Raw genomic sequence first — 142,946 nt, 5'->3', positions numbered from 1 at the left:
TAATCTTCTATGATTATAGAGAATCAAAATGATTCTCCAGATCTTCTTAAACTTGGAAGTGGTTCTCCAGATCTTCATCAACTTGGCAAGAAATTATACCAATCTCCTATGATTATGTGACTGCCATAGCAACTTAAGAGATTCTTTCCTCTTGTATTGAAAAGATTTTTTCAATTATTTCTTATTTAAGTTTTGAATGTAATATTCTTTGTAATCTTGATAATATACATAATCATGTATCATTATTATAAATACAATGACATGCATAGTTCTCACGTTGAGATCCAGTCTGTTGCCATTCTTTTTTTTTCTAGAATGGCTAGCTGTTGTTTTAAACCATGATGGAGAGAGAGGAACCTGGCAAGGGAGCAAGCATGAGGCTGCCATCTCCAGTACTGATACTCCTTGTCAGGTCTCCCATGCTTCTGGCAAGTTAGCTGTGGTTGTATGTACGGGCAATCCGACTCCTCGTAGAGAGGCCGCGCTTCGTCCCTCACCCACCGCCCGCTGAAGACATCGCATCTTCCCTCACTCTCTCCGATGGCGAATGGCAATCTCTCCCTCTTCTTAACTAACCCAGAAAATTAAGAACACACGATAACAATTCCTTCCATTTAGAATTGAGAGAACTCAGACCAGGATGAAGCACTTCATCCAAACTCACCGGCCTTTGAGATGGGCTGGTCATTATGTGGACTTTGCTGTAGCTGTTGGCTGAAGAAGTCCTCGCCGTACAGAACTGCCACAAAAGCCATGAAGGCCAATATGGTGAAGAAGTAAGGAGAGAGACGAGCCTTTCTGATAAGGGAGAAAGAAGAGGAGGGGGGAGGGGGAGGCGTCTTCATTTGTTGAAGGCTTTGCTTTTGTTTATTTTTAAGTTTATGAGGACTTCCAACGTGTGATATGGGTTGAATAAATACAGAAGAATATAGGATGGAGAAATGTCACCATATAAAAGCTCAGACTGATTGAATAAGTTTAACTGCACTATTTTCCTGCTTTATTTCGAGAGAATGGGTGCTGCTTTCCTTGGCAAGTTGGGCACCACTGGGCCACGAAGCAAATTAATTCCAACAGCCCAACCCTTAAAAAAGAGGACCAATTAAATGTGCTATTTTTTTTTATTTAATTAAAGGTACTAACTTATCTATTTGGTAAAGTTTCTTAGTAGTTGTATGAGATATTTGGGCCCAAATCCTACCTTAACCTACTTTGAGGAAAGGGTCTAGGATACTTTGTTCTTGGGGAGGGAGAGAGCTCTCAAAGTTAGCTTGGGAAATGATTCATTAGCATGGACAGCTCATACAAAATGGTTTACACAAAACTTCTACCTTCATATTTTTTTTTTGAGATTATATATCTCATGCGAGAGGCTCTTATGTTTTAGTCTAAAAAGAACAAAAAAATAATACTATGGAAAATGCATGTTTTATGGGAACACTTTTAGTACCTGTGTACTGATGCACCGGATCCCATCAGAACTCCATAGTTAAGCATGCTTGGGCAAGAGTAGTTCTCGTGTTGCACCATTTTTATTTTTCTTCATCAAAAAACACTCTTTGTACCTATGGAACTATATCTAGAGCCACTGCATAATAAATCCTTGCACCAACCCAGGCTCACTGAATGATATTGTATAGGTCTACAAACTTTTAATGATGATCAGTTGATTTACAACTGCTATATTATTCTAAGGGGAGGCTTTCGGCAAGCGATGGTCGATGCAAAATAATAAAAGCTGAAATATCACCAATAATACCATGACCCTCTACCTAAACCCCTTAGGATGGTTGTCCTGTGCATTCAAAATATATTGCAGGTATCATTGTGTGCAAGTGAAGGAAATGATTGTGGACTCTCCTTATTCCCTTTTTAAACTTTCTTGCTCCCTTAGCTTACAAGCCAAGCGACATTATAGGTTTCCCTCACCATCATACATCACCCACAACCCTTCTTCATTACGCCCTTATTTTGAAAGGAAAATATAAATTACAGACCAAGCCAGTGACAGAAAGGACTGGGAGCTAATTCGCTGAGCTATTTTAAAATCGAGTATACCAGTTAAGGATGGCTGTGTATTTTTGTCTAGATCCTGTTCCTAGCTCCCTTATTTTGAACTCTTTGGCTTGCCCAAACTTTTAATGTACACCTCTTCACTTCCTTAATGAATTAGCTTATGGATATTAACAATCTTTTTTACATAAAAAAAGAACTAGATTAAATCATTACCAAAGCATACTCCTTGTTGACTTCCATGTTCTCGCTGGATGCCCAGCTTATCTCTAGAAAAGCAGTTTTTATAAATATGTCCTCTTTACTAAATAAAACTATTTTGTTTTATCTTAGATCTCTCTTATTATCTCTTTGTTGGTGAGGGAAACAAGGGAAGGGGTACATTTAACAACTGACATGAAGTTCTTTTCTTGAGAAAGGACTTGGGTACAAGATTTCTAACCTGTGTCATGAAGATTATGAATAAGTTTTGGATCTTGACATCGTAATCACAAGTTTGGTTCTTCTGCTTGCTCATCAAGAGGAAATCTGGCACCTCTTACAATTAGGTAGGACTAATTAATGTTATCCATGCTGGTTTAGCAATGACTATGAGATAAAGTCTGACAGATGGTTTAATAAGAGTGGTTCAGAAACAAACTATCAGACTAATATAAAGGTAAGATTGAGCTAGCATTGTGACATCCATGGCTATGTTTAGGAAAAAATTGCGTACATAATTTAGACATTAAAAAAATCATGTCAGAGCCAAGGGTTCTTAAAGAATTTGGCACTTTCTAGTTGTTTGGACTACTTATTTGGTATTGCTTTATATTGGGTTTTTTTTTTAAAAAAAAAGGAATTCATAAGTCCAAATCTTGCATGCTCTCTTATTCCATCTTTTAGTCCACTGTACGACGAGGCTCGCATTTATAAAACATTGCTTGCAGGGGAGAATTTGTGTAACCTTTCCATAAGGGGCACTAATTTGTTGTGTCTCTATAAATCTCTGATATGTAGCGCCAACTTTATTTAAATTGAAAGATACCTAGTCAAGGATGGTAAATGTTCAAATGTCAAAATAGGAAGCAACTATGGATTATTTTTCTTTTTTTCTTTCTTTTAAGAATTGGAGAGATCTTGATCAATGTTGGGGTGCGGATAGGATATGAATCTAGATCTTTGATACCAATCTCAAAGACTTGACCAACTACACTTGCTAACACTTTTATTGTAATTTTTTATAATTTATAATTTATATATCAATCTTGTAAATAAAAAACTTGGAAGTAGATAAAGTATAGTCTGGAATCTGGTAATGATTTTTTTGACCTTTGCTCTCTATGAGATCGACAAGAGTCAAGACTTGCATATATTTTCGAAACACCTACTGGATTCGGTGCATGTGATCCCTATAATAGCCCTCTTGAGATAAGAATCTCTCTCTTTCCCCCTTTAGATGCTATTAAGATTTTGTTTCAATATTTATGAATTAGTATAAGGGATGTTCGATTAGGGTTATGGTTGAAGTGATCTTGTCTGAAAGGAAATCTCTCAAATCAAAATAGGTTAAATTTTGTGTTTATAGATGATTTAAAGAAATCTCTTGGTTTTGGTAGAAATAAGAAGTGCTGGTGAAATGGAGGAAATTTGGAGGATACCAACGACCAAATTGAGGCATTCTATTGTATGATTTCATTCCTTAGTAAACAAAATGCAACTCTCTGAATGGAGTGTTAAGACCTAATTATACTAGCATGTCGCAACAAGTTGCGGTCTACCATTTGCTCCAAAAACTTTGATTGTTTCCGATGCGTACAGATCGATTTCGAATTCATTTCTATAGCCACCAAATCAAATAAGTTATTTTGTACATATGTTCATTAATTTGATGTTTTCTTATGCACCATGTCTCTTTTAATTCAGCAAATTGTTTTGTTTCTTCTTAAAGAACTGTCAAAATAATCAAAAGCAAAATACATCCCTGTGCTATTTACTTGATTCTGTTGTTGCCTTGTGCTACGGTTGCCTATTTTGTTGGTGCCTGTCACCACTGCTATCAAGTTCTCACATTGGCAGCCTCTCCTTGAGTTGGAAAATTAGTTGTTTGTCTCCCATCATATGTAATGCTTTATAGTGTTATCTTTTCGCAAATTGACAAAGTTCATAATCTCTGGTTATCTATATGTCAATTTTGCGCTGATCCCGATCCAAGGCCTATGTATCTGAAATCTTAAAATACAAACCCATCACTTGGGGTTAACTTAAATTTGGTTCATCCCTTCATCATTTTTGACCATTCACCTTAGTTTAAGAACCCTATTTACAGAGTTTTCTGGCTCATGCTGTACATGGACAAACCATCAGATTTGGTTTTGGCGCCTTTGGACTTTCTACTTGTGCTGAGCTCTCATGTCTTCTTCCTTTTTTAACTCTATCTTGACTGAATTACAACTATGAACACATGTTAGGATAGGCTATCCATGGCCAAGTTATGCTTTCTCTGGCTACACCAAGGCTAAGAAAACATGGACTAAAATGAGTTGGGCCAAACTTGGGCCAGAAAGTTGCAAATCGAATCCATATGATGTAGGCAATTTATTCTTGTGTGCAAATATCACTTTATGTGTAGAGAACTGAGAAAGCATAGCTTGTACCACCACACAAGGTTTGGAAGAACTGAAATCCCAAACATGATAACATAATAGTACTTCTGTGATGACTTAATTTTCATAATATATTGAGAAGAGTGGTGAATAATTTGGAAAAACAATGCTGTGGATAGAGTTAGGCTTATGGGTTGATGTTTTTGACTGTGAAAGGAATGCTGATCTCAACTGCATGCTTGGTAACCTATGTGGAGCAACTATGCTTATATAATGATATCAATCATGACGATTAATCTAGTAATACTTGATCGTCGAACAAAACTACCCGGAACCTACTATTCTTTGTTACAATTCAATGATTTTGTACGCGCTTGTTTGGGTTTGTAATTTCTCCATGCTATCATACTGTACTACTTTATGGACCAAATTGTTGTAGCCCAGAGAGAATCATGCTCTTGCACGGTGTGATCGATCAAAAGATATAGCATCTGGTAGGTTTTTCCAGCTATTTTGGTAGTTTACTCTTATGCCTCAGTTTCTTTTAAAGTTTATATTTCATCAAGGTGCGGCATCCATCATTTTTGCATTCCAAAAGATATTTTCAATTGAATATCATGAATAGAACTTTTCATGGGCCGGACAAGGCCTTGCCCGAATGTCAGCACTATTTACTTAGGCCCAGACACACTTGGGCTCGACCTTTAGACTTGCTTTCCAAGCCACGGTTTTTGTGCCTATCTTCCAGACCCAAGCCTGTCACCTACTCAGGCATTATTCCTCAAGCTGGTTTTTCAAATTTTTTAAAATATTAAGAATACTTCAAAATACTTAAAAAAATATTAAATATTATTAACAATCTATAATATGTCTATTATTCGGTTAAGCTTACATATCAACAATACTTATTAATTAATCCATACATACACAAAAAATAAACAAATAATACATGAAAAATAAAAAAATAAGGTTGGGATGGAGTTTAATCTCCAAGCATGAGTTTGACCCATTTATTAAATAGATATGTCATTTTAAGCCTACTCGGCCTACTAAAGCCCCATTTGGGGAAGTTTTTGGAGGGTCAAAAATCACTTTCTAGCACTCCAAAAGCACTATTGGATAAAAAAAGAAGAAGTTAAAAACAGTTTTTTTGGAAGAAGCTCTATTTTGGAGCTTTTGGAAAAAGCTTTTTTGAGCTTTGTCGGAAAGTTATTTTTGGACCAAAATACCCATAATAAAATATAATAATTATATACTTTGTCTATTTATAAACCTAAAAATCTGCTATATTTATAAACCTAAAAATCTGCTAGAACCCTAACAAAGAACCCTAACCGTGAATCAGACTTCCTTCCGTACAAGAAAATGTGTTCTTGTTTCCTATTATTATTTTATACCTTTATTATTGTATTATACTATAAATATAATATTATATTACGTTATCTCATAATGCATTAATATGTTATGTTAAATAATTTAATATTATGTTATATTATGAAAAATTAATATATGCTAATAATTATAATATTTTGTACCTTTATTATTGTATTATACTATAAATATAATATTATATTACATTATATCATAATACATTGATATGTTATGTTAAATAATTTAATATTATATTAAATTATTATGCTATAGTATATAATGTTATATTACTATATTATAATAATATTATATTACATTAAGGTAGTATTATACTATATCATATATTTATATATTAATATATATTATATTTTATTATGCTCTGTTGTATAATACTATGCAATGTTTTTTACGGTAATTTTGTCCTACAAAAGTACTTTCTCAGTTTGTTTATGAAATACATGTTAAAGTGTAATAGCACTTTAGAAATGTAGTTACCAAACAGCAAACAACTTTTTATAAAAGCTCTACTTCAGAAAGCTCTACTTTCAACAGCTCTCCTACCAACAGCTCTTCCACCAACAGCTCTTCCAAACAGAATCTAAGTCTAAAATATTTGGTGCAAGACTGTCCAAAAAGCTTCGTGCTAATCATTAACCGTGCATCAGAGGCAAAATTCTAGTTTCACACGTCTCTTGATACCTCCTGCCTAGGTATCTTGTATCCATCAAAAACCTCCTACGGATCTTAACCTTGTCCTTGAAGCGGACCACAGGTGCATAAGCTTAGTGCTGTGGTCCAACATCCAGGTTAAGGCAATACCTTACTGATTCATTTGAATATGTTAGCATTAGGAGTAAAGTAGTACCTCAATCATTTCTATAGACTCATAATTGTAGGTCCCTTTGCACCAATCTCAGCTTCGTGACATGTTCATAAACATGTGAACAAGAACAGAAATTGTCCAATTTTTGGTGCTGTCTGCTTGATAAATAGACCAAGCTTCCACAGACCAAGTGGTCACCCCAAAAGCCGCCCATGTTCTCCAAATATCAAAATCAGAGTGCATCTGTCATAAGACTACATGACATTTATGAAAGCTTTTCTTCTTCTTTTTTTTTTTTAAGCCTAAGTCTCTCCCCATGAGTGATCCAATCACTTTATTTATTATAATCCCAGTGATCTGTCCTCCGTCCTTTAATTTAACGTTCTAGTGTTATTATCTTACGTGCAACGTGTTGAATGAGCAGGACCAATCGCATTATTTGTGGGTCCCAGCACTGGCTCGTGAAATGAATGGTGCTCTGAATTGGTGCCCATCCGCCCACCCATAAGAAAAACAAGGTCCCAGGTCTCTGACAGCACAATAATTGTACGTCAATGACAGCGAGATCTGGTAACCATGTTAATTTTTTAGAGGAATGAGACCCAACATTTGCCATCCAAAACTAGCTTTTATTCTGGCCAGTCATTCAGCTTGGTGCAGCTAGTTTAGTGCATGCGAGGCCTAATGAGCTAGGACCGGGAATGGGGGGGGTTCCATTGTGATCTTGAGACTAGATGTTGGAGCCAGCTGCCGTTCTAAATTGGAGCCAAACCTGGTCTGATGCCTCTGGAATAGCCCGGTCTGTTAAGATTCTCATGCATGTCCTGAACGTCCAACTCGAATCATTTCAATTGCTACATGGTTGATGAGGTATCTTTGTATTATAAAAGGGGAAAAAGTCCATTTGATTTGATGGGATACTGTAACAAAATTGATTGATAAGATGGTAATTTCATAATTTAGTCATGTCTGCCGTCTTCTGAAGTGATACATCCAATATAGTCAAATTGGATGTATTTTATGGAGGACTGTGATAGATACTTCTTAGGAACTTTTAGATATTTTATTTTCTGATTATCAGATATGTATTTAGTCTAGATTAGTTTAATGAATTTGGTTTGATGTGATTGATATGGTTTAGCATATTCAAATTTTAATATGGTTTAGCAGAGAGCCAATTTTAATAAAATTTTTATTTTCAAGTTGATCTGAATGAGAAAAGCCGAGATGTAGTTCTCTCCTTAAACTCGAATTCTAAAGAGTAAAACATCAAAGAGCCCGACTCAAATGGGATAGAGACTCTTCAATTATAATAAGAACTAAATCCAACAAGCTTTTTTTTTCTCATTTTTTATTTTAAGTGCAGATTAGTGTGTCTCCGCTGCATATTGATCGGCAGGCTGAATTTTGACAACAACAAGTTTTACTAACAAAAAAAAAAAAAAAAAAAACTTGCTTCTGCTATGAGAAAAATATTCATTGTTAGATGTTCAACAATCCAACATTAGGTTTTCATATTAATTCAATAATCACAATACCGTACATTATATATAGCAAATGAATTGTATTGATCAATATTGAATTTGTTTTATTCGTCAGCAAAGTGATTTTGCTTTTTTCTTTTTCAGTGTGGTTTTGGAAAAATATTAGGCTAGAAGATGGAAAGTCATCATATTTCCATTTTTTTGACTGTAATAACTCTCATTTGCCCCAGAGAGAGAGAGAAAGAGTGGCTTGCAGAGTTTTTAGATTTCGACCAGTGATTAATTGTGTGAAGATCCATGCGAACATGTATTTAGTCTCACATCAGTTATTTACTGGATAGATCTTGGGTACTTATACAGAATCAAGTAACCCAAATAATAATTTCTAGCTAGCCATTTTAGGTGAGATCTTGGATTGTTGCAAATTGATATATAGCAGGTACATGCAATGCATGAATGCCGCACGGGCCATGGAGTAAATCCGAGTACTCATGCTCCCTTATCTCCTGCCACACCGGCCAATCCAGTGCGAGCCACACGAGCAAGGCCGCAGTAGATATGAATTCATAGGTCAATGGCTTGTTTCTGACAAGAGCCATGCCACGTTTGAGCTTATTTCCATCAGTTTGGCATCACGAGAGAGATTTACTTCAGCCGGACTGGTCTGGTCGTGAAGTCCTGTGATCCTGTCAAGTGAAAGACGCCAGAGGAAATTAGGCTAAAGCTGCCTGTCGGAAAGGAAAGATGTTTTTCTTTTGTTCTTTTTGGTATAAAAGCTGTGATGCTCCTTGGAACCACTTGGAAACCATTGGTGAAAAGTTCTCTGACTTGCACGCATTTGCATGCCTGTAAACGCCGAGAGGCCTTGGGCTCCGAGCGAAGATGACGCTGCTCTGAATTAGACTTGGTGGTGCTGGGGTCATGCAATGTGATCTATTGCACAAAAAATTAGTTGATAAAATAGCTGGTGCATGCTTTTATCATTAGGCATTTAATCATGCATCCAAAGAAAGAGCTGCTTTGCGACCCCTAAAAAACGGTAGCCCAAGTGTGGATTTTAGATCATTAATGGTCACCTGAAGTGCTTGTTCTTCATGTCGAATTTTCATGATCTTAATGATGTGGCGATTGGTACCCGTCTTTTCATACATAAAAGCAGTGATTCCTTTTAAAAAGGTGACAGATCTAAATTAGTTTATGAGGATAATGATGGCCCAATCGATTCCAATGTGCATGATTATTACCTAAGCCTTTGGAGATAATGCAATTTAATTAGCTTGCCTCTTGAATATGGATTCTGCATAACTTGTGATAATTACATGACAAAAAAAAGGTTCGTTCTTGTTCTATTTTAGATCAACCTAAGATTTATTAAATTGTTTCGTGCTACTTAGCCACCATAACAACATTAGCTTCTATCATAAAATTGTACTTATTATACTTAATTATATAGAATTTATTTGCATTATAAAATATGTGTATTTTAAAAATATATTTTTTCCAACTATTTAGCTGATGTGGCTAATCATGTAACTCATTTAGTAAATAAATCTGACCAAATAAAATTGAAATAATATATTTAACAACTAAAATTTGTTAAGCGCAAATAGAACATATAATAATCGATATATGTAAATATTGTTGCAAATATTCAAATCAATTTGCAATAATACTAATTATTACAAAAATAAATCATAAATAGTTAGCAATAAAAACTATTAATTATACGATGATTCATAGGTGGCAAAATTTATTTCATCGACAGATAATTAGTATTTCATAGCAAAACTATATATCTATATTGTCAATTAAATTCTATTTAACCAGAAAATATTGTTTTCATAAGGTACCATGGCAGCATAAATTTTTTTGGCAATATTCACAAATAACCATCACAATATTATTGATTTTTTTACGATAATTTTAAAACTTGTGCAATAAAATATAATTTTTTATCCGCTATATAATAATCTGCAGTAACGTTTTCGAAAAACTGCGGCAATACTATATAACTTTTGTAATATTTTTTGAAACTATTACTAAAGCGCATTCATAGTAATAGAATTTACCGAATGATACTAAAATTTTGTTAAAATAGGCTATGTTTGTTGGGTGTAATAATTCTGATGGGAGGCGAAATGGATCGTCCAGCCCACAACAAAAGGGCCACCGAATTTCAGCCTAATAAACACCAACGCCGCCCGGACGTGTCCTTGGTCCGGCCCAGAATCAGCCCGACTTCGGACTCCGCCGAAAGCTTCTTCAACCTTAGATATTCGCTGACGTGCTCCGGCCAAGCTCGAGGCGTCTTCATTATTTGCCGACGCCCGGGGCGCCTTCCTTATTCGCCGACACGCCCGGCCAAGCTCGGGGCACCTTATTCGCCGATGTACTCCGGCCAAGCTCGGGGCCCATTCTTATTCGCTGATGCGCCTGAGCCCCTCTCCAGTAATGCACCCTGACCTTCGAGCTCGGGGCGCTCCACTGAGCACACATCGGAAACCGGGATGCTAGGCTGGCTTCATTACCCGTTAAGCCGACCTTGCCGAATGCCTGATGTGACCTCTCGACGAGCTTGGCCTCACCAACCACTGCACCCATGTACGTGCTTTTGCCCTCCTACGTAGCCGTACACTGCGACGCCACCACGACGTGCTACTCCGGCCATGCCTTGTATGGCTGTCAATGCCTTACCATTCTCAAGAACGGACTCCACCGCGCGCCACAATCAATCTCTAGCTGCGCGCCACTCCCTCTCATGATGGGAACGGGCCATACCGTGCCACGACTATCAAACGCCTTACCGTTTCCAAGAACGGACTCCACCGCGCGCCACAAACAAACCTTGGCTGCGTGCCACAATCAAACCTTGGTTGCGCGCCACTTCCACTCATGATGGAAACGGGCCATACCTCCGCCACCTAAGCGCTTCTATTAGGACTATAAAGAACCTAACAGGTAATGCCTAAGGGACTTTTGGGCTGGATCTACAAAAGTTTACACTAACTTGATCGTCGAAGGGTTCTCACTGAAAACACCGGTGAGGCTTTGTGCAGGTACACTATCGGTCGCAGGAGGTGACCCTTCCTATCTTCCTCCATACTCCGGCAGCTCTTTCGACTCCTCCGGTAGCTCTTCCGACTCCTCCGGCGTGGTCATTCTCGGGCCAGATTTGAACCACAGCAAATTCAAAGATACAGATAAAAACTTACCGTCGGATATATAAGAAACTCTGGCATTCAAACATAGCTATCCTAAAAATATTCCAATATCGTGATCGAAAACAAATCATACCACCCATATCAAAAGAGAACCGTTGGCAATGTTTGGACGCTCTCCACAAGTTTCCATGACCCTAGGAAAAGCTGGGAGACAAAAAAAAAAAAGAAGAAGCTCTGTGATGTGATCATATTTTAATTAAAATGGGCTAATGTTCCAATGATGGAACAGTCTATCGACAATGACAGCTAGATCCATAATGGCAACATGGGACCGTAAAACAATAGAGGCAAATTTTAATGGATTTTTTTTTCCTGTGGTACATATGGGGTCAGAGAGCTCGAACTAAAACAGAATAAAAAAAATACAAACAGGGGAAAGGAAAGATTACAACAGTGAAAAATTTTAAAGATGCCATGCATCGAGCAATGTCCAAAAGGAGGAAATGGTTGAGAGATGGTAAAAAGCTGTGAAAGATCGTGAGGGAGCCTCCTTCAAGCCAAATACTTCTTGTATCGTAACTGTTGGCTTGAAGCCTTGCTCGAGGAACTAAAATTGTTTTGAGTTTGTAAGAACCAAAACATCTTAATTCATGAGTTGTAGGGAGGACTAAAGTAAAGATTATTCGGTGAATCGACAAGACATGGATATAGACCTCAGCAAAAGATCGAGTTGAAGTTATTTTTTAAAAAAACTTTCTACTTGAAAAGATTCTTATCAGGGTCAGCAGCCTTATGGCTAAAGAAAAAGGTGGAGCACAAAACTAGCGATCTCCAATATCCTGGCCCTGCTTCCTTTTGAGCTCATGACGCATAGAAAAATGCTCCTTTACGAAATCACAGAGGCGCCTAATAGACTAGTCTTGATGCTGAATAAGTACAGATCACAGAGCTGCCGGTACCCCCACAACGTTGAATCATTGGTTTCCAGCTGATTTGATGATAACTAAATAATGAATGTAAGGAATATAAGTGGACTTGGCATAGATTTAGGTGCAGTACCATGATGTGCACTCGCCAACCGGATCATTTTTTTACAATGCAAGTAGCTGCCCCTCGTGTACTTTTCCCAGTAGCCGTATGGTGTATCTTATGTTTTTCGTCTAAACATTTGTCGTGTAGCTTTGGGTGGGTTGATAAGACGTCGAAGTTTTATCGGGCTGAATTTGGTTTTGCAACTCTTGAAGGTGGTGAAAGATTAAAAAAATATAGGATTCTAGTTGTCCTCCGCTCTCATCCTTCTTCTGTTTTCATGTATAATTTAGCCATTCTAGCTTAATCTTTTGACAACGATATAAAAATACAAGTTTGCCTTTGGTTTTTATAGTAGCAAAATGATATTTACCTAAAAAATATTATACATATATAGCCGCAAAAATAAATACCTCTAAAAAATGCAACTTACGCTAATGAAAAATGTGCTTGCTAAAAGATTCTGTGATAATATTTTTTTATGCTACGGTAATTTTTTTATAATAAAATAGAAATATGATCATTAAACTTTTAGTGATTGCAATTATAAAGACTATTGTCACCGTTGTTGTTGTCGTTATCAGCATTTTGGCACCACTCTCTCGTGATAATATTTCAGTGGCATGTATATTGCAATTCCTTTTGGCAATTAAAGTTTGTATTGCTGTAGTGTGTAAAATGTACTTGAGCTTAATTAGGAGTTATATATATATATATATATATATATATATATATATATATATATATATATATATATGTATGTATGTATGTATGTATGCATGTATGCATGCATGCATGTATGTATGTATGTATATATGTATGTATGCATGTATATTCGCTGGAGAAGCTTCCGTTATTCTATGTTTAAGCTGGGAGATGTCATCAAGTATTGTGCATAGATAATTTTTCATCATTTTTTATAAAATAAACTGTTGGTTTTTAAAAAAGTAAAAAATTTGTGATAAAACAGTTACCTTCTTTGGTGAAGGAGTGAAGCCAAAGCTGAATACAAGTCTCGTCCCCACGTTAGTCTTTTTCGCTATATGATCGGTCACAATGGCGATAACTACAGATGAGGAAATGAGGAAGCTGATTAATGTTTGTACAATTTTTTGTTGGCTCCAATATGTACAGTTAATTAATTAAAGATGATTTGGGATGCAACCATGACACCGACACTTCGATGACAAAAAAATTGCTATGATTCTTGAGTTGCCAAGGACAAAGTTACGTAGCCCAATAAAATCTAGTCTCATTGTTTACAGGGGGGATGCATCACCATAGTGATTACAGGCTACTAAAGCTAACCATCCATACATAAATCACAAGTTTATATAGACTACTGCTCATCTCCCTTCACAAGATTCTGTTGGCGGTTCAGTGCGAGTCCTAGTTTTATTAGGATTATATTCTTAGTTGTTATTTATTCTAGTGCTATTCTAGTTAGTTATCCACATGGAAACTTGATCTCTTAGTAGGATAGGTGGGGTAAAAATTAGCTTCTAAATTTCGACAGACTTTGGAAAATTCTATTTTTCAATATGCAACCAATAGAGTTCTTGTTTGAGTCCGAAGGAAAATAGTTTTTAGCTATATGAAGGATTCTAGTAACTTGTTAGAGGTGGAGTGGTCTGGTTCTTGGTGTGCTTGCATCATTGGAGAGCAATTTTATGGTGGTTCGATAAAGTTAAACTCTACATAATTAAAGTAAAGATAATGCCCATCTCAGTCTCTAACACTGACTCTGATGGGCGAGACACATAATAAAAGGACATACTACGAATTTTATTTTCAACTCATCCGAGAGTGCTTGTGAGGTCTTTCTCGTCAGGGTAACTCTGAGTTGGGTTTAGCAAGTCAAGGTGCTACTTGTAGGCGGCGAGAAGCATATCTGGATTTTCTTCTTGTGATTGCAGTCAGACTGGTTTGGAAGATCATGTCCTGTTTGTTTTGACATATCAACAAGCATTATTACTAGTGTTGTGCTAGCTTGATTGGTGAGGGAATCCAAGATGAACGATGTTTAAAAATTAGCACAAAGTCAACAGAGCACCTAATGTCACTATTTAGGTCTCTTTTGCATGGCCCAATTAACCTATTCTCCGGAGGGACACTTGACATCTGAAATCTAAAAACGTACCCTTGCCCAAAGGTTATGTACAGTTACGACCATGTCCGGTCGATCTCTCATGGACATGGATGTGAAGCAGCCGGGGCCATACAGAAAGGTCAGGGTGTCGTAACAAGGGCTATTGGCGTGTGTTGTTTGTACTGCCATGATCACTGTAGACTCTCCACAGCCGGCTCTAGGGTGCTGAAACGCCCACTATGTGGGGTTTTAAATCTTATGTGTGTGTGTGTGTGTGTGTGAGAGAGAGAGAGAGAGAGAGAGAGAGAGAGAGAGGTGGCGAGTGTGATACCTCCACAAGAAATGTTGGGTAAATAGAGCGGATAATTGGATGTATTTTTTTTTTGTTTAAAATCACTGCTTGTCCCAAAACTTAAGCTGATAGGATGAGATAAATTTATTTATATATTTTATATTTTCTTACACTTATCCTCATATGTGAGCCGGACTTTTCTTTAATGGATGAGCCCAACATATGAAATTTTTAATAATAGGATTAAAGAGTGCAGAGACAGGGTTCAAACTCAAGACCTCTGCTCTGATACCATGTTAAAATCACTACTTGTCTCAAAAGCTTAAGCTGATAGGATGAGGTAAATTTATTTATATATTTTATATTTTCTTATATTTTTCTATGGTTTTCTCGGCTTAGTCTTATTTAGGCCTACGAGGGTCATTGCTTTGTCTTTTGTTTTGGCACAAGGGTTCGTGCTTTGCCTTTTGTTTTGGGACAAGGATTAATGCTTTGTCATTGAGTGGTATTGGTCCTCCACATAATTGAGCCTTGTTTCAATGAAAATATTTTTCTAGAAAAAAATTTTCATCCATGGATCCTTTGACGTAAAAATACTAGAAAACATCTGATTTGGATGCTTTGCAAATATTTCTTGTTGAGTATATCAAGTAAATGGTTCCTTTTAACAAATATTTGCCGGAATCTGGGCAGTAATTGAAAAAGGTGCCATCTTTTGTAAATTTATTAACAAATCAAAAAATTCATCCATGCGAGCATAGGGACGGAGAGCATCAAGAGGATTAAGGTGCGTTGAATTACGTCTATGCGTTCCTCCATTGAATTTGATTATATTGCTTAAAAGTTATAATTATAAATAATGGCATTATAACCGTTATAGCAGTTGTTATGACGGTTTTTGCTGTTCCTCGTGACATTCATGGGCTAAATAACATGGTAAAATTTTGCGATCCTTATTTATTATTATTTTTTTGTTATAATGGACCATTATAACTTCCACAAAGACTATTATTTTACTTATATTTTTCATTATCGCTAGTTATTTTTTGTTACAATGCTATTATAACAGCTATTGTTTTAATGATTTAGTATTATAAGCTTTAAAAGTTATATTTTGAGAGAGATATATAGTGACGGTTTCAATGGGGGATCGTTATAACGTGATAACATATTCAAACTATGTTAAAAGATATTTGTTAAAATTTAATAAATAAACTACTAAAACACTCTCCACATTTTAAGATATACATGTTGACAACAAATTAATGTATAGAAACAGATGATTGCAATTTACAAAGAAATGCTAGCTCTAGTTGGCTGCTCATTTCTCAAAGGGATTTTGCTCTCTTCAATTAGGAACACTTCCTTGGTGCTGTTCAGGCTAATCCTCCTTGCAACCCACGCCCTTCAAACACCCCTTCTCCTCAATTACCATTTTATATGCGCTTTCTCCCATAAATGACATGGGAGTCAAGATGTTAGTTGAAAAATTGTCAAGATTTTATATGTAATAAACTAGGATATATTTTCTAACCCACTCAACTACAATAGAACACATCATTCACTTCCGTAAGAACAACCATGTTAATCCCTATGTTTATAATTGAGAGATAAAATTATTAAAATAACAGATGCTAGAATATATTAAGAACATCAATCCTTTTAACATGGCCACTAATTTAGTATTTCATGTAGATTATTAAACTGTAATATCTGTCGGTTGAGACATTGGAATTTATTGTTTAAGTAGATAAAGCCTTTGCCCTTAAATAAATAAATAAATTGTTTTGTCATATCAGGTGTCCTTTTTTATTGTTGTGTCATAATTTTTGTATTTTTACTTGTCATTAGATGAAGAACGGTATTAAAAGGTTGTCATTGATACTGTATAAATCTAAAAATCTGTTATATATTGCAGGAGAGCTCAGAAGAAACTCAATAAGTTCCAGCTATGCAGCTAAGCTAAAAGTCTAAAACTTTGCCTTTTTTTATCTTCATTTTTTTTAAATTATGATCGAACGACAGAATCATGTCGTTCTAGTATGAATATATCCTATAAAATTAGAAAATAAAATATTATGAAATGGAGAAGAAATAGATGCAGAAACAATTTGACTTTCCAGCGTGCTTGGTGTTTTTTTTTCTCTCTCGGCTTTGACTATACCTCCCACCTTTATTGAGTGAATCACATGCAAAGCTTCTTTTGGCTCTCGCCAGCTTGTAAGCCTGTATTTAAATGTCAGCTTGAAAGCTTGTATTTAAATTTCAAATATAAAATAGACGTTGCCATCTGAACTAACTATTTGTCGCACGCATGCTATAAGAGCTTATTCCATTGTATGCTCTCTTTCTTATCTTCTGAAAAAGAACACTTTCTATGATAAAGGGATTGAAGTCAAAAACGGTAGGAAGAGCAGCCTTAGTCACACGCAAGTGGTTAGGCTTTAGGCCTAAAATCTTTAGCCAAGCAAGTGTCATTATCTTTTCATTTGTCTCAAATAAGAATAGGATAGGTTCATTGTCTGTGGCAAAAATTAATATACGCAAAATCTCGCTATGATTAAGACTAAGACTATTGGCGTCTATGATTGGCAGCGCGCACGGTTATATGGTGCATGCCTAAAATGATATAATTTCTTGATTTGACAAGGGACTATCTTTAGATTCAGGTGGATAAAATTGGAAAATTGGCCATTCATCATTTAGATTTGCAAAATTGGTTTGAGTCTAAGAACCTGAATTTTCTAGTTAGCTCAAGCCTCTATTATTTGAAAGAAATCGGACTTAATTTGAACAAAACCTGATGTAACATACATCATAAAGTACACCAAGGAACAACTTGCCCAAAAAATAAAAACGTAACACCAAGCACATAATTCCCGATAAAACATTTACTTGCTAAGGTTTCAAATAATGGGACTGTTTCCAGATAGTATTATCTCTTGTCCTAGAGATCCAGCTTAGTCTTTTTCCAGATAATAATTGTTAAGGTATCTGTTTTTGATATAATATAAATTTATCACTCATTTTCCACCTTCCATTAAATATAGAAATTTAAATTTAAAGGTATAAATTTATCTCAATATAACCCTACAATCATATTTTCTTTAACATTTTTCTACAGCTGTATCTAGAGTCGCCCCAGGCAGAGATTCCCCGAGACATCCTGGGATTTGTTTAGTTTGTACCATGTACAAGGGCAATGTTTGAAAACGATGTTGCCTTGGCATCAAATATAAACTACCCGGTTGGGACACTGCTTGCCCTTTTCTTTTAGCAGAGCAAAAGTTGCTGTAAGTATGTTGAAAAGGGCCTACTCATAAGCTTCCAATGTTCCCCAATGTTGCATTTAATGTACCCTATGTTGTGGTAGCACAATATTTGATGACATTGTACAATTTATGTACAAATAAGATTTGTACATGATTTTTTGGGCTTAGTTTGAACAGTTATAAAAAACCTGCAAAAAGACTAATACATGTATAGACTAGTAGGTTTTGTATACCAGGAGGGAGGTATAGATTGAATATAATTTTTTGTAAATAAGATGGGGTAACAATTATTGAGTAACTTGCCATGCGGTTTTATCTCGAACTAAGATATCTGGTGATACTCCCAAAAGTATATACCATCCTATAATACTCAAAGGCTGTGTTTGGTAGGGGAAGCAAATGGGGCCTGTCAAGCCCCACAAGTAGAGGTTGTCCCGTCAAATATTAAAACAACCGTGGAATAGTTTTATTGGTATAAAGCAATTTATTTAGGTAATTCTACTCTACCAAAGTGGTGGAATCAAGGTTTGCAGAATCATTTAGTTCGAAGCGTTCTAAGCCGTATCAGCAGCTTATCAGGACGGTTTCGACAAAGAATCTAAAACACCGCGCCGGAGTAAAAGGAGAAGAAAAGAGAGAGTGAGTGGTGGAGGAAGAAAGACGAAGAGGGAGGAAGGTCGGGAAGGGTGGTGGAAATCAATGCTGGTGCGGCGGCGGAAGCCGTCACTGGACCTTTGTTTTGTTTGAATCGCTTGCTGATTTCACTTAAAAATCGTAATTTTTTTTTACGGCCAAACCCCTGTTTTGAAAAAAATATGGGTTCAGTTGCAGCCTCCGCCGCCCGCATTAGCGCCGATCAGTGCCAGCCTCCGTCGGCCCTCTGCCCGGCCCTCCGTCGATCTCCCTCCCTCCCTCTCTCTCTCCCGTTCGCTCTCTCTCTTATCCTCTATCCCACGGTCTCCTGTGTCGGTACAGATCCGATACAGTACGACGTGGCTCATATCGACTCGTGCTGTTGAACAACCGATACGGTGTACAGTACCGGCACAGCAGACCCTGGATGGAATAGAATTGTTCTATGGCATTGGGGAAACCTATATAACCCTCTCAATTACAATTGTCTCTTTCCATTCATTAAACACACCAAAAAATTAGCAAAATAGTTTATGTTTGTGATAAAAATTCAGATAATCATGAAAACCAATTCATTAACTTATTCTTTCATTTCTCTCTCCAATCAAATGCCAAAAAATAACTAACTCGACAGAAAAATCAATTCTCTCTACCATAATAGAACCCTCTATAAATTATTCCCTCTTTGAAGCATTGCCCTAAGAATGCAATGATGGCTCCCTTTTCCGACGTTTCTTTTTTATTTGTTAGACATGTTGTTGCGACATTATGAACAATCACTCATGATTGTCCTCTACTTATTAACTATACTTTTTGAGCAAAATCATGACAAGCTACTGATAAGTGAAATGAGATTATTTGTTAGATACATTGTTACGGAATTATGAATGTTGCTTAATGATGGCCATTGCCTTGCGAATCTTATCTGCAAACTCCTTCTGGCCATGTCAATCATAGATTTCAATGGTATCATTGTGAGCAAAGAGAAAGAAAGAACTTGGTTGAACAAAAAACAGAAAAAAAAAGAGTTCATTATATGGGAATATGCGAATTCGCCAAGTACATAGAAGAACCACAATAGAATACGTACATAGAAAACCATTAGTTTGAAACCCTGGAGAAAATAGACTCAAAGTTCCCTCGATATACCAGCTTATTCCTCATCCTTCACATGCTTCCTCTTCCTTCACATGGTATATATCTTGGGGTTCCCTGATACTGGGGAGTCGAGTGGAAATTAATTCCAAAATGCAATCCATCCGAGGCGTGGAAAACACACAAGTTTCGCGTGGCTACGATATCCCAAATCGGCTTACACTTTGTTAGTTTTATTTAAACCTTCACCTTGGTTCCCAAAAAAAATATATATATAGATTATTAACAACATGTTTCATAACTTGGGATTTAAATTATACATTGTTGACACCATAAGATACTCAGAATCTCGGGGGGAGCTATTTAAAACTGCCACTTGATCCAAAAACACGTTAATAAATAAAACGAATACACTGTTCACAATATTTTATACATTGTTGACATCCAAAGTAACCCGAATCTTGAGCCTATCACATGGAAACTGCATGCTAGAAAAAAAAAAAATCTTTGGGAAGAACACGTTTCATCCAATTGACAAAATGAATACAGAAAGAAGAGGCAATGTACTATTGCTTCGCATAATCCAGCACTTACCGGACCAGTAACATTAGTTTTACTGCAAGAGATGTTATTCCACGTTATCCCTCTGCTGATAACGTAGAAAACCTTAGAAACATTTTCGTACCTTCCGACTGCGGATAATGAGATTAGTATGAGTCCTCTACAACATCTATTTTATTTTTATCTAATGGGTCACATGCTAGCTTTTCATCAGTCATGATCTAATTCTACCAGGCAAATTTCTTCTTTTTATTTACAAATCTTAGCATGAATTTCTATAAGAATTTGATTTGACTATCTTGAGCTGGTTCCCACACTCGCCACCCTAAATTTCCACCAAGTTGCCGAAAATTATGAGCTTTGTACGTTGTTTGGAACTTATTTGGTGGCCTAAACATGGAAGATTTGTGAAAATTAAAAACGAAACACAAATAAGACGGATGTATATGAGAATGATCAAAGTTGTCATAGTAATGCTATCAGTATCAAAATTGTTACTGTAGCTTGTCAGCATAGCACTGAAATATTATATCCTACTTGAATACCAAATTCACTGGCTGTGCCATCCAGAACAAGTGAACCCCTTGTATCTATTGACAGGGCAATTTTGTTTTACAACTTTTAGGACCTATTTATTTTATATACAATTAAAATAATCCATGTCGAGTACCATTGAACTTTATCATCATGAATGTCTGTTGTGTCACCTGTACCGTGGTTTAATTTTTGTTTCATGATTTGACTGGTTGGATTGGTTAGAGCGGACCAACCCAGATTGTCGGATACTGCTACCTGGTCGACTCTGTCCGTCCTGCACCTAACTGTTGTCGGCTACCATTTGGGCCTATAATTAATAATCCCTGATCTATTCCCTTGATTTGATATATAATTGTTGATCAGATGAATTGAGTTACGTTGTGCTGATCGATTCGAATAATTAGGCAATATCATCTAGTTAGCCTCGTATATCTTCCTATACGAATCTATTTCATAGTCTTGGGTTGCTACGTAATAGTGGACCCCTTTAGTAGATCAATAGAGGGTTCTGGGTTGTTGGATACCTTGGATAATTTTTTATATTAACTTGATTTTGTAGGAGAACAATCTTTTGGACAAGAGAAAGTTGAGTAGGCTAGAAATGTGAAACTATAGCAGACCCATTACAGGTTGGAACTGTGAAACTATAGCAGGCCTCGTCACAGGCTGAAAATGTGATATCTTGGTAGACCCATCACGGGCTGGGAATGTGACTGAGATTTGGCCCGAAGTTGAAAAGATAATTGATTCGGATCAAGTTAAAAAAGAAATGGAATGAAAATCATTGAAAATACCAATGAAGATTTATGAGATATCGCATTATATATCACTCTTGAGTGGCTGGATTTCTATTGATATTTGATATATATTTATACTAATTATTCGAACATTATTGATTGTGGTTTTGTGATTTCACGATGTTGCAATGATTTCTTATGATTTTCAAACTTATATTATTATTATATTTACGTGGATGTGTGGAGATTTTTACTGTACTATAAAACTCACAACCCTTTTCTCTTTCTCTTTTTCAGAGTTACATATTGTAAGATACATAGATATAGTTGAGATCACCACTAGAGGGGATGATTAAATAGAGTATCATTGATACTAGTTGAATGATCAAATTTTTATAATTGAACTAATTTTATTGTTTAGTATGAATTACGATTTTATCCAACGATATCAAAGGCGCAATATATTTTTAAGCTTGGCATATTTTTTTAGAACTTTGTCCTCGTAAATGTGCACTCGTATCGCGTGCTGGACCGTGAGACATACGTATAAATAATATTTTTTTAATTGATAGGACATGTGGATCACATAAATTTAATATGAATCCATTAAAACAAACAAGAAAATAGAATATCTTTAAAAAAATTGATAAGATCGTACCATCAGCCAACACCACCGTGCTGTGCTGTGGTGCTCAGGTAACAAAGAACGTAGCCCGGCCGGTAATAAAGAATGCAGCCCATTCCACGAATTTACTGGCTTTGAGGTAAAAAATAACTCATTTGGAGGTTGTAAGATCCCTCCCATGGTCCTTGGGGGGAGCGACAATGGCGGATGGGAATTGTGGTAACCGCGTTCGGGAAGAGAGAGAGAGAGAGAGAGAGCGGTGGATGGGAATTGTGATTTGGTGGGTCGGGAAGCGGAATGGTAGATTGCGGGGATGATGGGAAACGGGCGGTGAAAAAATAGCAGGGCGGTCGGGCGGTCACAGCGACGTGGTTGATTCGAAGCCCGTGAGAAATGCACTCGTCGGTCCACGCGCCACGACAGCGTCCGCTTCCCATCACAAACACGTGACGTCCCCACACACCACCCCTCGCTCCCTCCACGTGCCCACCCGCCAGCCTTATTACTCCTCCCATTCCCCCACTCCCCCCCCCCTCCGCCCCGCCCCCCTATCTCCATTGCTAACTTATTAAACTCTCTTGCCATCACCTACCACCATAACCTCAAACTCTCAAGCCTCACATCCACACCCACGCTTTTGGACCCAGGTGAAGTGCTCGCGGAAGCCTCTTCTCTCCTGGGCTCTTCGCACTAACTAGAGAAAGAAATGGGAAGAGCTCCTTGCTGTGAGAAGGTGGGGCTGAAGAAGGGGAGGTGGACGGCAGAGGAGGATGAGATACTGATCAAGTACATTGCGGCCAATGGAGAAGGGTCCTGGAGGTCCTTGCCTAAGAATGCAGGTATACGAAGCTCTAAACTTAGAAAGCACTGTTTTCTTCTCTAGTTTTCCTTTTCCAAGCCTCAAATCGAGCTGGATCGATCGCTCAAGACGCCCCAGATGATGTTATACTAATTATTTGTTGGTTTGTGGGGGTCTGGAAGGCCTGTTGAGGTGCGGCAAGAGCTGCAGGCTAAGGTGGATAAACTACCTCAGAGCTGACCTCAAGAGAGGCAACATTTCGAAGGAGGAGGAGGAGATCATCATCAAACTTCATGCCACTCTAGGAAACCGGTAATGAAGAGATATCTACTGCCATAGTTAATTTCTGTCCGCCACCTTGTCTCTCTGTTATTATATTTACACATCGTAAATTTTTCACAAAATAAATTGGCAAACGGGGGTATGAATTCGTTTTTTTCTTTTTATTTCAATTATGGGCTCGTTTGATTCATGAAATTCTTTTTCGCTCTTTTTTCTGACAAGCTGATGTTTGAAAAAATAATTTTTATATATAAAATTATGGCAGAATATTTATTTTTTAAAAAAATTTATAAAATATCTATAATGTTTTTAATAAAATTTATCTAAAAATTTAAAAATATTTTTAAAAATAAATTAGGTTAGTTTCCACGTGATCGAGACCAAACTTTTTCATCTTTTATATAATTTTTTCTTTAAAAAAAATTGTACTTTCTTCCTTCTTTTCCGCAGACAGACGCTTTATTCCATCTCTTTCGGGAAAGGCGTTCTCCATTTGCTGCATTGCTTACTCTTTTTTTTTTTAATATATATTTGTTCGGTACTCAATTTTGATTTATTAGAGATGAAATGCGGTTTTGATTAAAAAAAAAAAAAGAATGGAAAAAAAAGAGAAGAAGAAAACACACGCGCACACACACACGAGTACCCTGCTCTCTCGACCTTCCCCCTTCTCATTTTGAGGTGGCTTGGATTTTTTCTTGGCACCCGGGTTTTGTCTTGAGCTTTCTTTTTTCTTCCCTACACGGATACGATATCCGGACGGACGCGAAATCGGGCAGCAAGTGGGGCCCACGAGATTTCCTTTATTATTTTATTAGAGTGGAGACAAAATTCCATAAAAACCGGAGGTGGCGGGGCCCGGCGGGGTGGGGAATCGTGGCCATGTGTTCACCGTGGGTTGGCGTAATGCACGTGGGATACCCCGTCTTCCTTCACCTCTCTGACATTATGACCTGACAACTGTCGTCCGATCACCGTCCGTCCGTGAGGTTACCTTCCGCGTCCGTCATCCAGGGCATGGGAGATATTTTTATTTTATTTTCTTTTCTCCCCTTGGTCCTCCCTCGGAAACAAACGACGTTGGTCCTCCCCTTGGCCATTATCTTGATCTGTATTGAGGCTAACACTATCTGGATTAATGTAAATTAATTATTCAAAATATTGGTTGATATTTTTCATAAATATTTTTAAATAAGCCATTAATTTGGAGTTGTAGTATCTCAATATCTAAAGATTACGGCAAAAAATGTTGATTTTTTCCCCTTTTTTTTTATCTTTCATATAGGTTAAATAAATCAAGTCCCTCTAATATCTTGGCCTTTAAAGTCCATGAGTTTTTGATGTCAGCCAGCAGCCATGCCGAAAACAGAGTCAATAAAAATTTCATATACAATAATAATGAGCATAGACGCTGGCTGTATGGCAAATTGCATGAGGCTTGCTTGTTTGTTTAGTTCGCCTCTTTGCTGAGAAAAAAATTAAAATTGGTTCTCTTTACATTGATTTATTATTATCATATTTATTCTAAAAAATGATTTATCTTTTTTTTTGAGCATGTATAAAAATGATTTATCATATTTAATAAGACTTCAGAAAAGATTTCCTGAAAAGGAAAAAAAAAATCTTGAGAAGCACTGCTTCCCCTCTTCATGCACGATTTAGTTTTGGATCCCAACAATTTTGATTGGCACGTGTGAGTTCCATAGCAAGAAAGATGGTAGTTAAAGCAGAGGAGGCAGTATGACAGCGTGATAATTAAGAAGGCTTAGCTACGCAAATATTATTGAGTTGGAGCTAATGTGGTCCGTTGATTATTGTAGGTGGTCCTTGATAGCTGGTCATCTTCCTGGAAGGACTGATAACGAGATCAAGAACTACTGGAACTCCCACCTAAGTAGGAGAGTCGACAGCTTCCAGAGGCTCGTCGGCGATGGCGAGGTCATGACAGTGGACCTCAGCAAGCTCCCCGGCGGCGGCAAGCGAAGGGGTGGAAGAACTAGTAGGTCGGCCATGAGGAAGAACGCAGTGAATGGGACTACCAGAAGAGAGACGAATGAGAAGGGTATTAGCCCCCCAACCTCATCAGCACAAGCTCAAAGCGATGAGGGACGAAGCATGGTTTTGGACCCAGGCCAGAACCAAGCTAGCTGTGTCACCTTTGAAGGTCTTAACCAAGGGGCATTGGATCCTAATGAAGACATGGTGAGTGGGCTCCTGAGCCCGAGCCCCATAGAGAGTGGGCTCTGGGGAGCATGCAGTCATGAGATGGAGGCCATTCTTTTTGGTGCGAGCGAGGACAGCAGTGTGGGGTGCGGGTCCCACGAGGAAAGGGAGAGTGGGAGCTCAAGTGAGGAGAGAGAGGGTGGGGCCCTTGTCCTGCATGGGGATGGAGATGGTGGAGCCATGGACTTGGAGGAGGAGGGGAGGGGAGGCGGGGTAATTGCCCAAGGTGAGGAGGAGGTAGGGTCTGCCGAAGCAGACAAGTTCATGGATTGGGACCTGGGAGGAATTGAGGCCAAGCTATGGGATGAGGCAGGAGAGATGTGGCCATGGCAGTGGCATAGTGAGGATGGGGAGCTGGGGCTGCAGGGAATAGATGACTGCGGTTACCAAGAAGACTTTTTGGATAATTGGCTTATTTCGGATGTCCTATAAGAGAGGTTTTGTGCTGGTGGTGGTGGCCTTGGAGGATTTCTCCAGGTTTGCCACGTTTGGGACGCTGTATAAAAGGACAGAAAATTAAGTTTTTATAGCGTCGTGTACGTGTGTGGCTCGGTATTCATGCATGTCTTGTATCCATGAAAACAGCTTCTTTGTGGGATATGCTCATGGGGAATCTCCTTTTTTTGGAATCTTTTTTTTTTCCTTCCCTAAATGGAATCTTTTTTCCTTGGGGAAGAGAGATTGCGTTGTATTTTTGTAGAGAAGAGCTCTTCATTAGAATAATTATTGCTTGTGGTCCTAAGTAGTTTAGCTTTCTTGTTGGATCTACTCGCTGCTAAACTTTGTTGCGTTGTGCAGCTTTTTGCCCGTGAAAAAGGTAGAGGTTTTTAGATCTATTTCCGGTCAGTACTTCCGTTGGTCCCTCCGCAAGTGAGACTCACCTTATTTGAATTTTTTTTCCAAAAACGATGTAGTTTAAAACCACCTAAGGGGTGAGGTGATTGCAGAAAATCACAGAGTCTTGAAAAAAAAGTACTAATTTATCAGATGATTGAATAGTTGATTTTATTTAGATTTAACTAAAATTTTAGTATGTTGTTTTCAATATTAAAAGCTATAGATTGAACTGTTTGAATTTTTGAAAAGACTTCTCTATTCATTATTTAAAACATCAACGCTTGGTCCTTTATTTTGCTATTTATTATTGAAATCTGCTTTAATGATGAATATTTTTATTGTGGAAGTCAAGATTAAATCATGTTGATGTTTATGCAGTCTCTTGTTAAACTAGAGAAGATCTATTGTAATTCCATTATTCTAAATAGTAAAAATTTCCGGCTATACTAGATCCTGTGGTTTTTTCTTTCACATCGAAGGATTTTTTATATTAAAAAAATTGTGTTGCCTCTTGTATGTGGATTACTTAATTATTTTATTTGTTAATTATTTGAGTAGATTATAAAGGTTATTGTCGCTTGGTGAGTGATATTCTATTTAATTATATAAAAAAAATGGCTTTAAGTGAAGTCTTAGCCAGTTCTTTTTCAGGATTCCTCCCGGGAAGGGACAACGGAATCTCCAGCTAAGGTAACCCAAAGCGAGCCAATGATGTATGCGAGCCATGTTGAAGCCAAAACTTAGCAAGTGTTTCTCGGTTCCATCTGGGAACTCTCCATACAAACCAGCCAGCAGGAAAGAGGACCTGTGAATTCTTCCTGTGTTTTGATTAGCTCAAGTTTTTTTTTTTTTTTTTTCTTTTGGCAGAAAGGATAAAATACTCTTAAACGATCTCAGCGAGATCGTTGGCAAAGTCGCATACAATCAATTTGTAATAATAAACCTCTCTCTTTCAGTCTTCTATCAGCAGTATATCAACCTCTCTCTCAGTCTTCTATCAATATTTTTCTTCGGCAGCATCTCTAGCACCAGAACTATCTTCATGTTCTTCAGTTTGGAGGACAACCTATGGTACCTTAAGGTGCCTAAAGGATCTTTTCGACATCTCGTACTCTGTTAATTTCACTTTCCGGACATGGTTTTTTTTTTCTGTCAATGGTTGAACACATTAGATTGCAGCTTGGACTGCAGCCGGGCAAATTTGCAAGCTTTCAGTTGGTTTTCTCAAAGATCTGCTGCTCTCTGGGGTCCGAAACTTCTGCAACTGTCTTTGAACTCTCTTGTTGTTTGATTTTTTATTTGGACAGCAAGCTAAAACTCCTCTGCCACCTCATCTCATTTCTTAATAAATTCTAATGGAAAAAAAAGCCAATTCCGGATACACAACAATATTTGGGGAGATATCACAATCTAGCCGGTCGGCAGAAAAATTAGCTTCTCTAAACACATGATGAGCAACAAAGAAGTCGAAAGATGAGATTTATTAACCAGTTAAGATTGAAAGGAGAGACATGTGTACACAAAGATAGGAGAACTCAAAGAGTACATTTATAAAATTGAAGTTGGGTGTGTATGAATGTCAATTTAAATCAAGTGTTGCATGATGGAGCATGTGAAAAGGGGGAAAAAAGTTTTGCACAATTTGGTTATCTAAGCGCTTTACATATCTAATTGGTAGATATCATCATAGCCTCATATCATTAAATGTGATAATTATAACATGTTCCATCCTATTTTAAGATATTTGAGCCAATGCTATTTTCCCATCATCACCCCGCTCCGAGCACACCATAGCAAAGTAGCTAGGGTTGCAGAACGGATGAATTGGATGCTCTTGGAGAGAGTACAAAATATGTTGAGCAATGCTAATCTATCAAAAGAGTTTTGGGCTGAAGCAGTAAGCATGGTATGTTTTCTAATTAATTGGGCACCCTCTAATTTCAAAGTATTTGGTTGTTCTGCATATGTTCATTATGTTTGATCAACAGAATATATGTCTTTGTCTTGATGTTGACTATGTAAGGAAAAAAAACTTGCTGTTGGTAATAAAGAAAGCTCCATGTTGCATTTTTATTATGGCTTAAATGACATTCAAACATTTGAAAAAAATTTCGAGCGAAAGAGACAAACGCTACACGCATGGTTCCTTGTGACATGCCTCGGCTGCTCCATTCATTAGTGTATGATATTTTTTCCAAGAAGAGCATGCGGTACACTTGTTTAAAACATTGCTTTTTGCATAATTTACATTTGATTCAGCAGTATTAAGGTAACCTCGTATCCATGCAATTATTGCTTGAACACCAATCTATAAGTTAAGACTAAACAAAGACACGTTTAATTAATGATAGAAGTGATTTCAACACCAATCTTGAGAATTGTGCTAATCACATACAGTCGCCCACGATTTTCTTGTCTGCACATCCAACTGAGCTCCATCAAATTCCGTAAACTTCGCCCTAACACTAAAAAAACTCTCATATTCTCTTTTTTTAGCGAAAGTATTGAGGATTTATTTTACAAGTGCAAGGAGAAATGACTTTATCGGGGCAAATAATTATTATGACCTATGGCTAATTTTCATGATAGCAAATGAAATGCCAAGGAGTTTAACAAAGGAAGGGCCACTACTAGAAAGATTCTTTAGGCTGCGCTTCAGGGAAAGAATCTTAAATTTGAAGGAGGAGCCTGTAATAACAACTCATTTTTCCTTTAATTCCTCCACACCATGATATTTCTGAGGATTATCAAGTTGATGTAAGTATGTGGAAATGCGCTCTTGCATTGTGGTTTTTTTGAAAAGACTTAGTGAATGAATAAAGTACCTGCTCCAAGAAGAAACGTCCTGAGCTCAGAACTATCGAATACTACAATGGCCACTGAAATAACGTGCCAAGTAATATTCTTCCAAAAGTTATTACAATGTTAAAAATCACAATCAAAGCATTAACACTTTAATCAATAGAGCACCGAAATCTATCGTGGCAGGATCCTAAAGAGCCAAGCTTTTGATTAACAAATGATACAGTTGCACATATCTTTAAACATGTTCATCAATATTAGATTATGCATGAATCTTCAACTACTGGATACTGATCCATGAAATTAATCTAAAGGAAGTTTTGCTTTTCTACGTAACTTTATCATGGTATGTAGCTCATGAGTACTGTTAAAGTGACTTTGCTCAATACTGCTCCACACACACATGCACACATACATAGATACATACATATGCATGCATACAAATCTCAAACCCACCCAATTCCTCATCAACTTTTTTCTACAAGCCTTTCTCACCCAGCATAATATTCTTGCAGTCCTTGCATTCGGGCATCTAAAACTGTCGGTGGCATGCCCACCGGCACTCTTTTATCTTTTATCTATCTTGTATTCACTTAATAAAAGTGGTTAGTCATGTGTCATATTGCATGTATGTCATGTAATGTTTCAAACAAAAAACATTTAGTAGATCGATTTGTTCGAACACACACAACTCCAACTCTACTGAAACATGGGCCTAGTGCATGTGCTCCTCTCATGCCAATGAAAAGATTTTTGGCTATATTGTTGTAGATGACACTGCAAAAAAGTCCGATTCCTTTGAATGCCGGGCCTAAAGCCACAATCATGGCGACCCAGTGGAACACATTTTTTTGATAACTCACATGCTTTCTCACTCCTCATCAAACCTTTTAGGCTTTTGCTTTGCGTTCCTTTTGTTCTCATCGTGTCAGTGACCGAATCCACCATTTTTATTTTTCATAGAACGGACGAATCATATAAATTTATTATAATTATATCTACAGAAATTAAAAATTAAAATATTTTTTAGAAAAAAGAGTGGCAAAGCCGCACTATTTATCTCGTGTATTTCATCAGACCCACAACAGAGGAAGCAATCCAACCTGCGGTTCACGGGGTCCACCATCCTGTTGAAGGGAATCCATGCTCCTGATACTTTAAAATGGACAAGATCTCTCCTACCATGTGCCTCCGCGATGATTGGTCTACCAGGGGACAAGGTGGCCGCAGATTCTGGTGGCCCAGAATCCAGTCTTTCACACGACACATCTATCTCATGCGGATAAATGCAAATTACGAGTTCTCTGGCGGATGAGGTCGTTGTCGTCTTCTTCTTCTTAGACAGATGTTGCTGGATATTGGATCTAGACCGCGGACTGAGAAAAAGGAGCTCCAGCTGATAGTCTCCGGCGGACCTGCAAGAAGCCAGTGGTCGGGGATTCCGGCACTGGCCCTCCGATACTTAAGTCAGAGGGAGGTTTTTTAATGGGAAAAAATAGTGGAGAAGTAATCGAGAAAAGTAATGGTCGGGGCCGAAGGGAAAAAAGTCTCCCTGCCTCGAGTTCTCCCCCCTTTTATAGGAGGGGTGTAGGGGTTACTTATGATTGGACGTGATCGCGCGAATTAATGAGTTATCGTAAACGGTCCGAGATTTTGGGCTGGCTGACGATCCGTTGAGATCGTGTGCATTTAAACGTTGACAGGCGTTGAGGCGGAGATCGCGGGATTTGATCCCGCATGAGGAGGTGGTGGTCTTGATTTTCGGTGGAGTGGGGATGTCTGCTTCTCCCTTTGACAGGGTCTTTCTTGGCCTTGAGGTCGATCGGGCTTAACTCAGCCGAGATTGAGGTTGTGAGCTCTGGGGTCGTTAGTGCAGAGACCGAGTGTTCTGAGGTCGGGAGCTCTGAGGTCGGACGCTCTAAGGTCGGGCGCTCGGAAAGTATGCTTGCCGTCGTCACGTTCGTCATCAAGTGCCGGCGATTTGTCTACGTGCTTTGAGTGATCTATTTTCCCCTAACAACAGGTATTTTATATATTACGTATATAAATATATCCAATAAAGTTAGAAAATAAAAGATCGTGGAGTACTCAAGGCACTCTCCCTCTCTGGCCAACATAGTGCTTCTGCCATCCAATACGCAACCCCATTGGCCTTTCTAAATATATGCTTGGCCTAGAAGATCCTTTTATTCTTTATCATCATCTAGATATCTCGAAGTAAGAGGTGATCTAAACCAGCACCCCTCGGACCTCCTTGGATCCAACTGATTACCGTGGCCGAGTTACCCTCCATGAATGAATGAATGAGGCACATTCAATGTATTGATTTCAAGAGTGATCATTCTATACTTTTTTTTTTTTTTTACATGCGGCAATATGTGGAAGTTGAAAATAACAGTTTTTTAGTTATATCTAATAATTGAAGAGGGTAGATGACTGGTTGAAGTTTTATTTTTATGGGAAATTATTGGTTCGTAAAATAGATATATATTTTTTTAAACAAAGATTATTTTGTCGCTACCTATAGCTGAACTTGGAAAAATCTTTGCAAGAGGAGAGAGGGGGTTTACTATTTGGTCAAGTTAGCTCTACATACCTTGCAACCCCAAAGTCCAAACCTATATTTTGTGCTTACCTAGATAGTGTCTTAGGCCAAACATGATACCACTGCAAGACATCTAGATCTTGTCTTGCAAGACATCTATTTCACCTAGATAATGAAACTGTACAAAAATAGTAGCATGGAAGGAAAGGCTGAAATTATAAACACACATTTCTGAAAATCTAGACGAAATGCAATTATGTTTCCGAAGAGCCATGTTGTGGTTTGGCCTGAGGGTGACCACGCCGGAGGAAGCCGAGAAGACGCCAGCCAGGATTGAGAAAGAGGGCTACCTCCTACACTCCGGTATAACTGCACAAAGCCTTGGTCAGAAATTCAAGCGAAGGTCCTCCGATGGCTAGGTTAGCCAGACCATTTTTTTCAGGAGAGCTTTCTGAATGTTTTGAATTGCTTCTAATGGCTTAGAATAGCTTAAGAATGCTTGTAAAAGTTTACTGAGAGCCTTTTTTTACCCCTTTTTATAGGGCGAGGGTCACGACCGTTACTTGAAATTTTGGGTTGAGTTGTGGTCAGCTGGCCAATAGCTGGAGACAGCATGTATTGGCAGATGTGGCAGAGTATGGCTTTTGGCAGGTGTGGCAGGATATGACCCTTGGTATGTGCGGCAGGGTATGACCCTTGACAGCAAGCATGGCTGAGGCAGCAAGGCATAGTCCTTGGTTGGCACGTCATGGCGTGGCTAGCAAGCAATGGTTCGTAGAAGAGGGCTGGCCAGGCTCAGATGTCCAGTTAGATGAGCGGGGCGTGCACGCAGGTACGACTGTGGGGGAGGTCGGCAAGCTTGGAGGCCGCGACATGTGCTTGGCGAGGTCGGCTTGGTCTTCGGCGGGTTGAGGTCGGCCTGGCCTTTGATCGAGGTTGGCTCGGCCTTTGCGGGCTGAGGTCGGCTCGGCTTTCAGAGAATCTAAGGTCGACCTGGCTCTTGGCGGGACCGAGGTCTGGTCTGTTCGGCCGAAATTGGGTGACTTTATGCTAGAGTAGGACGGTCCATTTTGCCTCCCATCAAGCCATATAGCACACTCCCTTCTTTTTGGCAAAAGGATGCTAATACAACTAAGGACAAGCAGAGTCTCATCATCAACAAAGGAAGAACTAATTTTGGCAAAGAGCATAGAAATAGCGGTCTAAATTCAACATAAGATGATTCTCTAAGTCACTAGCAATCGTTCAGTCCAATCGACTGCTAGAATCCGGGATTTCTTTCTTTCTTTCTTTCTTTTTTTTAAGTCATGGTTTGTACTGGCCAAACAATTTTTAGTTTCTTGTTCACCTCTTCCATGCTTGTTATAATAACCAATTTAATGCCTTGTGGGCTATTTGTTTAAGCGTGGGCCTTAATTTAAACCTTTATAATGTTCTAGCCCAAGAATTGCCCATCCTATGGATTGCTAATTGCCATTGGGCTGGATCCCGGGGTGGATATGATATCCTCCCGGTACATCACTGCAATTTGGAAGTCAGAACAGACGGTTCCGTTAGAAATCGGAAGGCTTTATTCCAAGGCCCTCCGCTCCTCCCGCGCTCTTTCTTTTCGCCGGTAATCGAATAGGAGACGAGCACCAAAGCGGAGAGATGGCGAGATCTCGGATCCGGTTTTCTTTACGAACCCTAACCCTGGCCCTATCTCCGGTATTCGTCGTGGCCGCTGCCGGCGGCGGCGGCGGCGGCGATGTCGTGGTCCTCACGGACGACAACTTTGATGAGGAGGTCGGCCAAGATCGCGGCGCTTTCGTCATGTTCTACACCCCCTGGTATCGTTCCCCGAGTCAATTTTTCTTGTGCAATTCTCTTCGCATTCGTTGTTTCGGTTCTTGGTTTCTTGGATTCGCTGGCCTCTGCTGTTTCTTGGAGGATTCTTGATTTCCTTGATAGGGCGACTCACTGTTTTTTAGGGTTTTTGATGTCGAGATGACGTGCTTGAGAGCTAATTCCTTCTATTGGAAGGCTGGAAACTTTGTGCTTTTCGGATTTTTGTGCAAGTTTTGCATGGAAAATGTATTACTACTGGCAAATGTTTTACATAAAAATGCGTTTACACAAGATTAATGCATTCTCCAATTCATTCATAAATTGATATCACTTAAATGTAATTAGCGAATGGAAGTATGGATATGGTTTCCGGTGTATCAGCTTTGAAATTGGGAGGATATCAAGAGGAATGGACTTTGAAGAGTTGGCGTTTTATAATTATATAGCATCAATAACTTTGCTAAAATATAATAAATTTTGTGTGTCCATGAGAATTGAGAGGTGTTAAGCGATATAAATTGTGTTGTTTTTGTTGGAAAATATTTTCTCTGCTAAAATCTTATAAATCTCTTTTATGTGATTTTATTGTTTTATCTTCAATATTTAATTAATGGCTTTCTGCACACACTAAATAAATAAATTAAGTTTTGATGTTATCTAGTTCGAGGCATGCTATGAAAGACGCTTTCTTTAGAGTAGAATTTGCCCTGCCCAGGTGCAAACAGTTGATGACGGTCTACTTCTAAGATACAACGATCCGCTTCGTGTTCTCCTTGAAGTGCACTCTAACAAAGGAGAATTAGGATCGAACCCGAACTAGCCAATTTCAGATGCATTAAAAATCAGCAAATTTGATTGAAGCAATCTCTCAATCTTTTTATATGCGGACATAATCCTCTTCTCAAATGCTTATTGGGTGCACTTGACTTCGCTCACTTAGTGCTCTTAATTCTCTTTTTTAATTTGGAGTTATTCAGATGGAAAGGGGATGTTCTGATGGATGGGAAGTATGACCCCTTTCTTATTTATAGATGTGAAGGGTGAGTATGATTAGATGCTTAAGCATCCTTTTGTTGAATGCATCCCTTCACATAATCCATCTATTCATCAAGGGTTGTGTCCCTTGGGATCTTCCAAAGAGTCTGTTTGTGAAGTATCTCTTCGAGATGTCTTGTGAGAAGAGAAAGTGTCTCTACGTTTCTTTTTAAGATACCGTATGAGCAACAATTAGAGACATGTCCGTAGAATTTTCATAGAATTTTAAGAGATGAGAGAGATAAAGATAGAAAATTAAATCTTATCTATTTAGAAAACGAAGTTATTTGGGAGTCTAAGTTTTTATATTTAACTAGGTTTATGTTTTGATAAATATCCAATATGGAATTCTAAAATCTAAAAAATTGAATTAAATATTTTATTAATAAACCTACAGTTTCAGGGTGAAACTTTCAACTTTCACCTTAAAACTGTTGGTTTATTACGTGTTCTCTTTTCTTTAAGTTTTATGTTCTTAAATTGATCCGGAGGTGCTTCTTTGCTTTGCTACTTTTGTTTTTCCTGTTGCTGGCATTGCTTATTTAGTGCAATTTGTGGCAGGTGTGGGCGTTGTAAGAAGATTGCTCCAGAGTATGAGAAGCTTGGCTCAAGTTTTAACCGAGAAAAATCTGTTTTGATTGGAAAGGTGAGTACTGCTTGTGCTAACATAAATATTCCAATATGAAATGTTGCTATTGTTGTAGAAGTGTGTACTTATTTAGTGGAGACAATGCTTATTTTTCTTCTTGCTTTTTTAGTTGCTCCCCGAAAACCTATGCTTACATGCACTTGTGACAATTATTAAAAAACATAGAAGTACATGAAATGATGAACGGACATGGAATAAGTGAGTTCCGTTCAATCAAAATTTGAAAAACAATTTCCGTTTTTTGTGCTATGAAATTAGAGCATCTTATAATTTTTCATATGCAGTTTTGGAGTTTCTCTACAAACTCTAGCTTGCATATCTCAGAAGGAAAAACTAGATGAGATTCATAATCAAAATGGTTATCCATGGGTGACGAGTTACATGGCCTTCCATGAAAATATAAATATGTAAGCAAATAACCAGACAGCTAATGACTATATCACACCACATTACATTGCACCAATGGTCTACAAATGATAATTTATCACAAATTGCCAGCTGCGGGAAAGAAATGAATCCAAGAAAAACGTAGGTGAATTCAAAATTATAAATTGCTCAAATGGAACCTTAGTAAACAAGTTTGCACATGGAAGATTTTCAATCTTCCCATTAATGACTGTCTTCACATACTGTGATAATGTCATCATCCTCAGATTCTTCTTACTTGATCTCTTCATTCATGCTGCACCTCAGTCTTTTCAGAACAGTTGAGCTGGAGGAGTAGCATTGCTAGGTCAAGTTTTTCTCTTGGAAGATTTCCTCGGCTTTGAAGAACTCTTTGAAGCTTCATTATCTACATTACAATTTATTGTATCCAAGATTTTTTTTAAAAAATTTTCAGGATGAAGTTTATTAGTATGTTTGTTAGGATCTTTAATGATCACTTGATAATCCTATGCCTCAAAACAAGAGGAAGGCATGAAGAGTCAGCCAAGAAGAAACTTTTTCACAAAAAATACAGTAGCGTATACCTTAATATTACAGATATAAATATTGCAATCACTTATAGATTTTACTTTGTAATTTTTTTTTCTTGTTCTTCTTCCTACACTTTATCTTTCACTGAATGGTGACTTATTCAGATAAATACTGGCAATGACATGCCCACAATTATTTTTTATGGCCTCTTTATTGTTCTTTATGACCTCTTTATCTTAATTGAAAGGCTTGTTATGATGAAAGGTTGAACATGTAAAAGATGAGGAATCCTTGATCTGTGGATACGCTTCTTTGACCTTTAGATTTGTTAGTCTTGTTGGATAAGGGTAGGGAGACCATGCTCCAATATGCTAAAACCAGACACTGTTTAAGAATTTTGAAAGACCATGAAACCTTTGTGCTCATTATGAAATTAGTGATATAAACGATGGTTAGTAAATGTGTAAGGTGCTCAATCTCTGCAAGTGGACTCTTGTTATAGTACTATCGATTTAATTATTTTTAAGTATCATGAAACCTGCGTGCAAGTGGACTCTTTGTAGTATAAAAAAGTTGATATTTTTTTTCTTTGTTCATTTTTGAAGGTGGATTGTGATAAATATAAGAGCTTATGCAGCGAATATCGGGTTTCCAAATACCCGACAATTCACTGGTATCCAAAAGGGTCCTTGAAACCATTAGAGTAAGCATCATATCCATAGCAGAAATAATATCTCAATCATTTTACATTTACTTAGTCGTCTGAATTTGAAACACATCTATTCATTTTCCGATTCTCAATTAGTTATAAAATGTGGGATACTAATAACGTCTGATGCTTGTGGAGGTATGACGGCCCTTATACTGCACAAGTTTTTGTTGAATTTGTAAATGCTGAAGCAGGTAACTATCTATCAACGATGATTGCATTTCCTAGTTATGCTTACTCCTTCCATATACGTGATAACTCCTATTCATGCTTCAGGATCGACTGTGACTGTAGATCGAGGCTTGTTCCAACAATTTGCATGTCTTTTTGAATACTCATTGATCAAATATTTTTATTAAAAGATTTTTGTTTCATATTTTTTTGATTATCTTAAAATTCTCGAGGCCTGATGTTAAACTTCCATTATTCTTTTTTTTCTTCTTTTTTTAATGCAGGATTCAGATTGGCATTTTGCACTCTAGCGATAATTATATTTCTATTCCAAGACAATACAGTCTCTCATATTTTTTTCTTTTTCTTTTTTGGTTGGTGAAGGCCATCCCTCACTCTTTTGGTGAAAGGGGTGGTCCCAACAACCCACCTCAACTGATCTGCACACAAGGCCAGCCATAAGATCAGCTGGCTGATTTGCTTTGAGAAATGTATGCAAAGTGAGAGATCGATGAATGTCGTGTTGATTCGCTTTGAGTTGCCACCGATCCGTGAGATTAATGTTGATGGATCTCCTCCAATCCAGACCTGAGTTGCTTTGTATAGAAGATACCATCATATTGCATTGCTAGGAAAGCAATGAAATTCTCTAACAGTTTTCTTTCTGTATGAGTACAGGAACCAATGCAGAGCTGGTACCAAGTCCTTCAGATATAGTAGTGCTTACATCAGAGAACTTCAATCAGGTTGTCTTAGATGAAACCAAAAATGTCCTAGTGGAGTTTTATGCGCCATGGTTAGTTTTCCTCTTCAAGTCCATTTAGATGGTCTTAGTATTTAAACGTCGTCTCCTTCCCTATAATGGACCGAATAATCTTAGTATCGCATCTCCCTACAGGTGCGCTCACTGCAAACTCCTTGCTCCTGTAAGTAAAGTTGTTTTTACTGTGTCAGGTGGAGTGTGCTTGTGCTAAATTATGGCAATTATATGTGAGAACACGTCTTATGCAGCTTTGTAAATTCTATTCTATCATCCATTTCCAGACTTATGAGAAGGTAGCCACTGCTTATAAGTTGGAAGAGGATGTTGTAATTGCTAACCTTGATGCTGACAGATACAAGGATTTGGCTGAGAAGTGAGTATAGAAATTGAAACCATACTTTCTTAAGCAACTGAATCTTGTTGAGTAGTTATCCTGGGATAATAATATTTATGTGGTAAACCTTTTTGTTGCTTTTTCCTATGTCTAGAACTTTTTGAATGCTGTTGATTTTTCATCTAAAATGTTCAAGTTTCAGGGATTAAATGTTAACAATGAAGTTTTCTCAAAAAAAGTTAGTAGCAAAGTAGCAAGAAAGTTCCCCTTGCTCTGTGTGAAGTCACCAGAAAATGAATGATCTTTATATACTTATTTTACAATAATCGCTGCTTGCATGAAGAGCCATTTATGATTAAACATCAAGTGCTGCTGAATGTCTCCTTAAGATGTTCTTCCCACTATTTCCATCATTGAAATTTCCTATCCAAGTAATGAACTCTTGATGTCATAAGCAGATTTGGGTATAACATCAATAGATAACATGAAAATGCACTCTTTTTTCTTTTCTTCCCACTGAAAAAAAATAAGGGCATGAGTAGTTCTGTTCAATGAAGGATTCTAGCATTTGGACTCCAGTTGAATGCACCTTAGCAATGACTACAAGCTCTATCCCATCTACTTGGGATTTGTTTTACTTCTCTTGTTTTGCCAATTTTCTCTCGATTGCTGCATTCTTTGTGATAAGATGTGTGTTCTTTTTGATCTCTCCACCTTTTCTTTCTCATTTATTGGACCTAAAGTAGAACCTTGGGCTTTTATTGTGCGTGGCCTAAATATTTGATTCAGATCCTGAGCGTCTTCTCCCTTATTATTTTTATAGCTTATGCTTCCTTTTTGTATTCTTTTGCTGATCCTCCTCTAATGCCCTAATCTTCTTGACAACATGGCATCTCCATCATCTTATATATTTAAGATGCAAGTTGACATAATTATGCAAGTAGTTTCAATACATTGCTTGCTCATACCAAGCAAAATTGTCACCATTACTCATAATGGCTGCAACCAAACAGAACTTGTTATCTGTATATGAATGTCCTACCTCAATGCCACATGTATTACAATCTTCTCAAGCAATATCTTAGCTGATATGCGGATTCTCTGGACCTCTTTTCTGATGAAAATGTCAAATATTTTCCATTATAAATTTGATGTAAGCTGATAAAAAACCGACAACAACTAGCAGCCATGTATTATTTCTTGCCAACCTCATTCCACTTCCGAGGAAATCCACATTGATATTAAATATATGGAGAATTTGAGGGAGAAATGAATGGCCATAAATTTACCATGTATGAACACTTATCTGATATCTAATGACAAACCAGGTTATTTTCCTTCTAGGAGTTGTATTGAAAGTTGAACTGGAACAGATATGCACACAAGAAAAAATTGTCATTACCAGATGCAATTGATGTTATATTTTTCCTTTGCTATCTTGAATCATTCTTCTTTTTGAAAAGCCCACTTTCACGTTCACAGCTGTTGTTACAGTTTATGGATCTGTATAGACTGAAGGAAGAAAAGGAGCAAGGAAATTGTATGGTTTGAGTTCTTATTTATTATTTTGTAGTTATGATGGATAGTGGCTTTCAGTTGATGTTAAAATAAATTGAGCTTTGATATGACGGATCTTGAGATTAGAGCAGAAATTGTACAAACCTAATTATTAAATGACTTATAATAGATAATATATTGAAATATTATATATATATATATATATATATATATATATATATATATATATATATATATATATATATATATATATATATATATATATATATATATATATGAAACCATTATGTTGTTTTATAAAATTTCTGCCTTTTTTTTGAAAAATACGAAAAATGTTGGTAATGTTAAACACATATCTAGCCGCAGTTTTAGTTTTATGAGTTGAGTACATAATTGCACTGCTTGGCCACTCCCTCATCCCCGAGGTTTGAAGTTTTGGTTGAAACTGATCCAAATTGATTGAAATTTTTTGGGTCTTGGTCAGTTTTGGCTGGTTCCAATCCGTTTTGATCAGTTTCAGTCAGTTTCAGCTGCTCTCGATCGAAACTGATTGAAAATGTTGGTTTCATTTTTACTTTTTTGTTTCGCAAGTAAATATGTATAATGCTTTCTAAGATTCACCAATATAATCAACCGCATATTTACTTGATCTAATCTATGTTGTTTTCATCTAAGCTTTATTATCGAAGTTGGTATGATGCAATCTTGAAGTGTGTTTTAGAGATATAAATAACATTTCAATATGTAAGTAAAGACTGTTTCTGCATATCTAGGAGCTCTAATGTTATTTTAGAGAGTGTGATATCTAATTATTTTTATGCTTTTGTATGCTTGTCTTGTTATGCATGATTGAGAGATATTTGATATTTTATGCAATATATATTCATGTGATATGTTTAATGCATTAAACTTTAATGAAACTTAATTTCAGCCCAAATCTATGGAAATGATATGCACTATGACTAGGCGACTTAAAATAATATAAAATGCTGTAAAATAACCTATCTTGATTAATATTTTCCTTGTATTTTTCATTTTTTGATTTTTTTCTTATTCTTGATTTATTTTTCTTATCTTGTTTCAATTTTTTGATTTTTTTTTCTTATTTTTTGCTGAAACTCAGAGCAAAACTGCAGAAACTGAAACTTTACTAGGGAGACCGAAATTGAAACCAAAGCAGAGTTCTAAAACCTTGATTTAATAACTAGTTCAGCACACAACTGTGGTATTTGGCTCTCCCTCTTGTCCTTATTGCTGAAACTAACAAGGAAATGATGCTGCAATGTCATCAAGAAACCTAAAATAGCTTCCGTTGTCTTGTGACCAGATAGGGAAAAACTAAATTGGAGTTTTTTTTGGTGATTTAATATTACTGCCTCTCCATTTCTTTGTCCCATGGAACCTTCATTAACAGATTCATGGAAGATATTGGTAAGGATTGTAGAATTAAATGATTTAGAAATTGGGATGTTATATTTGATAATTTCCCTTTTAGAGTTTAAAGGTTCCCAAACTCTTATGCAGAGCTTTTAAGAAAGAATTCAAACTGTAGCCTACCTTTAAACTATAAAAATGCCAGCAACTGGAGAATATTCTATCTAGTGTATGCATGTCATATGCATGCATAATACTATGAATTGCCTTGATGTTGAGAATTGATTAAATCTTTGAAATGCTATAGCGGAATGTGATTGGTTTATGTATCAAAATTTATTGTGAATCAAAATTCATTGTGTATTATAAAATTGCTTGAGGATCTTTTGAGCTTTTTGCATGAGATTTATATCATTTCTTTTATTTTTTTTTAAATTTTTGTTTGTATATCATAGACTTTGCATGCTTGCTGAGCATTCAGGTATGAGGTTAATGGCTACCCTACAATAATTTTTTTTCCAAAGAGTAATAATGCTGGTGAAACATACGAGGGTGGCCGAGATTTAGATGACTTCATTAATTTCATTAATGAGAAGTGTGGCACCAGCCGTGATAGGAAGACCCAGCTCAATTCCCAAGTGAGTAGAAGATTGATTTTGAAAGTAGACTTGCATATTTATAACTGGCCTTGCCTTAACAAGTGATATTCTATTGCCGTAGGCTGGTATAGTTTCAAGTTTAGATGCTTTAGTGAAGGAGTTTGTCAGTGCCACTAATGATGAGAAGAAGGCAGTCCTATCTCGGATTGAAGAGGAGGTTGAGAATTTAAAGGGTTCTTCTGCAAGGTAATTCTCTGTAGGTATAGTCATTGTATCAGGCATTTTCACAATTCCAACTGAATGAATTGTTGTCAACTGAATTTTATTATGAATTACTACTTTGATGTGTGCTAAATTTTATCTACCTGTTATTTACCTTTTCAATATCCTACCTATTTTCACTCTCATTAACTACCCTAATTCTGGTAAACAAAGAAACAAAAGAAAAGTGTCTTCTTGAATGATGCTTAATATGTAGAGCAATGGGTTTCTGAACTTTCTAGAATTAGTTTATTAGGAAAATTTTGCAGTTAGCATGTAAGTTGCTTTTGGTTTTTAGACATGGCAGAAACTAGCAAGGTATCTACAAAGTCAAAATTTTATTTTGTTCTTTTATCAACATTAATAGTAACGTGAAAGGAGGAAAAGAAAACGTTGCACAAGTACAATGAATTAAGTTTTGATTGTTCACCAAACAAAAAAAAATTCATATCTTTTATTTCTCTCTAGTCTCATAGATGTGGCAGTTGTATTCTAACCATTTCTCAATAAATTGAGTCTATTAATGGCCATAGTGCTTGGAGGGTTCCAAATGGCTCAGTAGTAATTCACATGGGGGTGAATATCAGTAACTAATTTTATAAATATTTTATATATCATAGATCATAATCAATAATACTGATTTTTCATTTTGAGAGGCCCTTTATCCATTTCCACTGGGAAGCATTTGGGGCCAAATGCTTTCAGGAGCATTCCCACCTCTCTCCCTCTCCCTCTCTGTGTATCTATCTATGCATATAATGGATAACTAAGTTTTTATCTCATAACACGATTGTCAACCTCATAGATGTTTGTAAAATTTTTATACAAGTCCTTCGCAAAAAGAAAACCACATCTATTTGCAATTGTTTATGCACTTCTACCATCTGTCAGACATAATTCCATGAAGTCACTAAATTTTGTTGTTATTGTTATTATTGTTTATTATTTCAAAGGTATGGTAAGATCTATGTGAAGGCTGCAAAAAGCTGCATTGAGAGAGGAGCAGATTATGCTCCAAAGGAAATTGAACGGCTCCAACGCACGTTGAAAAAGGTGGGACTCAGACATGCATTTCCCTCTCTCTCTGTTATTTTTTTTTTCTATTTTGAATCTGGAAGTACTTCTAAAAAACAGTTGTTAAATTAAAACTTCAGATCCTAATACAGGGTTTTTTTTTAAAAAAAGAAAACTTCTTGTCTGATGGCAGTCAATTCACCCATCAAAGGCGGATGAATTCATCCTTAAGAAGAACATCTTGTCAACTTTTGCTGCTTAAAGACATACAGGTTTTTGCCCATTCAGTTTTGGAAGATTTTGGGTAACATTCTGAGGTTGGTATTCACGTTACCAAGATTTTGTATATTTATTGTCAAGTAAATAAACATATCAATATTCTTAAAAAAGCTCACTTTTTCAGTTTTATAATTTTATATATAATTTTGAGTTATTTGAACTCTTTCTGAATATTTGTTAAATTTGCCAGATATTTTTTCTGAGTACCGAATCTTTACCTCTAGCTAGATTATTCCCACCGAACTTGTGTCTGTGCTGCGAAGAAGGGAATGAGGTTGGGCATGCTTGGTAAAACAAACAGTCCTTTGAGTGGTTGTCCCAGAAGGTTTTCTGTTAGGCTTCTGGTTGGCATCTAGTTTCCGTCTTTAAGGCTTTCTGGAAGTATGTATGATGTATTCAAGTTGGCTCTGATTTGCAAGCATGCAAACGCAACATGCTGCTGGAAAGTATGAAGACTAGAGGTGCTTTGTATCTCTGTCTGCTGTCCTTAGTATGAATGATGATGCAACAAGAAAGAGGAGGCATGAAGAACTGTTAGCATAGTTGGCTGGCTTATGAGGTCCAGAGTACAAATTCTGTATATTTTTCAAAAAAAAAAAAAAAAGATGATTTGGTGGAGGTGGATTTGCTACAAAGAAATATGGTAGAAATGGGTGGAAGGAGTCTATGTTGCAAATATTGAAGCTTCTGTGTGCCATTTTAATATTATCATGCCCGGCCTGCGCCACTACTATTCTTAAGCTCAAGATGCTAGATTTGAGTTTTTGATTTTGATTGATGAATTTGAAATTTAGTTTCTTTTTCCGTCCAAGAGAAAGGGAGGAGATTCATTTGCACTGTAATTATTTAGGTTCCAAGTCTTAAAATGCATCTAGACTCGAGCACACAACCTTTCGTTGCTAAAGAAAAGTGGTATGTTGGTGACTGCCACATGTCTTGGCTGATTAGTTTTGTTTTCTACTGCTCATTGAGAATATATTTTGCCTTATCAATCTACCGCTGAAAGCCTGAAAACTTGACTTCTATCGAGATGTTCTATTCTACTTTTGATTAGTTTATGAAACTTCACTTGTCATGTGGCAAAGGAATTGGGGAATTGTGGGGAATTTATTTTTGAAAAAGGAATGGAAAAGCTCAAAGTAAATGGGAAAAAGCCAGTGCTATATTTTTTGGGTCTAGATATGAGGGTGATAGGATGAGGATCATGCAATAACCCAGATTGTTGGGCTAGTGGGCCGGCCCGGAGTGGCCAGGCCCAATCCAACCCTGGCTAGCTCAACTCGTGGGCTTGTGGGCCGGATCAAGGGGCCAAGGCCAGCACCTCACGTGCGTTGCATGTGAGGAAGAAAGCTGGAAGGAAGACTTCGGCTTGCAGTCTTCTTCCTCATCAAAGATTAGGAGAAAAATCACCGTAATTTTGAGATCTTTTCTGGATTTTTTTTGCCTTGGATCCTTGCCGAATTAGTTGCCAAATCGCTTCACCGGACCGAGGTAAGAGTACTTTGCCTTCTTCTCTTTCTTTCTCGGACTTCTAGCTGGCGGAGGCTGGAAATTCGACCAAAACAGGGGTGCTTTGTTCAGTCTCCTTATCCGTGATTAGCACCGCCACCGGATAGGCCGGGCTTCGACTCGGTTTGATCGCTTGTGTCCGTGCAGCTTTTGGCCGAGATGATTAGGAAGAAATCGCCACTATCTTGGCTGAGATTGGAAGGATCTCTTTTTCATTTTTTTTCTGTTCTCTCTCTCTTTCTCTTGCTTTTGGTGGCCACCACAATCGACAAGGATCGTTGTTGTAGGGTCGCTGTCACCGCCGGGTGGAGGGGTTGCTATAGCCACCATCCATGGAGTTCTCCTGTAGCGGTTGAGAGGCATGTGTCTCCCCTATTTCAGAAGAAGAGAAGAGGAGAAGAAGAGAGTTCTTCTCTCTTCTCTTTGTTCCTTCTCTTTTTCTCTTTCTAGTTTCTCTCTTTATTCTTTTTTTCCTCTCTTAGTTCCTCTCTCTAGTTGATCCAAGTAGGTAGCAACAAAGACTTGGAGGACCTGGTGATTGACCCATAGTAGACGCCGGTAGGCGGTTTAGGTTACTAGTCCACTGTTTTATTTTCTTTTTTATAATCAAGTTTAATTCTGTAGAGAAAAAGTGGTTCTAAAATCAAGATCAAAATTAAAAATCTTGATTAAATAAATAAAATCCCATAATATATTAAAACCATTTCATTGATCAGGAATTTGAGCTATATTTGCAAAGCTTGATTTGGCAGGTTCTACTCGGGCTCGGCTTCAACTTAGATGCTAGCTTAAAATTCAGTTCCAAGTATTATCGTCCATCTTTGGTTGCTTTAGATCGAGTCAATTATGCGCCACCTAAAAAGTGGCTTGATCGATCACAGCAGCCGTGTCCCAAAAGCTTCCAGTTAAATTATGACCAAGTGGCCAAGTGCTGCAGCCTAATAGTCCTTTTTTTTTTTCTGGCAGGACATCCTAATAGTCCTTCCGAAGATCCAATCAGCTGATTCGTTACGGCCTCTCTGTACGCATGGAAATATGAACTGCACGAAGGGCATGATGCGTAGCCTATAGGCCGTAAATCCACCAGAATTACTTGGTTCTTTATATACAACAGTCCAAAAGTACTAAAAATGAGACAGAAAACACGGCAACGTAAAGGATTTGTGCCTAGAACGAAAATAAAACAAGATTCCAACCAAGTATATTCTTTTAAATGAATCAGACTACCAAAATTTTTAAATTCTCTTAGCTTGGCTGCTTGTACTTATGTAAAAGCTATATAAAATGCCGATTTTATTAAAATAATAAAAAAAATTTGGACAATCCTCTATGTTTCTACCTCCCCAATTATGCCTAACATTAAGAATAAACTATCCACTCAAACAGAGCCAAGATGACTCCATGCCTGCATGCCTACACGCACGAATGCACAACATATGGGAGGGTAAGATGGAGCTGCTTACGGTCCTCCATGAACTATTTTTTTGATTTTTTTGACTATTTGTACATGTTATGTATATGATGCCTCCATTTTAGCAGGAAAAAAAAAAAAAGCCAGGACGACTCCATGCCTGCAAGCCTACACGCACGAATGCACGACACCTATACATTCCCATGCACGCAAGAAGAGGAACAAAAACAGGAAAAAGAAAAAGAAAAAAAAAAAGGAGGGGAGGAAGAAGAAGAAATCCCCATCCCCTCATCACACAACCGGTTGATGATTATCCCTGCAGTGCAATCGACTCCAAAAGCTGCTGCTCGTAGAACCTCGCAATGAACTCCTCGGCCTTTACATCAATCTCATTCGGCTCTGCATCACCTCTATCATCACCACCATCTTTCTCGGCATCACGCTTGCCATCTTCGCCTGTGTCGAGTGCATGGAGGTCTTCTGCGGACGCATACCTGCTCATGCCATCGACCGACGAGTGCAGCGGCGATGTCGCGGGGGTGAAAACCTCGTGGAAGTAGTCCACCTTCGTCAGCGGCAGGGCCGCCACCGGCTCTGGCGGCGCTACCTCTTGGTGCTCAAGCTGGTGGTGGTGGAGGGGACGCACGCCGGCTACTAAACTCTTCCAGAAGCTCGTCCTCCCTGACCGCACCACCTCATTGGCCTGCGCAGGCGCCACCTTCTTTGATGTCGACTGCCGGGTCACGAAGAGCACGGCCCGGAGGAGCCCCAGGGCGCCGCTGCGCTTCCTGGGCCTCGTGGGTGCGGCGGGTGTTGATGAAGCCTGCTTAGGGCTCATGACCATGTCTTTACTCTCTTCTTCCTTCTCCATTGGGATGGAGTAGCAAGAGAGGGACATTGGCCGGCCGAATGGTTTTCTTGTCACTTTAGTAATGAGGCTTGGAACAAGAGTTGGAGCTCGCAAGAGATTATATACGAGGGTCAAAGGGGGTGGTTAGAGGGGGAGAGAAGTGGTATATATGGGTCTGTGGAGAATTAATATTCTTAGAATGTGGCCGGCGTAACTGGTGGAACGGAAGGAGAACGGACCGTGGGGTCTGATGGCTCGGTTTAGTGGGGTCTCGTGTGGAGTTCGTGGGGACGGGACGAGGGAAAGGTGGCAACGCGGTTCGGGTGCTGAAGTCCTCGGCGTGGAAGAAGGGGAGATCCCGGGAGGCAGGAGGTGGGAGAGCGATTCCAGGGAGACTGTTGAAGAGGTCAGCATTTGTCTCAGGTTGGCAGACCCAAATGCATGCTCAGGCTGGGTCGTGTTGTTGCTGGTTAGGTTCAGTCACCATGTATTATTACATAGTCCTCAAGAAGATTTTGAATTACCACCGCTTTCAGTAAAAAAAAAAAAAAAAAAAAGGAAAAGAAGAAGAAGAAGAAGAAGAAGATTTTGAATACATATACCAAGTAAAAATATTAAATTTCCGACTTTTATTTGCCGACACTAGAAAAAAGCATTGGCAAAAAATGCTAGATCGCAAAAAACTGCCGACGGTTGTTTGTAACGTCGGAAGTTGACGACGCTTATAAACGTCGAAAGTTCACCCAAAAGGTTGATGACTCTTGTAAACATCGTCAGAACCATTTCCGATCACTAAATCTACCGGAGTGCCCACTCGGCCTTCTTCACCACCGTCAGAACCATCTCGACAGCATGAAAAAGGCGGTCTTTGATGTAGGATTTCAGCATAAGAGAATACATCTCGGAGTGGATGTTCTCGATGGCTATCTGAAAGCCGTAGAAGGCGCGGGCCTCGGCAATCTGGACATCGGACATGAAGCGGGAGGCGAGGTTCTCGAGGATGATGTTGTCGGAGGCGGCGAAGAAGGCGAGGATGGGAGAGGTGAAGCGGCGCTCGTCGGGGATGAGTGTGTGGAGCCAGTGGGAGAGATCGGCGGTCCAGAAGGAGGTGACGGCCTTCTTGTACATCTCCCACACCTGGAGGTACCGAATTGGGAACATCAAGAGGCGGTCGGGGGTTGGGGCGAGGAGCGGCTCCTCCAGCTCCCCAACGGTGTGGCAGGCATCGACGACATAGACGGAGATGAGATTTGTGACGAAGAAGAAAACCTAGAGATGGGGGTGTTTTCGTTATTGGAGAAAGGGTGGAGGAGACCTTTGGGAAAAATGTCCAGTCGGACGGGTACTTGGCTTCCGACAATGCTTATAAGCGTCGTCGGAAGCGAAATTCCCTCCTCCCACTTCTCCGGACTGTCGGATTCTGGCAAGGGAAGGAGAGAGATGTAAAGAAGGAGGCCGCGGATAGACGACCATCGAGTTAGTCCCACATCGGCGGATTGATTGGAATAAAAGGAGAAAGAAAGGAAGCGACTCAAGAGTGAAAGATATGAGAATAGCTCCTCTATCGTCGACTCCAGCATCTGCTCAATGCTCTTCAAGGACGGGGCCCCATGTCGCCCAGACCGCTGCTGCTTAGCTCGTTGCCGAGCTCGCTGCTAACTACCCCGCTTGCCTCAGCAAAAGACGGCTTACTATCCTTCGTAGACCGCAATATCGCAGTCTACACTCCTCCCTGTAGACCGTGATATCGCTGTATACGGGTTGCTCCCCTATCGCTCAGGCCACCGCCGCCGCCGCCTGGGCCTTCGCCGAGCTTGCCGCCAACCATCCACATCTTCGCCTACGCGACGCTTTAAAGCGTCATCTAATGCCAACACAAAAACTGCGCGTCGCAAAAATCCATTTCCACGCTCGCATAGCCGACGAGGTTGCCACGCTTGAGGGTGCGTCGGGAAGAATTTTAGAGACGCCTTTTAGCATTGGTAAAAGCCCAAAAAAGCATCGGAAAATATTGTTTTTTCTGTAGTGATAATATCTCATTGTAGCTAGGTATCCGGCCCATTAGGACACCTATACTAGTAACGGCAGGGACAGGACATAATATGTTCCTCAACAATACTCTAGGTTTAAATGCAACCTAAGTAACAATTTTGTTATTTTTGATGCATGATGACCGTTCAGTTTTTAAATAGTTTGCAAAAAGAAGTATTTTAGGCATTTAAACCGACCACCATGTTCATGGCATCAACCTATGCTGCTTGCCTATGATATTTCTAAATTAAAATACTTGCCATTAAATGACTAGTATAGTGATTATTTGTGGTTAGCATCCCTAACACCAAAGAATATCTTAATTAATTTTTATTGTGGCATTAATATGGGTCTTATGACGACATGTAGGTTAGGTGCTTAATATCCCATTACAATGCTAATCAAATTTGCACTAGATATACTTTTACTAAGTTGGACAACAGATATCCAAATAGTTGTTGTTAAACCCCCTATCCAAGAGCACGTACCAAGTGTTGTGACATGCATCCCCCCTGCACATAAGTAGGACTTGGACCCACGAGCATGCAAGATGATGACCTATCAACAATAAATACAAATTAGTTTAACAACAATCCAACAACACAAATATGATAAATTTTAAAATTTTTGACTTTAGATAATCTGAATTGGCCACACTTAATCCCAAAACCGAAACCAACAATGTCTCAACTAAATATTAAAGCAACTTACAAATAAACCTACAGAACAATTCAAATTTTTTAAGTTCCAACAATTTATACAAAACCAGAATATCAGAGAGAGCTGCAAGACAAAATCGTGACCTTCTATATCTCGGGCTTTGAAAAGAGAGAGAGGAAGGGTGAGCTGAATGCCTATTAATAAATTTCATATTTAAATATTTTCAAATAGCAATAAACAAATTATTTTTCAAAACCCATATTTCATATACAATTCAATAGGCCAGTTTATAAGTCTGTGAATAATAAATTATTTTCCAAATCAGTATTTTACATATAACTATAGTAAGCAGTTTATAAACTATTTTTTCAAAGCCACTATTTCACAACTCATCAGCAATAAGACTATGAATGCTTTATCTCTATGAAGGACCGAGTGTATTGAATTCAACCTCTATAGAGTAGGCCTAATATACCATATTTTGTCCCGTATAGAGTAAGTCCGGTATACACCATTTAACTCTTGTGGGGTAGGTCTAGTATATCACATTTAATCCTCATAGAGTATGTATATATATTACATTTAACCTCTATGGAATAGGTAAATTATAGTTTGAAAAGATAAGTGCCAATATATAACTCCTATTGGCAAGAACCAAAATATAGGCACATTGAGAGTCAAAAGCAAACACGAGTCCAATTATTTGGCAAATATAGTTTCATATATCTTCCAAATTATAGTGATGGCTCAATCAATTTATCAAATCCTCAATCATATAAGAGCATCTAAAGAGTTTCAAATATTTTTAAAACATATAAATATTTCAAGCACACTCAAATATATATCATTTAAAGAAGAATCCATAACAGTTCCAAATATATGAAGTTTAAAGGATTCATGCAATAGTTTTCATACAATATTCCCTTTAAACAAGAAAAAAAATCATACTTATGCATGTGCATGATTTTAAATATATTCAAGAGTTTAATTGCAATGATATTTACTTGCTGGATCCAACCTACTATACGTGATCAAATGCTGGATGGCCTGCTCGGCCCACTCAAGCCTGAAGAGTGTCGAGTGGGCTTGAGTCTCGGTCCTGATCCTTCATTCTCTTCTGTGGAATCTGTTCGCTATTTCGTTCTATGGCATGATGCAAATCCTCAGCTTTGAATCTGCATCTTCGAACATGAACTTGTTCTCTTTGTGTCAATGTTTGAGAATTCATTCAAAGGGCTCGGCTTGTGTGATGCTATGCTTATGATTCTGTTTCTTTAGAGCAAAAATAATTGTTCAAGAAGTTGGTTCGCATGATCGATGGTAAAAGAGTGAGAGTTCGTACTATTATTTATAAAATTGTTTATCGCCCAGTTCAAACTAAACGTGATGTAATAAAATTTATAAGCTCGACAGGCCGGGTTTGTCCTGAAATTTGAGCTCGCCCATTAAATGGGCTCGACTCGGGTTGTTGAGCTCGGTCGGAACTCAGAATTTATATAATACATAATATATATCATATAATATAAAATATAATAGAAGGCTCACCGTAGGAAAGGCCTCAAAGACAAAATAAAAGATAAAAGCCCCCCTGTGAGTTCGCCTGAGACCGGCCCACTATAGAGAAGGCCTCAAAGATAAAACGGCCTTAGGCCCTCAAATACATTGGGCCGCTCATGATCCTCAAACCCTGGCATCTCGGCAAAGAGGAAAAGGAAGGTGAGCCTCTTTGACGTGGTGGACGAGTTTAGATGTTCCGTGTTCAATACTATAGATCGGAACGAGGTTGGGGAGAAGTGGGCCATCAGGAAGCCCGAGGCCTGCCCCGAAGCGCAAGCTCGAGTAAGCATCAGGATCAAAGCTTGGAAGTAGGCATAAAGGCCTCGCCGGGCTGGGCCTAGGCCTGACTCATTTTAGTTACTCCTTGGACTGAGCCCTGCTCGAAATGCAGCCTGGCTCGCTTGTTGAACAGGTCTAATAGCCACTCGATCCCTTGAGGGTTAACTCCAACAAAAATCAACCCTCTGTCACGCTCCATCCATACAAGTCCGCAAGAGTGGTGGATTATATAGGATGCAACCTAATCAGCTGCTCCATTCGTTTTCCTGTAGATGTATATGGCCTGGTGGGCATCACACTTCTGCAATAGTCTGTGAATGTCGAGAAGTAGCGGCTTACTCTCACCTGCATGACTCCGATTTTGGACCTAATCGATCACCATGGCCGAGTCGCCCTTGAGAATGAGCCGGACCGCACCTAATGTCCATCAGGCAAAAGAAATAAGTTGTTAGGCGGCAAGAGCCGTTAGTACCGTAATACATGAAATGATAATTAAATTTTTAGAATTGCGTGGACGCGGTTTGCATGCGTTCCAACGGCCAGCACGTCTCCCTTCCTTTATCATTCATCAAACACAGCTTTCTCCCTCCGAACGACCAAGCCTTGTTAGGATCCTTCCTGCCTCCTACTAATTAATAAATACACAAGTACAATAAAAAATCATAAGCTTATGTAACAAGACAATCATATATAGTTATTAATTAGCAGTCATGTTGCTTGAAGAAATGATGTGGAGGCAGCTTCCAGCCGAATCAGAGGAAATGTGACACTGGTTTACACTACTATCTATCACTTTACTCAAATACCCCCCTTGATTGACCTTCTACATCATAGTCGTGCTAATTGTTACCATTTGGTGTCGTCCCACACAAAGCCAACCATGCATTTGTTTGTTTGGAGCTTTGATTGTAAATATGGTTTGAGTATATCCACCTTTATTTTCCAATCATATCAGTTACAATAATATAAATTTTGGATCACGATCCTTTTTTACTTCAAACAATATCATGAATTGGAGAGAGCCAGTCTTCCAATCATGGCCGTGCATGATTGGTACGACAATTGTGATCCTATAACCCCAGTGTGGCATATGAGACAATGCATCTCATGAAATCTCATTGGCTCCTTCCAATCACAGTCTATCATACCAATCATGAATGGCAGTGTTTAGTGGATTGCCCTCTCTAGTCTATATCAAGAGATGAGAGGATCCAATCTGTTAGTTTTAGCGTACATATAAAACATATTCTACAAGTTTATAGATCTTCTTTTCTCTGCTAATGAAAAAGTGGCACAATTGTCAATTAAAAATTTATATCATAAATACTTCTTGGGAGCTATTAGTCCTGCCTTCTCAGTGATATGAAAGTTTACCCATGTCACTCTTTTTCTTTTCTTCTTTTGTTCATGTCAACTACCCAATCATCCTTCCCACCCATGGACAATGGACTTGAATGTAGATATCAACTGCGAACATGAAAAGACTTTACTAGCCGGTCAACCTCATTGCAAGTTTATCAGCATGTTGTTCAATAAAAAATCCAGATTTCCCTGGTATAGACTCCCTTATTCCATAGTCTTGGAGGCCACCTTCCTGAAAGAAACGTTCGACTTGATGTAACAACCATGCAATTACCTGGAAGTTAATCTTGCTCAAAATATTTGGCAAGTCAAAAAAGATCTCATAGCTTTCGCTCGCATCTACAGGGTACTTTTGGAAAACCAAACCCCCCGCGTTAATGGCAAACCGTGTCCGAGCCCACGAAAACATCCAATCCCGCCGCTCCTGTCCAGACTTTCCCAGGAATCATATTCCTAGGAGGATAAATACTTTCCGCGAACCAAACGAGCCCTCAATTGCGTTCATGCTCCTAACCACACCCCACCCCCGTTCTCCTTGTTTCTAAGCTACCGCGTCACCCATCCACCCTTATAAAACCCACCGCTCACCCCTCTCCACCCCCAGCAAACCTCTCCTTCCAAGCCCAAAAGTATCCTTCCCTTCTATCATCACTGTTATCTCTATTCTGCTGCTGCTACTAGCACTAATAGAGACAAGTAGATGGGCAAGAAGAAGGTGGCAATGGCCGGCCGGGCATGGACCCGGTTGCGCTTGGCCCTCCAATGGGTTCGGAAGGGTGGTGCCTTCAAACGGGTCTTAGTGCTCGACCTCCGCCTCGTACGTTCACGGCTACCTTAAGAGCCTTAAGCCTGGTGGTGGCCACCCCGATAGGCTCCACCATGGCAAGCGCGAATTCTCCTTCCAAGAGACCCCTGCCTTCCATTTCAAGACCCCATCCGTGCGGCTCCCCCGCGTGCCCTGCATAACTCCTGCGGTCGACTTCGATAATGACGATGACTATATCTTCTTCGAGTGTGAGAAAAAGAATGAATTCTTCGATAAAGAATCGAAAAAAGAGTGTTCTATGGACAGTTGTGAAGGTGGTGAAGATGGTGATGTCGATAGTGATGATGATAAGGGAAGCAATTGTGGGGAAGTGATCGAGGTGGAGGAAGAACAAGGAATTGATTCGAGGGCGGAGGAGTTCATAGCTAAGTTCTATGAGGAGATGAAACTACAACGCCAGTTCTCGTTGCTTCAATATAATGAGATGCTTCGTAGAGGCATGAGTTGATGGGTTTCTATTCAAAGAAATCGATGTGAAGATTTGAGTCGCTATGTTTTCTTACATCTCTGTTTGCTTCTCATACTTTCAATTCTTTTATTGCGGCGGCGGTGTAAATATTGAGAGCTTTCACGGGAGAGCTTTTGATGTGTTTGTGAGTTTATAAATAATTCGAGTTTTCTTGAGGTGTCATCTGGTCCCATTTGTTTCCAATTGAACTAAGCATGACATGAAATTATGGATGTTTGGATTGGCTTTTTTTTCTTCGATAAAAATGTTTGTGACTGTTTTCAGTGGGGAGAATATGCATGCTTGAGTGAGCCTTGGAGGGGAGTAATGCATTATAAATTTGGTAAAGAAAGAACAAGATGGGGTTGGCATATACCGAAGTTACAAGCCAGGCTGATAGCTGGAAAGACAAACGCGGTGCTCCAGTTTCCATCACCCTCTTCGTCCTTTCCCTCGCTCTCTTTCCTTCGTCACTTCCCCTCAATCCCACCTTCCCCAGCCTTCTGTTCCTCAAAACCCTAACCCTACCCCTCTCCTCTGGCCCCTCCCTCCACCCTCTTCGGCAGACGCCGCGCACCTGCCGGGCGGACCCCGCAGGCACGCAAGGCAGATAAATCAGATTCAACATCAATAACTAAATAAAGATAAATTCCAACTTTCAATTCAAATGTCTACATATGCAAATATCAAAGGAAAAGTCAATATCCACTAGCTAACTACATCATAATCACTCCATCCCGTAATCTCCATAATCATATGTCATCACCTGCAAAATGTAAATAGTAGGAGTGAGTTAACAGCTCAGTAGGCAACATCATGCAATAAAGTCATCATATAATATGTCATGATACATATGAAAAGCAGCTAAAACTCATAAATTCAAAATCCACATAATAACCCGTAAACCCAATCCGAGACTCAAAATAACTCAACCGCATGACTACAGCCACATCACCCAGTGGCATGGTTACACTGAAGTGCCAATACAACTCTCTGAAGAGCCGCTCCACTGAGCCAACGCACCACTGTGCCGCACCCCCTGGTGCCAATCTCACGCTCCACCGAGCCGCTCCGAAGAGCAAAAATGCATCCCTGTGCCGCCACTATTCTATCACCGGTGGTCGCGGTGTCGGAACTAGTTCCTCAGTACAAGTCGACAGGACCAACGTATCATCCTATCGGGGCCTAGACTATAGTCACGCGGATTTTAAAAATCAATAATCAACTTTCCAAATCAAAGTCATGATCATACTTCCAATAGTAAAGTACATAACAGTTTATGACATTAATTATTTAATTCTAATTCTAACACATAATGCCAATAATAAATCATAAAATCAACATATGCAAGATACATGTTAAAATTCTACTTTAAAGCAACGGTCACCTACCTGGGCTCGCTTAAAAATCCCTGTCACAGATATCACGAACCCCTGATTGAACATAAATATTAATTATTTAATTAATTAAGAAACATAATTTAAACTAATTCCAACCCCTTAAATTCCTAAGTTCATAGATCCAAGAATGGGCCCCTAAGATCAAACATAGACCCTAAGAACAAGTAAGCCAAATTCCCAAAATCAGAATCCTTTATACCCAAAACCAATTGTGGCCCAACACAGATTAGGCCCAATTGAACCAAACCAGATTACAGGTCCAGATCAGATCTCAAGCCCAAACCAAACCAGCCCACAGATCCAATTAGGTTCAACTCAGCCCAAAACAGATCCCAACCCAAATTCTTGACTCAGATTCAGATCCTAATCAAAACCCATTCACTCAAACTTGGATCAAACCCCATTCACGGAATAGGTGGAACCGGTTCACAGTTTAGACCCGGTTCAAAGTCTGGTTCACAATTGAGGCACGGAAATCAAAGCAAGAACATACCCAGGAAGAAGAAAGAAGAAGAAGAAGAAGAAGAGAAGAAAGAAGAAGGAAGAGAAGAAGAAGAAGAAGAAGAAGAAGAGAAAAGGAAGAGGGGGGGGGGGGGGGGGGTGTGGCTGGTGGTTCCGGTCGGCCCTCGGCGGTCGACCGTGGCCCTCGGCGGCGGCGCTCGGCTAGCCGCCGTCGGCCACGCCACTGTCACAAGCGGCGTGGACGAGAAGAAGAAGAGAAGAAGGAGAGGAAGAAAGGGAGAAAAGAGAGGGACCGAGGCTGGGAAGCCCGGCCCCCGTTCGCCCACCTCCGGCCGAACTCGTTTCGGCCGGATTGACCCCGGCCGGCCACTGTCGGCCGGCCAAACTTCACAAAAAAAAAATCTTTCGAAACAGGGGAAGGTAAAACCGAATGACTCCCCATCTTTTCTCTCCCCTTAAATCCATAAAAAAAATAGATAGGTTGTCTTCCTCACCTCCGGTCGTCGACGAGTGGGTTTCCGGTGGCGATGGCGGCTCCGTCGGCGACAGTGGCTCCGGCAATTCTCTCAAGGAAGGGGAAAGAGGAGGGGAGGAAAGGTTGGATTTTTTTTTTTTTTTAGAGGGATGGGGGGAAAGGATGGGCTGGGATGGGGTTCTCAGAGAGGAGAAAGAGGGAGAGAGAGATTTGCGGGGGAGGGGGGGGGGGAATCCGCGGGCCGTTCGGCCGGCGTGGTCATCGTGGAAAGACCACGATGAACAGACTGAAGTCGGCATCCATTGCCGACTTCAGTTCATTGGGCCCAAGGACGGGCCAATTTCAGGTCTTTACAACAGTGCTGGCGTCTCCATCCTCGCTGATACGCTCGCTGCCAAATCTCTCCGACGATCTCTGCTCCTTCGTTGGCCCTTGCAGTGCCCACTACTGCCATCAACTCTGTGACCTCATGGCTCTACTCGTCATCATCTCCCTCCTCTCCTCATGGCCTTGCAGCCCTACTCCTCGTCCCCATTGATCCACAAAGATTGAGGAATCCGCTCTTGTATCGATCCGATTTGCGGGCGCTAGAGGCAGCACTCCGCACCCGATTTGGCCCCCATCACTGCCAGAGGCTCCCTAACGACCCTACAACACTGCGGTGAGAATAAAATTCTTCCAGAGTTTGATCTTGAGTTCTATCAATTTTTGTCTTGAGCACCCCACCAAATTTCGCTTGGATTACAAGCTGTACTTTATCACAGTCTTACCTCAAAGAAAACTGCTAATTTGATTTATCTATTTGGAGGTTTAAATATCATTTTATTCTCCTAAACAACTCTTTGTGTCTTTTAGGGATGGATGCAATATTTGTCAAAAAAAAATTATCCAATTTCAAAGAAAAGCGCCCCTTAATATGATGAAGTTATGGCTCCAGAAAGCTTAAGTACGTAATTAGTATAGTAAATCTTGTTCCCAAATTATTCCGTTCCAGACCTATAAAAATAGCCAGAATGATCTGGCGATCCTTCTAGATCACTATTGTAATAACTCAGAACCTCATCCAAAATAGTTATCTGAAAGATATTATTTGGATTTCTTGATCCTATATAAATACCCAAGATTTATCCAGCAAATAATTGATACTGGACTAAACAAACCCCCGCTCAGATCCTTACATACTCCACCGTTTAAGCCCTGATGTTTTTATCAGACTAAGGATTCAAATCTATTCAAATCTAATCATAAGCAACACGATTGACCCGTGGTTAGCCCTAATGGATCCGTGTTGTAGTATCCCCTAATCCACATAGGTTATGGATGGACCGGGTCTGCTCTGATACCATTTGTAACAATCCAATATTTTACCCAAAATAGCTAGCCGAAAGATATTATTTAGGTTCCTTGATCCTGTATAAGTATCCAAATTTACCTAGCGAATAACCGATGTTAAACTAAACACATACCCGCACGGGTCTTCACAACTATATTCACAAAGATATGGATTATTTAAGTAGGGTTTAAGTATAATGTTATTGAAATGAGTTAAGATTAAATATTGTCCAATCTTAGTTTTGATCTGGATGGGTTATGTTTTTCACTAAGATATACCTAATATTTGGCTATTATGGATTTTATTTTTGTAAATACCTGCTGCTTCACTCATCTGTTACAAGGTAACTCAGCTTCACCATAACCTTTCTTTAGCTATTTTCGCGCTGACGATTGCTATTATTTTCCAAAGATGCTTCATTAAGAGATTTAAAATATTTGCATGATCGCGGCTTAACATATGTGATACTTTGTTATACTATCTCTTACATCATTTTTTATTTTTCTAAAGCAACATAATTTATAAGTTTGGGTCCTTTTATTTTAGCATTGAATTTGAGAGATTCAATACTACAAGCACGAGTATTCATGTATGTACAAAGACCATGATAATATGGGCTGATGTGCTATACATGCGGGGCATTGTCTCGTATATAGTTAAGGTACACCATCATTATTACGATGCAATGCATGAACGGCCATGATCACTCGACCTCCGCAATTTAATTTCAAGTCGGAACTATAAAGTTTAGACACCCAACCCTAACAACACCAATGGCTCGTTTGGTTCACGGAAAAAAGAGAGGAGAAAGTGTGGTCAACAGGAAAGTAATAAGATACCTCTTGTTTGATTGGAGTTTTCAAAAGAGAGAGATACAAAAGTTGTATTTCCATGGGAATATAATTTCCACATTTTATGAAAAAATCTTTTCCATGAGAAACATGAGAAATTTACTTTTCTATGAGTCAGAAATTATTCTATTTTTATTTTTTTTCCAAAAAAATCTTTCAACATTAAAAAGGCATTAAACACCTAATTTTTATTAAAGGTATAATAGGAATTACACAACTTTTTTAGGAAAGTGGATGGTCAACCAAACATAAATACTGTGTAAATATAGAAGGAAAAATGCTTTTCGCGAACCAAACGAGTCTCAAAGATAACATGGGCATACATGGAAACACACAACACCTCTCCTCACAGTTAGGAACAACGCGTCCGGTTCACGTGTCCAACGCTTTTCTGCGTGTTACGCCTTGGCTGGACATGCTCCCATTCAAACGTCTTAGTTGTGACATGAAGTCTGTACATCAGACGGCTCTGATCAAAGCTCTGGCTCCGGTTGTGCCCTTCTTCTCTAATCCCGGGATCATTTCAAGCGTCGATTTTAAAATGGTCTTTAGGTAATCATGGACGGACGGTGGATTCACCGCTCAATAATAGAGCATCAGGTGACTTTCAACGGACTCCAACATGTGGGCCCTGTGCCCCGAGATCCAACTGCTTTATGAGCCCATCGGGCCCCACCGGCCACCTTAAACTTGCCTTCAAATCGAGTGGGCCTCTCACCCGCCTGTCCGCTGCCAAACAGCATTCACTCCCACGCACTGACGTGTCCTCCCTCGCAAACCTACGCCCAGTAGGCCCCACCGAAATTCCAACGCTCCAAATCGCGAAACGCGTACCCGTTCCATTGTTCTTCCATTCCTACGCACAGAAGTTCTTATGCGACGTATCACGTTGAGATCGAACGGAAGAGATAGCTTTATATGGTCGACACGATTTATTGCTCGCAGAAGAACTTTTATGCGCGTGGTTGGATGGTATGGAGAACATTAGTGCCGTTTGGAATTTCAAATGGGATTCCCTCCCCCCCCCCAAAAAAGCCGTTGAGCTCTCGTAGTCTCGTTCGCCCCTCTTCCATTTCATCCTCGTTTTTTAATCATTTTCTTCAATTAATTTATTGCTCCTATAAAAATGTAATGTTCGATCTCACGGTGGCACCTCTTCTCTCGTCTCTCGCCATTAATGGTCTCGACCTGCAACTCCAATCCTGCCGTCTTCTGTTCTGTTCTTTTCCTCTCCTCTGCCCTTCTCGCTCGGAATCCCTAAACCTAACCCTAATTTGAGAATCGATTTTGGAAAGATGGGCGAGGTCGCCGAGGTTTGGCGGGGCGTCTGATCCCGCGTTTGCCGAGGTCTTCTTCGAGGTTCGTATTCTAGTTGATATAGAGATCTTAGGGGGTGGATAAAATTGGTTGCTTTCTTTCCTAGTTTTTTGTTTTTGTTTAGGGGGTTAGGGTTTTAGAGAATGAGAGGGGGAGGTGGACCATTGTGCAGCAATTAGTCTGTTTTTGCTTGTATTCTTGCTTCTTCTGTTGACGTTTATTGTTTATGGAGTAATTTGGTGAGTTTAGGCGGTTTCGTGAATGGAAATGAGGTTTTTAGCGTTGTTTCTGTCATAAGTAGATACAAAGCTGGTTCATCTGTTCTAATGGATATATCATTTGATTTTCTCTTGTTATTTCCGATTTCACTATATCTTTCTTATTTTCATTATCGATTATGGAATCGATTATTTCTCTGCATTCTTCCTGCTCCATTTTATCTACCCTTTTTGTTCGATGAATTAGCGAAGTATTAGGGTTTTTGTGGGCGAGTTAGCTTGGTTAAGTTTATGTGTTTTGTAGTTTGAGAAGTACGGCCTTTTGGTGAACTTCTAAGTACTTCAATTCTTTATTTTTGTCAATGTAGAAGGACCTTTGTTAAGAGTATAATAAATGTGGCACTGAAGAGTTCTTAAGATCACGGAGTGAGGATGGGTGCAGAAAAGGGAAGATCGAAGAGCAGCGGTTTCTTTCATCTGTTTGATTGGAACAGGAAGTCCCGCAAGAAATTGTTTTCAAGTGGAACCAGTTCACCTGGTAAATCAATATCAGTACAATGCTTGAAAGCAGCTATTTTTTTTCTTACTATTAGGAATTTCTTTTCCCTGACCTTATGTGTTTACCTTTCAGAGGGCTCAAAACAGGGAAAGATAAGTGATTGTAATTTGCCAACAACACGATTCCAGTTGGTGGGTAGCCTGCTCTTTCAATCTGTTCTATTGTTTTGTATCAATGTAATTGGAATCAACTGCTTATGCTGTGTAAAAGGAGGTTAGTGTTTTCTAATATCATTCATTCGTTATATCTTGCCAGAATGGTGAGGATGAGGTCATTGGAGTATCAAGCATGAAAGGAAGAATTGACTGCAGTGGCGCTTCATCACTGACTGAGGAAGAAGGAAATGAGATTAGGGCCCCAGGAGTTGTGGCTAGGCTTATGGGTTTGGACTCTTTGCCAACATCAGGTGCTTTAGAACCCTACTCCACTCCTGGTTTTGATTCACGATCTCTTCGAGATAACCATAACCTGACAAGAAGTCCTGAATTCTCCATGAATGATCAATTCAACCCTGCAGCCCATAGAGCTGAGGGCTATTTTCGGAAGCCAATAGAATTGCGGTCTCAAAAAATGCCAAGCAGCCCGATAGAGAAGTTTCAAACGGAGACATTACCTCCAAGATTAGCGAAGTCTCTCTCAATAGCCCACAACAAATTGTTGTCACCAATTAAAAATCCAGGGTTCGCTTCTGCTACAAATGCAGCTCAAATAATGGAGGCAGCAGCCAGGATTCTTGAGCCAGGACTTCAAGCCGGTACCAGAGGCAAAGTTTCTTCCTTAGGATCATCTTCAATTCCATTGAAGGTTCGTGATCCAAGAGAGAGCATGGCAGCCTCTCGGAGGACTTTAAGATTGCTGGAATTATCCAGAACCACTGTTCAGTCAGCTGACGTCAGGTTTTCTGGAGGACAATCCTTGAATAGGGCTTGGAAAGGTTCAGAAGATATTGTCATATTTAGGTCCTCTCCAGATCCTTGTGGAATTAATTCAGCTAGTGCAACAGGTAAGGGTAAGTCCATCTCTTTAGCTATCCAAGCCAAGGTGAATGTCCAGCGAAGGGAAGGCTTAACTACATCTGGTAGGAATGCACTAACCCGGAAAGAGCATGATGAATGTAAATTAAACCAACCATTTAAGAGCCAACCGTATAATCAAAAGAATAAGCAGCAGAAAAAGCCATCAACAGCCAATGCTTCAGGGGTCCTGCGGCAAAATAATCAGAAACAAAATTGCCAATCCACCAAAGGCAAGTTGGCTTCAAAGCAATCCAATTCTAGTCAGCAGGGGAGGAAAATTCTTTCTGGAGATTCATCTTCTGGAAAGCACAAGAATGTAAATAGGCTCTCTGGAAATACAAAAAGTGGTTACAGGAAGGAAGTTTTAGTGACTGCTGATGTTGAAAGGGAAGGTTCATCAAGTAACAAGGATTTCCCTAGAAAGAAAAGATTGATAGAGGGGCGTTTCAAATCAGGGAAAAGTGGTAGCATAGATAACTTGTCTATAGACAGACATGTGAAATTTGTTCAATCTAATGTTGTGATTGATGAATATTCTAGGTGGGAAGAAGATAATAGAAATGCCATGGATGTTGTATCCTTTACATTCACATCCCCCTTGATCAAACAATTGCCTGGATCTCAACCTTCCATTCCGGTGGTTGAAAAGGAGGATAAAAATAGTGGGCACTGTTTTGATTCTTGCAGTGAAAAGGATGCTTCAGATGCCAAGAGTAAAAGATTAACGTCGCTAGGATTGAATGTTATAACGGGTGATGCTTTGAGTCTTCTTTTAGAGCAGAAACTGAGAGAACTGACATCTGGGCTGGAACCTTCCAGTAACTTTCTCAGAGGAGGGAGTTTTGCAGCTTCTACTCCTCTTCTGCAAGAATCAAAGTCTGCTTACAATACTGAGGCAACACAATATCAGGAGTTCTTACTTAGGCATTGCAATGATAAAGCTGATGGCATATCTGATTCTAACTGTTCTTCAACTAATAATCAGATGTTTGAGATGAGCCATAAGCTGCGGGTATGTTGTGCTTTATATACCTGTGCTAATCTTCTTCTTTTTTTTTAAAAAAAAATTAAACATAATTTCTTTTGTTATCATATAATATTGTACGTTTAATTACAAAATGTACTTGTGCACCTCAACTGATTGATTCATGTGTAAGGAAAATGGATTTCATAAAATTCCTTTGATAAGTATTTTTATCTACTTCTGTCCACTAATTATTAAATTCTGCAAGAGTTATTATGGGAAATTACTGAGTAATAAGATACTTTTGTTTGTGTCTGCTTCATAATTTATGAGTTGTAATTTGTTATTATGTGTCAATGATGAGATATGCATTTGATGTAGATTTACAAGATACCTCTGCAGTTATTCATGTTCTTTGAGGGGCCCTGCTCTTGCATTATGTTATGTAATTCGAGGCAGGTTATGCCTTGCAGTTTTTCTTTGGAAGTTACACACTTGCTGAAAGAATCATTTATTTTTTTCTTTTAATTTACATCATCACATTTCATTGAATTTTTTCATATAGCATGACCCACACCATGGGAGCTAGGTTAGCTGATCAAAGAGTTTTGATATCCCTAATTCACTAATAGTTAAAGACACAAAGATTGAACACTCAGAAATCACTCTTTTATATGTTATATATATATATATATATATATATATATATATATATATATATATATATATATATATATATATATATATATATATATATATATATTCAGTTTTTGTAGTTGGGCTTGTGAATTAAGTTCAGCATTATCTATCAAGTAGTTGTATCTTAGTAGCAGGAAATTTCTATCTAGGGTGATGTGCCCACTTCGAGAACTTTCTGGAAACTCGAATCTGTGGTTGCTTCCTAAGCACTCATCTGTTTTCTTGCACCTGCACTGATATCCGCTCTTGCACCCCTTCCCAATTCTAGCACCCAGGAGCTGGACTTATGTAGTAAACTGACACATTGTCATAGACATCCAACTTCGCAAGTATCGTTAAGGAGGAGAACTTTAAAAGCTTTACTACTTTCAATATCTATGCTTGTCTTATCTGGTTATCATTTACATACCGTGATCTTCATCTTTGAATATCTATGCCTGTGTATGTGTGCACTTTTAAGAAGAAAGCTTTTGTTCTTGAGAGTCTGTGGTTTTGCATCTTGTTTTAGAAGAAAGCTTTGATAGAGTTATCACCACCAAGAAAGCATTAGTAGACGCAATACCAACCCAAATGAGACATGAATTTGTAAGAAAGAATATGTACTACAACTACATTTCTTCACCATGGGATAATCTTATAATGTCCTTGGTGTTATTAGTATAGCATTGTCTCATAAATCTAATTGTGATAAACCTTTTATGCAATAGTAGAAGAAACTTTTTACATGGTCTGAAACATTCAAAAGAATAGTAATAGATGGCCAATAATTTAAACCACCACTTTTAACAAATCCAGCAGCCCATTGATGTGTTCGGCATGTGTGATCGAGGCATCAATTTATAAGAAAGAATATGTATTATAATTACATTTCTTCACATTGCCATAATCATATAATGTCCTTTGTGTTATTAATACAGCATTTTGTCTCATAAATCTAATTGCGATAAACCTTTTATGCAATATTAAAAGAAACTTTTTACATGGACCTGAAACATCCAAAAGAATAGTGATAGATGGGCAAGGATTGTGTGTGTGTTTGATGTGTGCATGTGCATGCGTGCATGCATCTGAATATTTGTGTTTTCTATGTTCATAAGAGAATACTAGAACACCGCACACCTGGATCTATGATTTCATGTTTGATCAAAACCCTTTTTTCCTGAAGATATTACCAAAAGAATCCTTTGTTAGGTACTATTTTTTCTCCTAACACTCTCCGGATTTGAGTAACAAAAAATTTCATGGCTCAGCATATTACTATAATAAACCTTTGATTGACAGTAATGTCCTATGTTGAAGGTCTAATGCATACTCAGCTGGATTCTCAAGACTGATGATTCACTTCAATGGTTTATCATAGATCACACTAAACACAGATTATGTCCAATATAGTGTCTTGCCCCCAACCCGAAATAGCGAGCTGGGTTCGCAGCAATTGCCGCATACTTATAGGAAACTTTTTGCATAAGCATGCAAGGCATCTCATCACGATATCATAAAGCAACATAGTGGAAAGAATTGAAGTAAGTAAAATTTAAAATTCAATAATTAACGAATCCAACTGATAAATAAATTTCAAGTTTCTTACATCAATTAAACCTCAAATAATAAATCTAAACTATATCAATTTTGTCGAATCTCGCTTTCAGCCTCCCATTGCAGTACCTATGTTCGCATCTAAATATCTGAATCTATAAAAAAAGATAAAATAATGAGCTCGATAACCTAGTAAGCAATGAATGCATTAACTAGATAAATCAGGCAATAATAACAATTTTATAGAAAATAAGCATATAGAATATGTCAATTCAAACTGAATCTAGATATGCAGCAATATAAAAACATCATACTTGCAAATCAAATTCGATAACAAATCTAATTTCTTTCAAAATTTCAAGTTCATCTCGTCAGTAATGAACTATGACCATATTTATACTCTGTGGCTAGGCCAAATAATGAGCTCAAAAATAGTCAAAGTGCCAATAAATAACTGACAACGACAACGTATCGAAATGCCAATATTTAATCCCTATTAGTAGGGTATCGAAGTGCCAAGATATAACCTCCATTGGCAAGGTATCGAAATATAATTTGGCTATGAGCCCAAATCTATCTTGAGTCGAAACTCTTTCTCAAAAACATATTTCATATTCCGAATTAAAAAAATGCATAAAATCATATGGTATCAAAATTAATTGAGCATAATCCATATCAAAATTAATTAATCCATATCGAAATCAACACATTCAATCACGAGTTATATAATATTCCAGAAAAGGGCTAATTCAATAATAAACACCATGCATCAAGTTTATAAATCATGAATAATTTGATTCATAAATATCTTATAATTTGTTGATAAATCTAAAAAAAGAGTTACATTACTTACCTTACAAATAGAATCAACCAACAAATCCAATTAACTCCGAAAATCCCCCTTAAATCCTAATATTGAAAGATTATATTTTTATCAGACATTTAGCTATGATTATTTTAAGAATTAAAATATTAAATCCCAATGCCCTCACAAGGTTGGCCAAGTCAGAGTGTCCGACGTTCCGGTCAGTCCGATCGAGGCAATTTCATCAGATCAAGATTGGACCAGGATACAGGTGGCTCAAAAAAGATTGGAGGTGATCAAATCTAACGGTGTCTAACAAGAACCAGGGTGGAGGCTCGCATGCTGCCCGATGGTTAGAGGTCAGGACATCCTTTATAGGGTCAATCAAAGTTATTGAGAAAAGACCCTTCTCTAGCATCCAACAAAACCTTAAAGAGAGTGAAAGAAAAACCATGTAGAGAGAGAAACAAGAGAGAGAGTAGGAAAGAGAGGAAAAAGAGAGAATAGAGCCTCTCTCTCTCTCTCTCTCTCCTTAATAAATTAAGGAAAGAGTCATGGGAGGGTGACTGCCGGCCGGAGGGCCAATGATCGACCATTATGAACTACGGTCGGCGACAATAAATAGCCGGCAACGAAGAAATCAATCGGAAAAGGCAACCAAAATAGGCTTCGGCCCTAAGCTAGGTAATCCATGGTATTCGGTGGTTAGGGCTCCAGCCATGGTCACAAACTGGCATGGAAAGTCAAATGAAGGCTTTAGCGATGAGCGCCAGCTGCAAAGTTAGCCTGAAAAGAAAGAATAAAGTTAGAAAATCCAAAAACAGAAAAAACAAAGCACCCATTTTCTAGCAAATATCCGATGATTAGCTGGCCGAAAATCAAGATCCAAAAGATAAGGAGAATTGAAAGGAGAACTAATTAGATGATTGATGGGTTGTTACCTGGTTTTTGGCGCTGTTTGGCCATGGTAGTGGCCAATGACATTCGGGAAGAAGAAGAAGAACCCAACGATTTTCCGATTTGGATGCCTAAAATTCGGGGAGATCAAGGGGATGCCAAGATTGGCTTAAATAGAGATGGATTAGAGGGAGTCTAGAGCTCCTAAAGCTCCATAGTAATCGGACTCCTACATGGAGTGGAGAAGAAGGCAACTCCCATTGGGAGTCCACCTCTTCTCCTTGCACGTGCGGCGTACGTCCTTTTTTTTTTAAAAAAAATTTCTTTTTTTTTTCTTCGTTGATTCTTATATCTGGGTCGGTCAAGTGGACCAGGCCTAGCTCTCAAATAGGCTGGGTGTTACATATGGCTATTGCGACCATACAAGTGAGGTTCTCCCTCGATCTCACCATAAAATTTTTAGGCATGAATTACAAAAAGGCTATCCTCTTGCTAAGTCCCAATTTAATTTCTTGGTGCACGACATAGCTGAGAGTGTTAATGTCATCTCAAATTGATGTGTTAATATGTTCTCGGTTTCTACGGATACTTTTATTGATGAAGTAAATGACATTTTTAGGCACACTTGAACACCAGTTCTATTAGATGCTGTATTAGGTATGACAATGACTCTTGGTTTTAAGACATTTGCATGTTTGGGATGCTTAAGAGGAATGGTAGAGGACATATTTATTTAAATATAGTAATTTTCCCTAGTCATTATTGGGTGTCTTTCTCTCACCAATTTAAGTGAGACATCTTGTGATGTCACTTTCTTGGTTGATTTGGAGTTTGACATATGCATTTTATGACAAGACTTTTCCTTGGCCTGGTTTACACTACGACAGTCCATACTCATTATAGTTCTAGCCATTAACTGCTTTTGAAATTTTCTATGGCTATTCGTTGGATTCATATTATTTTTGACATAGATGCATACTTGGTTTGAGACGTTAGATGTCAGTTATATGGATCCTCTAATTAACTACTTACAAGCATGACTAGATTGCAATTTGTTGACCACCCATGAAATCCCACGAAGACACCTAAACCATGCGACTCTCAAATGCAATCCTTCTCTCTGGTCTTGCTTGATGTTTGCACTGGTCTTCTATTTCATGAATATGATTTGACATGTTAGAAGAGATTGCTTCCACGTTCTATCATGATGGGATTGCTTGCCTAAGTGGTTATTCTGGTGTGCAGGTGTTAGAAGTGAGTTTTAAATTTTCTTGAGGAAACAAACCTAATATTTCCTATGAACCTTTCTTTTTGATGTTTTGTTTATTTATTCTGACTTACACAATCAAATAATTGTTGAGACTTTCCATTTTCAAAGTTGTAACTTTGGGAAGTTTCTATGCTAATGAAGAAAGCTCCCGATGTCACCATCTACAAATGTTGTTTCAGATACCAGAGGAGTTGGATTGTATCAGCAGCAGCACTTCCCGGAAGGAATCAGACCACCAGCATCCAAGTCCTCTTTCCATATTTGATGCCTCCTTTTCGAATCAAACTTGCAACTCACCGGAGAGCTCTGGCAGCACTGCTGGTAAAACACTACCTAGCAATTAGTCTAATACTGTAAACTGTGAAAATTGCTGTTTTCATGAATAAAACCTTTCTAATTCCCAGGAAGCAAGCTGTGTTCATCTTATGTCCAAGCTCGTAATGTTGCTCCCCTGAGTTGCTCAAACAAAATTTCATCAATGGAAGCTGATATGGAGTTAACGGATTCAGCCTCCTATGCCTTTATTGATTTGGATGCATTAGAAATTGGCAGCGCTAGTCTATTGAAAGTGAACAGCAAGGATATGGATTACGTGAGGGAGATATTATGCAGCAGAGGGTTGTCAAAGGATTTAAGCTCATGTTGTTTAAATGATGCTGGTGAGATCTTGGATTCCCTTCTTTTCAATAAGTTGGAAAATAAGAGAAGTAGGTCCATACTTAAAGGGGATGACAAATATGGTAGGGCGAGGAGGAAGGTCTTGTTTGATTGCATGAATGAATGCTTGGAATTGAAATGTAGCAGTTACTTCCGGGCAGGATATCGTGCATGGAGCAGAGGTTTGGCAGTCATTGGAAAGGATCTGGCAGAAGAGTTTTATGAGGAGATTTTGAGGTGGAAGAGCATGGGAGACTCTATGGTGGATGAGCTTGTGGACAAAGACATGAGTACTCACTTGGGTAGATGGGTGGATTTTGAGATTGAGGTATTCGATACGGGAGTAGAGCTCGAGGGAGAGATACTAAGCTCCTTGGTTGATGAAGTGGTTACTGATTTATACACCAAAGGGTAGTATGTTTGCTTTTGTCTGCATGGAGTATGTCTACTTTGTTCTCTAATGTAAGTTGATGTCTACATTTTTTCCCCTTCTCTTTCAATTTGTGTTCCATATCTTTTTCTTCCTTGAATTATGTCCATTGTAAAGTTAGTATTAGATGCTACATTTGTGGTTCGTCATAATGATCAGATGTAAATGTTTAGTTTGGACAAAAACTTAGTTTGCTGATTGTGCATTTTTTGCTTTGGTAATCTCTGGTCTGTTATGTCTCAACTTCGTCTTTTGAGTGCTTAGCTCGGACTAGAGCCTGTCTCCTGCAGTCGGGCTGCAGGAAACCTTTCCTATTCCTAGAACCATAACCAAGCCAACCCTTCATCTAGATGGGCAATAGTCCTCCTTAACAACATAAAACCCATTTCTAAGCACAAGTCGACTCCACCCATTAGTTAAATAATATAATGTCCTGTAAGCCTTCGTTTTTTGGGGCTCTGTATCGTGGAAGGCATCTAATGATTACTGTAAATTGTACTTGAATTTTAACGAATGTTGCTTTGGTGAGAGTAGTAGTTTGCATTAAAGGCATGTTCTCTTTTTTTGTGCTATTTGCAGTAGATATAATTAAAGAATAACACTGCACCAAATTGTATGATGCCGCAATATATTCACTTTATGAACACTTTGCAAACATCTGTACGTGTTTGTGATAATATCAGGGATCGAACTGTGCCAGATGATAGGGAAGAAGAAGAGAGAAAACCGGTCATCATTGTGGAAGAAGTCATAGAAACTCTTTGTGCTGAAAGCTCCAGACTTTCCACTTCCAAAAAAATAAAAGGTCGCTGTCTGAAAGCTGTATATGCAACAGAATACTCCTCAATTCAGCTGGTTCCTCCTCTTCATTCTTAGTTATTAGATACATCATACATGAACTTGGGCCAGATGCAGGGAAGATGAGGGACAGATTTGATATTCCTTGATCAGACTATCAGGATTGGCTGCAAGCTTGAGAGCTTAAGAGCAACTTGAGAGGTTTATCTCCAATCAAAGCATCATTCAAGAAAAGAGTGCTTGCCCCGTTGCTAACTCTATTAGCAATGTTAGAGAAGAAGTTCTTTCCACATGGGAGAAGCCAACCTTTTAAGGAAGAGCCAAAGCAACTCCATCTTCTCGACCACCATTTACTAATGAGAACTTCACTAAAGGAAGATAAGTCTTCAATCCTCAGACCAACCTCCTTTTTGGATCTGCAAACAATGTTCCAATTAGCTAGACGGAGGCCTTCCTGCATTGATCCTCTCCCCCTCCATTAAAAACTTCTTCTGATGGGGCCAATCTTCCTTCCAACCCAGACTGGCAGCATAAAAGAGAACCTAAAATAAGTGGGAAAGGCAGTGAGAACTGAATGCACCAGTGTTAGTCTGGCCCTATAGGAAAGAAATTTGGATTTCCACCCGGCAAGATGCCCTTCAACTTGAACAATCAGAGAAAACCAATCTTCTTTCCTGAGCTTAGAGTGATGAAGGGGCAATACGAAATATTTGGCGAATTTCTCGAATCTGTCTGAAGAGGAACCCAAGTAATACAGGGAACTTATGCAGATGCTAATACTCAAGCCAGACGAAAGCTCGAAGCCAAGAAGCATAAGCTTCAAAGTGTCGATGGAATCCTCATTAGCATCACCATCACATAAGATTAAGGTGTCATCAGCCTAAAAGGGAGGACCAAAACTAAGAGGGCTACCACTTAATCCTTTCTGGCAGAGGAGTGGAACTCACTAAGTGCATATTCAGGATCGAGTTTAAACTGATCAAAAGTGATTCTGGGTCCAAAAACAAAATTTTGAGTGTTGTCTATAATCTAAAACTAATTTCGAACTGTGTTGAAGATCCTCCAAAATAGCATATTGTTCTTTTTTTTTTAAAAAACAACTCGGCATAGTTCAAAACAAAGCAAGCATGTGCCACGTAGCTTGCTCATGGATTCTTTCATGGAGTTTGTATCATTCTCATGGATACGTTCTAAGTTATATTCCTGCAGGCATATGTAACAGCAAAGTTTTGGAAATATAATTTTTGTCTTGAAAGTCGTGCACAAGTCGAACATATGCTGCTGCCTTTGGGGGTGGGAGGAACGAACCCACTGGCCACCGCCAAGCGTGCCGCCCGCTTTCTTCGGCTCTTCCACCCACCCATGCATTCCCACAAACGCGACACCTCCCTTCGGACATTGCCCAATAAAGTCAGGCTGTCGGACCGGAGAGGCCGGTCTTCCCCCAAGCGACCAAGGCCCTTGTCGGCATCTCCGGAGCCGGGTCACCGGAACCAACAAAAAACTCGAACAGTGGGGTACTTCCGTAATTTCATCCCTAGAGAATGAGGCTCAAGTCGCCTCCTTGAACGAAAACAAGGAGAGCTAACTCCGTCCTCTCGGATCTCGGGGGGCAACGCCGGATGCCTGTGGGTCCCACTCAAATCTTCTGATTTTATCGACTCGACTCGACACGTCACCAACCGCGATCAAAGTCTATTTCCTTTTTAAAAAAAGTTTTGACTTGTAGCTTAAGAACCTGGTGTTTGTCTGTGCTGCACAATTTTTCAAGCTTGACAGTGGACACCATATTTTGACACGTGTCTCTAGATAAGTGCAAGTTGAAGAAAGCTCTTCCGCGAGTTCACGCTTCTGAATCTCCAAAAGATATGGTCGAAATGATAATTATATTTGATTCTCGAGGAAATACCATCTTTTATTTTATTTTATTTTTTCATGCGATTTAATTGCACTGCAGTCTGCATGCCGTAGCCAAAAACATCACTGAGGTGGTAGCCCAGTGAAACTGTGTTTTACTTCCAACCAAATGGTTCCGAATTTGAAACGCGCGAATGTCAATTAAATTATGGAGACCGGATGTTCTTTGCTCGAATGCATGGTTTGAGAGGGCTTATTGGTTCGTTGGTAACCTTGATGGCGCTAAATGTGACGTACTCACATAGAGGATGATCGTACCGGAGCCTAGATGGGTAATGAGCCAGACTCACAGATGGAGAGGATATGAGTAAAACCGGCCGGCGTGCCTGACACACGATCATTTCTACCCGCATCGGACATTTCGCTGGCAGGATGGAGGCTGTCATGCCGGGTGGTCTTGTCCCTTTCCCTTTCCTTCCCGTTTTCCTAAGCAAAAAAAAATAAAAAATAAAAAAAAAACCTCAGAAGAAAATGCCATTTCCGATATTATAGCAAACTGCAAGGCTTTAATTATTGAACAGTTATATCGCCCACCCTCGTTTCCATTTATAAAAATTAGCCTGCCTCTTCCCCTCCCTCGCGTTCTCTCGTCTTCTCCTCCCTCACCTCAGTAAGCGAAGCAAAATATGGAGCTCCGAGACCCCAACAATGGTGAAACGCAATCGGAGCTCGAAAACCATGGCAATGGAGGAATCCGTGATCTACCGGGAGCCCCTCCCGGCTCCGACGACGTCGACAGCTCCTTCTCCACCCCCTACGTCAGCGCACCCTCCAGCCCCGCCCACGACCCCGGCAGCTACTACTTCAGCGAGCCGGCGAGCCACATGCACTTCATCCTCTGCTCCCCTTCCTACTCTGCCGCGGCGACCCCGTCCACCGAGGCGGCGGCCTCCTCCTCCGGCCACTTCGAGTTCGAGTTCGAGATGCCCAAGCGGTGCCCCACGGCCGGTGCCACCTCCGCCGGATCGATGATCTCCGCCGACGAGCTCTTCCTCAACGGCCAGATCCGGTCGATGAAGCTCTCCTCCCATCTCCAGCAGCCCCCAGCCCAGCCCCAAGCTATAGCCCCTTTACTAGACCTGGACGCCGAGGGGGAGAAGGAGGAGCAGGAGAATCCAGAGGTTGCGGAAGCTGGCGGGAGAGGGAGAGATCTAAGGATCAGAAGGAGATTGCTTCATCGGAGGACCAGATCTCTGTCTCCCCTGAGGAACCATAGGTTCCAATGGGAGGAAGAGGAGGAGCAAATGAGAGCAAAGGAGGCGGAGGCGGAGACGCCGACGTCCTCGCTGTCCTCGTCCGCTGGGAGGAACTCCTCCAAACGGTGGATCTTCCTCAAAGAGCTCCTCTACCGGAGCATGAGTGAGGGGAGATCCAGAGCCACGGGAAAGGAGAAGTTTTGGCGCTCCATTTCCTTCTCTCTGTCATCGAAGGAGAGATCCAAACCTCCGCGAAAGAAGCCCGGTTCGTCGTCGTTGTCGTCGGCAGCGAATGGGGCGGCGGGGAAGCGGAGGGGACCGGGCCCGGGGCCGGCGCCGTCGGCGCACGAGAGGCACTACACGGCGAACCGGGCGCAGGCGGAGGAGATGAGGAAGAGGACGTTCTTGCCGTACCGGCAGGGGCTTCTCGGGTGCCTAGGGTTTACTTCCCGGAGCTACGGCACCATGAATGGCTTCGCCAAAACCCTTGATCCCGTCTCCTTCACGTAATCCCCACTCACGCCCTATTTAGAAATTATATATCAAGTTTAAAACACTATAAAATTAAATGAAACGACCTCTGTATAGTTTTTTCGCCCCTTTTTTAAATCCACTTCATTCTCAGAGACACAAAATTGTAGCTTTTCGATGAAAAGACATGGTGATTATTAGCTTGTGTTCTTCTAAGATAGTGTGATTATTAAGAAAATCAATTATTAACTCGAGCTGCAGTTAGTTGTTATTTTTAGGTAATTGGATTTTTAGGGATTCAAGGATTATAGGTTGGAGATATAATTTTGTCAATCTTTAAGGATTATTAAGAAATATTACATATATATACGCGCATATACATATATGCAAATCGGAGCCTGGCTCGTTTGAAGAACGGGCCGAAATTCCCAGCCCAGTTTGGCCGACCTGTCTGAAAAACCAGGCCTAGGCCAGTCCTAGATGTGCCGGGCTTGGATGAGCCACCCGGTTTTTGAGCAGGCCTATTTGAGAGGTGTTACTTGCATAGGAAAGGGACTCGTCATGCGCATGATTTGCCTGGAAATTGTTATGTATAATGTCATCTTATGAATAGAGTCATTTCTGGAACGGTAATGTGAAATTATTGATGTATTCTGGGAAACAGATTTTGTGGAAGGGGCTAAGGATGGCACAGGGGGGAATCGTGCATTCATGTATCTTGCCGGAGGTTGTGTTTTTGTTACCGTGGCCTATATATGAGTTGCAACTTTTACTATTTTTTGCTAGCATTATGCCTATGAAATTTCATCGTGAATGCAGAAGCGCGAGATGTTAGAAGTATTCCTGGAATATTTCATCATTGGGAAAAATTATAGTATGCACCAACGTGCACACCACAAATCACCGAGGTTCATATCTATAGGCCAATCATCGAGATAAGTGCATGATGAATCGAATCTGCAGCCCCAACATGCATGGTCATATAGTGCATGTAGTGTACTATTATTGGGAAAAATGCACAAGCGTGCACACCACCAATCACCGAGGCTCATTTCTATGGGTCAATCATCGAGATAAGCGCATGATGAATAGAATCCACAGTAATACGCCCCCATGATTGGTGGGTGCATAATCATATGGTGCATGAAGTATACCATTATTGGCCAGCAATTTTGATAGGGATGGATATGGTGGGTTGGGGAGAAATTATTATCTACACTGCATACATCAGCATGATTGTGTATGCGACCAATCAAAACCTCTGGTTTTTGTGGTGGTGCATCAAGGTACATGCTTGATGGATGAGGCCCGCAGAAAATCTATTATCAGCTCTGCGCATCACATGGTGCATGCAGTGTAGATAATAATTTCTCGTGGATTCGGCTATCTACTTGTTGCCCAAGTGGGGTTTAAAAGGAGGAGCGATGTGCGACCCAAGAAAGGGGCCTTGAATCCTTCTTTTTATCCTGACGGAACAAAGGAGCCTTGGATGGAGATAGGAGGTGGGGTTGGCGTGTCCCGTCTCTTTCCCCTAGCTATATTTACCATTTCGTCAATGTTCCTTGTTATTTCTCATTACTATTTGGCCAAGTAGGAACTGAATCTATTCATTTGGAATATATATATTTTTTGTTCTCCGTCCTAAGTAGGGAAAAATTAATAATAGAAATCAAGTGGATCAAGGAAAAAAGTAACAATGGGGCAGACTCACAACTATTTTGGAATTCAAGCTAGGCTTGTTGAAAAGTTGATTTGCCCCGTCCAGCTTTTGCCAACTGGTGCAGTTCTTAAAGTTTTTGAGGATTGCTATAAAGCACTTGGGCTTGCACCCACCCTCACATGGATTTCACCCTAATTTCAGCCAGAATTTCTTCGGTTCTAGTTGGAAAAGAAGAAGAAGTGTTAATTAGGTTAGCCAGCCACACCATAACCATGCACTAAGTACATTTCTCTGCAATTCTGAATTCAATCAAAGAAAGATATTTTAAAACATGTTTTTTAGTAATTCTAGTAGTCAAAGAATTCTCAACTTTTTGTGTTGTTTTACCGTTGATTTCCTATGCAACTCGACAGGACGCGCGAGTGGCTTGGTTTATTAACCTCTTTGGGTACTTTTGTGGGAGTGTCAATAAGTGGGCCTGGTCTTGGCTTTGGACTGAAAAAATGTCACCCTTCCAAACAAATCACAGCCTGAGTGAACTCCGCTCCTACGGGGTCTTGCCAAAATGCACATTTGCTGTTAAAATGTTTATAAGACACCAAAATGCTTTGGGGCCCGGTTTTAGCGTCAACAAAAAGCTTCTCATTGACGTGATATGACATGGGGTCCTCTTATATATAAAGTTTGGAGGTACTGCATTACGGCTAACTTCTTATCACTAACATTTCAAGTCAAAAAAGTGAACGACTGTGTGCATGTTCTTTGGGCGAGCGTGACTTCCTCCGTTCTTCGGTTTGGACACAAAGGCTGCTCGCCTACCCACGCCATTTGGCAATTGGCCCAGGCCATCCGGAGGCCCTTCGTGACTACCAGCTTCGCCTGTCCCCAAAACGGTTCTAGGTCATGTACGGACTTTGGATTGTAGAGTTTTAAACATAAAAATTTGGGCCGGTCCAAGTAGAGAGAGTTTGAGGGTAGTTGGAAATTAGGCTCCGCTTGTGGTGGGCCAGAAAACACTTTCTGATCTTCCAAAAGTACTTTTGGATGGAATAGAGGTGTTTGGTAAAAAATTCGAGAAGCTGTTTTAGTTTCTGACAAAGCTAAAAGAGCTTCTTGAGAGAAGCTCCAAAATAGAGCTTCTTCAGAAAAGCCTTTTTAGCATGCATCGGAAAGCTATTTTGATTTATAATTTTTTTTGGACCAAAATATCTATAATAAAATATTATAATTACAGAAAATGTCTTTTTATATTACAAAAATATGCATGAGTTCCAAAAAGAAAACGAGGAACCCAAAAAATAGTTCATAAAAGTATTATATTAATAAGATATTAATATATAATGATAATAATTATAATATTTTATATCTTTATTATTGTATTATAGTATAAATATAATATTATATTACATTATATCGTAATACATTGACATGTTATGTTATATAATATCAAAATATGTTATATTATTATGCTATAGTATAAAATATTATATTACTATATTATAATAATATTATACTATATCATATATTTATATATTAATATATATTATATTTTATTATGCTCTGTTGTATAATACTATGTAATAGCAAATAGCTTTTTGTAAAGCTCTACTTTAAAAAGCTATACTGCCAACAGCTCTATCAAATGAGGCCTTACATGAAGTGGCTTCAATATCTGGTGCTAAAATAGTTGTCTTATAGATTTTCCAATTTGACTCTTCACAGGCCAACTTGATCAAATTGGTAATGGCTGCCAGTACTGCATCTAAGGAAGACACAAAGAACTTTCAATTATTCTTTGCAAGTGGGAACTTATGGGCAATGAAGTTTTCATCTAGCTTTGTTGAGGTTGCGGCCAATTTTTTGTAGAAAAAAATGTGATTGTATGTGATAATTAGAATAGTCTCGAGTGTGCAACACCTTATGCTAGCTTTTTCATCATAATATCTCCAACAGTACTTTCTTTCCTTGGAGAAAAGAAATACAGATTAGTTCACAGGCATCAAAGAAGTTTATATGGGAAACTTTGGTGAAAGGTCCTGTGTGCTTATATAATCAATTGGATCCAGTGAGAGGGTAGCTACCAAACTGCATAAGCTTCCAAATCTTGACTTAACCTGCTTAGCTTTAGCAGGAGTTTGCTCTGGATTGAAGATGATTGGGAGAAAGGAAGTGAAGTGAAAGGCTGGGCCAAGGAGAGGGAGAGAAGCACTCATGCTTCTTCAAATTCTCTCCCTGGGGAAGCAACCCTACCTAAATTGTGCATACATAGAGATGGGTGCCATCCACTTAGAGCCAAGGAAAAATTCTGTGTTGAATAGTCTTCAGGGCAGCCATGTGATTACATTTCTATCAGGTTATGAGCTATATGGCAATAGTCAAGGGTAATATATGACCAGCATGATGCCACCTCATTTCATGAGACAATTCCAAGTGATCTGATTTCATTTCTCTCTAGTTTCTTTTCCACCACAAGCTCGCTTAGATATTTCTTTGTAGAACATCGACATCCAAAGTTCATTAAGATAATGATAAGAGTAACAAAGAGAAGATGCGAAACTAGGAATGGAGCTTGGATTTATATAAATATTCATGTATTTTTTTGAAAGAATCAGGCCCAAGAATCCAACCCATTTTTATTTTGTCAAGTATAATATGTTAAGCATGATGCCTCCATAGTTTCAAATTTGGTCTCCAATTTCTTTTCCCATGTACTTGATTAGATTTTCATTAGAAAGCTATTTGTCAAAGATTTATAAGTATTCGTTTATTTTTTCTAGGAAAGCACCGCACAAGGATCTAACCAGTTTATATAGTAAGATGATGGAGAGCCATTCAAATACAGGCTAGGTCAAAATCACAGAACACCCATTACAACAAAATGATGGAGATATATATTAAGCTCGACTTTCCAAATAAGTTTCATAAATAGTCATCTATTTATTTAAAAATATTTTAAAAAATAGAAAAGAGTTACATGTCTAGATTCTCAAAAGTTTTTTTTTTATAGGATCCATTTTCATAATATTTTTTAATAGTGCAACAGACCTTACCTTCAACCCTATAAGTAGATTGCACACCCTCTAGAATTGTATGTTATGCCTAAGCCTATCAGCACGAGCCAAGCACATGACAGATGGCTGCGTATTCCGAAGGATTTGGCCTATAAGAGATGCAAGATGTGCCTGAATTTCTTGTTGCCAACCGATATGCATCAAGGCTGGTAGCTAGTGATTAAAGATAGAGCAAATGGACATTAAATTTCATCACTGTTGATTTCATAAGTTAATAATTATTTATGTTGGTGGTATAACTAACATGGTTGGCTACAAAGTCACTGACTGAATTATTTGATCAGCTGGGTCCTAAAGTTTTGAGCGCAAGACTATCAGCTGCAATATGTTATAACATCCTGAAAAAACAATTAATTTCCATAAATGATACTCCTTTTTTTTGGCTAAAAAAAAGGGGTAGGGAGGAGGAAGGGACAAGCCCACCCCCGCGTAGCAGCCCCCACTGAGCCTCTGCCCCGCTAGGAGAATGTTCGATGCGGGCAGACAAGTTTTACTCAAACTCTCCCCACCTAAGGATGAGTACGTCACACCTGACACTACCAAAGCTACCAGCGGACCAATAAGCGCTCCTAAACCTTATGTTCAAGCAGTATCACCATATTTTAATCGACGCACAGGGCGATTCAAACTTGGAACTATGTGGTTAGGAGACAACGCCCAAAACGATACTTCGTCAGTCAATTATTTGGCCAGTGATAGCTTATTCCACACGTTCGACTAATGCTTATTCCAACGTTCGACTAATTCGCATTCCAATTGATAGTTTTGTGTGCGGCCAAAGAAGTACTGCCTTCCACGTGCCAAAAAAATAACGATGGCTTCCAAAGAAAAGTCTTTCATGTGGAAATTTTGGAGCATAATTTATTGTGTTTCTTTAATGAGATGTTGTGGTTGAAATCTAGCCTGAGGGTTACTACGCCGGAGGAGCCGCCAGGCAGACTGAAAAAAGGGCACCATTTTTTGTGCACCGGCGTACCTACACAAAGTCTCACCAGTGGATTTCGGTGAGGACCCTCCAAAGCTTAAGTTAGTGTGGATCTTCATTGGTCCAAAAATCCCCAGGCATTACCTGACGTGGGCTATTTATAGTCCCAGCAAAAGTGCCCAGGTGGCAAAGGTATGACCCATCCTCATCATGGGAGGAGATGGTTTTGGCCAGGTGGCGTGCAGTTAGGGCTTGCTTGAGGCACACAGTATGAGCTGTTCTTGTGAATGGCATGGCGCTGACAGAGGTGGCAGGGTACGGCCTTTGGCAGCAAGGCATAGCTCTGATCGACGGGTAGTGGAGTGGCTAGCAAGCAAAGTATGGCGCGATGAGGTTGCAATGTACGGCCACATGTGCGGGCGTAGGTGCGCGTGTGGATGCGATCGTGGGCGAGGTCGGACTCGCTTGGAAGCCGCAACATATACTTGGCGAAGTCAGCTCGGTGAGCATTGAGGTCGGGCCACTTGGGGGCCGTGACATGTTTGGTGAGGTCGGCTCGACAGACTCTAAGGTCGGCCTAGCCTCCTCGGCTTTGAGGTCTGCTTGGTAGGGTGCCCCGAGCTCGAGCCAGGGCGTTATTGCCTGTGGTCGATGGGGCATCTTCGGCTCTTGGTCGACGTTGCAGGACGCCCCAAGCTCGGGCCCGGGACGTTACTATGTTACCTGCGATTGACGGGGCCTCTTCGGCTCATGGTCGACGGTGTAGAGCGCCTCGAGCTTGGGCTCGGGACATTATTATGTTACCTGCGGTCGACGGAGCCTCTTCGGCTCTTGGTCGACGCTGTAGGGTGCCCCGGGCTCGGGCCCGAGACGTCATTATGTTACCTGCGATTGACGGAGCCTTTTCAGCTTTTGGTCGATTCTACAGGGCGCCCCGAGCTTGGCTCCAGGACGTCATTATGTTACCTGCGGTCGACGGAGCCTCTTCGACTCTTGGTCGATTCTGTAGGGCGCTCCGAGCTCGGGCCTGAGACACCATTATGTTACCTGCGGTCGACGAAGCCTTTTAGGCTCTTGGTCGACATTGCAGGGCACCCTGGGCTCGGTCCCGGAACATCATTATATTATCTGCGATCGACAGGGCCTCTTCGGCTCTTGGTCGATCATGCAGGGCACTCCGAGCTTAGGTTCGGGATGTCATTATGTTACCTGCGGTCGACAGAGCCTCTTCGACTCTTGGTCGACGCTATAGGGCGCCCCGAGCTCGGGCACGGAACGTCATTATGTTACCTGCAAGAATCGCTGCTGCCTACTGGTCATGGCAGTGAAAAGATCCGGTCGAGGTCGGCTTGGCCTTCGGCGAGGTTCTAGGTCGGACATGACCGAAGTCTGGTATGCTCGGGGCTAAGATTTGTTTGGCCAAAATGGGGTGGTCTGGAGTAGGACGATCCATTTTCCCCCAATCAGTTGGGTTCTTCACATGGCCATCAGTTTCCCTGACTACTAGTCTGTCGTCACTTTCTTGAACGCTAGCTGGTCAAATAAACGTGCACGATTCATTTCAATCGAGTAGAACCATATCAGATTTCTGAGTGCATGCAAGTACCGTCTTCAATTTCATCCACAAAAAATGGAAGTCCCGTCTTCCACAAGCGCAAAGATGCCGTTGCCTGTGGAAGTTTCGGGCTTTGTCCTGTTATACTAACGTCTAGTCTATCGTTGAACACCAGCAAGTCAAATTAACGTGCATTATATTTTTCAACATATCAGAACGTTGAGCCTTAATTTGTCAGAATGCGCATGCTTATTTATAGACTCGGATTTCCATTGTATCAAAGCAGCAGAGCACTCAGAAACCCCTATGATTTCAGCCATGGAACTCCACTTTCCTTCCGCAACCATGAGACCTTCCTTCCAATTCCGGGCGGGGAAGCTGCCCCCAAGCCCCCCCGAGAAGCTCCCAGTCATAGGCCACATCCACCACTTGCTCGGAGCTATGCCACACCGTGCTCTTCGCGAGCTGTCCTCGCGGCATGGGCCTTTCATGCATCTCAGGCTCGGCCAAGTCGACCACATCATCGCCTCCTCCCCGGAGGCTGCGAGAGATATCATGAAGACCCATGACCTTGCCTTCGCCTCTCGGCCTCAACTACTCGCTCCTTTCGTCATGTTCTATGGTGGCAAAGACATTGCCTTCTCTCCCATGGGCGACTACTGGCGGCAGCTGCGAAGGATATGCATGCAGGAGTTACTGAGCCCGAAGCGCGTCAAGTCATTCAGCACATGCCGACAAGAAGAGATGTCGAACCTTGTGGAGGCAATCTCCAAGAAGAGCGGATCTCCTGTTAACCTTAGTGAGATGCTTCTCCTGTCATCCAATTCCTTTATCTCAAGAGTCGCATTTGGCAAGAAATGCAGGCATGGATTGAGATTTATCACAATAATGAAGAAAGCGCTTGAGGTGGCCTCCGGTTTTAGTATAGCTGATCTTTTCCCCTCATGGAGTTTTGTCGACGCTCTTACTGGAATTACCTCGAGAATAAAGAAGGCTCGCCAAGAGATTGATGAGATCCTTGAGGAGATACTCAAGGAGCACGAAGAGAAGAGAGAGGGCATAAGCAGCAAAGAAGATCAACTAGAGGAGGAAGATCTTGTTGACGTACTTTTAGATGTGGCGGAAAATGGTGAACTTGAAATCCCACTCACACGCACCCACTTGAAGTGCGTCATCTTGGTAAGTTTGCATTTGACCTGCTGGGGAGACGAGAGGAGCCCGGTGATAGCCCTTGCCGTTGCCTCCTCGTTTCCTTAATTAACTCAATCGGGCTTGGGCTGTAGTATGTCGGCTAAGAGATTATGTGCAGTATATGTATTATATAAATAATCGATCTAAACCTGAGCCCAGCCCGTTTTAATAGCTTTGTTCAAATTTCATACCCGGTCTAGCCGACCAAGCTTAAAAGTCAGGCTTAGGCTTGTCTGAAATGATTAGGCTCAAGGAGTCTGTTTGACATTTGAACAGGTCTAATTTGCATAGATATATTGATACCTAGAAAACAGAAATCTGGATGGACATTGTCCCTAGTTCTCATTTTGTTTTTATAATTTTTAGGATATGTTCGTTGGAGGGACCGAGACAGCGTCGACAACCTTGGAATGGGTGATGGTAGAGCTAATGAGACACCCCGAGATGATGCAGAAAGCTCAAGCAGAGGTACGACAAGCTCTAAAGGAGAAGGCCAACATCAAAGAGGAAGACATGAGTGAACTCCACTATTTAAAGCTAGTGATCAAAGAGACTATGAGGCTACACCCTGCTCTCCCACTACTACTGCCGAGGTCCAACAGTGAAAATTGTCAAGTAGGTGATTATGAAATTCCAGCAGGTACTCGGGTTATCGTCAATGCATGGGCTATTGCAAGGGATCCAAGGTACTGGGAGGACCCGGAGAGCTTTAGGCCAGAGAGGTTCGACGACAGCATGGTGGACTACATGGGGAGTAGCTTTGAGTTCATGCCTTTTGGGGCAGGGAGGAGGATATGCCCTGGGTCTACGTTTGCGATGGCCCAAATGGAGATAGCTCTCGCCTACCTCCTTTTCTACTTTGATTGGGAGCTTCCAAATGGGATGGAACCCCAGGATCTGGACATGACCGAGAGCTTTGGGGGAACCACCGGCCTAAAATCACCCCTCTGTTTAGTTCCTGTTCCTTTCAAACCATCCGAAAATGGGACCATGTTGCCTCATATTAGTATGAAAGCCCCACTGAACTATTACTGATAGGGCTTTAGGAGATAGTACATTATGTTGCTACTTGTTGTGGACTGGAAGAATGTATTCAACTCATAATGTTGTTAGCATGATGGATCTTGTTTTAGGATACTGGCACTCTTCTCCCAAAGATCATGAATTTGAGATGGTATAAATTAACAAGAAAATGTGTCATATCCTCTTTGTCAGATAAGCAAATAAAGTTTATGACAAAAATACATAGGAGTACAATGTATAAATTATAAAAGGCATTCTTTAGAATTTCACGAATATACAAACTATATGAACATATCGGATGCAAGGTGTAAAACATAATTCCATCAAAAAAGAAAGGTGTAAAAGATGACAAAAAAATAATCGAATAGGTCACGGTCATACAAGAAAATAAAGGGACATGAGATTTATTTGAAAATTTTCAAAGAAGAAAATAAACATTGGAACATGAGAAATTTGGCATCCCATGCATCATCCATGATCTATCAACATAGACACATGCAGACACGTGATGGGATTCGGTCACTACTTTATCTTGGATAATATTTGAGGGAGAGTACTGCTTGGCACACCCTCAACGAGTGCCAAACCAAGCTTTTATGTGTCATACACGGGACAAGTATTTTAGGAAAGGTTTCATTATCCATTTAAATCACTAGAAAGTAGGCTAAGAGGAACCCAAAACTTGCTTCCCTTAATAAGAGCCATCCATAGACAAATGGATGATTGTGACTGGTCAAGAGCTGCTATATTTATTTTATTTAAAATTATAAGTTCGCCCTCTCCCATGTCTTTTGCATCTCTAAGGACTTTTGCATGTACCGGCTTCCACTTCTTTTTCTAAGTAGACTTCTTAATTTGATGTAGGATTTAAGAATCTAACATTAGTTGTATTCTAAGTTGGATTGACACTTAGTGATTGATGAAGAAGAACCAAGAAATACATCCTTCCATATTTCCAACAACCCGGTCTTGAACAAAAGAGCCCAATGTCAAGCTTTAATCTTTTTTTATATATCTTATTGCTTTAATTACAGCTTAGTTAATTAGTTAATGATGATCAGCCGCCTACGTTTTTTTTCGATACCATGTAGAGGAAATTATGGTTTAACCCCCTCAACTTTTTTTTCTCTTTCATGTACGCCTTCCAAATCTTTAAGGTATTGAAATGACTCGCATGATATTTCCATCCAACGAACTGTTGAACAGGCTTCATGTGAGCTTTAAAATCTATGAAAAAGACAGAAATATAGCCTGACCTGCTCCAACAAACCAGTCTTTAACAAAACAATCCAGCCACCAAGTTTTAATTTTTTTATATATTTTATCAGTTTAGTTATAACTTGTTTAATTATTTAATGATGATCAGCATTCGATTTGCGCATGGTGCCAAAATTGCTATTGCACATATGTTTCACAATGCTATATACAGAAGATTATAGTTTAACCCCTTAACATTTGTCATCTTTCATACGTTCCTCCCATACTTTAAAAATTTTTAGTTACAGCCTTTAAATTATGCAAATAATCTAATGTGATACTTCTCCTGCATTAAATAGGCTTCACATGAATCTTAAATCTATGAATTATTTTGAAATGTCCTTGACATCTAAAGCATAGAGGGAGAATGGAAAGCAGGAAACCTCCAACCTGCTTGCCAATGCCGGCCTTCCCTGCCTCTCCCTGTCTCCTATATACCCCCCTTGCTTTGGTCTCCTCAGTAGCCTCCTTTCAATTTGTCGTTGCTCTGTTGACTCCCATGCCATCTTGCTTCACCTCCATCACCACCCCCACCCTCTTTCGGCCTTTTTATCCTCCAAGTCGAGTGTATCAGTCCTCTCTTTTAATTTTTGAAAGTCCAACACCCACTCAAGTATAAGCTTTCCTCATCATGTTACTATATATCATTTTTGTCAATATGACTTATTGCCATATAAGCTAGTCTCACATCTACTAAGAAAAAGGGATCAAGAATCAAATGGGCATCACTCTTGAGATTTGTTCTATGGTCCAAAAAATTCGCTCACATTCGGGAAGCATTGCTAGGCCACAAAGTTGGCTCTTGCCATGCTCCACAACAACTATACTGGATTCATTGCTCATAAGATATTTTCATGAAGAAGATATTTTGATAAAGATCCCATCTTTTTCTAACTCTTTTAGTTTAATCTTAATTTGTGTTCCAAATTGGCTATGAAACAAAATTGGCAAATTGGTTTGGGAGCCTTTGTTGGAGTCGACTGGGGAACACACCAAGAGAAAGAGGGAGGAAGGGACCATATGCTGGGTCCACCTAGAACATAGAGAGAAAAGAAAGCGAGAGAGAACGAAGAGGGAAGGTCTTGTTAGAACAGAGGAAGAGGAGAAGGAAGGATAGTGGGTTGGTGATGACGGTGGTGAATAACAGCCGAAGCACTGGTGATAGGTGATAATTATGGACGATGGCATGCAGACAACAAAAGGAAAAAGAATTGAGTGAAATGACGGATCTTAGAGGGCTTGAATTTAGTTAGAGCCTTATCTTGTTCGTCGGTGGGTAGGGTTTGACGTCGGCTATTGGGCACCGAGGAAGGACAGATGGAGAGGGAGGAAGCAGGGCAATTTGGCTTCAAAATAGGAGATGAGGCTTGGAAAAATGGTGCAGAGGAGGATGATTGTAGGATATGGGAGGCTTTGATCGATGCAATCCAACAATTTTCGACAATAAGCAAGCTAGTAACAATAGTCCTATGCAATGTACGCCAGCAAGAGGGAAATCTGGAGGGTGGAGGGCTAGTACCTCCACTTTGGGGAGATTGAAGCCTTGGCATGGTGAGGGAATCTCTAAGAGAAGAATAAAAGAAAGAGAGATAGAAAAGTTTCTAGTCGGTGATGTGGTGCCTTGAGGGGGATGGAAGGACTTCAAAAAGAGAAAAACATAGGTTCTCCTAGACTAATTCAACCCTTGGACCCTGACTTCCACCAGGAGTCATCGATAGTCGGATTTCCATCAAGAGTCCCTATGGTGCTCCCACATGCGAGGAGTACTTGCCCAGCCTATAAGCTAGGATGTTTTGGGTTTCAGGTTGGCATGGATGGCCTGAGGCTCATACAAAGCTTCATGGAGTTATAGCCATTTATGTATACCTTCAAGGTTTGGACTTTTTTTTGACAAAGAGGAAGCTATTGATGGCTAGTTTGCTACCTTTTGAATGGCTTGGAGCTCTTATAGAGATGTTGAATAAGGAAGGAATCATAGGGGAACTGCCAACTTTCTAATCATGTACACTTGATCCTTTTTTTTTTAAAAAAAAATAAAATATTATTTAATTGGCTCTGTTTATTTACAATTGCTTTATGTACTACCAATATAGGGTATATAGTAGTGACCAAGGTAGTTGAGGAAATTATTTAGTTAAGAAGTTTTTTCGGTGCGCATAGTTCGAGTCAGAAAATGACTATCATCTATTTATGATAGCTAAAGTACTATTTATTTGACAAAAGATCAGATATTTTACGAGAAGATGAAATACATTGGTATCAAGTACCATTTTGTTCTTGATGTGTAACATAAGATGATATTGTTATTAATGGTACTGAGGATAATGTTATATTGACTAAGCCTCTAGTAGTGGCCATGTTTAAGCATTGCTTAGATTTGATTGGTATATGGAGCACTTGAGATTTATCCTTTGGAATCTTATGCGAAGAAGGTGGAGAGACATTTTACTATTTTGTGATGTTATCAAGCCAAGGTAGAGATTTGTTATATGTACCATGAATTTCTTGTTCCATCCTGCTCCATAATTCGGTTTGACAAATTTTGAGAGGGAGAAAAAAAGTTATTGGGAATTTTTTGTGTTGTCTATGGTGGTATGGAGGGCTTGGGCTATAGAAGGAGTTGAAAAATGGCGCCACTGGCTCTCTCATCGATGTTGATCTCAATATTGATTAAAAGAAAGGTAAATGGCTCCATCTACTAAGAAAAGGATAGAAGGAGAGAAAGGGGGAAGAGAAGAAGGGGGAAAAGAAGGAAAAAGGTGGGAAGATGACATGAAGAAAGTAGGGGGAAGAAGGGAATGAAAAGGGAGAAAGAGGAGAAATAAAAAATGCAGTTGGCCAAATTTGGCCATTGGATGTCCAATTGTGGTTGTCATCCAATAGATTAGGTTGCCAGCAAACAAAAAGGAATGAAGAAAAATGAGGGGGAAAAAAAGAAAAAAGAAAGGAGGGAAGATACAAAGGAAGAGAGGGAAAAGAAAGAAGGGAGTAGAAGAGGGGAGGGGGGAGGATGGCCAGTAGTTGGCCAAGGTTTGACCAGCCACCAATGTGTGAACAATAGGAGAGGGGGCTACAATTTCTAAGAGGGAGAGTTGAGATAAAAAAAAATCTTCGGAGCTTCTCTTTAGAAAGACCTAGAGAGAGAAGAGTTATAGTTTCATTGTTTTAAGGATAGCTATCATACCAAAAGAAGCATCAAATCTTCTTGAAACTTCTATTTTTAAAGGATATGCCCATTAAAGATGCAAAAAAGGACGGCTTTGCAGCAACATTTCATTGAATCACACGCTTTTGACACTTGTAAATAGGGGATCAAAAGATAGCAGTACTATAGCCAATTACAAATGAGAAGATTGTAAGAATTCTTGATATATTTATCATCTACCTTTAGAGTTTTGGTTTAGTATTATTCTTTTCCATTGTTTTAGCTTAGACTAGTTCTGATTCGTCCTTGAATTGTCTTAGCAGTGTGCACATTAAGGCGATCAAGAAGCGCTTTCTTATATATTGGAAGTAGATCATAAATTCTGCTTTACCGGGAGTCACTACAAAAGAAATAGTATTTCCCGGCGCTTTCTAGAGCTTTTACCGACGCTTATAAGCGTCAGTACTTTCTAATCCAACGCGTCCAAAAGCGTCACGAAACTGTCGGGCAGGTGGGCGTGGATAATTTTCGTTCCGACGCTTTTTGCCTGCGTCGGCATTACCTTACCTTTACCGACGCTTTAAAGCGTCGGCAAAGGCTTTATATCCGACGATTTTAAGCGTCGGCAAAGGATTTATGCGTCGGTGTGCATGGGATTACCGACACTTTTATGCGTCGGCGTTACCTTACCTTTACCGACGCTTTAAAGCGTCGGCAAAGGCTTTATATCCGATTACCTTTACCGACGCTTGAAAGCGTCGGTAAAGGCTTAAAATCTTCTTATGCGCCTGTGCCGGGATAGTGTTATTGCCAACGCTTTTAAGCGTCGGCAATAGAGATTTTTTTTTAAAAAAAATCATAAAAAGAAATGTGAAACCTGTATACAAATTTATAAAACAAATTTTTCCAGCACAGCAAACACACAATATTATCCCATCACAAAAGTCACATCACAAACAAAATTTTTTATTAAAAGCTAATCATATTATCATATTTGATTACATTGTACTTTAAAAATATTAAAAACATACATAGCAAATTCCTAAATAAACAGTCTACGAGGTCTCAAGGGTCGACGGCATCATCATCTCTACGAGTAGAAGTATCAGCAATCACAACAAGTCCATCCAAATCAAGTTTCAAGGCTGTCTCTTCAGCTTGCTTAAACTGATGCATATGAACATAAGAGAGCATCAGTCAGTTAAAAAATGAGAAGAATGAAAATTTAAAATCAATAAACAGGGTAAAAATGGCTCACAATAGATACTGCATTTATTCAAGAGGTATTTGTAGATACATATAGACAATAAGCACCTGTTCTGGAGTTTCAATTTTGTCCCTTCCACTGCAGATCATATCAAATCCACCCTATTTTCATATCAAAACCACAAAATTGAAGTCAAATAACTTACTTCCAAAAAAAAAAAAAAAAAGATGCAATTATAAACTACATAAAGGTCATTACTGTTTAAGTAAATGCTTGCATGAAACAAGTGTGCAAGGAATCAACGTACTGGGTGCTACCTGGCTAAATATTTGTATGCATAGGCCACCAACTAGACTGTAACTCAACAGTCAAACAGCTGATTAGCATTCATAGCATGATAGCACATGGTGTTGTATCAACAGAACCACTAGCACAAATAGGCATGAACAAATATGGAGCACCACCACAATTACCGTTATGGAATGTTAAGATGAGCAAATTTTATCTGAGGACTATGTTGAATAATGCAAGAGTACATTTGTTTCTGATACTCCGTAGTTTTACCTTGATTACAAATACATCATGTCTTTCCATATACACTTTAATAGTTTAGTTTCCGTGCTGCCTTCTCAAAGAATTTTACGTTCAAACAATAACTTTCGCAATCTAGAAGTGAATATTTTCCCTTCCTCTCCAACCAATGTATGTTACTTTTCATTTCAATAAAAGCACCCAATAATTCACACTTCTTCGATGTTTATTATCTAGCCCCTTTGGTTTTCACAGCAATACTCACATGTCATGCCAACTTAAAACAATCATGGACAGTCCCAATCATGATAAGAAAGGTAAAAGTTTGCCATTAGGTTCACAGCCAGTTGTTAAAAAAAAAAAAATCCAAACTATCAAATGGATCCAAATTTGATATTCACAACTGCAAGTGCATCACTTGTTTTATCTAAAGGTAGTGCTAAATAGAAATGCTTGGAAAAAGAGGATTAAATAGAAATGCTTGCAAGTGCATCACCAATCATTATGAACCATCACCAAGCTTATTGGAGGCAACTGAGCCTCACAGTGTCAAACCAACAACAGGGAGCAAATCTATTGTATTTTATTGGCATCATAATACTTAGGTACAATATTTAGGCACAATGGCATTCCTTACAAACCATAAGCTTTACTTTGCACAGACTAATCCTCTTTTTTTTTTCTTCAGTTTTTTTCTCTATTTAAACTTACAGATTCTGGACAACAGTAACAAAAAAAAGCTAAACATCTATTAAAAAGCAAGCAAGAAAGAAAGACCACAAATACTCCTATCCAAAACTAGGTTAGAAAAATCAGCATCATCATTCCTCAAACATATTTTTTCCCATAAGATTATTGTCTAATCAAGGTAAGCACGTGTGAATAGTATATTAATGTGAAATTCAAGAGAGAGAAGAGGGAAAACGGTCTATAAACCCTGTAGCATAGAAAGATGCGGTTGGTTAATCCAGAACTATTAGGGCGAGCCAGATACCTGATTTCTATAAGGATAGATGTACTCTGAAGTGAGCTCCATGTATTTGCATTTCATGATCCCTGCTGGACCTCCCTTGAATCCGTACAGCGTGCTCCCCTTGGCTCGATCCTGCAAGTAATCTACCATGACGACAAAAAAGATGAGGAAACCAAGAAATTAATCCATCACACAATCAACCAAAAGCACACCAAAAAAAAAATCATCCATGACCACAAAAGGATATAGAAAGAAATCAATCAATCAATAAGGGGTAAAAATCCAAAAGAAACAATGAAACGAAGCGCTCACCAAAGATCCCAGAGATGACATTGTGCCCACCGGGAGCCTGGCCTCCAGAGAGCACCACTCCGACCTTAAGACTCCTAGCCATCTCCGAAGGAGCGGAACCCGTCGGAACTAGCGTGGCGGAGGGCTGGCCGAAAAGATTAGGAAACAGCTTCTTGATCTCATCTGCAATCGATATCGTCACAAGCATGACAATCAAAACACAGACCATCATTGGCCTCAGATCGATCGATATAGATCTCAATCAAGTCATAAGGGGGAGAGAGAAAACAGGGGAGACAGATACCGGGGTTCCCGGCGGCGGAGCTCAGAGGGCCGTCCACGATCTTGAAGGGTCCCCTAACGACGGAGGGGAGGGGGAGGGAGTGGTTGAGGCGGCTAGTCTGCACCTCGCTGTACACCGCCGCGAGGCGGCCGGGCGACGGCCCCTTGCCGCCGTTGGCGAGGATGGAGTTCGCAGCCATCCGCGGAGATCGAGAAAGATGATGAGATGAGAGCAAGCGACGGAGAAGATATATCACTTTGTATAGTGTGCTTACGGTCCTTTTATAGCAGGGGGAGAGGGAGCAGGGTGGGATCGGTTAGGGTTATCGTCACGGAGTTATCCGACGTTATATGATCAGGATTCAGGGGGTGAGGGAGAAAGTCTAGGGCTCAAGCCTCGAGCTATGAACCACCAGTTATATGAGCGGAGGTGAGGCAACGCTCGATCTATGAACCGGAGAGGAGGGAGGAGGCTTGAGGGAGAATCGGGAGGCGGAGAGGCGGAAATGCTAGGGCTCGATCGGGTGGGTACTCAGGGAGGCGGAGAGGCGGAAAAGGATTCCAGGCTAGGGATCGATCGGGAGAGGAGGAAGCTACCGACGCTTCTTTGAAGCGTGAGGATATGTGGCGCTTGGGGTATTTTTTCCCGATGCTAGTGAATAGCGTCGGCAAAAAAGGGTCGGCTTTTTCCACATTTCCTGTAGTGAGTGTTATCTATAGTGTTTCTTGATGTTTATTTTATTTTCTAACATATTTTTAATTATAGTTTCATATTTCAATTATGATATAAAACAAACAGTTGGAGGATAGTTGGGAATTACATGAAGTGGCTTCAGCTCGATCAAATTGGCAACGGCTGCCCGTACGGGCTTCCTTCTTGCATGTGAAACTTGCACTAATTTTTTGCATCCAAGGAAGACACAAAGAACTTTCAATTATTCTTTGTAAGTGGGAACTTATGGGCAATGAATTTTTCATCCAGCTTTGTTGAGGTTGCGGCCAACTTTTTGTAGAAAAAAATGTGATTGTACGTGATAATTAGAATAGTCTTGGGTGTGCATGATATCTCCAACAATACTCTCTTTCCTTGGAGAAAAGAAATACATATTAGTTCACAGGCATCAAAGAAGTTTATATGGAAAGCTTTGGAGAAAGGTCCTGTGTGCTTATATAATAAATTGGATCCAGTGAGAGGGTAGCTACCAAACTGCATATGCTTCCAAATCTTGACTTAACCTGCTTAGCTTTAGCAGGAGTTTGCTCTGGATTGAAGATGATTGAGAGAAAGGAAGTGAAGTGAAAGGCTGGGCCAATGAGAGGGAGAGAAGCACTCATGCTTCTTCAAATTCTCTCCCTGGGGAAGCAACCCTACCTAAATTGTGCATGCATACAGATGGGTGCCATCCACTTAGAGCCAAGGAAAAATTCTGTGTTGAATAGTCTTCAGGGCAGCCATGTGATTACATTTCTATCAGGTTATGAGCTATATGGCAATAGTCAAGGGTAATATATGACCAGCATGATGCCACCTCATTTCATGGGACAATTTCAAGTGATCTGATTTCATTTCTCCCTATAGTTTCTTTTCCACCACAAGCTTGCTTAGATATTTCTTTGTAGAACATCGACATCCAAAGTTCATTGAGATAATGATAGAGTAACAAAGAGAAGATGCGAAACTAGGAATGCAGCTTGGATTTAAATTACCAGGTCAACTGATTTGGTGAGATATTATTCGGAGAAATAGGTAATTGGTTTAGACTTTACGATTACATGTGACCATGAGGGCTCATTTGGTTGGGGTTCATCTGGTATGAGAAAAAAAAATCTATTGTCAGATTATCATGTTTGGTATGAAAAGGTGATGAGAAAGATTGTAAAATAAACTGTGCATCTCATGCTTATTTTACCAAAAGAGAAGGTAAAATAAATACTACTAGAAAGATGGTATTTTTTTCATATTTCTAATTTTCGATCTAACGATTTATTTTTTTTCCAAATTAATAAATTAATTATGTGGTTGTATTTAATTTATTTACTTAATAAAAACTTGAAAATACTTAAATTTATTTACAATAATAAATATATTTTTAAATATTTGTATAGTTAATTTAAAAAATATTTATTAACTCATGTTAATATATTTCAATATTCAAAATAGTCCATATTAATTGCCTTCATATAAGTGGATCATTAATGACCAACAAATGGACCCAAAAAAATCATTACTTGAATTGTTTATTCAAAGATATTATTGAAAATTTGGCGATAATTCTTATATAAGATTACCTTTAACTAAATATAGTATTTTTTTCTGGTGTCAATTTTTAGAGTAATTTTACCACCAATTAAATGTGGTAAAATTAATTTCCTCCTATAATTATTTTTTCAGATAAATCACTCATTTTGAACAATCATCAAATTATCCCATAATTTCACATGGTAAATGACTTGGGAAATAAAGTGGCATGCTTGACAGAAGGATAAGTGTGCAAGATACTCCACGAGGAATACTTTCTCTACTTATAGACACCCCACGGGTCCACGTATTACATTCAATGCATTGATCTCTTAGCCTCTACAAATTCAAAACTTTATCAATATCTCTTCTTGGAATGAATCTGATCTTTGGCGGAAGGTGGGGGAAGGTTAAGCATTGAAGATGTGTCCACATTGCACTTAAAGCTTTATTCAATGCTAGAACCGCGCGTATAACCCCTATAAATTAACATAGGTTTGCTTATTTATAGAGACATGTCCTCATTGCACTTACAGCATCATAGTGCTAGCCATGTGTCATGCCCCGACTTAAGATCATGAACTGGAGGTTGTGTCAACTACCGCATATTTATAGAAAACTCTCTCCACAAGCATGCAAGATATCTTATCACGATATTATAAACATACAGTGGTAAAACCTTAAATGATAATATTCAATTTTATTTCAATAACTAACTCAAAATTTAAGTGTCTCACAATTCTAACAATATTCTTACGTAGTCCATCAATTTAAATAAATTCTAATCTAAGATAAAGTGCCAAAGTTCTGCTAGTCGCTTTTCTATATTGAAACCTCCGTCGGGCTAGTTCTCTGAAAATGTCAAAAAAATAAGAAGTCGTATAATGAGCTAAACAACCTAGTTAGTCAGGCGTTTTTAACCCTCCACCTTCAGAAAGCACCCCCCTATTCTCCCTTCATCTGGAGCTGCCGTAACTTGGGCTCATCATGCTATACTCGCGGGGAAGGAAAAACGAGCAGTTTACGCTTTAGTAGCTACCGTCAATATCACTTTAGCTAAATAAATCAGACAATTAAATAGATAATAATTTATAGAAATTAAACATATATGTACTATCATGTGAATCAAATCTTTTTTAAAAATCTATTTTTTTTGCTCATGGATTCTAATTCGTTCTATTATTCAATTTATCTTATCAATCATGAACTATGACCACATCTTTCTTGTGGCAAGGTCATAACACCATGCATCTTCTTACAGTGAGCTGAGCATCTTCTTGTAGCAAAGTTTTTCAGAATCGTGTATCTGCTTGTGGTATGCTGCGCATCATCTTGTGACATAACCTTCAGGACGAATAATGTGTTAATGTATTACTCTTTATTGGCAGCGTCCTCAATATTACCAGGTCGAAATTCAAATAGTTTTAGGGTCTTAGAGTTCTAAAATTGTGCGGTGTCAAAATCAAGCAATCATCTCTATAATATGATCATATATCATCATAATATTCCAAAATAACATATTCAATAATAGCATACTATGCATCAAATTTATGCATCATGAATAATACCACTCAAAATTCATGAATATAATAATTTTATAATTTTCGGTAAATTTAGAAAAAGTGAAACATTACTTACTTTGCGAGCGAATATAAAGTATCAGTCCAATCAATTTTAAATTTTTTTTGAGATTCTAGTATTTAAAAATTATATTTCCATCAGAATCATGATTATTCTAAAAATAGAAATTCTAATTCTAATACCCTCATAGGGCTGACCTAATAGAAGTGCCCGACACCTTGGTCGGTCCGATCAAAGTGAAATTCATCTGATCATGCTCGCATTAAAATACAGGAGTTTCAATAGAGATCAGGAGGGACCAATTCTAACAATGTCCGAAAAGGGCCTGGTGGGGGCTGGCATGCCATCTGCCGAACATAGATCAGGTCCCTTCACCAAGATTGATCCAGAATCATGAAGAGAGGTGCCATGCTAGATCCAACATCTTTAGAAAAAGAGTAGAGAAAGAGAGTCTAGGAGAGAGAAATAAGAGAGAGAAAGGATGGTGAAGAGAGAGGAAAGCGAGAGAAAGCAATCTTCTATCTCTAACCAAGGAACATGAACGAAGAGGGTGGTTGTAGGTGGTGCTCGGGGTTAGGAACCTACGGCCGCCCGCTGTAGATGGCCGTCGAAGGCAACTAGCGGCCGACGACGAGGAAAAATTCTCCTAAAATAAGGGTTTCACTGTCTTATCTCATGGAATCAAGACGTTCTGGCGATCGGAACTCTGACCAAGGCTACATGCCGGTATGGAGAAATGGAGGGAGGCCTCGGCAACAAGAATCGATGGCGGAACCTGCCGAAATCAGAAGAACAAGGGGTTGGGTTCCAAAAATAGAGGAAATAGGGCATCACCCTTTTTCGTCAAAAATTTGGTGATCTTTGGCTAGAACCGAGCTTCTAAAAGTTACAGAGGAGGGAGAGAAGAGTTATCCAAAGATTGTCAGGTTCTTATCTGACTTTCGACGGCGTTCAGGCATGGCAACAATGTCGATAGCATATGGCGGAAGGGATCAAAGAAGTATCCGGCGATTAAACTCCGATTGGAGCTAGTTCTCCAGCGGGGGTGGAAGGGAGGACGGGGAGGAGCTCTTAATAGAGTTCGACTGCCACACGTGCTAGAATTCTTTTTTGTTTTTTTTTTGGATTTAGGTGAAAAATGGTTGGGCCGGTCAAGCGGACCAGGCCTAGTTTGCTGAGTTTGACACAATGGAACTCTAGTTTCCTTGCCCTTCATTTCCTCCTTCCTCCTCTTTGTAGTCATAGTAATATAAGTTAACCAAATCCACAACAACACGAAAGTTGCCTCCAAGCCCATGGAAGCTTTGTATCATCGGTCATCCTCCACCACTTGCTTGGAGTTCTCCCTCACCGTGCCCTCCGAGAGCTTGTCGCAGCGGCATGGCCCTCTCATGAACCCAAGGCTCGGACAAGTTGACCAAATTATCGTCTCCTCCCCGGAGATGGCAAGAGAGATAATGAAGACCCACGATCTCCTCTTCGCCTCGCGGGACAACAACTAGTTTCCAAGGTGTTCTATGATGGCACTGGCATTGTCTTCGCACCCTACGGTAGCTACTGGCGGGAGCTGCAGAAGAGATGCGTTCTCGACCTACTGAGTGCAAAGCGTGACAAGTCCTTCAGCACATGCACTTCGGCAAGAGATGTCCAACCTAGTGGGATATATCTCCACAATTCGCCAGTTTATCTCAGCGAGATGTTTCTCCTGACATCTAATACTGTGACCTCGAGGGCGGCATTTGGTACAAAGTGCAAGCATAGGCCGAGATTCATCTTAGCAAGAAAGCGCTTGAATTCTTCATCGGATTTAACGTGACTCATGATCCATTCCCCTCGTTGAGCTTTATTGACACTCTCAGGGGAGGTCCTTCAAGGTTAGACAAATCTCACCGCGAGATGGATGAGATCCTCGGGGAGATCATCAAGGAGCATGAAGCAAAGAGAACAACCAAAAATAGCATCAACCGGAGGCAGCAAGAGGGGAAGATCTTGTCGACGTTCTCTTTAGGCTAAAAGAAACTGGTGCTGGACTTGAATTCCCCCTCACACTGCATCAAGGCCGTAATCATGGTCAGTATGCCAAACTATGCATCTAGCTTGTTCTATAAAAATAAATAAATAAATAAAAGGCGCGGCAATACATATTTCTCCAAGTACTTATCATTTTTGGTTAAAATATTTAGAGCAAAAAAAGAGAAAAAATTATATCTCTGTTTCATTATATCATATACTCATATGTAGACTCCATATTAAAAAAAATATAATATTGACTGATATACGATCATGCTAACAAAGAAAAATATTATCGGTGATACATGTTGTTTTGTAATCCCTAAAATCACTCTAGCAAAGACACACTAAGAAAAAAAATATAATTGATACAGAATCATGCTAATTAAAAAAATATTATGGCTGATGTAGGTTATTACGTGATCCCTAAAATTATACTAATACTTCTCCTCAAACTCAAGATAGTATTGTAGGTGCCAACTTGGGTTTGGAAACTAGATCACGAATGTACCCAGAAACTAATGTACTAGATCAAGAGTTGAAGTAGCAGCTTAGAAGCTGATTTGAACTAGGAGCTGACATAGCAACTCAGAGGTCGATGTGGTGTAGAACAAGAGCTGACATGGTAGCACAAAGCCTAATGTGGCAGAACACTAGCTGTTATAGCAGCTCAGAAACTGATGTACCAGATTAGGAGTTCTCATAGCAACTCAAATGCCGATATGACATTAATGCATCCAGCTGATGTGACAATATAGAATTTGATATGACAGAAGAGAAGCTGATATAGCAGTTTAGAAACTGATGCGACAAATTAGGAATCTAATACAGCAAACTGATGTGTTCGGTAATGCTGATGTAACTAACCGATGCAGTAGATTAATGCGTCCATTGACATGACTAACTAATATAGCAAACTGGTTTCTGTCAATGTGTCTGACTGATATGACAAACTGACGTATTTGCCGATGTGGTTGATTGACTTGGCTGATGATGTGGTTGTAAGAAGACATATAAAAAATGACAGTTGTAGCAAGGATAGAGCTCAGAGAAAAGACAAACGAAGGTCGAAGATCCTCGTACATGGAGGCACCATGGAAGAGGAGCAATAGATCTCGAACTGAATGGTGAAGGAGTCAAAGGCAACAAAAAATTGAAGATAGAGGGAAAGGGGCTGAGCGACGATGAAGAGAGACGACCAAAGATCTGAAATTGAGGAGAAAAGCGGCAGAGAGAGGCCATGAATCCTTAGCAAATAAAGAATCTTCGGATATTAATCTACCAGAAATAGAGGATATGCAGATCTACTAAGAAATATGAGATCTTCGAATGTTGATTGATTAGAAAATAGAGGATCTATGGAGAAACATAGAATTTGCAGATCCATCAGAAAGCAATAGGTTTAAAAAAAAGAGTAAAAAAAAAAAAGTAGTTTTAGCAAGGGAATTGGGTAGTTAAGTCTCGTTCAATTAAATTCGGCATATTCAAAATAAAGAAAATTAGTTAATTAAATTATGCTAATATTTTTGATAGGTGAAAATGAGGAACAGAGAGAATGAAGTCTTGGCAAATATTGCAGCTCGGAGGAGAGGAGCAAGAGGGAGAGGAGTTGCCAGGCAGCCAGCCGAGCAAACTCCTAACCCAGCTGCCACCCAGGCCGATTTTGCCGGAGCAAGTCAGGTGATGACTCAGCTCCTTCAGATGCAGCAGCAAATGCAGCAACAGATGCAGCAGCAGATGCAACAGCAGATGCAAATGCAGCAGCAGGTGCAGCAGCAGATGCAGATGCAGGTGCAGGCCACTGTTCGACCTGCACAGTCCATTGAGTCCTACTATGAGCGATTCCGTAGGCTCAACCCACCTATGTTTGATGGTGGAGCTGACCCTCTGGTTGCTGAGACCTGGATTCGGGAGGTAGAGAAGATGTTCAAAGCCTTACAATATCCCGAAGAAGTGAAGGTCAGATTGGCTATCCCTATGCTGAAGGGGAATGCAGAGTTCTGGTGGACGGCCATTGAAGCTGCACTCGAGGGTGAGGATGATCTACCAACATGGGAGGAATTCAAGAAGATGTTTTATGACCAGTATTTCCCTGAGTCAATTAGAATATCTAAAGAAAATGAATTTTTATCTCTAAGGCAGACAGATAATATGACTGTGCTAGAATATGCCAATAAATTTACTGAACTGGGTCGGTTCTGTCCTCAAATGATAGAGGTTGAGAGAAGCAAGGCTAATAGATTTGAGCAGGGCCTGAGGGACGAAATTCGATCCCGGTTGTCAGTTTTGATTTTTACCAGCTATGGAGAGGCCCTGGAGAGAGCACTGAAGGTAGAAACAGATCTGAAGAGGTCAGAGAAGGAAAAAGATGATCCAAAGATATCCAGAATGATTGAAAGTCATAATATCAGGCTAGGGGACACTGAGGGTAATGCAAATAAGAAGAAGAGATTTGAGGCCTGTACCTACTGCGGCAAGCCTCATGGGGGGCCTTGTCTTAAGAAGATGGGAGTTTGCTTCACTTGTGGTCAGCATGGACATTTGGCACGGGACTGCCCAAATAAAAAGAAGAATGACTCGGAACCTGTTGAATATGGTGCTCGGCTTTTACATTGATTCAGCAGAATGCTAGTGCAAGTGATCAAGTAGTGACAGGTAATCATTCTAAAACAACTCTATACATGATTATGCTTAATTGATTTCTCTACTCCTATGTAACCATTAAGTTTCTACCTCTTTAGAATGCATATACGAAGGATCAAATCAGTCTTTAAATGTAAACATCTATCTTAAGAAAGTTAATCTTATAGATGCTACGAAATTAGGGCTAATACAAATTGATATTGAGGTTTGAGCCTCTAAAGAGTTGACTAGATCAGAGTGCGCAGCAGAAATATGGAAGAATGTTAAATAAAAGACTAAGTATTTTTGTTTGTTTAAAAATTAAGAAACGTTAAATTTCGAGGACGAAATTTTTTTTTAAGGAGGGGAGAATGTAAGAATAGGCCCCAAAAAGGGCTGAAGCCGGCAGGCCCAGTCGACTCCAGCGTGCGTTACGAGGGCGGAGACATCGCAGCAACTCCACAGCCTCTTGAGTGGCCGTGGATTCCGCTCAACCGCCGCGAGCATCGCGGTGGTGAGCAGGCCACGACCGTGGTGCATCGCCTTATAAAACATCAGAGAGAAGAAAAGGGGACTCCAGATCTCATCTCCTCCCTCAGAGAGCTTCTTTCTTCTTGTTTCTCCCGGAGATAGGCTTTCTCGAACCCCCAACCAGTGCCGTCGGAGAAAGTAGCCGCAGCTTCTCTCCGGAGCGAGGTAACTCTAACCCCTGTTTTATTTTTACCTCATGTTAACAAGACTAAAGAAAAGAAGAATCATATATAGAGAGAGGAGAGACGTACCTGTGGTCGTCGGCGTCCAACCCTCGGCCACAGGCACCGCCCGGCTCGGCCGCGGGCCATGGGATGCGGGACGCCGACGCGGCCACGGACCGCCGAAGCGGCCCTGGGCACAGCCACGGGCATGACTGCAGGCATGGCCGCGGGCGTGACCGTGGGCGCCGCAGGCCGGCCGCCGAGCGTCGTCGGCCGTTGCTCGTCTCTCCCGAGCCCCGGTAAGGGGTTGTTCCTTGCTCTAACCGTGGGAGAAGAAGGGAAGGGAGAAGAGAAAAAAAAAAAAAAAGGAGAAGAGAAGAACAAAAGGAAGAAAAGAAGGGAAGAAGAAGGAGGAGGAGGGAAAGGCCACTTAGCGGTGGATCCTTGACTGCGGTGCCGCCGGCCTTGGGGTTGGCCCCTCCCGAGAACTCCATCGCCCTCCCTTGATTGCGGGAGAAGATGGGGAAGGGAAAGCTTCGGGAAGGAGATGAAAGGAAGAGAAGAAGAATAAGGGAGAAGAGAAGAGGAGGAGAAGAAAAAGAAAGAAGAGAGAAGGAGAAGAAGTTTCGGGAAGGAAAAAGGAGAAGAAAAGAAAAGAAACAGGGGAGAAAAGCAAAAAAAAAAAGAAAAAAAAGGAAGAAAAAGAAAAAGAAAAAGAAAAAAAAAAGAAAAGAAAAGATCCTAATGGATCTGGCTTAATGGGTTGGATCTGGGTTCAGATCTGAAACTAGTTAAGCCCAAATTGATTTGAGTTCGAACCCAATTAAGCTGGGTTAGTTCCAGCAGACCCAATTGAATATGAATCAGGCCCAATTCAAGCCCAATTCAACTAATTTGAGACCAAATTGGCCTCGGGTTGATCCTGACTCAAGCCTAATCCTTTAATTAAAAGCCCAATTGACATACGTGAACCCAATTTGGTTCTAAATCGAGCCCCAGGGCTCCAAATTAGGTAAATTAGACTTGAGATCCAAGCAAGTAAATTCATGTTATGATAAATTAGAAAATTATGAAATAAATAGGAATTAATGTGACCCTTATGTGATTAATTTAGGTGATCAAGGATTTGTCACCCGGACGTAAGAAATTGGAAAGCAAATTGCTGTAAGTAACCCTGGCACCATCTTATTGATTTCCAATTTACTGTTTAATTGTAAGTATGAAATTATGAAATTGTATTTGATATGCTATATTTTCTCAAAATTAGGATCAAGTATATGATTGCATATGATTCATGAGTTTGATTAAAGAGCATCCTTCATGAATATTTAATATTGTATGAGTTATGAAATTATGATTATGTTAGACTGCATAAAAAAATGATATTTGAGGCATGTTTATGCATTTTAAATTATATGATGTCATTTATCATTTTCCAACCTATTTATGATGCTTATGATTTATGAAAGAAAAAGAATAATGATTTATGAACTCTCAGATTGCTATGTACGGCCCTCGCCAGCGGGTTATAATAGCTCGGCAGACGGCCCTCGCTAGCGGGTTATAATAGCTCAGCATACGGCCCTCGCCAGCGGGTTATAGTAGCTTGGTGTAGACCCTGCCAACGGGAAATAATTGTTGGTAAAGATTATGGCCCTCGCCAGCGGGTTATAGTAGCTCGGCATACGGCCCTCGCCAGTGGGTTATAATTGCTTGGCTTAGACCCTGCCAATGGGAAATAATAGTTGGTAAAGATTATGGCCCTGTCACGGGTAATAATAGTGACCATAGCTGCACTATTATCTGAGAGCACGAATTTCAAAGCATGAATGATGATAAGTACGGATTTTAAAGCATGAATTATGATAAGTACGGCTTTCAAAGCATGAATTATGACAAGTACGGATTTCAAAGCATGAATTATGACAAGTACGGATTTCAAAGCATGAATTATGATAAGTACGGATTTCAAAACATGAATAATGGCAAGAATTTTATATGATGCATATTCATATTTATGAACTTTTATTGCTTTATGACCTGATTTGTGTATATCATCTATAAAATGCTTTATTTTGCCATAACCGTTAGCTTCTTAAACACTGCATTGGCATAATTATGCTTGATCCAATAAGATAGTACTTGGTTACTTACTGAGCTGTGTAGCTCATATCTTTTTATCTTCTTTTTCTACAGAGGAATAAGATTACTAGGAGCAGGAAGCTTGGTGTTATTCAGGGTTGGGGTAACTGAAAATATTATATAATAATTAAATTTTAGAAGTTCTATACTGTTCCAACTTCATGAACAATGTTATGACATTAGTAAATGAAACTATTTATTTTCATTATGAAATTTTAAGTGGCTTCGTGTTATTGTGTGCATAAGATTGCAATAGCACGGCCGTGTCATGATCCGGATTTGGGGCGTGACAGATAGATCGACAATGAGGGTCTTCAAAGATTCTAGACACGGCAACGACGGCTACATCAATGACGGAAGAGATGGTGGCGACAGATTAGGTGATCGGAGGCTCTAATACCATGTTGAAATATTTGTAGAAAAAGAAAGAAAAAAAAAAAGAGAAAAAGGATTTTATATCTCTTTTTCATCACATTCAATACATCTTAAGGGTTATATATATTCGTGTGCAGACTCTATATAAGAAAAATAATATAGATTGATATGTAATTATGCTAATAAAGAGGGTATGCCTTGGGGATCACCTTTGGTAAAGCCCAAGTAGAGATGGCCCTATTCCACCTCCTCTACTATTTTGATTGGAAGTTCCCCAATGGGATGGGCTCTAGGGATTTGGACATGACAGAGTCCTTTGGCGCAGCTGTGGGCTTGAAGCCTCTGTGGTTAATTGCTACTCCTTACATACCCATTTGAATGATATATATAGCTGAAGTAATTAGATATTGCTTTTAGGGGAGCAGACCATGTTGCCTGATACCTATGTGCACTATTGCAAGCGTGCCTTTGTGTTTGTGATATAGGAAATTATCATGTCTTTGCAATTAAAATAATGCTTTTATGGAGAAACAAAAGGGTTGGAAATAAAATAGTGCTTTTTTAGAAATACAATAGTGTACTGTAATTGAGAAATCTGAGGATCGTGCATGGCTTGCAGTCACTATATATATATATAGTGCTCTATTTTCTCAAAAATCCGTGAATACAAAAAATGAGCGGCCATATTAAGTTTGAAATTCAACCACATCAAAACACATAAAAAAATCAATAATAGTACCTGATTTGAAGTCCTTTTTTTTGTAGAAATTTGGATATCTCCTCTTGTTTAGTTACAATTTGTCTGTTGTCACTTTCTTGTGGCGATAAAGAAGCTGCAAGAATTAATATGTGGCTGTAGATAAGGTTGTAGAGCAAAAATTAGAAGTTGGACACCCAGGGATAGGCATGTGTATGAGTATAAAAATGTAAGCTTAGTATGATCATGAAAAGATAAAATGTATTGTTGAAGTATATGAATCTTATTGAAAGTAAATGTCATGAAGCTTATCAGTCTAGATGTATCATATTTTGTATAATTTAGTTGAACTGAATTATATAATTTTTCTTGATCCAGTTCTATAAAATAGATTTGTTACTTATTGAGTTGTAAAGCTCATAATCTTCACCTATATTTTTCAGATCCAGAGACCAAGAATCAGGCGAGTATTGACTTTTGCGAGAAAATAAATAGAGGCAAGGTTATCTTCCTAATTAGTATACTTAGTTTTGATTAATGATGTATATTAAAGTGTGGCCTGGATTTATATATAAATACTTAGATACTAAAAGTTTGAGTTGTAAATTTCAAGTCTCCTCTCGTCTTGATGCCAAAAAAATTCAGATCAGGCTCGGGTAAAAGTGTGGCCAGACTGGCCCAGTCCACTTCCAACCTTAACACATCAGTTTTCTGTTCCACTATGATCCATTATGCTTCAATTGGTAGCCACCCCGTTGAAATTCAAAATGCTAACATAGTAAACGATAATGGGGGACTAATTTCTCAGCCGCGGGACATCGTCGTAGGAGATACTTCGTAGATGTATTTTGAGGGCCTCTTTGTCCATTGTCAACTATATCAACGAACATAAAGGACTTGTTTCTGTTTCTGATACATGGTGAGAATGGGAGCAAGAATGAGGAATTAGGGTGGAGTTGCATACTTTTCCTGAAATTCTCATGTTTATTAACAAGCAAACCCCATTCAAGTGCATGAATGGAGAACTCAAGTCAAAATCCATCCTTTAGAAAGAAAAGATAACTATGTCATGGTCATGACAGAACAAGCTTTTGGTCACTCTCTCTCTTTGATGCTCTCTGACACTTTACAACAAGTTAATATTGGGTGTTAGGCATCAACGGAGTTGATTTTGGCAGATATATATGCACAATCGATCTTATAAACATACTAGGTTGTGTAAGATTCCGAGCTTAAGTTAGATATATGGCTTAAGCCATCTCCATCATTCATGAAGCAAATCTTCAATGGCCCATACCATAACAATGCTTCAAAGCTCAATGTCAAACCACACTCCATTGATCGGCATCCAAGCAGCAGCATGCTGTCAAAGAACTCACTCTTCTACAGGCCCACACTCTTGCCAACCCTCCAAATAGAGCACATGAATCTTCTCATCACTCTCTTCAGACTCCTCTCCTTCCTCAAACGGCTAAGTGTCATAGACCTTCATCACTGTGGGAGATGTCTTCGAGTATTAAGCGATCAGCATCCTCTCAAATTCTTTTTTGGATGATAAGGGAGGCAAGGTGCCACCCAACTTTTATTATTAGCATCCTTTCAAATTAACTGGAGAACAAACATGAAGACCCAAGGCTCTGCAAACCAAAAAAAATAATAAAAAAAAAGCTCATAAAAGAACACAAAACCACAAAAAAAAAAAAAAAAGGCTGACGAACAAGAACTGGTCAGGCCGAAAATATAGAACAAATGAGGGTCGGTCCCCAACCATGGCATATGGAACCAGCAGAAATTTTCTTCCATGGATTCTCTCTCTAAATCAAGTTGGATGTTTGATTTCAGATTATAAAATTAATAAACCAAATTTCAAATCCATCGTTGAAAACAACCCTGTAACTAAATCTAAAGAAACTTGCACCAAGCTTGAATCGAACTTGATTCTAGTCCAAGACTTAATAAGAAATATTATTAACTTCTTTGAGATGCATTTTATTAAAAATGATGTCTGCTTCTTGATGCTCAAAATATATGAATACTAAGCAAAGCTTGATCAAACCCGTGCTCAAAGAAATCGACTTGGCTGAATTACGTGCTATAGTTGGAAACCTGCATGATTACAGGGACGGTCAATTGCCAACAAGTCAAAGCTTAGCCTGGGATGCTCTGAAGTCAGACTGCGGTAACATCCCGGAGTTAATTAGTTATGCCTGATTATGACTAGCTTTAGTTCTCCTTTTGTTCAAAGATCTTTGGGTCCTTCACTTGACTATCTGTCTGGCTGGCTATTACCTCTTGTCACTTTGTGGAATGGTCTTAAAGCAACAACATTCATTAACCTCTAGTATATGTGAGTCAAGAATGGCCACTGGGCCTCCAATTGTTTCCCACGTGCTTGACTGGATTCTCATTAGAAACTTATTCCTGTTGAAGATTATAAATATTCATGTATTTTTTGAAAGAATAAGGAACAAGAATCTAACCCATTTTTATTTAGTCAAGCGTATATGTTAAGCATAAGCTTTCCCCGTCATGTTACTATGTATCATTTTTGTAAATATGTCTTATTGCAATATAATCAAGTCTCACATCTACCAAGGAAAAGGGATCAAGAATCGAATGGGAGAGGAAGAGAGAACACGCCAAGGGAGAACACGCCAAAAGAAAGAGAGAGGAAGAGACCCACTGTTGGGTCCACCTAGAACATATAGAAAAAAGAGAGATAAAGAATGAGAGGGAATGAAGAGGAAAGGTCTTGTTAGAAAAGAGGAAGAGGAGAAGGAATGATAGTGGCTTGGTGATGGCGGTGGTGAATAACAACCGAAGTACCGGTGATAGGCGATAATTATGGACGATGGCAGGCAGACAACAAAAAGAACAAAAAAAAAAAAAAGAACAAGAATTGAGTGAAACTGGAGATCTTAAAAAGCTTGACTTTAGTTAGAGCTTTATCTTGTTCGCCGGTGGCTAGGGATTGATGTTGGCTATTGGTCATCGAGGAAGGATAGATGGAGAGGGAGGAAGCGAGGAAATTTGGCTTCAAAATACGAGATGAGGCTTAGAAAAATGGTATAGGGGAAGATGATTGTACGACATAGGAGGCTTTGAACTATGTAATTCAATAATCTTCGACGATAAGCAAGCTGGTTGATGAGAGCACAAAAGTACAATCGTCATACTATCTTGATTAGTATTATAGCTAATCATTAATAATAAAATTAACTAATTAACATTGTATTTGTGTTTGAGTGCAAGTAATCCAAGAGACCCAATAACACTGGGTTTGAGCATGAACTCGCGGCCAGCACCTCCCCGACGTCGTCTGACTCAGCATGTCTTCATCCCTGCCATCTTTCTGGAACAGCGGATGCTCTCCACGGATGTCCCATCCTCAACGTCTTCAAAGCAAGCACATGTCCACGCGTTCACAACACGTCTGCAGCTCATTCCATTCCAGCGTCCCAGCGATTCCGCGAGTGATCCCCACATCTGCACCCCCTCCTCCGCCTCTGCTTCCGCCCATGACGCATCCGAATCAAATCCCAGCTTCCTGCGATCCAGCCTCCACCGCGTTCGTGATCAATTTCCTCTCAGGATCCACGCCTGCCTCCCAGCAGCCAAGATTCACAGCCGGCGCTCCCATCCTCCCGTGGTCCAAAGAGGAAATCCACAAAGCTTCCGGTGATTCCAGCCGCCCGTTTCAAAGATCCATAGCTTCATCCCGTGCGGAAACAGGGGAGAAGAAAGGATCCCACGCCCGCTTCTAATTCGGCATCCACAAAGCTTCCGGTGATTCCGCATCTCTTCCGGATTTGAAATCCCAAGCGTCCGCCTCATAGATCGCGTCCGCCCTCTCCTTCCTCCCATGATCAAGCCACCTACAAGCATCTTGCCTCACAGATCGCGTCCAAGCTCCACCGATCACGCCATCATCCCGGCCGGTTCAGCCTCCTCCGCATCCAAGCACCCACGGCGCTTTTCATCCGAATCCACCTCTCGAGATCCCGCGCCCGTTTCTCCTCCTCTCCATGCGCAATCAAGGGATCCATGCTCTGGCGATCTATAAAAAGGGGAGGACGAGAGGAGGAGAGGGGAGTTCTCGGTTGGGGGTTGGGCCAAAGAAAAGGGGAGGGAGCGCTCGGTTTGGGAGAGGAGAGAGAGAAAAAAAAGAGAAACAGAGCATGGCTCTGTTTTGTTTGAAAAAAGAATAAAAAAAATAGGAGAGAGAAGTTTCTTGTTTTTCTTTCTTTTCTTTATTTTATTTGCAGAAGAAAGGCAGCATCAGGCTACCAATCTTCATTTCTACCTTTGTAATCAATTTATTTTTATAAAATCTATCATTTCTCTTTCATGCAATCCTTATTCTAGGTTCAGTTTAATTTCTGCTTTTTATGCAATATTTTAATTTTTCTTTTATGCAATACATGTCTAAGTTTTAATTTAATATTCTACAATTTATTGTATGCATTCTAGAATTCTTAATTTTAAGATAACCTTGGAATTAATCTTTGCGGTTCGATTGACGATTTTAATTTTTATTCTGTCTTTAGAAATCGACCCCTACTGTGCATCAGATTTCAATTGCAAAGTTTTCTTTCTTTCCTTTGTTTATTTTCAAATAGAAAACATTCTCTGCTAGACTAGAGAATCATTCAACATCCCCGAAGTAATGTTTTTCTTTTGCTATTCAAAAATCGATTTTGAATCCGAGTGAACATTTTGATTTTTATGCAACTCAAACCGCCACCCTGTGGATTGACCTCTTACGACCGCTATTCTTCGAGTAGAAAAGGTAAGAGTATAATTAAATTAAACTTTGTTTGTCGGTTCTAACAACGATCTGTTTAGCGTATTTTTAGATAAACAGGAATTCGACAACACTAGTAACAACAACCTTATGCAAGTTAGGCAAGCAAGAGAAAAATTTGGAGGGTAGAGGGCTGGTACCTCCACTTCGGGGAGATTGAATCCTTAGCATGGTGAGGGTATCTCTAAGAGAAGAATAAAAGAAAGAGAGAGAGAGAAAAATTTCCAATCAGTGGTGATGGTGCCTTGAGGGGGAAGGAAGGACTTCAAAAAGAGGAAAACGTAGGTTCTCCTTGACTAATTTAACCCTAGGACCCTTACTTCCACAATGAGTCATCGAGAGTCCGATTTCCATCAGGAGTCCCTATGGTGCTTCCACATGTAAGGAGTACTTGCCCAGGCTGCAAGCTAGGTTCACTACAATAAAAAATGGTTATACCAATAGTTAGATGCCGACGCTAGGAAGGAACGTTGATAATTTTGGCATTGTGCCAAAATTTGCCAACGCTCTTGAGTAACGTCGGAAGAAATTTGATTTAGACGACGCTAAAAACCGTCGTCGGAATCCTACGACATTCCGACGACGCTTTTTAAAGCATCGTCGAAAGCCATTTCAGCCCCACATAGCTAAAACAACGCTTTTTAAAGCATCGTCGGAGGCCTAATCTGAGACGACGCTTTAAAAAGCATCATCAGAGGCCAAATACCGACCTAAAACTACGCTTTCGAAAGCATATTCGGTGGGTAATTGTGGATTAAACCACCCCCTTCTTTCCGAACCCTTCTCTCTCTCTCTCTCTCTCTCTCTCTCTCTCTCTCTCTCGATTGAATCCCTAACCCTCTCCCCCCAAACCCCCCAAGGAGATGATCCCAACCCCCCCTCTCTCTCATCCCTAACCCTCTCCCCCCAAACCCCCCAACGAGATGATCCCAATCCCTTCTCTCTCGCTCTCGAATCCCTAACCCTCTTCCCCCAAATTCCCCAAGGAGGAAGACCCACCGCTGATGCCGACGATGATCCGCTGATCCTCCAGGTGGTCTCGAAAGCCGACGAGGATGAGCTGATCCTGCACGTGGAGGTCCACTTCTCGAGCTTTCTCCAGTGTCATCACCGATGTCAAGGATCATGTACGGCCCTTGCCCTTTCCCATGGTCCCTCCGATTTGCTGTTTTTTCCTTCTCCTTCCCCATCAAGACCTAGGACATCCACCACCTCTAGGCCCACCCGTCCTCCTGCGACCCCGAGACCCTTAAGGAGTTCGATTCCTCCCACACCCCGAATCGCCAAAAGGTTCAAGGTAAATCTCGGTTCCTTTTGCTTGGATTGGAGCAATGTAGATCTCGTTTCCATGGCTATAGTTTTTCATAATGAGGGCTTTGATCTGGTTTAATATGTCTTAATCTGAAATCTTTATAGCAATCCTGCTTTACTCTGCATAAACTATTTGATGATTATGGTTATTTCTTTAGGTAGCTGGCAACTGGGTTTTCAGGAAGAATATGGATTCGAAAAGGAGGAAGATGAAGACCAAGATGAAGAAGATGAAGGCCGAGGGATGCTTTCATTTCTACTGTAATTTTTAATTTATAATTTGTAATTATGCTTCCTATGTTATTTCTATTTTAATAGATTTTTTATTGTAATTTGTAACAAAAAAAAACATCAATGAGCATTTGGTTTGTTAATCTCTTTTTACAATTTTTTTTTCCAAAAAAATTAATTAGATTTTTATTTATTTTTTTAAAAAATAATTCTAACGACGCTTTGAAGCACCATTAGCGTAAGTATTGCCGACGGTTTTTGAAAAACGTCAGCGATTTATTTCTCCACTCTAACACAGGCGATGCTTTGGCGACGCTTTTAAAAGCGTCGAAAATAATTTACCGACACTTATAAGCATCGGTAAAGAGCATAAAAAGCGTCACCAAAGCTTATTATTGTTGTAGTGGTTGTTTTGGGTTCCAGATTAGCCTAGACGGCTGAGCCTCACACAAAGCTTCATGGAATTATAGTCATTTATTCTTGTTGAATATTATAAATGTTCATGTATTGTTTGAAAGAGTCAGGCCCAAGAATCTAATCCGTTTTTATTTAGTCAAGTATAATGTGTTAAGCATGATGCCTTCATAGTTTCAAATTTGGTCTCCAATTTCTTTTCTCATGTACTTGATTAGATTTTCGTTAGAAAGCTATTTGTCAAACATTTTTTTTTTTTCAGGAAAGCACTGCACAAAAATTTAACCAGTTTATATATTAAGATGATGGAGAGCCATTCAAATATAGGCTAGATCAAAATCACAGAACACCCCATTACAACAAAATGATGGAGATATATATTAAGCTCGACTTTCCAAATAAGTTTTATAAATAGCCATCTATTTATTTAAAAATATTTTAAAAAATAGAAAAGAGTTACATGTCCAGATCCTCAAAAGTTATTTCTTTTATAGGATCCTTTTTCATGATTTTTTTATATGCATCAAGGCTGGTAGTGATAGAAGATACAGCAAATAGAAATTAAATTCCATCACTATTGATTTCATAAGTTAATAATTATTTATGTTGGTGGTATAACTAACATGGTTGGCTACAAAGTCGCTGTCTGAATTATTTGATTAGCTGGGCCCTGAAGTTTTGAGCGCAAGACTATCATCTACAATATGTTATAACATCCTGAAAAAACAATTAATTTCCCAAAACGATACTTCGTCAGTCAATTATTTGGCCAGTGATAGCTTACTCCACACGTTCGTCGACTAACGTGCATTCCAGTTGATAGTTTTGAAAGAAGAAGTACCGTCTTCCACATGCCGAAAGATAATGATGGCTTCCGAAGAAAAGACTTTCATGGGGAAATTTTGGAGCTTAATTTATTGTGTTTCTTTAATGTTTGGTTCTTCAGATGGCCACCAGTTTCGCTGTTATTAGTCCGTCGTCACTTTCTTGAACGCTAGCTGGTCAAATAAACGTGCATGATACTTAAATCGAGTAGACAGTAGAAATTTCGGGCTTTGTCCTGTTATACTAACGTTTAGTCTATCGTGGAACACCAGCAAGTCAAATTAACGTGCATTATATTTTTCAACATATCAGAACGTTGAGCTTTAATTTGTCAGAATGCGCATGCTTATTTATAGACTCGGATTTCCATTGTATCAAAGCAGCAGAACACTCAGAAACCCCTATGATTTCAGCCATGGAACTCCACTTTCCTTCCGCAACCATGAGATCTTCCTTCCAATTCCGGGCGGGGAAGCTGCCCCCAAGCCCCCCCGAGAAGCTCCCAGTTATAGGCCACATCCACCACTTGCTCGGAGCTATGCCACACCGTGCTCTTCGCGAGCTGTCCTCGCGGCATGGGCCTTTCATGCATCTCAAGCTCGGCCAAATCGACCCACATCATCGCCTCCTCCCCGGAGGCTGCGAGAGATATCATGAAGACCCATGACCTTGCCTTCGCCTCTCGGCCTCAACTACTCGCTCCTTTCGTCTTGTTCTATGGTGGCAAAGACATTGTCTTCTCTCCCGTGGGCGACTACTGGCGGCAGCTGCGAAAGATATGCATGCAGGAGTTACTGAGCCCGAAGCGCGTCAAGTCATTCAGCACATGCCGACAAGAAGAGATGTCGAACCTTGTGGAGGCAATCTCCAAGAAGAGCGGATCTCCTGTTAACCTTAGTGAGATGCTTCTCCTGTCATCCAATTCCTTTATCTCAAGAGTCGCATTTGGCAAGAAATGCAAGCATGGATTGAGATTTATCACAGGAATGAAGAAAGCGATTGAGTTGGCCTCCGGTTTTAGTTTAGCCGATCTTTTCCCCTCATGGAGTTTTGTCGACGCTCTTACTGGAATGACCGCGAGGACAAAGAAAGCTCGCCAAGAGATTGATGAGATCCTTGAGGAGATACTCAAGGAGCACGAAGAGAAGAGGGAGGGCATAAGCAGCAAAGAAGATCAACTAGAGGAGGAAGATCTTGTTGACGTACTTTTAGATGTGGCGGAAAATGGTGAACTTGAAATTCCACTCACACGCACCGACTTGAAGAGCGTTGTCTTGGTAAGTTTGCATCTGACCTGCTGAGGAGACGAGAGGAGTCCGGTGATAACCCTTGCTGCCTCGTCGTTTCCTTAATTAACTCCATCGGGCTTGGGCTGTAGCATGTCGGCTAAGAGATTATGTGCCGTATATATATTATATGAATAATCGATGCAAACCTCAGCTCAGCCCGTTTAGTAGATTTGTTCGAATTTCAGACCCGATCTGGCCGACCACCAAGCTTAAAAATCAGGCTTAGGCTCGTCTAATTTGCATAGATATATTGATACCTAGAAAAATAGAAATCTTGATGGACATTGTCCGTAGTTCTTATTTTGTTTCTACATTTTTTAGGAAATGTTTATTGGAGGGACCGAGACATCGTCGACAACCTTGGAATGGGTGATGATAGAGCTAATGAGACACCCCGAGATGATGCAGAAAGCTCAGGCAGAGGTGCGACAAGCTCTAAAGGAGAAGGCCAACATCAAAGAGGAAGACATGAGTGAACTCCACTATTTAAAGCTAGTGATCAAAGAGACTATGAGGCTACACCCTGCTCTCCCACTACTAGTACCGAGGTTCAACAGTGAAAATTGTCAAGTAGGTGATTATGAAATTCCAGCAGGTACTCGGGTTATCGTCAATGCATGGGCTATTGCAAGGGATCCAAGGTACTGGGAGGACCCGGAGAGCTTTAGGCCGGAGAGGTTCGACGGCAGCATGGTGGACTACAAAGGGAGTAGCTTTGAGTTCGTGCCTTTTGGGGCAGGGAGGAGGATATGCCCTGGGGTTACGTTTGCGATGGCCCAAATGGAGATGGCCCTGGCCTACCTCCTTTTCCACTTTGATTGGGAGCTTCCTAATGGGATGGAACCCCAGGATCTGGACATGACCGAGAGCTTTGGGGCAACCACCGGCCTAAAATCACCCCTCTGGTTAGTTCCAGTTCCTTTCAAACCATCCGAAAATGAGACTATGTTGCCTCATATTAGGATGAATGCCCCACTGAACTATTACTGATAGGTCTTTGGGAGATAGTACATTATGTTGCTGCTTGTTGTGGACTGGAAGAATGTATTCAACTCATAATGTTGTTAGCACGATGGATCTTGTTTTAGGATATTGGCACTCTTCTCCCAAAGATTATGAATTTAAGATGGTATAAATTAACAAGAAAATGTGTCATGTCCTCTTTGTCAGATAAGCAAATAAAGTTTATGACAAAAATACATAGGAGTACAATGTATAAATTATAAAAGGCATTCTTTAGAATTTCACAAATATATAAACCATATGAACATATCGGATGCAAGGTGTAAAACATAATTCCATCAAAAAAAGAAGATAAAAGGACATGAGATTTATGTGAAAATTTTCAAAGAAGAAAATAAACATTGGAACAGGAAAAATTTGGCATCCCATGCATCATCCATGATCTTTCAACATTGACACATGCAGACATGTGATAGGATTCTGTCGCTATTTTATCTTGGCTAATATTTGAGGGAGAGTACTGCTTGGCACACCCTCAACGAGCGCCAAGCCAAACTTTTATCATACACGGGACAAGTGATAAAAGTTTAAATCACTTGGTAAGAGGAACCCAAAGCATTTTCCTTTAAGGAATAGATTTAACTAAAGAAAACTTGCTTCCCTTGGTAAGAGCCATCCATAGACAAATGGTTGATTGTGACTGGTCAAGAGCTGCTATATTTATTTTATTTAAAATTATAAATTTGCCCTCTCCCATGTCCTTTGCATCTCTATGGACTAATGCGTGTACCGGCTTCCACTTCTTTTTCAAAGTACACTTCTTAATTTGATGTAGGATTTAAGAATCTAATATTGTATTCTAAGTTGGATTTACACTTAGTGATTGATGGAGAAGAACCAAGAAATATATCCTGCCTTATTCCCAACAACCTAGAACTTCATCCAAAGAGGCTAACCGAAAGATATTATTTGGGTTCCTTGATCCTGTATAAGTATCCAAGATCTACCCAATGAATAATCAATATGGGACTAAACACACGCCCGCATGAGTCCTCATCTATTCCCCCATTTAAGCTTTAAACATCCTTATCAGTCTAAGGGTTCAAATTCATTCAAATCTAATCACAAGCACCACAATCAGCCCATGGTCAGCCCCAATGGATCTGTATTGCAGTATCTCCTAGTCCACATAGATTATGAGTTAGGTCCACTCTAATACCATTTGTAACAACTCAGGAATTCATCTAAAAAGGCCAGTCGGAAGATATTATTTAGGTTCCTTAGTCCTGTATAAGTACCCAAGATCTCCTTTCGGATAGCTATTTTGGGGTGAGGTCCTGAATTATTACAAAAAGAGCCCAATGTCAAGCTTTAAACTTTCTTATATATCTTATTGGCTTTAATTATAGCTTAGAAAAAATAATAGATATTTGCAAAATTGCAGTATTCCTTTGGGTCTACCGCTGGCTATATCTTCTTGATATCTATGTAGAGACCTATTCCCTACTCCTGCCCCCCCAAAAAATAATCCCATATAAGGTGAAGTACCTTTAAGCGGTATTGCATCTTTATCTTTCTTATTTTATCTATTAGTATTCAGCTTCCATTTGTGTGATTCTATATCCATCTATATTGTAGCCAACTTCACCATAACCTAGCATTAGTATGATAAGTCTTCGGTATCTTCACTTTCTTTTTGCTAGCTCTGCCGAGGAAGATGCAGAAGAGGAAAAATAAAATGAACGTAATTTACTAGAAACTTTGTTAAAAATTTGCTGCTATATATATGTTTCTGCAATAGCAAAATTAAATAACTTTTTCCTCCGGATTGCATTATTATTAGCATTTTTTTTGATGTTGCTTGATTAAAGCCCACCGTGCAGCACAGGCCATTTGCTAGTTCAGCATAGATTCACTCATCTTCATTTCATGGAGCTATCTCAGGCCATTTCATGGAGCATAGATTCTCTCATGTTCATTTTTTATTAAGATTCTCTCATCTTCTCCTCTCTCTCTCTCACACACACACACACGGACTCACACAGACACTTCCGCACACACGCATACAACACGGTTCGGTGGGTAAAATGAGTCTAGCTTCAATTTAGCACATTTATTTTGGAATAGTCAAATCAGGTTAAGTCGATACCAATCACCTACTTTTCACGTTCATTGAATAAACCAGTAGACAAGTATGCTTCAGAGTCCAGAGTTCAGTCAGAAGTGCGTTTCCAATTCCAAATGCAACAAAATCAACAATGGCTTCTGCAAGAAAACTACTCAAAGTTGGGACTTCCAAAGCTTTCTTTCGATTTTTTTGCTTGGTCCTACACTACGCCTGGTCAAAGAAACGTGCATAACGATTTGTCTCCTCTTTTGCTATGCACGGTCAAGAACATCGGGCCCTAGATTATAACTACACGGAGTAAATTACAAGCATGGCGAACTCTGACAGTGCTCGACATCTATTCAAGTACGTTGACGGCAACGTAAAATCACCGTCACTAGGCAACCAGAGGATCTATTTGGTCTAACCTCTCCGTTGCTCCACTCCGAAGTCCAAAACCCACCCATAGTCCAATGCCAGCGTAAATCACCGTCACGGTAACCGGCATATTTCAGACCGAACCGCAGCCATACAAATGCATTAAAGATCAAGAATAAGAATAATAAAGTATGCATCTTTTATGGAAATTTCTGAGCTTTATAGTCTTTTACATGCATAAAATCGTTTTCGACTTTCACTTAAACAATCTTATCATTGTTGTTCCTTCAAACCTTGACCATTTTTTACTCTCATAGTAATAGTTAACCGAATCTACAAAATAAGAAAGCCACCTCCAAGTCCAAGGAAGCTCCCTCTTGTCTGTCACCTCCACCGCTTGCTCAAAGCTTGTTAAAATCACTGCATGTCTTACAAAATTAAATTGATAGGATGAGATAAATTTATTTATATATTTATATTTTCTTACATTTCTTCTTATATATGGGCCCGAACTTTTTTTTAATGAATTATGTGAAATTTTTAATGATGAAGTTAAAGAGTGCCGAGACAGAAAAATCCGACCGAAATGTGAGAAAAAGTATAAAAAAATATAAAATATATAAATAAATCTATCTCATCCTATCAGTTTAATAGAATAAGATTAATTTATATATTTAATATTTTCTTATAGAGCTCCCCCTAGCCGGCATGGCCTTCTCATGCACCTCGAGCCCGGACAAGTCGACCACATTACCGTCTTCTCCCCAGAGATGGCAAAAGAGATCATGAAGATCCACGGCCTCATCTTCGCTTTGCGGGAAAAAATACTAGTTTCCAACGTGTTCTATAACGGCTCCGACATCGTCTTATGAACAAGTCGCCGGTTAATCTTAGCGAGATGTTTCTCCTGACATCCAATAGAGTGACCTCGAGGGTGGCATTTGGTACAAAGTGTGAGCTTTATTGACGCTCAGTGGATTGAGTTCAAGGTTAGACAAATCTCACAGGAGACGAATGAGATTCTCGGAAGGAGCATGAAGCGAAGAGAGCAAAATAAACAAAATTAAAATAAATAAAATTAAAATAGTGGGCTCGTGACGGATACTGTTTCTGAACTCTATTTAGTCATGGTCAGCAAATTTCGAATTCTAATGACCACGCCACTTCCGCAAAACAAAAATAAATAAATAAATAAATAAAACCAAAATCGGCAAAGTCATCGTCAAAGTAAATAAAATTAAAATAGTACATTTTAAGGACCAAAAGTCCATGAATGATCTCCAACAATCTTCCGTTCAGATACGACCGAACCACATCCATAAAATTACATAAACGCCATCCTCTCCGCCCCCGTCCTCCCCTCTCCGGCGACGGGTACCTCCGCCGAGCGCCTCCCTAGCAGCGATGCACCATCTCGGAGCACTTGCCCTTGAACCAGCGGAAGCTCCTCCGGATGGATTGCTTCACCTTCCCCTCCACCGAGTATACCTTGTAGCTCACCACCCGCCGCCGCCGCTTCATCTCCGGGTCGCTGAAGCACCACGCCCCCAACCCCACTCCCGTCGACGATGACGACGACGGGACCGGCGGCGGATCGGGGGACCGGTTTGGCGGGGCCGGGTCACGTAGGTCTGGTTCGCGCTGTACACGTTCCCCCGCACGATCTCCAGCCTCCGGTTGCCGAAGCCGGCACCGATCGAACTGAACTCGTTCCGGTAGCCGCGGTCGTAGTTGGTTGCCCCAGCGCCGCCGGTGTACAGCACAAGCTCTTTCCGGATGCCTTGGTCGTAGTCGCGGCAGCCGCGGTCATAGACGCCGCCGCTGTATGGTTGGATTTCGCTCCGCCGGCCGCGGTCGTAGTCGCCGCCGGCGCCCCGGTAGGTTCGGGCGAAGTCGTCCATCGGAAAGGGAGCAGGGGGCCGGGGGGTGGGGCGATGGTAGAGAGAAATGGGTCGTTGGGTTTCCTTTTTTTTGGGCCGGGCGCTTTTTCTTTTTTATTTTTTAAGGGACAGACAGCCGGATGGAACGACATCATAGCCGTCCGAAAGGCCAGAATGGCCGGGAAAAGGAATTCTTTTTTAGAAAGAGAGAGAGAGAGAGAAAATATTCTTACAATGAGAGAGAAAGAGGTAGGTGGTCGGCCTAGATCTAGAAGCTATGGACGCTGATTTCGTGCACATGAATATCCTCGTGCAAGTAAGGCTTGCCACGAGCAGCTACACGAGCTCAGATCCAGCTCGGGCCGAGCTAAGTTTAGACGTAAGTTGTGGGAGATAGGCTCGAAATATATCAAAATCCTAGTATATAAATAATTCAAATATAATATATTATTTATAGTAACCATTAACCAATAACCAGATCTCATTCACTTGATACTTTCTTGATATTTAAACAAGTTTAACAAATTTCAGTGCAAGGAACTTTCATGTGTCAACAACTCAGTGCTTATAACAGTATATGTACACGTACACGTGCATAAAGCAATTTGGCTGACTTCAAACTGGCAGAAATTGTCACAACCAGGCCCAACCCAACAACATATGGCTCAGCCCGCACACAATGGGCCGGGTGAGGGGTCATGCCATCTGCCTTTCTTTGTCTTTCTTCGTCTTGAATATGCGTCATACACTCCACCACTGAGTCGTACATCAGCACTTCTTTTTTTTTATTTTTTATTACAATGGCAGCTCGCACACTACAAGTGTAAATATAGCCAACAAAATTAGAAAAACTGCACCCTTGTATGGCTGCATGATGCAGGACGGAAGTACGGATTGAAATACAGAGAGAAAGAGGAGAGGAAGAGGGGAAGAAGAAGGGAAAGAGGAGAAGAGAAGGAGGAAGAAGAAGACCAATTTTCATTCATTAATTCATTAAACCCTAAACATCAGGATGGACCCATATATATAGGGTCACAAAATAACAAATAACCCTTACAAATAAAATAATTCCAAAAAGCTCCTAAAATGACAATATGCAAATAAACCCAAATGACAATATGCAAATAAACCCAATCAACATAAAATAAATCAATCTAAAATAAAATCAGGCTGGCTGAATCGGCTGGAACCCGCTGAGCTGGCTGGATCCTGTGGCGACCGGCTGACCTGGCACTGGTGTCCGCACCAACTCTCCTCGGGTGGAAAGAAGTCGACCTCGACGAAAGCGGCTCGGTAAAGCCCCGGTAGTACTCCAACAAGTCCGGGTCAATCGGCGGTATCTCCTCGCGCTGGATCCAAGTGTAGCCGGACCTTGGTCGTCCTCGCCAACGAACCAGGAAATGTTGGATGCCTCCATCACTGGTAAAAACTATTTGCTCGGCTAAAATAGAATCAATATACTCTTTTTGTGCTCGATGGGGGGTAAAAGGAAACGAAGATGGCATGGAATCAATAATAGGATAAACATCAGGCGCAGGAGAGTGTGCAGCAAAAGAGTCATCAGGGATTGCAACCAAATCTTTAATATTAATAGTACGGCTATGACCGAAATCAAATGGAAAGTCAATGGCATAGGCGTCAGTGCCATCCTTGTGCAACACCCTGAATGGTCCAATACTAAGAGACTGCAATTCCTTAAGATGGATCATTACGTAACCCCAAGTTTGAAATTCTTTAGCACGGAAATCAGCTTGCATCTTATACTGAGCAGTACATGCATGAATGCCCTTATGGATTTCCTGATACAACTTATGAATGTGTTGTGTAAATGCATATGCAGGCTCAGAAATCCTAATATCAATTTCGATGGGTTGTGCGAGGGCATATCCAACTACACTCATGGTAGACTGGTCAGACTCGTTATCTGACTGTGCAAGCGAGCTAGGTGGAGTGTGGGTGCATCCTAGGGTTTCAGGTTTGTCATCACACTCTTCCTCAATGTCCTGAATGTCATCGAGGTTTGGTTCATAGATTTGCTCCTCTAAGTCATCTATGTCACCTCCCTGCTCTTGCTGAGCAATAACGAAAAATTTGTTCGCACATTGGGAGGTAACGTGACCAAAACCTTGGCATTTGTAACACCGAATTTTGGAATGTGGTTTGGGAGGCTCACCAAGCATTCCCTTGCCATTAGTGTCTCGGCCTGTGACATGGGCAATAGAAGGGGGCCTATGAGTAGTGGACCCTACAGAAGGTTTGGACCCTAAGGAATTAAGGCCGGTGGGAGTGCTCCGTGTGTCAGGGCGCCTTACAAATGTGGACTTAGTGTTCCATCGATTTAGGAGATCGTCTTGGTAGTTAAGAGGCAGGTATTTTTCTTTAAGTCTCTCTTTCATCTCTACCCAATCAGTTATTTCATGTTGATGTCTCCTAGCTAATAGTTGTTCAGTGTTTTGCCAAAACAGCTTAGCTCGACCAAGGAGTTTCATTCTAGCGAATCGAACTTTTTTGTTCTCAGACAGATTGTACCACTCAAAGAAGTGGTCCATTTCGTGTAACCAATCGGAGAAGACTTTCGGGTCAAGACGACCGTCAAAAGTGGGGGCTTCCACCCTAATGCCTCTCATTACGTCTTCATCAGGGTCACGAAGAGCTCTGGGTTCTACGTTATGTCGGTAACCTCTATTCATATTAGGAAAGGGACCTGGTCCTCTAGGGCGAGGATAGGCATAATGGTGACCTGGAACATGCCTATTATCAAAGTTGTTTGCTTGGACTTGGGCATTGGTATTTTGGACTTGAGCATTAGTTTTTTGGACTTGGGCATTAGTGTTTTGGACTTGAGCATTAGTGTCTTGGATAGCTTTTAATAGGGCTTCGATTTTGGAATCCATGCCTAATTGGGACTCAGGATGAGATGCGTCACGACCACTACGTAGATGCATAAAATGAATGTCAAAATGTATGATCCGACCAACTATAAATGTTCCTAAGTAGACCTAATGCATGAAATGAATTCAAAATTGCAAAGTAGATACTCAATATAATCGGAAGCTAACTCAAGCAATTGAAATTGGCTTTGAATTACGTAACAAATTCAGATAAGTAGTTGCAGTCAAATAGTACTAGTTTTCAGTGTGTTGCAGGATTGCACAGAGCCTCAAAGAACTTCCAAAGATTAGGTAGCCCTACAATTAATAACAAAGACATGCCACTACTAGGGTTTTGGGGTTGTTTGGAGTGGATGTGTTGAATTTTAGGAAGCAATATCAATAGAGCACATAAGAGTTAATTAATTCTAAATTTAGACAAAGAAATAAAATTTGCAGTAAGGAAGAAACCTGACCTGGGTTGGGGCGACGATCAGATGCAAATAGCGCAAATCGGGTCTGAGCACAGCAACTCGGTGGGTCTGATCTCTGCAACTTATGGGCCTGATCAATTCTGGTTGGTGGGCTTGCGCAAGAAAGGGCCAGAGCTGATTGAGGCCTGTGCTTGCCGAAGATGTTCCAGCTGAGATGATGCTGGGAAGAAGGTCACGGCGTTGCAGGGTCCGGTGGTGGTGGTCGGAGCAACTGTTGGCAGGGAGGAGCGACAGTGGCAGTCTGCGGTGATGGCTGTCAGAGCTGACAGTGGCGGTGCAGTAGTCGACGGCGGCGACGGCAGCGCGGCGGCGCGGCGGTGGGAGCAACCCGGCGGCGCGGCGGTGCGGCAGTAACTAGCAGCGGCAAGCGGCGGTACGGAGGAGGCGTGAGCGGCGCGCGGCGCGGTGGAGCGAGCAGCGAAGATGGCAGCGGCGGTGGGACAAGGGCGGTGGCGCATAGAGCAGTGGAAGGCCGCGGGAATGTCGGTGGTGGGACGATGTGGGAGCTGGTGTGGGGCGGCGGGAGGCGGTGATCGGAGATGAAGAAGAAGATCGGGAGAATAAAGAAGAGGGGGAAAGAGAAATAAAACCGCGGCACGTGCGTGACTTACGCGTCACGTGCAGCGTTTTTTTTTTTTTTTTTTATTTTATAACCCAAGTGGATTCGGGTTATCGGGTTAACAGACCCAACCCGTTAAGATAGTCCGATCCGCAATATTGAAATTTGAATTTTGAATTTTTTTTTTTTTTTTTTGAATTGGTTCGGGCTAATGGGTTATGGGTTAACGGGTCGAAATCTTACCCGTACTGTGGATCGTCTTCCACCTTCGACCGTCCGTCCGCTTCCGCCGGATCTCGCCTGATTTTGCGGCGGTGGGTGCGGGAAGACGTTGCGCCGGTGGAGCGGGGTGCTGGTGCGGCAGTGAACGGGGCGGCGACGTCCTTCACTTGGTCCGGCCACGGTCGGTGGCAGCAAGCTGCTGCCGAAACCCCCGGGGAAGCACGGCGGCGACCGAAGGCGAATCGGCGGCGCGGCGAAACGGATGCGGTGGGTGATGCTTGCACAGTGACAATCGGAGGAGAAATTGACGAGGAGGCCAGCTTATGTGCCTCCCGGGCTGCCTTGGGGTTTTCCGGCGACAGTGCCTTTCTTCACTGCGTGAGATCCGAGAGAAGGAGGGAAAGAAAGGGCGAGAGCGTCGGAGGCAGCGGCGGTGGGAAGAGAGGGCGGCGGCGGCGTCTTGCGAAGGCGATCTGTGGATTGACGCCGGAAGACAGTCGACCGACGGGAGGGTTTTGCTTTTTCTTTCTTCTCGGTGGGTGAGGTGATGAACAGGGAAGAAAATAATGAAGAAAGGGAGCGACCCTTCTTCTTCGGAGTACGTGCCGTGCGACGACCTTCCGTGCGTTCCGGCGTTTGCGGTGCAAATGATCTAGCAAAATACAGGTGAGGAAAAGGCCGAAAAGGAATCGGCGGGGGTCCGTCCATAAACTGGATCCTTCGACTTCAGCAACAGAGGCAAAGTCAGCCCTGCTCTGATACCAAAGCTGATGCAGGACGGAAGTACGGATTGAAATACAGAGAGAAAGAGGAGAGGAAGAAGAAGGGAAAGAGGAGAAGAGAAGGAGGAAGAAGAAGACCAATTTTCATTCATTAATTCATTAAACCCTAAACATTAGGATGGACCCATATATATAGGGTCACAAAATAACAAATAACCCCTACAAATAAAATAATTCCAAAAAGCTCCTAAAATGACAATATGCAAATAAACCCAAATGACAATATGCAAATAAACCCAATCAACATAAAATAAATCAATCTAAAATAAAATCAGGCTGGCTGAATCGGCTGGAACCCGCTGAGCTGGCTGGATCCTGTGGCGACCGGCTGACCTGGCACTGGTGTCCGCACCACTGCATATTAGCTATTAAAGAGCCAGCATTCATAAAGGTCTTTTGATGGAAAGCGTTCATAAAAGTTTCATCAGGTAAAAACAGAATTAGATTAATTAAAGATTTCTTAGAAAATCACAAAATAAAGAATTAGATATAAAATCCAAATCACAAATTAAAGAATTAGATATAAAATCCAGCAATCAATAAAATATTGAAGATGGTGAAGGTTCAAACAAGATCAAGTAAAACATTGGGCCTACAGAATAACAACACATAAATAATTGAAGATAACTCAAAGCTGTAATTGCTTTCACTGACAACTGCACTCTAGATATTTGAAAATTATTGAAACCTGTCATCCGGTCAATGAGATATAAATGATTTCATTTTATCCGCAAAGATGAATTGTTCTAGAAAAAACAAGAAACATGGGCATATGATCCTTGGCCATGCTAGAAATTATACAAATTCACGAATCCAACTTATAGGCATAAGTTCGATCGATGGATGTTGTTCACTGATGAATGTTAAACAAACAGATACATTGAAAGCACGAAAAACTTGCTTTCTTTGACAATAAGAAAGAATGGAGTAACCTTCAAAACAAACATCAGGCACTTTCAAGATGGTCTGGGCCATGCAAACGTCTGTTCTGGTTGAATCCATTTGGCTTCATTGAGAGATGGAAAAGTCAAATGCTACTTACGAGAACAACCAAACATGGGGGGAAAAAGGGACTACCATAAATTAGGAATTCACTTGAAGATTGCAATTTGTGCTAATAATTTTTTTGACAAAGATAGAAACTTTTTTCCCATAAAATAAGGAGACCTGTGAACCAATCATCCATTCAAAGGATAGTATATCAGTATCTTCCATTGGAAGGCTTTTCAAATCTATTGAAATCCTGATCACAAATGATAGTCCATATGGGCATTTAAAAAAGAAAAAGTGAAAATTATGCTCTCACCCCAGCTACTAAACCCAAGTTCCACTCAGACTCCATCTGATTAAAAAATTTTAATTTAGTCCCTCAGGTTACTTGATTGACCCCATATCATCCTTTACCCTATTAGCCATCCAACACCATTCCAACACTGTTCCAAATAACATAAATACTCTTTCCATCTTAAAACCCAAAATCTTCCATAAAGCCCAAGCCCCTGGCTCTCCGTCGCTAGCAGGTAAAGCCCGTAACCATAGCCACCTAACTCATCCTCTCGCCACTCCCAAAGTCTGCCGTCACCTCATCAGAGTCCACCACCCTGCTGGACTATCCCACTCTGCCTCTCTTCCCATTCATCTCAATTTTCCTCTGGCATAGGGAAAGTAGCTGCCACTGTCCCTCTCGCTGCCACCAGAATCAGCAAGCTCAGCCTCCAACTAGTGGATTGTAGCAGCAAGGAGCGGGCGGAGGAGAAGCAAGAGGGTCGTGGTGCATGCCAAGTGCTCAGCCAGTCGCCATAATTCGGCCACAGCATGCATGGTGACGAATAGGTTTTGGAGAGGTAGTAAGATTGATAAGGCAGAAGCAGAGTCCTCTCACCCTCGCAGATCACCTCCTGAAAGGCTGGATCCCTATACTTGCTTGCACTTCACCGAGAGGGAATTCTGGTGGTGGTGAACTCCACCAACAGTTCCTGCTGCTCCACGTAGAGGTCTTCTTCATGTTGGACAAAGCTACTGAGGGCCACCACCAACCTGCCATGAGCGTAGACAATGGAGCTTACCCTAGACAGGAAGACGAGTCCTGCATGACCATGCTCACAAGTCACGCATGCACATGGCAAAGGCATCCTACATTGGTGTCACCAAGTAGTTGTTGTGCTTGGGTGATTGCTACTGTGGCGTGTCCCCAAAGCCAGATGTGTGTATGGGGATTCAGAGGAGGCGATTTGTATCATAAAGGCTGCCACCAGCAACGGATACCAGGATAACGGAAACCATCTTTCTTGGCATCCACTGCTGCTGGCCATCGAACAGGAGCGTAATGGTGGTGTAGCGGCACTCCTGGCAGTCTTCAAATACCTTGGTGGCCTTCCAGAGGGTATCGCTGACACAAACCTTGGCCATTGCTGGAAACCACCAAGCACTCCACAATCAGGTGGGCAAAGCACTGGCCAAGTCATGACATCGGACGGAGGGAAGGTGTTTGGTAGCAACAAGCCAGAAGGCAACCATGCGAGGTGGTTGGCAAAGCCCAAAGATGAGATGGCCAGACAAATGGCCTACTTCAGCATCTGGATCTTGGCCTCTGTCATATCCTTGCTCACATCTAGCACCGTCGCTAGCTCGATCGAAGTGGGGTGACACCAACTAAGCAGGGGCACAGTCACAAGGGCCTTTAGCTTGAGCGTTCAATGTAGTTTCGGTGCCTCTACTCAGAGGACACCTAAGTCTGCCTCTGGCATCACACTGGCATTTACTCCCTCGGCATGGGCCCTCGTGCCGTAGTGGCCTTGCAAGATGGGGACCGGGAGCAATTACTATTGTTATTATCCTTCGCTGGGTACCCATGAAACTCTTCCTCCTCCTATGCCTCCATCTCATCATCCTTATTGCCTCCATCATCATTATCTTCGTCTGCATCTAGAAAGGGATTGAACTAGACACTGGCGCCACCATGGGAGGTCTTGGTGGAGGGCAGTAGTAGCTCGTCATCATCATAGGCCTTCTTCACAGCAACCATAGCAAAGATGGGTCTGCTCTTCTGATCTTCACTTCTGTTGCGCTTGTCATCCTTACTGAACCTCCGGCTGTGCAGCAGCTTCCTGTCTCCTACCAGCATAGGAGGGCTGAGGCTCATCCTTTTGATGGTGGCAAAAGCAAACAGGGTGGATGAGGGTGCCACCACCACTAGTCGGATATGGACCATGATGCAAGGGAATTGGAATGCATGGAAGCATTCCACCATGAACACCATTGTCCCCCCACCTACCTTTACACTCTGCACTAATACGCCGCACCTGCTCTGCACCACCAAAATCACTGCAGCCAGTCCATTATTGATTCAATCAAATCAAAGAAGGGCAAGGCAAGTAGTAAATAGCAAACAGAAAGTCACAACACAGCGGCACCATGATGGGAGCAAGAGGGGAAAAAGTAGTGGGACTAGAAATAGCAATTTTGTTGAGATTGGGGAAAGATGCTTGAATCTGAAAATTCTTTCTATTTTTTTTCATTATTTCACCAATCAAGGATACTTTGGTCCTAAAAAGTCAGAAAAATATGATGTGATAGGCACATAATACAGACTATATTAAGGGGGCATTTGGTATGGGGTGATAATAGATGATAAAATCACCGAGTTTGAATGCATCACAGTGATTTTACATGGTAGTGATCCCAAATCAACCCCACTCCTCAAAACATCGCCCAATCCAGTGATGGTATACTGGTCCTTGAGTTCGAAAATCCAAATCACCCCAGGGCAATAATCTTGGGCTAAAATTTGAGGATAAAAATATCCCTTAGTCCAAACAAAAAAATTGGTATATTAGTATGCCGTCAATATATTATATCAATATTATATATCTGATACTATATTATATTAATATTATATATATTGTATTTATGGTATATATTATATCATAATATATTATTAATCATATTATTGTCATATTAATATTAAATGATAATTTTAAATTATAGTAGAAATATATTATTGTACGTTATATTTATATAATAAAATTATTTAATATATTATTTCTATTTTCCTTATTTTTTAATCAAAATAAATATTAGTACTAAAAATAATATATTATAAGTATAAATTAAAAAATTAATTCTATAATACCAATTAATATATCTTTATAGGATTAATAATTTATAGGACTAGTAAATATATTTTTATGCAAGGATAGTTTTGGTGTTATATGATCAACGATTTTGGATTTCTATGGACTACCGAATAGGTTATTCGAGGATATCTGAAAACTTTTAATCACTGGAACATAGCGTACCAAACACGGTGATCTTATATTATCGGAGATTAGATTACTTCATAATAAGGATCACCAGTGATCTAAGAACACCTTAGTGATCCCATCTAGGTCACCAAATGCCACCTAACAGAGATGGAGGGTCAAATAAGTAACTTGAGAGACCTAATTAAAAAGTTTTAAACAAAAGGAGGTATGAGTGGAATTTGGACTAAGTCAGGGGAAATGTAATTTTGTCAAAAAATGAAGATGCATTTAGACTTTCAAAGACTTGTTTAAAGCGCACTTACACATCTATAGTGATATTTTCACCTTGGTTTGCTACTTAACCATCTTTCATATTTCTATAACCATTTAAGGTGGGCTATGCTTGGCATCTTTGCCCCTTTTCATGATTTTAAAAACCAGAAGCAAACCATTTGTTCTGGTTTTGTTTCCAATTGTTTGAATACAAAAACAAAGAGTCACAACTATTTTCATTCTTAAGGGCAGAAAAATAATAGTGGTGATGGTGATGCTGGTCCCAATGAAGATGACAAGGAATGATAGCAATAGTGGTGCTTGAGGAATGGCAGTAAAAATTTTGGTGGTAGCTAAAACAATGTAAATAAAAATACATACAATACAACGAATTGAATCGATTTAATGTATTTAAAGTATAAAATGCATACCATCTAAAATATAATGGAGTATCGATGTGACTTGTAAATGTCAAGATCATAATAGTATTCTGAAAAAGCTTCACACCAATTCTCTAAGAGGTCCATACTGAGATAGGCCTCCAAGATCTTTCCATAGTTCACTAGATAGCTAATTTAGGAAGAGTCATCGTCTGACTCTGAGACTGGATTGGCCATTTGAAGATGTTGATAGCAAAATCCGACCTGAAAAATAGCTGGGATTGTGAAGGATAGTAACCACTTGAGTATGACACCTCAGACGATCCATGTGCATACAAGTCGTAGGATTTTAGTGTAGAATATGATCCAATGTGCGCCTCAGAACCCGATACGTCTAAGGACCCTACTCCAAATGCAATATCATTTGTCGTAGCAGCATCACCTTCCGAACGACCAAGAGAGCACATCACCTATATGCAATAGTATCCTTGTAGGCTCTATCAAGTTATGCACCATGGTCTCTATCCTATGAAGCATAAGTAAACTATGACTCACCAGTGAATCGAAGACTACCTTGGAGCTATGAATCATAAACTGTGGTGTCCTATGCCCCACTTCTACCTCTCTGACCACCAAATGCATCATGTGATGAATTGTCATCATTGGTATCGCATGATAATCTGGGAAACTGATCATCAGATGGCTCACCGATCTCCAAATCATAGTCAATGAAATTCTCCTTGAGTCTCTCCAAAGAATATGCAATTGCCTTTTCTTTGTTTTTTTCTTAATGGCCTAAATAACTGTTTTCTTGCTCTGTCTCTTCTAGAAGGATCGATTGAACCTCCACCCTAACTAGATCGAATACCGTGGTGGCTTCTCCTCAGCATCTCTTGATCAAATCATTAGAAAGATGTCTCCAACATGAAGCTGTGCGACAATCGGTCACCCTCCGACCCTTATGGCTGATCAATATGTCGTTCTGCCAATTGCTCTACATCTACCCTAACTTCTCTAGCTACGAAACTGGCTAGTTGAGGAGATGATCCTAGCTCCGCCAACTCTGACTCCTGTTGTTAGCCCTCAAGCCAACATATCGTCAAATCCTCTTAATCATGCATGAAGTCATCGTGAAATTGATTGTTGTATTTCAGCTCAACTTCCTATTCAATGCACCTCAGCCACAGATGTAGATTGTTGTGAACGTATACAAGATTATTCAGCCGCTTCTACATGATATGGTTCTTCTATTTGCTGTGTATGAGGGCAAAGGTAGACTACTTGCACTCATAATTACTAGAACAGGCTGTTTGTAAGAGGATCCAAATCATATATAGATTTACATCATATCATGATATCATACCAAAATTAAAAAATTTGGAATGCCCTCCTCCAATTTTTCCATTTTATTACTATTTTTTGGCCTCTAAACAAAAAAAAAAAGAAAAGAAATGATGAGAAGAGGCTCATTACCTAATTTTAACTTGCATCCGGCTCAAATGGTGCAAAATTCAGCATTTTCCCTCTTTTTTCAAGATTTAAAAAAAAATGAAAGGAAGAGGAGCTGAGAAGGCACAGGAGACCTTCTCAGCATCCCTCTTCTATTATTGAAGCGAAGGGGCAACGTAGAGCCCGAACCAAGCCTGAGCCGGTGAGAACCACCCGATTCACACCGGTACAGCTCAGAACTGCTTAGTTCGAAACGATTCATATAATTTTTCAAACCAAATAGAGGAACCATCTCGATTCCCCCTCAATATGGTTCAGTACGCCCCAAACCGGATAGTTCAGAGCAATGCGATGAACCTTGATCCCACTCACATCCACCTGCAAATTTTAAGAAATTATTGTACAAATTAGAAAGACAACTTTCTAACTTCCATAAAAAGAACATAATCTTATTTCTCTTAGCAAATCTACAATTATGATAATAATAATAACAATAACTGTTGTTCATATTTAGAGCATAATAATAATATAAAGTTTCAAACCTCTTCGCCAGCTTGGTGCTTGAGAGCACCTAACAAATATAAAAATTAAAAATTATTCTAATATGATTAGAAAGATGTTGGCATTTGTCGGCTCAGTGTCAAAGAGATTATAGCTATGATTCTTAAATGAAGGGGTACATGCTAGTGATGATGGATGGGCAAACTTAAAAGAAAGAAGACAGGTAGCATTGAAGAGTAAAACGACATAGGATTATCCATCATTACAGACAGAAGTTTTGTAGCTATTTGAGTTGAAGGATCTTGTAGAGACCCATCAGGTGTGCTCAAATTGTTTTTATGTTAGACCGATCAAAATTTCAAACCTAGATGCATGTTGAAAAGTTCTGATGGTAGGGGGAAAGTGGAATGTGTAACCTCCCAATTCGAAACAGACAATCTACAGTCACTTCTTCTTAGTGCTCCAGTAAGCATGAAATGGAGCAAAGGTCGTGTGCCTTAAAGGGTAAAGCTTTGAATCTAACACAAGTTTCAAGAAGGGATTTTAGACAGCATGGATAGCACTTCATACAGATGATTATACAAGATTCAAAAGCAAGAAACGCAAAAGGCATTGCAACAGTCCACAATAACATATCTGTACATTACGAGGAATTCGCTATCTCATGGTAGTACACAGCACATCAAAGCCCCATCTTCACCCACATAGGAACACCACAAGATGACACTATCCACCCAAAACACATTGTCAAATACTCAGAGATTAGCAAAAAATTTGCCCTGATCCTTAAAATAATTGATCATCGCAAAAGGATCAAAATATCATTGCAGCAAGCAAAACAGTTAGTTTATTGGGTTTTAACTATAGTGCACATACATGCATATTGTATATGATTTTTTTTTGATAAAAATTGTAAGTGATACTATTTTTTACATTAAGATAAAACAGAAGTTGAAGAAAAGCTAGATATGCCACTAAAATTGGAAAAGAAAACAGAAATCAAACAGAGAGTTAGATATGTTTCCCAAGAAACTTTAGTGCTTCATCAGAAAGCACATAGCTACAGTTCAATAATAAGGGCTATGCATTGTTCTTTATTCAGAACTCAACAGCCTTACTAAGTAGTTCATGATTGGTGCATAAAAAAATATATTTAAGTGAAGAAAAACTTACCACATACATAACATTCCTTCAGGAGATAGACAAATGTTGCAGGTGAAATGTGTGACAAATCTGAAAAAGCATGCAAACAAATGACCCCATTTCAATGGAAGCATTCTTCAATTGCATTGCCTTTCCCAAGTTTTCCCCAAAAATTTCCCATATTTGAAGGGAATCTTCAGCCTAAAAAACAAATATGCAAAAAGAAATAGCATAAACCAGAATATACTACAAGATTTGAAAACTCAAAAAGAAAACTACAGGACGAACTTTAATTTTATTGCCAAAACAGTACACCATGAAAATCTCACTAACCTCCCTTTCTGGAAGCAACTACTGAACTTCTCGAGTGACTAAAAAGCAATGCTCCATTACTACAACTCTGTGAGCCTAAGCTGCAGCTAGAGAACATCATTTATTTGGGAAAGAATGACAAAGAAAAGAGAGCATGGCAAAGTTAACATATAATTTACCTTCTAGACACTCAAGCTATATCATACATTCTGGTTCTCAAGAATCCATGGAACTGCTCCAGAGGAAAATCTTCTGTTTCAGCATTTCGCAATCCAAAGAAAATTCCAAGCAAGCAAAATAAGAAGAAAACTAAGGGTAATTTTTCTCTTTAGCAGACCCGAAACTATTCCTATGTTTAATGTATTATTTTAAGAGAGAATAACAAAAAACAAGTGGATTAGGGTAAAAATACCCTTTTCCACTAACTTATCAGTAATATTATCTGCTCAAGTAAACAATCGAAAATTCCTATTTTTTCCTTGTATACAGTAATTTGTCTAGTTAGATGCAATTCCAGCACCCTCTACTTCAAATATATTTGTGAGCCTTTTTAAGATTTGCCTATAACAGCTAACCAATTGGGCAAACACCTTCGAGCCAAGTCCTTTGAAAGTCCAAATGCTTTCTCATTACTTCACCCAAATACTCCGTAACTTTAGGGCAAGCTATACAAGAAAACCCACAATAAGCCAACTCTCAAAAACCAAAGATTCAACCTATCGGTTAGCACATCAATGTCCTTTAATGTACATACGATTACTCCACGAAAATCTTCGGATCAATCAATTGAACAAACAAGCAATGATTCGCATCTCAGAAGCCGAAGCTTCAATTTATTCGATTCTTCGAGCAAACAAATCTACTTCAGAAACAAATCAAGATCAACAACATAAATATCAACCAAAATCCTTAAAAAGAATGCAAATAAAACAAGATTGAAATCTTCCAACAAAACACATATACCTTAACAAGCTACCAAAAAAAGATGAAAAAGAGACAGATTGATAAACATTTTTTGTTGTAAACAGCCGCAGCTCCTGTCCCAAGGTGGAAGAAGGAAAGGGGGCGATTCGAAGAGGGTTCTGGAGGCAATTCTTTCCTACGAAAAGGTGAACGGGATTTTGGATGAAACCCTGGGTTTTTTCTAAGCTCCTTTTTTTTCGCCATAAACGAAAGAAAAAACTCCGGTGCGGCCCCGCTCCGCATACGCCCCTTTTCGGTCCTCCCGTGGTTCCCGGACTGCCTTTCTCCAGCTTAATATCCGGATCTACTGACACGTGTTATTTTCTCCAACTTCGTGCAATTTGGCACAGAGCTCCATTGGTGTCGGCGCCGTAGCATTGCTTCCCGAGTGACCGAGTCCGTCAAGGCGTCACGGGATCGCGACGGGAGCATCCGAATCTCAGCGTTTTTCATCCGACGGTTCTCGGTGTTTAGACGAGTGTATACAAGGATTTGGACGGTGGATTGGTGGCGGCTCCGATGTTCCTTGTAATTATTCAATTCCTGACGCTGACCAATTTATCTCGGCCAGCAGCAACCTTTATCATCCCCAGTTTAAACGTCGGTTTAATTTTGAATCTCTAACTGTCATACTAAAATTGATGCCTAAAAGTATGGGATGATAATTAATTTTTTTTTAATAAACATTGAAAATTGTCACACAAAAGGTTTTCAAATGGACACAGTGGATTTTTTCTTATCAAAATCCACAATCTTCATCTCAGTTTGGTATCAAGCATTCACTGAAAATTCGCTGCATTTTGATGTTATTAAGGTATGAAGTTTGCAGTATCATTCACTTTTTCAAGGATGCCCCTATTTTGGTTTAATTCCAACACTTTGCAGTCCAGAAAGTTGCTGTGTCCTGCCCGTCTTCACTTGAAACCATCACAATATTGATTGACTAATTTTTGCTGAAATTCAACTATATCCAGTCTTGAATAGGCATCATCTATTTGAATTGCATGTCTATTGATTCTAAACAATTCATTTGGGTTTTACAAGTGTGAATATGCAAGTCCTTTCTCTCCACACTTGTTAAATAACAAAAGTCCTAGAAAAATGTGGTTGGTCGACTGATTAAAATAAAAACTTTGCCAATAATTGATTTTATATCAATCAATATATCTGCATAAATAATGAAACCCCATGTATTTCACCGCTGAGTGCATATTAAAAAAAGTATATAAAAAAAAAAATTCTTCGTATTAAGAGTTCTTTCCTGAAAAATAATAACTAAAAGCAAAAACTCATGAAATGCGAATATGCGATTGCTTATCCAAACAATGTCACATTCCGGACTTCGATCATGCTGTTTCCGTTCCCCCTATCAAATTGGTATTGCCCAGTGTCCACTCACACGTATAATGCTGGCAGCAATCTAGACTAGATATTTGACAGGGGCCCACCAAAGCCTTAAGTTTGTCATCTTCGGGACATGAAGAATCGAAGCTGTGGCAGGATATTATGATTGAAATTTAGAACAACTCAACTCCCAAAATTTTATTAAATTAAAGTCGTGCCTGAGAATTCCCACAATTCCCACAATAGCATCTCACGTTTCGAACTAAAAGAATCAAGGAGCCGAGGAGGGGGCGAGGCTGAGATGGAGATCGATCCCGGGGTCGACGTCGGCGGCCGTCCGGTCGGTGGCGAAGGGCGGCGAGGGAGGAGGAGGAGGGGCAGAGGGCCAGGAGGAGAGCGGGACGTGGAGAGGCGGAGCGGGGAAGGGGGGCGGTGGCGGCGAGGCGGCGGCGGTGGGGCACCAGAAGGCGGCGCGGGGGAGCGGATGGTGGGGAGCGGGGAGGGCGAAGCGGCGGGCTGCGTGGAACTGGGCGCGCTTTGCCCGCTGGCGCTCCTTCTTGTGGGCGTTCTGGTGGCCTCCCAGAGCCTGGGAGTTGGCGAACTCCCGGCGGCAGTACTGGCATTCGAACCTCCGCCCGCCCTCCCCGCTGCTGCCGCCGCGGTGGTCGTCCTCCCCGGGTTCCGTCACCGCGAAGCCGAACAGTCTCATGCTGGGTCTCGTGTCCTCTCCCATTATTGTTAGTATTTTTCAGAGAGAGAGAGGGGTCAGGGGATTCAGGTGGGATAGAAGTGCTTCGAGGTCCAAGGGAGAAGGGGGAGTTCGGGTTTCATGGTGCGAAGGGAATGTTTATGTATGTATATAAAGGAGCAAGGATCTGCTCACCAGTTGGTGAGCTTAGGAAAAAGGTGACGGTACATGGAGGTAGAAGAACATCCGGGAGACGAATGGATAAACTCGTGGAAAGTGAAATGAAAAGATAGAAGCCGTGATAGAAAGTTCTGCTGCGGTTGACACGGAAAGAAAGAACCGTGAAGACTGTAGCATGGTAATGACGGCAAGGAGGCAACGTTTTTAAATTGGAATCTAAGTCCCTTTATAAAATTATTTTTAAATTATAATTTTTTTATTATTCAGTTAGATCGGCTAGTAAAAAAAAAATGATCTATATTGTTCTTTTTTTTTTTTAAGATTATAACTCGATCAAGTTGGAATATTAGGTGATTATTTTGGTAATACTATTCTCCATTTAATTTTGATATAATTATCATAATTGAATTTATGACATCTATATTATGAGGATCCGTGTGGGCGTGTGTTTAGTCCCCACATCGGTTATTCGTTGGGTAGATCTTGAATACTTATATAGGATTAAGAAACCCAGATAATATCTTCCGGCTAGCCATTTTGGTTGAGGTCCTAAGTTGTTACAAATAGTATCAGAATGGACCCGGCCCATAACCTATGTGGACTTGGGGACACTGCAACACGGATTCATTGGGGCTGACCACGGGCCAATTGTGGTACTTGTGATTAGATTTGAATAGATTTGAACTCTCAGCCTGACGAGGACGTCAGGGCTTGAACGGGAGAGTATGTGAGGACCCGTGTGGGCGTGTGTTTAGTCCCCACATCGGTTATTCGCTGGGTAGATTTTGGGTACTTATACAGGATTAAGGAGCCCAAATAATACCTTCCGGCTAGCTATTTTAGGTAAGGTCCTGGGTTGTCACATATATACTCTTTATTATTTTTAAAAGATTAAAACATATCAAATTTAAATTGATTATAGACACTTAGATTAGTAAATTATTTTTTAGCGATTTATAAATATTGAGTTATTGTTTGTTTTTAAGGTAAGAATTTTGTAAAAACAATATGATTCATTCTATAAGAGCTGATATTAACATGAGATCAAGTGACATGATAATATTAATCTTTTTTTGCTGCTTTTTTTATTAAAAATAACAAAATTATCTTTACTGAGCTTCGATCATTTTTATTAGATTTTTTTAAGTATATATCCTCCTAAATATGCATAATTATATGAATATTTTTGTAATGTTGCTATTTGCATGTATACCCTTAAAAAGTTTTTTTTTTTGCTTGTCTACCTGTAAGAGAATTTCAGTCATTTCAAATTTAAATCGTTTATTTTTTAATGTTGTTAGATGGTATAAGTACATATATAAAAAAGAAAAAAAAGAGTACACATGCAAAATACATATTTTATGAGAGTATGCATGCAAATAGCAATTTTACAAAAATATTCATAAAATTTTATATATTTTGAAGGGTATACAAGCAAAAAATCTTTAAATTATGAGCTAATAAAATGCAGTATATTTTACATCCGCTGATCGGTTCGAAACAAGGCATGTTTATTAAGCAGAGCAATATAATATTTCTGATAACATTCTAATGGCGTATAATTCACAAAAAATTCTATTAAATGCAGTTCCATGGCTTCTAAATTACAAATAGAACAAACTTATAATAGAGTTTGACAGAATCTTCTATTCAATTATCATCATTTTTTTTAGTTTTTAGGATACTTGGATTGGTTGGATTCGTGGTTGTATTATGTCCCCTTCATTTGCTATTTTGATTAATTACACTCTGTCTGATGCTTTCTACTCTTCTATTGGTCTGAGATAACGATATTCTTTATCGCCCTATTTACTTATAATTTGTGCAAATGCTTTCTCCCGAATGCTAGAAGCTGCAGTTGAAGCAAATACGTAAGCCGTGTGTCGGCTGGCTTGATGATGGGTAACCATCCCTCATCTTCTGATTGTGTTTTGTTTTCTACAACTATACTATCTAATGCAATGGTTTTATTTAGCTATGATCATAAGAGAGTATTGTAGAATGTTTGGCCAGCATGTAAACTTAGAAAAATCTACGATCAAATTCAGCACAACGGTTAATATCCTCATCAGATAGCATATCAAGAATCATCTTCATATCAAGGAAGTTGATGGTTACGCAGTATTTAGGGGTTTCCATCACGGGCAAGAGACCATCTTCAGCCGACTGTAGTGATTTGTACAGAAATTTTATGGATAGAGTTACTCTTATTAAATCAATATTATCCACGATTCCTATTTATTTAATGATGAAGACTGTTATCCCTAGAGGTTTGCTGCTAAAATTAGAGGGCAGTATCAGGAATTCCCTATGGGCTCATCTGACACTTCGAAGACGGTGCATTTGATAGCATGGGACCAGTGTATCAGCCCATCTAGGATGGACGTTTGGTGATTCCCCTGTTGGTTGCGAGGCATAATGCTTTAAAAGCTAAACGTACTGCAAGATTTCTGTTGTTCCAAGATGGTTTCTGGAGTTCGTTTATGTGGGCGAAATATGGGTCATGGTCATCTTTCTTGGTTTGTCCTCATAGTGCTGCTCCAGTGTGGAAGAAGATTTGTTCTTATGCTTCACTAGTCTACTCTAATCTTAAATGGTGCATTGGTAATGGGGTATCTATTAATATGATTTATGATCCAAGGTTATCATCCACCTCTCTTGCACAATGGCCTACTTCTCTGAATTCCAATTTTCCTCGAGGTCTGATGGTGCAGGATCTATATATTTGTGGCCGGTGAAAGAAAATGGAATAAGCCTCTAGTCTATCAACTATTTGCTAAGGAGTTAGCCGATAAAGTTATTTCTATTTCAAAACCGGTTGGTGACTTTGTGGACAAGTTGGGATGGAGTCCGTCTTGTAGTTTTACAATTAAGGTGTCAGATTTTTTTAAGATTTTCTTATCCAAACTACACCAAATCACGGTATCCATTGTGTATTCATGCTCAAGTTGCTTGGCATCGACTTTCTTTTTGAGGTATTTTACATCAACGCAGCCTTCACATTCCAAGCCAGTACCGTGAATTATGCCCCGATGTTGAAGGGTCTATTCTTCATGTCATAATCAATGTAGATTTAGCGTATCAGGCATGGAGACAGGCTCCGATCCAGGACTTAGATATCTTTCATACTCTCACCCTTGATGATTTTCTCTAGGATATTAAAGACGGATCTTTTATGGAAGATAGAAGAAATGAGACGGTATTTGTATTATATTGTTTATCATATTTGGTTGGCTAGGAATGATGATATCTTTTAATTCTCCTTAGAGCATCCATATATACCCAAGAGTTCATCCAGATGATTGCTTCAGAAAGATCTTTATAGCAGGAGAAATATGTGGCTCTTTCATGTAGCTTTTGCAATTCTTTATATCAGGATCAAGCGCTATCATTACACCAAAAGCAATTGCTGATAGTAAAGGCGCAACTTTATTTTCTTAAACCGCACTAAGCAGTGCCTCGAATCGACTTCGACCAAGCCTCGCCCAATCCGGACTCCGACAGGGCCTCACCAATGGGCCCCTATGTCCCACCCTACTCCTCCAGGCCATCCATGCTGGCAGGCGGCAGGACTGACTCAGCCCTTCAAGCCTCCACCAATGTTGACTTGGCCCCTCAGGCCTTCGCCAACAATCCTCCCTCCCAGCGCGATGCCTGAGTTTCGAACTTGAGACCTCTGGCTCTGATACTAATTGTCAAGATCAAGCGCTATATTACACCAAAAGCAATTGCTAATAGTAAAGGCGCAACTTTATTTCCTTAAATCGCATTGAGCAGTGCCTCGAGTCGACTCCGACCAAGCCTCGTCCAACTCGGACTCCGACAGGGCCTCGCCAGTGGGCCCCTGCATCCCACCCTACTCCTCTAGGCCATCCACGCTGGCAGACGGCAGGATTGACTCGGCCTTTCAGGCATCCAACGTTGACTCAGCCCCTCTAGTCTCCGCCAACATTTTATATAATATATTTCTCTTGGGAACCACCATCTTCCTCCTTCCTCAAAGTTAACCTTGATGGTAGTGCACAAGAAAGAGGTGGTTTTGATGGAGCAAGTTTTGTTATTAGGAGTGCTAGTGGTGCTCGAGTTGCTGCTAGTGATGTCAAGGTCTTTAATATAGTGGCTTTCAGACTCACCATTTGCAGATACTTGACTCCATCCTCTTGTGCAGGATTGTTGGCAGCTTGTATGTTTCTTGGTTTCTTTTGAGGCTAAGTTTTCTAATTCTCATATGAGATATCAGCTAATAATACAGCTAATTGGATGGCTTCTTATGTAACTAACCATATAAGAACTGCATTATAGAATTTAGCTACATATATTTCTCTTTCTTTTTTTGACGATTTTGTATTCTAATTCTCATGGATATATCTGTTCATGCATGGTATAATATATCCAATTTACCAAAAAAAAAAAAGATTTGGGCGATATTTTTGGATGAGATATCAATTCTTCTACCAATTTAAAACTATTTTATAAATGTTAATTTTTAAATTTTCTCATTAAATATATTTAAAAGATAAAAAGGATTAAAAATATCGGTTGATGTGAATATATTATATTGGCCAATATCTCAAATTTTATCAATTAATCTTGATCAAGATTTTTGCATATATCACATTAGGAGGTGTCGGATACTGATATAAACCAAGATCTCAACTAAAATCTTGGCCAACATGAAAATCTTGCAAGGAGGTTGTTGTTTTGTTGTAGTTATATGCAACATCCACTAATAGCTAACAAGGCTTATAGTTTTAATTAGTATTATATAAATTTATAACTTGGTCGGTACGATGCTGATGAAAGTTTACCAAACTATTTACTCTAGCTGTAGTTTTGATTAATTATATTAATAATACATCAAAAGCATGATATTAAAAATGTATATCAGGGATAAAGTTGATAGCTTGAGAACACATTTACAACTTCTGTTAGGGTGCACAACTAAGGCCCATCCCCTAGATTCACTATTATTTTTATTTAATTTTTACTAAATGAAATTCTTTCTGGCCGTTCTTGGTATCTTATGGTCATTTCATATTTATTCCCTTATTTATTTCTAAATATATACAAACGAGAGATAATTGTGTATAGGAACAAAATATAAGCAAAACCCTGATATATCTAGCTATGTTTGAGGATTAACTGAAAAAATGCTACTTGTGCTAAACACAAAATGACTATAAAATAGGGTTTCAACTGTTTTAAATATTTTTTTTGCATCTAAAATGGTATTTAAATTCTATAAATTTTATTTAACAAAAGAAAAACTAAATCTCCATGTTCATACTCAATTTTCTACATTGAAAAATCAGTTTAGGGAATGTTGGAAACCCATTTGAACTTCTCATGGCATTAACCTAGAGATCCTCTGCGGTGCATGTGCGATACCGCCGAGCGCTGTGCAGCTATGGATAGCTACCATCAAGAGATAGACAACCATCAAACAAGATAGTCCACGAGTGCGTGCTGTGTTAGACACAGTGCATATTCTTTGATGACCGTCCATCTCTCAGTGGCAGCTATCCAAGCATGCATAGCATTCCGTAGTGCGCGGGCCATGCCGCAGAGGATCCTGATTAGCTTATAATTTTCCACCATTGCCTCATAGGTTCACAGAACTATCCAGGGATGGACGACTGGCCGTGTTTAATTAGGAAAACGGCGTAGGTTTTCTTTCTTCTTATTTTGGAAAGAAAAAAAAGAGACATTCATCCATGCTATGATTGACGACGTTCCCATATTCTGGGATGCACCATTGAGGACGGACTTGAATTCAAAATCTTTGATTGCTAGATGGTGAGTATGACCATTGGAGCAAGCTTGGTTCAGGGAAAAAGAATAGATTAAAATCATGTTGAGATGCTCCAGAAGTTTTTGATTGCTGTTAGCTGCCGGTTTGAGATGCATGCGAAAGATAAATGTGGAAGGGCACGAATCTAATCTTAGTTTGGATTTGCTATCTATGAATCGTACAACTTCCAGCGTAATGTGACCAAAGAATAATCCTTTCGAGCCTCTAGTTCTGGTTCTCCTTAAAAAAGAAATTGTTTGTTAGCCAAAAATGCAAAAATGAGTATGAATATCACTTTCTTAAGTGGAACAACTTTATCTTGACATGCTTGGATAAGATAACAGGTGTGGAAGTTGGATAAGATATGAAAGCAGTCTACTTTGTGATGTTTGGGAGAATCAAGATAAGAACTCATCTAGTAAGTATATCTAGTAAAATATGCATGGGAAACAATTACTCTTTATAAGTGGACTACAATCACATGTTGTAAGCTTCTGATCATCTATACTTTCGACTGGCCACTATTTGACAGCCACTTTCAAGTGGTTTTCTTCTTCTTTTTTTTTTTTTTTTTTTTTTTCGAGACGGATGATTCATATAATTTTAGTACGGATACATAAAAAAAAATCGAAACGGACCACTCTAGGCATTTTCTTTTTTCTGACTCACATAACGCTTCTGGAATAATTGGTCACATATAAAGCCACGTAGTCTGCAGTCCTGTTGGCCTTTCTGTATAAAAAGTGGTTCTTTTTATGAGCCAAATATTGAAACATTTTTTTTTTTTTTTTGTAATAGAGAGGCAAACCTCAATACATCAGTATATCCTTTTTAAACATGGTTCTGGAGCTTATTTTCCGCACTTTCCCTGAATGTTGGATGAGTTTTTTTACCACTAGAATCACACAATTTGGTGGGATTTGCATAGACCCACTAAAAAAAGAGAAAAAAATCCATCTTAAGGCATCAAATGTTGTCTGGATTCTCATAAATCAGGAGCTATATATGGCTTCTATCCAAGAGGGTACTCGTTCAAATGCAACAAATAATTGTTTGGAGCAAGCCCTCAAAACAAGCTATTTCTCCTTTTTCCTGAATGCAACAATACACTAACAACTATCCCGCAAAATAAAGAAGGTTCCTATCAACAACTGTTGGCGTAGTTTTAAAAAATAAATAAATAAATTGTTAGCTTGACCATCCTATGGAGTAAGAAATTATAACCACTGTTATATATTTGTGCAGGAATGGTGGAGGAGATCTGTTGCCTTGCGCCCCCTTTACCTCACCTTTTGTGAAGTGCAAATATATCTTTGATTTACAATTTATTTTACATGCATATAGTTATATGTATGAATTATACATGTATGGAATAGTTATATATTGTTAATCAATCACAAAAAAAAGTTCCTCATCTTGATGACGCTGTTGTTCCAGTGTGCCATGCATCATACCAACATGCCAGTGTGACACGTGGCAGGAGAAGTTTATGTGATTATTTGGAAATGTTTCTCATAATTAATATTGCTTTGTTAGCAAATAAATTCGACATTTCCCAAGTAAGGGGGGAAGAACTTTCCACCTCACTCCTAGTTTCTGGTACGTGTATCGTCACTTTTCTCAAAATATATGTATGGATTACCTAATTTGTCATGATTCATGCCTTAAATGGAATGCAGAATTTTAATCTTAGAACATACTAATTATAGAATGGATTACCAAACATTTCCTGATGATGAGATAATAGACAGCTAAATATGGCATTAAGCAAGTAAATAGTCTCGGGGAAGCAGCCCAAACTAATTCTTTTTTTGAAGAAATAAAATATTAGTTTTTCTTTTGGGTATCTAAAAAATACTAGTTCTTTAATTGGAATATCGTACTACTAAATTTGGGGGAAAAAAAAGAGCTTATTCCTTGGAAACCGAGGTGCCCTTAGTTTGAGGGCTCGTTTGGTTCGCGGGAAGCATTTTTCCTTCTAGGAATATGATTTATGAGAAACAAATTCCTAGCAAGAAGATGCTTAGGAAAGTACTTTTGGCATGTTTGGTTGACTATGAGAAAGTGACAAATTTCTAAAGTGCTTATGTTTGGTTAGTCATCCACTTTCCTAGGAAAGTTATGTATAATTCCTATTATACCCTTAATAAAAATTAGGTATTTAATACCTTTTTAATGCTTTTTTAATGCTGAAGGGCCATTTTGGGAAAAAGTAAAAATGGAGTGATTCCCGCCTCATGAGAAAGTAACTTTTCCATGTTTTTCATAGGAAAGATTTCTCCATAAAATATGGAAATTATATTCCCATGAGAATACAACTTTTCCGTCTCTCTCTTTTGAAAATTCCAACCAAACAAGAGGCATTTCATTACTTTTCCGTTGATCACACTTTTTCTCTTTTTTTTTTTTCTGCGAACCAAACAAGCCCCGTAGGGTTTGTCTCATATAATCAACCATCAGAGGAGGAATAGGTTTAAGGTTTTACAGGACATGCCGTGCCACAATCTAAACTTAGTAGCAAGGAGAGTGGATGTCGGCCACCAAGGCATGCCCCTCGCAAGCTTCCTGGCTCCAACTGGGTTCGCTCGCCACCCTTGTGGACGAGATACTCATGTCTCCCACGACGCAAGCTTGATGGACCCGGTCTCGAATTATCTTCTCCCATTCGTACCAATTAATTGTCCTTCCACTAACCAGTTGGCCATCAATGTCATCATTCCACTGTTTTGAAAGAGCAAAAGAAAATTTTTAAAAAAGCCTACTCGATTATTGCATTCGGTATAAAAATCAATGATTGGTTAAGCAATAAGAGACCCTCAACTAATGCAACTAAAGTTGTAAATGGATCGGGTACTCCGACCCAACTCGGTTCTTTGTTTGGATCTTAATTTTGGACCCAATCCCAATTTAATAGAAGATCGAGTTGGATCGGATCAAATCCACTGCTACAATTTTTGATCCAACGAGTCATTCGGCTCAGGTCGGGTCGGGGTCCATGTATAATCCGGATCTAATCCAAAAAATTCGGATCCAGATCGGATCAACCCATCATGCCTTCTTAACTTATTTGCACCCTTGCGGACTGCGGCTCGTAGGTCCAAATAATTTTATAGGTTCGGATCAGGTTGTAGGATTTAAAATCCAAAATTATCCAAATTTCAAATGGGTCAGATCAAGTTGAGTCTAAATGCGGTAAACCTAAATCCGACTCAAAAAAATGGCATGGGTCTAATTTTAGCATCCAATCCGACTCTATGGGTCCTCCAAAATCGGTCAAGTTTAAACGAGTCGAGTTGAGTTGGGTCACGGATCAATCTGATCCAGTTGCAGTCTTAAATACAACCAATATTGTTTTATACCACACCAATCAACGATGATGATTAGCTGCAGTACTCAAGGAAAAAACCTGAAAAAAGGAAGAAGAAAATAATGAGGAGGGTTAGGAATGAAGGTACGAATAACTCGTGCGAGAGAATTGTAACCTTGGTAATTGCACTTTCTGTTTTTAGTTCAATGATAATATCTGTTGGGGGAACATGGTTTTCCCCCCAGCGACATAATTACCCCTAAGAAGTTGCACAACCGCCGACCTTAGACAGCCGAAGTCGGCGTCCGACCTTGGAACGT

The 142,946-nt window shown here is 39.9% G+C and overlaps 12 protein-coding genes and 2 long non-coding RNA genes across 18 annotated transcripts in view; 8 read left to right on the top strand and 6 right to left on the bottom strand.

Annotated features, from left to right (window-relative positions):
- The window catches only part of LOC103700948 (protein trichome birefringence-like 33), a 2,963-nt gene extending 2,054 nt beyond the window's left edge, over positions 1-909 (bottom strand). The window contains exons 1-2 of the mRNA XM_008782848.4: positions 665-909; positions 358-571 (exon numbers count right to left, since the gene is read on the bottom strand). Coding sequence (XP_008781070.2) covers positions 358-571; positions 665-845 — 395 coding nt within the window. The 5' untranslated portion in view covers positions 846-909. The remainder of the gene's footprint in view (positions 1-357; positions 572-664) is intronic.
- Positions 910-22,844: 21,935 nt separating this feature from the next.
- LOC108510996 (myb-related protein P-like) lies at positions 22,845-26,356 on the top strand. The gene is made up of 3 exons (XM_039124514.1): positions 22,845-23,146; positions 23,289-23,418; positions 25,209-26,356. The coding sequence occupies exons 1-3, from the start codon at positions 23,014-23,016 to the stop codon at positions 26,041-26,043; spliced, it is 1,098 nt and encodes a 365-aa protein (XP_038980442.1). The 5' UTR covers positions 22,845-23,013; the 3' UTR covers positions 26,044-26,356.
- Positions 26,357-33,316: 6,960 nt separating this feature from the next.
- On the top strand, positions 33,317-44,242 carry LOC103720040 (protein disulfide-isomerase like 2-1-like). 2 transcript variants are annotated; one of them, XM_008809563.3, is made up of 12 exons: positions 33,317-33,624; positions 35,219-35,303; positions 36,830-36,927; positions 37,072-37,127; positions 37,783-37,900; positions 38,003-38,030; positions 38,149-38,240; positions 41,575-41,731; positions 41,814-41,938; positions 42,907-43,006; positions 43,139-43,284; positions 43,437-44,242. In XM_008809563.3, the coding sequence occupies exons 1-11, from the start codon at positions 33,446-33,448 to the stop codon at positions 43,184-43,186; spliced, it is 1,086 nt and encodes a 361-aa protein (XP_008807785.2). In that variant the 5' UTR covers positions 33,317-33,445; the 3' UTR covers positions 43,187-43,284; positions 43,437-44,242. The 2 variants fall into 2 exon arrangements, with proteins under 2 accessions (XP_008807785.2, XP_008807783.2); XM_008809561.3 differs by having other exon boundaries at positions 33,321-33,624; positions 43,161-43,284.
- A 2,234-nt stretch (positions 44,243-46,476) lies between these two features.
- Positions 46,477-47,037, bottom strand: LOC103720045. Its single transcript, XM_008809569.3, has one exon. It carries the CDS (start codon positions 47,035-47,037, stop codon positions 46,477-46,479), a length of 561 nt encoding a protein of 186 aa, XP_008807791.3.
- Positions 47,038-47,814: 777 nt separating this feature from the next.
- On the bottom strand, positions 47,815-53,828 carry LOC120110061 (putative ribonucleoside-diphosphate reductase small chain B). Its single transcript, XM_039124007.1, has 4 exons — positions 53,739-53,828; positions 53,046-53,137; positions 49,536-49,605; positions 47,815-48,285 (listed from the first exon to the last, which is right to left on the bottom strand). Exons 1-4 carry the CDS (start codon positions 53,826-53,828, stop codon positions 47,815-47,817), a joined length of 723 nt encoding a protein of 240 aa, XP_038979935.1.
- A 5,923-nt stretch (positions 53,829-59,751) lies between these two features.
- LOC103720044 lies at positions 59,752-69,289 on the top strand. Its single transcript, XM_026809585.2, has 6 exons — positions 59,752-60,059; positions 60,604-60,773; positions 60,867-60,925; positions 61,050-62,822; positions 68,161-68,302; positions 68,386-69,289. Exons 2-6 carry the CDS (start codon positions 60,668-60,670, stop codon positions 69,051-69,053), a joined length of 2,748 nt encoding a protein of 915 aa, XP_026665386.2. The 5' UTR covers positions 59,752-60,059; positions 60,604-60,667; the 3' UTR covers positions 69,054-69,289.
- A 2,979-nt stretch (positions 69,290-72,268) lies between these two features.
- On the top strand, positions 72,269-73,650 carry LOC103720038. The gene has a single exon (XM_008809559.4). The coding sequence runs from the start codon at positions 72,410-72,412 to the stop codon at positions 73,487-73,489; it is 1,080 nt and encodes a 359-aa protein (XP_008807781.2). The 5' UTR covers positions 72,269-72,409; the 3' UTR covers positions 73,490-73,650.
- A 7,283-nt stretch (positions 73,651-80,933) lies between these two features.
- Positions 80,934-82,987, top strand: LOC103720037 (premnaspirodiene oxygenase-like). The gene is made up of 2 exons (XM_008809557.4): positions 80,934-81,840; positions 82,219-82,987. The coding sequence occupies exons 1-2, from the start codon at positions 80,968-80,970 to the stop codon at positions 82,885-82,887; spliced, it is 1,542 nt and encodes a 513-aa protein (XP_008807779.2). The 5' UTR covers positions 80,934-80,967; the 3' UTR covers positions 82,888-82,987.
- A 5,284-nt stretch (positions 82,988-88,271) lies between these two features.
- On the bottom strand, positions 88,272-90,933 carry LOC103721854 (pyrophosphate--fructose 6-phosphate 1-phosphotransferase subunit beta-like). The gene is made up of 5 exons (XM_026810318.2): positions 90,584-90,933; positions 90,301-90,462; positions 90,010-90,131; positions 88,592-88,645; positions 88,272-88,444 (listed from the first exon to the last, which is right to left on the bottom strand). Exons 1-5 carry the CDS (start codon positions 90,759-90,761, stop codon positions 88,343-88,345), a joined length of 618 nt encoding a protein of 205 aa, XP_026666119.2. The 5' UTR covers positions 90,762-90,933; the 3' UTR covers positions 88,272-88,342.
- Positions 90,934-97,930: 6,997 nt separating this feature from the next.
- On the top strand, positions 97,931-99,007 carry LOC120110060. Its single transcript, XM_039124006.1, has one exon. It carries the CDS (start codon positions 97,931-97,933, stop codon positions 99,005-99,007), a length of 1,077 nt encoding a protein of 358 aa, XP_038979934.1.
- A 230-nt stretch (positions 99,008-99,237) lies between these two features.
- LOC120110199 lies at positions 99,238-102,069 on the top strand. The gene is made up of 3 exons (XR_005510969.1): positions 99,238-99,709; positions 100,823-100,872; positions 101,905-102,069. It is a non-coding gene; the product is annotated as an uncharacterized LOC120110199 (long non-coding RNA).
- Positions 102,070-110,876: 8,807 nt separating this feature from the next.
- On the top strand, positions 110,877-112,907 carry LOC103720036 (premnaspirodiene oxygenase-like). The gene is made up of 2 exons (XM_008809556.4): positions 110,877-111,784; positions 112,118-112,907. Exons 1-2 carry the CDS (start codon positions 111,083-111,085, stop codon positions 112,784-112,786), a joined length of 1,371 nt encoding a protein of 456 aa, XP_008807778.3. The 5' UTR covers positions 110,877-111,082; the 3' UTR covers positions 112,787-112,907.
- A 10,314-nt stretch (positions 112,908-123,221) lies between these two features.
- Positions 123,222-131,577, bottom strand: LOC103720033. Of its 4 annotated transcripts, none has more exons than XR_003388049.2 (4): positions 130,375-131,577; positions 130,072-130,242; positions 128,422-128,775; positions 123,222-125,358 (listed from the first exon to the last, which is right to left on the bottom strand). It is a non-coding gene; the product is annotated as an uncharacterized LOC103720033 (long non-coding RNA). The 4 variants fall into 4 exon arrangements; XR_606071.3 differs by lacking the exon at positions 128,422-128,775 and having other exon boundaries at positions 130,375-130,454; positions 130,533-131,577; XR_003388051.2 differs by lacking the exon at positions 128,422-128,775 and having other exon boundaries at positions 123,222-125,375.
- A 1,217-nt stretch (positions 131,578-132,794) lies between these two features.
- LOC103720043 (zinc finger protein 6-like) lies at positions 132,795-133,477 on the bottom strand. The gene has a single exon (XM_008809566.4). The coding sequence runs from the start codon at positions 133,391-133,393 to the stop codon at positions 132,932-132,934; it is 462 nt and encodes a 153-aa protein (XP_008807788.1). The 5' UTR covers positions 133,394-133,477; the 3' UTR covers positions 132,795-132,931.
- Between the last annotated feature and the right edge of the window lie 9,469 nt (positions 133,478-142,946).

The sequence above is a fragment of the Phoenix dactylifera genome, chromosome 3, assembly GCF_009389715.1.
Source record: "Phoenix dactylifera cultivar Barhee BC4 chromosome 3, palm_55x_up_171113_PBpolish2nd_filt_p, whole genome shotgun sequence".
Lineage (NCBI taxonomy): Eukaryota > Viridiplantae > Streptophyta > Magnoliopsida > Arecales > Arecaceae > Phoenix > Phoenix dactylifera.
Note: the sequence above shows the minus strand (reverse complement) of the source record. Positions and strands in the feature narration are given on the sequence as shown.

Bases quoted from the DNA above. Each gene is read 5' to 3' on its own strand.
- LOC103720037 (XM_008809557.4), top strand. From the start codon at position 80,968: ATGATTTCAGCCATGGAACTCCACTTTCCTTCCGCAACCATGAGACCT. The intron at 81,841-82,218 runs GTAAGTTTGCAT...TATAATTTTTAG, and splicing joins ACTTGAAGTGCGTCATCTTG to GATATGTTCGTTGGAGGGAC.
- LOC103720043 (XM_008809566.4), bottom strand. From the start codon at position 133,393: ATGGGAGAGGACACGAGACCCAGCATGAGACTGTTCGGCTTCGCGGTG.
- LOC103720040 (XM_008809561.3), top strand. From the start codon at position 33,446: ATGGCGAGATCTCGGATCCGGTTTTCTTTACGAACCCTAACCCTGGCC. The intron at 36,928-37,071 runs GTAAGCATCATA...ATGCTTGTGGAG, and splicing joins GGGTCCTTGAAACCATTAGA to GTATGACGGCCCTTATACTG. The intron at 38,031-38,148 runs GTAAGTAAAGTT...ATCCATTTCCAG, and splicing joins ACTGCAAACTCCTTGCTCCT to ACTTATGAGAAGGTAGCCAC.
- LOC120110061 (XM_039124007.1), bottom strand. From the start codon at position 53,828: ATGGAAGGCAGGGGTCTCTTGGAAGGAGAATTCGCGCTTGCCATGGTG. The intron at 49,606-53,045 runs GTTGACCGGCTA...TATTGTTGATAG, and splicing joins GCTGATAAACTTGCAATGAG to GTCATCATCTTGCATGCTCG. The intron at 48,286-49,535 runs GTACGTGCTCTT...CCCCATCTCTAG, and splicing joins GATGCATGTCACAACACTTG to GTTTTCTTCTTCGTCACAAA.
- LOC103721854 (XM_026810318.2), bottom strand. From the start codon at position 90,761: ATGGCTGCGAACTCCATCCTCGCCAACGGCGGCAAGGGGCCGTCGCCC. The intron at 90,463-90,583 runs GTATCTGTCTCC...TATCGATTGCAG, and splicing joins CTCCGCCGCCGGGAACCCCG to ATGAGATCAAGAAGCTGTTT. The intron at 88,445-88,591 runs GTGCTTATTGTC...CATATGCATCAG, and splicing joins AAATTGAAACTCCAGAACAG to TTTAAGCAAGCTGAAGAGAC.
- LOC108510996 (XM_039124514.1), top strand. From the start codon at position 23,014: ATGGGAAGAGCTCCTTGCTGTGAGAAGGTGGGGCTGAAGAAGGGGAGG. The intron at 23,147-23,288 runs GTATACGAAGCT...GGGGTCTGGAAG, and splicing joins GTCCTTGCCTAAGAATGCAG to GCCTGTTGAGGTGCGGCAAG. The intron at 23,419-25,208 runs GTAATGAAGAGA...TGATTATTGTAG, and splicing joins CATGCCACTCTAGGAAACCG to GTGGTCCTTGATAGCTGGTC.
- LOC103720038 (XM_008809559.4), top strand. From the start codon at position 72,410: ATGGAGCTCCGAGACCCCAACAATGGTGAAACGCAATCGGAGCTCGAA.
- LOC103720036 (XM_008809556.4), top strand. From the start codon at position 111,083: ATGGGCCTTTCATGCATCTCAAGCTCGGCCAAATCGACCCACATCATC. The intron at 111,785-112,117 runs GTAAGTTTGCAT...TACATTTTTTAG, and splicing joins ACTTGAAGAGCGTTGTCTTG to GAAATGTTTATTGGAGGGAC.
- LOC103720044 (XM_026809585.2), top strand. From the start codon at position 60,668: ATGGGTGCAGAAAAGGGAAGATCGAAGAGCAGCGGTTTCTTTCATCTG. The intron at 60,774-60,866 runs GTAAATCAATAT...TTTACCTTTCAG, and splicing joins AAGTGGAACCAGTTCACCTG to AGGGCTCAAAACAGGGAAAG. The intron at 68,303-68,385 runs GTAAAACACTAC...TCTAATTCCCAG, and splicing joins GAGCTCTGGCAGCACTGCTG to GAAGCAAGCTGTGTTCATCT.
- LOC120110060 (XM_039124006.1), top strand. From the start codon at position 97,931: ATGAGGAACAGAGAGAATGAAGTCTTGGCAAATATTGCAGCTCGGAGG.
- LOC103720045 (XM_008809569.3), bottom strand. From the start codon at position 47,037: ATGGAGAAGGAAGAAGAGAGTAAAGACATGGTCATGAGCCCTAAGCAG.